Below are 144179 nucleotides of genomic sequence, written 5' to 3' on the forward strand. Positions count from 1 at the left end.
TTGGCGCCACGAGAAGAGGTCCTCCTAAGATTGAGAAGGACCCCTTTCCGTGCTTGGAACAACTGGAAGAGCAGGAGGCTGCTCTTCCAATCTAGGAGGAGATCGGACAGCAGTGTCGGCATCCAGATCCAAGGTCGGCGGGTCCCCTTGTACTTCCCTAGATTCATGACCAGTTGTTTGAAGCATTTCCGAACGTTTCATCTCCTTTATTTTCCGGAGGATCTCTTTGTCCTTCTTCCGCTTCCTAGAACCCTCACCACCCGCCATACCTGCACAAAGAAAAGGTCAGTGAGATCGCTAAGGTCCTGAGAGCTGAGATATAGAAAATACCAATGCCGAGGTCAGAGAGCGGAAGTTCGCGGTCTTGGCCGGTGAGCAGTTGAATAGTCCAATGGTGCAACTCGGCAGTCACCGCATCCAAACAAGAATACTTTTGAGTGGCGGCCTGACTCTTCAGATCCATCACTATTAAGCTTTCTTCCTGGTTCAGGGTAATATGCTTCGGAAGCAAAGGCCCCTGGTACCACCAGTTATGGGGGAAGTCCTCAAAGCAGCTCGGATCTTTGCTCCTCAGAATGAAGAAACGGTTCTTCCAATTCTTAAGGGATGAGGGCAGATCGGAAAAGAGCCCGCAATGAGGCTTCGCCTGAAAGAACCAGTGTTCGTCATCCTTTCGGCGAGTTAGTCTGTGCAGCTCGGCGAACACCTTAGCCGTAGGTCTGATTCCCTTAGCTCGGCATAGACCTCGGAAGGCTACCAAGATCCGCCACGAGTTAGGGTGAATTTGAGCAATGCACGCTCGGTGAAGTTTTAGGACCTCCTTATAGAAGTCATCTAGAGGGAACCAAAGACCGGCCTTTAACTGTTTCTCGTACACCATGACCATGTCATTCTCTTCAAAGGAGTGATCGACACGAAGATCGCCGTGGCACTTGATTAGCTCGTACGAATCAGGCCGAATGTTGTACTCTTGGCTAAACGATTGCAGATCAGATTCTCGAAGAACCGACGGTAGCTCGTCTATAGGGAGAGTCTCCCTCCCTGAAACAGGTGCACGCCTTGATGGTATGATCCGCCCCCGAGCTGGAACGGAGACCCTAGGGGGTTCAGGTTGCGTGCTTGGCCCGACTACCTCTTCTTCATCGGACGACCATGAGAACTGAATGGAAGGAGGGCTCGCCGCTCTCTGACCTTCGACACCGCTCATTTTCAAAGGAAATAAAGAACTTAAACTAAAAAGAAGATCAAAGCCCTTACCGGAGTCAGATCGGCGTCGGAAGAACTTGGGAAAAATGAGAGAACTTCGAAGTTGTGAGCAAGAGACTGAAAATGGAATGAGAGAGCAAATGGCTAACCCCCCCATCCCTATTTATACTAGTCCGAGCATTTAATGCTCACGAGGTTCCATGCAGTGCATCGGTTAACGGGATTCGCCAGCTGTTCTGACACGTCTCTCGAACATTCCGAGATCGGTTAATTGGAGATCAGCATAATAAGTTGAATATTTTGAACAAAGGATTAGTTAAGAGTCGTTTTGTTAGGAACTAGATCGGACAAATATATCAGAGATCGGAAAATAATCAATAAGATAATAATTGGAGAAACAAGACTTTTATTTCCAAAAAGATCGGATTACATCATTAGGGCGATCTCTAGGGATCGGATTACAATAAAGGTCTAACTACATCATTTGGGCGATCTCTAGAGATCTGATTACATTAACGGATTACATCATCTGGGCGATCTCTAAGGATCGGAATACATTGGAGATCTGATTATATCAAAAGGCTGATCTAAGGATCAGTTTGTAACTGATCCCAAGGATATTGCCGACCGGATGCTTCATCCGCTGTCGGAACACCCAATGTGGGAGGAAACCGCTGTCGGAACACTCAATGTGATGAGAAGCTGAATGAACTCAGTTGAGCGACTCGAGATCGGTACAACCGAGGTCCGCAATACAGATCGGTCAAATCCAGTTCTCTCACCATCGTCAGTTAGGGTTATACGATCACCGGGATCGTAAATTTTCAGCCGGTGGTTAAAGAAGCTCATCGGAAAGGGATCAAAAACCACAATCATGGCCGGAACTTCCACCGGAGCAGCTAGAACAGGGAAAATAAGAAAGGAAGAGAGGAAAATCAGATGAAGGAAATGTCTCTGTCAACAGGGGTATATATAGGGGAAAATGAGCATTTATTGCTGAGCAGAAAATGAAGCGAACGCTTCGGGAATCGAGGGGCAATTAATGCTTTGACCAGACCGGACCTAAGGAAGGGAAAGATTGGAATAATAGATCGGAAGATGGGAGACCAGCATGAAAGATCGGAAAGAACATGTGAAAGAGATCAGAAAGAGGAGGGATCGGAAGGCAAAAAGAATAAGATAAATCCCAAATAACCGTCGTCAGAATTAGAGCCGAGGTAGTTAAAGCGTTGCGCATTTAGATCTCCACCGACGCCTAAGAATCGCCAAAGAATGCCGACAGTGCCGTGGTATGTCATGACACCCAGACATCCTAATCTCCACCGTTGATCCCACTTGTAAGGACAAACCCGGAACCCTTGGATCAAGAGAGAAGACGACAATACCAAAGATCTTTCGCTCTTAGCCCTTAGATCGTTCCGACAAGAAGATCCGGGACCGCCGATTGAAAGAAGAAAAGGACAAACGTTCTGAGGAGGGATCTCAGCCATTCATTTTGATTCTCTTTAATTCCTGGACATCCGATCATGTCCTTCGAAATCTTGACCCTCCATCTCCCTCAAAATAAATCCTGACCCTCCACGGGGAGCGCCCGATTCCTATAAATACCTGCATGAAAAACTGTTCAAGGGACGGACGGACAAAAAAGAGAGGCTGTTATTATAGCGGAAGAACTCTGAAAACTTCATTCAGTTTGTTATTCCGCTACTTTGAAGTGTTGATTGGAAAAACTTTTGAAACTAGATTTCTGAAGTGTTTCTTGAAAAGGATTCTGAATACTGGAACTCTACATTTCCAGTTTGTTCATTATCTGGTCACACCCTCACTTTCAGCCCTTTATCATCTCTATTTTCATTCCCACTGTCTAAGCTAAACTTCATTCCACTCGGCTTTTATCTTAATCTGATTATATTTTAGCTAAGCTCCCGTCACTTCCCGACGAACATCGCCTCTCAAAGCTAATCACCATCGTCTTATCTCTATTTGCCACCCCGTAGCTATTTCAGTAGATTTGGCTCCTCACAGGTAAGAGCTCATATTGCTGTTTTACTAAGTGTTTACATTTATTTTTCACACTTTCTTTGTTCTTCTTACGTATGTGATTTTCTCCAAGTTCATTTTGTGCAAAAGAACCCAAAAGAATGTTACTCTCGAGTTATCTCTTTAGTGATTAGTCCGTCATTTTATTAATCTTCATCATTTCTGAATGCAAGTTTTTCTGGTTCCTAGTAGCGTGTAAATGGTCAGGCAAGACGTAGGTAACTGCAACTTAGGGGTCTCTTTTAAAAAGAGAGAACCTGAATAACGCACAGAAGATAGCCAAACTATTAGGCTGACGTAAACAGCAATTCGACAAAGAGGTCATAAAGTGGAATAAAACCAAAATAAACAAAACAGAATATATCGGTCATTAATAGATATTGGTAAAATGAATACATGGAAGGTCGGTAAATCAAGTCTAGTTTTCCCCATCTAGCCAAAAGGTATCGAGAAGCCTTATCCCCAGCATCTTTGAATGCCAGAATCCTTAGCCTTAGGCTCTTATGTCATGTAGCTGAAATTAAAATCCGGGAGATCGAAAAAGTCCCTTTCAGGCTCCTGTTAATCTAAAAGAGATCGGAGGAGAGTTCTTATCTGGTCTCAACTCAAAATTTTAATAACTATTAAATAGAGATCGGAGGAGGGTTCTTATCCGGTCTCCACTCAAAGTTTTAATAAATAACCATTAAATAGAGATCGGAGGAGAGTTCTTATCCGGTCTCAACTCAAAATTTTAATAACTATTAAATAGAGATCGGAGGAGGGTTCTTATCCGGTCTCCACTCAAAGTTTTAATAAATAACCATTAAATAGAGATCGGAGGAGAGTTCTTATCCGGTCTCAACTCAAAATTTTAATAACTATTAAATAGAGATCGGAGGAGGGTTCTTATCCGGTCTCTACTCAAGGTTTTAATAAATAACCATTAAATAGAGATCGGAGGAGGGTTTTTATCCGATTCTCACACCAAATCTTAACCCGTACGCAAAATAATCTCAAAACTAAAAAAATTCGTAACGTCAATTCACTAAGGTTGTCTCATTTACTTGTGTATCTGGGTGATCCAAATTCAGTGAGAAGTCAAATGTTCCTTTAGCCAAAAGGATTAACATTCCCATTCAAGCCCTCCTAACTAATTTATAAAGAACGCAAAATTAAATCTACTTACCCTTATTAAGGGACGAGGTGGGGTGCCTAACACCTTCCCCACCCGTTTACGGACCCTAACCTAGAATCTCTGTTTTGAAGTGGTTTCATTTTTAATTTATCTTCCCAAATGGTTTTCTTTAGTTTCCCTCAAAACTAAGGTGGCGACTCCTCACTTTTCCCACTTCGGTGAGTGATCGTCCAGGCAACCGCAAAATCCCTTTGCGACAGCTTGGCGACTCCGCTGGGGATGTTAATTTTAACCCTGTTCTAGTGGTCCAAAAGTAGATTTAATTCTGTTAGATCAAATTATAGTTAGATGGGCTCATTCGGCGATGTTTTATACATTAATTATTATTGCTGCTAACTATTTTGTTTTGCCTGTTCTATTTCCTACAGTGCTCTTCATTTCAAAAAGGGGAAAAAGGGAAAAATGGAAAATAAAATCCCCCTGAATTGGGACAAGGTAAAGGTGTCCCTTCACACACTGAACACTCACACGATGTCCTCACACACTATGGTCCTAACCCGGGCTTTCTTACCCTTTTAGGAAAGTAGGAGGGGGTCATGTAGCGGTACCCATGGGTTTTACCCCGTTAGTATCCGTGAAGGCTTCTGCTCAAATTGAAACTCGTTCTATTTACCGTGATACCCGTGGAATTTTCCCAACAATATCATGGGGGTAGAATGGGGCTCTACTGTTTACAGTAGGGGCAATTTGGGAACCTGTGGCTTTTAGAAAATTAGATCCTGAGCTAAACTATCACAATAGTTGAAAGCCGTAGTAAACTACCTTATAAGATAGAACTATCCAGATAGGTAGCGCCACCCTGTATTAGGAGTCTCCTACTATAGATCATAAGGGGCATACTTACTCTTACCCTATTCTGCTTTAATTTCCTTTTGTTCATTTTTTTGAGGGTAATCTTGAATCCTACTAGAACACCTACACATTTTCCTACTTTGATAAATGTGTACGTGTCACCCTATCAACAGTATGATTCAAAATTACCCTAATTTGTCTTACTAACGAATTTTCCCGCAGGCGTTACCAAACCAAGAGTCTGTAAAAGGATAGGCATCATTTTTATCATGGCATCCTCGAGTCATCGCGTAAGAGGCTCAAAGATGCTAAACTTTGGTCCAAATCAGCTCATAGGTCGGTACCCTCGCAAAATGATGTTTCCGAGGCACACGCTAGCTCAATACCTTCACTAGATCTGGATAAAATAGAGGTCAGAATGAACAACCTCGAGGGTCTGTCTAATAGATGGAGGTCGCTTCCCAATCAGGTTAAGGTACGATTTGAAGAGAAGTACGGAAGGATTGCAACCTTAATGCGAGTCAAGGTCCAAATCCCGGCATTAAAAGCCATGTTGTCGGTTTGGAATCCTAAGTACGGGGTATTCTCTTTCAATGACATTGATACGGTTCCCACTATGGAAGAATATCAGGCATTACTAGGGATTCCGTACTCATTGCAGAACCGGATCTACCTACACCTTGAGCATAGGCGCACTGAAACGATTAACACATTTGTTGGGCATCCCTTCGGAGGAGGCGAAGTCAAAAGAAACAGTCAAAGGGAACACACATGGATGGTATTGGACGTACCTCGAGAAGCGGTTAGATCATTACCTCCAAGAGAAACAGTGGGATTAAGCTTCAGTGGCACTCGCCTTGGAAATCTATGGTCTGCTTCTGTTCCCGGGGCCATTGGGAATCATCACTTGCAGCGCGGTGGAGGTATTTTGGATAGTAGAAAGGCAGGGGATCAATCCGATGCCAGCAATTCTTGCAGAGACCCTGTTGACCCTTACACACTGCAGAAGACAGGGCAAAGGGTCCATTAAATGTTGTTCTCAATTGTTATACCTCTGGATTATCAGTCACGTGTGTCCCGTGGAGACAAAGGGATTGACTTGGTACCTTGACCAGCCTCCCATCGAAAGAATGACCCGGTTAGTAATCAGTCTAAAGAATGAACAGCAGTGGTGGGAACGGATTTTGAGTTTCAATGGCCATAATTACTGTTGGAGGAAGCTGTGGACGCCGTGCCAACCTGCTCGACGGCAGGGGTAATCAGGCGGTGTCCCTAATTGGAATAACCGGGTATACAAGTTACACTCTGGCATTGGTAATGAGGCAGTTTGGCTCAACACAGTTCGTGACCAACATCAAAGAATACCACCAAGGTCACTTCTACCATGAGCTCAAGGAAGAAGAAGGGTTGAAAATGGCTCGCAAGTCTTGGGAAAACATCACTCTGATGGAGAAATCACCCAAAGGCCCAAGTGCCTCGGGCGATTATCTTAAATGGAGAACTGACAGGGACCGAGAACACTCTACTGTAGAATTCAAGGACAGCAACCCTCGCCAAAACGCCCTATTAGAGGAAGCTGATAATCGCCTGGTTGACTCGCTACAAAAGGCAAATACCGAGAACTCACAGCTGCAAGAACGAATGAAACAATTGGAGGACCAACAGCAGAAACTTAAGAGAAGGGTGAGAAGACTCAAGGAAGAGGCAAGAGCCGAAAGGATGGAGTTCGAAAAGCAAGAGGTGCAGTGGGAAAAGGAAAAAGACTCTCTTCAAGCTGAGGCCAAAGAAATAAAAGTGCAGAATAGTAAGCTTCAGGAAAAGATGAAATACCAAGAAATACTCATTGAAGAGTATAAGCAAGAAAACAAAAAGAAGAAGCTTGAATTGAAAGAACAAGCACTACTCATCAACGATATCTTGAAAGACTGTGCTAAATAAAGGAAAGAGAAAGAAAAACAAGCTGCTTTCTATCAAGGACTGAAAGAGAACGTTGACCAGCTGGAAAAAATGATAGCACAGGGAAAACAAGAACTATTACCTGAATCCGAGTACGCTCTGAAAGCATTCGATCCTGCCAAGCAAGAAGAAAGGTTATATGAGTATCTCAGAAAATGTCATCTCATTATAAAGAACCTCCCAGAGCCTAGGCCGATGTAAAGAATATGGTGTACAAATTATTCAGTTAATAAAATGATTTTTGGACCATTGTTTAGTAAAATTGTGAATGAATAATATGACTCCCGTAGGAACTCCCTCGCTAGGGTTATGTGAAAAATTGAATGCGCTATATGGACAGGTATCATAAATGCACATTCAATCCCGTCATTCACAGTCAGACTATCGGACGATGCCATGATAAAGTTGATGCGATTGTCCTTTTACAGATTTTAACCTGGCTCTCAAATGCCACTGTATCCTTCATCCAGACCAGGACTTTTAGTTTCTTTGCAAAATTCAAAGTTCATTTAAAATTTTCTTTTTTTACCCCTCACAGGAAATCAATATTGCTTCAAACAAGGCAAGTCTGACCAAGCACACGGTTCAACCTAAGCGAGTGTACTTAACAAGATCTCGAACAAGGAAGATAATGGAAAATCAGGAACAAGTACAGAACCTACAGGGGCAAGTCTCCAAGTTGAAAGATCAGCTTTCTGAAATTATGAGACTAATGAAGGAAATGTCTCAGAATAAACCTACTTCAGAGCCTAGCCCATCATTACCTCCTCCGCCTCCTACGACAAATGATCCTCATCAAGCTTCAACTTCTTTTACCTTTCAGTCTCCCATCCCGGACCCGACAATCACCACAATCCGGTTACCATAAATAATGACCTACCTTACTCTCATTACCCAACCATTCCAAACACCGACCCTTACCCTTCAAATTCAATCCCTCCAATTCACTTCACCCCTCATCTCCCAACTGGGGGAATATCCCAGGCAGTGGGAGGGGAAAATAAGTCAAAAGAAAGCGAGAAACTGTCTGCTCTAGAGGAAAGATTGAGAGCAATTGAAGGGCTAAATATGTATGGCTCTGTGGATGTGGCATCACTTAGATTGGTTCCCGATGTGGTGGTACCTCCTAAATTCAAGGTCCCCGATTTTGACAAGTATACTGGGAATTCGGACCCTCGAATTCATTTGGCCACCTATATTGCCAAGATGTCCTCTATGACAGATGATGACAGATTGTTAATCCACTTCTTCCACGAGCCTCTCGAGCACTCCGAGGTGGTGCTGCTTAGATAGGAGCAGATCACGCCCTGGAAGGATTTAGCCGAGGCCTTTTGAAGCAAATACAAATTTAATCGCGATGTGGCCCCACAAGGAGGGATCTTCAGACCGTGCGTAAAGACCGAGAAAGCTTCAAGGAGTATGCCCAAAGATGGAGAGAAAAGGCGGCAGAAGTCCACCCTCCGGTGACTGACAATGAGCTGTGCTCTCTATTTATTGAGACTTTGAAGGCTCCTTACTTCAACTTGATGATTGGGAACACTTCCAACAGTTTCTCTGACATCATCCAGACGGGTGAGAGAATTGAAGCCAACTTAAGAATGGGACGACTGCAGGAGTCAGCTGAGAACCCTGTAAAGAAAACTGCCAATTTTGGCAAGAAAAAGGAGAGTGACGTGCATTCCATCACTCGGCAGAATAATTACTCCCAGTTTCCCCAAAATAACTACCGGCCATATCCTCCCTCTCATGGCCAAACCATCGCAAACATTCCACCTCCTCTCCCAAATTATCCACAACCGCGCCCACAATATGCCCCACCTACAAATTTCCAACCAAGACCACCTCCTCCTCCCGTTCAACCAAGACCACCACAAAACAATCCAAGGCCCCCAAGAAACCCTGATCCACCTCTTCCCCTCCCACTCAGTGAAATATACCGATACCTTGTCGGTATAAACCAAATTGTACCAGTCCCCTTGGACCCAATCCAGCCGCCATATCCCAGGTGGTATGATGCCACTGCCCGTTGTGAGTATCATGGAGGAGCACAAGGGCACTCAACCGACAACTGCGGGGCACTCAGAGGGAGAGTGCACGCTTTAATCCGAAACGGGTGGTTGAAGATCGAGGGAAATGGTTCCCTCCCCAATGTTACCTCAAACCCACTGCCTAACCATAATACGGGCAGTGGTGTAAATATGATAGAGTCTAAGGGAGAAGGATCAACACCAGAAGTGGATAAGCTGGTTCCTTACTTTAAGGAGATTTTTGCTGTAGCAATGAGGGAAGGCTACCTTTGCCCTCAGGTAGCGGGATTCGAAGAGAGTACGGGGTGTCCTTACCATGGAGGGGCAGCTGACCATGAGCTGCGAGATTGTGAGGGGTTCAGGCAAGAAGTCCGGAACTTATTGTCTCTCAAGGTTCTGAGGTGCCAGACAAAGTCAAAGATGGAAGAGGGAGTGAACACCACTAGGTTCAGCCAAACTGCTTCTACCTCCAAACCCAGAATCACCTTCTCACCCCCGGTAGCCTCACCGCCAGTAACGGTTATCCGAACTCCGCCTCAGCTCCCCGTCACCAATACTCACGCTGTCCCATGGAATTATAATTTCCAAGTTTTCACTCAGGGAGCGTCAAGCAGTACGTCGGCTCCTAGTCTTGTCTCACCTCCGGCACCACCAAAACCATGTTTCGCTCCTCATGAGCACTTCAGGATGACTTATGCTGGACCTGCCAGCGACATTACTCCCCAGACCAGTTCTCAGCCCATTATCACAACAAAGCCCTCTCCACCTGAGCAAGAAGTCGAGTTTATAACTCGAAGTGGGAGGTGTTACGGGAACGAAGAAAGAGAGAGGAGGAAAGGGAAAGTAAAAATGGGAGAGTCATCAAGAAATACAGAAGAGGAGGTGGAGAAAGCAGGGGAAGTAGAGCCTGTTGAGCACAAGGAAGAGGAAGAACTGCTGCTCCAAATAATGAAACAGAGCGAGTATGATGTGGTGGAGCAGTTGAGAAAAACACCAACCCTGATTTCATTGTTATCCACTGATCCTGAGCTCGGAAGTACACCTACAAGCCTTACAAAGAATCCTGGATCAAGCCTTTTGTAAACCCCGACATTACTCCGGGCGCTTTGAGAAGATAGTAGAACAAATCTGCATCCAGCTTTGTAGCCTTTTCTGAAGAGGAGGTAGACCCCGCAGGCTTAGGGCACAATAAAGCTCTACATGTAACTGTGAAGTGTAAGGGTTGTATAGTGGCCAAGGTCCTCATCGATAACGGATTAGCCCTCAATGTACTGCCTAGCGCTACCTTAGCCAGGCTGCCGGTCGACCAATCATATATACGTCAGAGTGCTATGGTGGTAAGAGCCTTTGACGGTACAGAGAGAGGTGTCGGGAGACATTGACTTGCCAATCCAAGTCGGTGCATGTACTTTCAACGCCACGCCTGTGATGAACATTGAGCCGGCTTACACTATGCGTTGGGAAGGCCATGGATCCATTCTGCGAATCGTTCCTTCGACTTTGCACCAGAAGATCAAATACATTAAGGACGGCAAAATCATCACTGTAAGGGGCGAAGAAGCCATACTGGTCACCAAGCCGCAATCACTTATGTGGAAGCGGCCGAGGAATCGTTGGAGAGTTCTTTCCAGGCCCTTGAACTGCAAGATACCGGGAAGGAGGGGGCTATGGCTATGGTGGCCAAAGTGATGTCGAGGAACGGGTATCAAGAGGGGAAAGGCTTGGGTACCGCCTTGCAAGGAATCGTGGAACCCATACCGCTATTCGTAAGGTAGGCCGTTGTGGTTTGGGATATGAGGAGGATGCCCTCGTGGATGGGCGGTTCTGGATGAGGAAAATACTTCGGGATCAGAGGTTTGACCAGGAGATGGGAAAGATGAAAATAGTCCCGAGAATTACGGAGATCTTCACTAAACCGGTCATTCAACATCCGACAAATACAGAAGAATCACCCGATGATCTATCCATAGATGTCATCCAACTGGACTCCTTGTATGAGGCCCTAGTATCGCCAATGGCTGAGGGGCAGGAGTTAGACAACTGGACAACAGAGGATATCCCTGTACTCAATCTCGAGTAAAGTACCTTTGGTTATCAACACTTGATCATTTTGTCCATGGTGACAAGTGTAATACTGTAAATGGACCTTTTCTTATGGCATTAATATTAATGAATTGATAGCGCATTTTAAATCCAATACTCTCTTTCTTTCCTTTTTAATTCCATCCTTATAACACGTTCTATTCTTTATTTATTCAGGACCATTCATCAATTAACACCTAATAATCCAATAGACTCGTAAATCCTCCGGTTAATTTTGAAATCCCCATAATCGCCATTACTTCAAGTGATTCTGAGGAAGAACTTACACAAGATGACAGTGAAAAGGATGAGCCCTCCTCGTGCCTTGTGGAGACGCACACAATAAACTTGGGCACGGAAGAAGTAAAAAGGGAACTTAAGGTAGTGGAGAGTGAAGAATTGGGAGATATGATCAGTCTGCTTAAAGAATTCCTCGATGTATTTTCCTGGAGCTATGATGATATGGTGGGTTTGGACCCTCAGATAGTAACGCACAAAATTCCCTTAATTCCGGGAACGATTCCTGAAGCGTAAACTAAGGAGAATGAATCCCGCACACCGCTCAAGGTTCGGATGAAGTCAAGAAACAAGATGACGCCGGTTCTTGGAAGTGGTCAAATATCCCCAATGGGTGGCTAACGTCGTCCGTGAATGAAGAAGGACGGAGAGTCGTGGTGTGCGTTGACTACAGGGATCTTAATAAAGCTAGCTTGAAAGACGATTTCCCTCTCCCCCACATTGATGTGTTAGTTGACAATGCTGCGGGATTGGGCAGGTGTTCGTGTATTGATGGGGCATCAGGGTACAATCAGATCCCAATGGACGAAGAAGACAAGGATAAAACTGCTTTCATCACTCAATGGGGAGTATTCTGCTATCGGGTCATGCCCTTCGGGTTGAAGAATGCCGGGGCTACTTACCAGCGATCAATGGTCACATTATTCCACGATATGATGCATAAAGAAGTAGAGGTATACGTGGATGATATGATCATCAAATCCAGGGGAGAAGAGAGCCACGTTCAGGTGATGAGGAGGGTATTCGAAAGGCTCAGGAAATACCACTTGAAGCTGAACCCTGCTAAATGCATATTCTAAGCTAGATCGGGAAGTTGTTGGGATTCATAGTGTGAGAAAGGGATAGAAGTAGATCCAGACAAAGTCCGAGCTATTCAAGAAATGCCGTCCCCAAAAATAGAAAGGGAGGTGCGCAGTTTTCTGGGAAAGCTGAACTACATTTCGAGGTTTATTTCTAATCTCACTGCCAAAGCTGAGCCTATTTTCAGATTACTCCGGAAGAACAACTCTACTCAATGGGATTCAATTTGTCAAGAGGCTTTTGAGAAAATCAAGCAAGATTCACAAATCCACCAAGATTGGTTCCACTGTATGGCGTGCCTTTGATCCTCAGATATGGCGCTCAATGAGCTCGATGGGATGTGTTTTGGGACAACATGATGATACCGGCCAAAAGAGAGGGCCATTTATTACCCGAGCAAGAAGTTCAATGATTGTGAGTCAAGGTACTCTTTCTTAGAAAAGACTTATCGCTGCGTTAGCTTGACAAAGAAATCGCCTCAAGCACTACATGTTGAATCACAAGACATGGCTCATCTCCAGGATGGATCCTATCAGATATGTATTCGAGAGCCCATTCGTGCCAGGAAGGATAGCCAAGTGGCAGGTTATACTCTCCCAATACGACATAGTCTACGTGACCCGGAAAGCGGTGAAAGGTAGCGTGATCACTGACCTCCTAGCGGAAAATCCTATCCAGGATTATGAAGCTCTGGATTTTGAATTCCCTGATGAGCATATAAAAGAAGTAGATCAGAAGAAGAGGGCCCACCGATGTATGGGAAATGTATTTCGACGAGAGTCAATTTGTCCAGAATGGAATCGAGTCGCATCGTATCCTGACGGAAAACACTTCCCGATAGCTGTCAAGTTGAGATTTGACTGTACCAACAATGTCGCAGAGTATGAAGCTTGTATAATGGGTCTACAAGCTGCTATCAAAATGAAAATCAGAAAGTTGGAGGTGTACGGAGACTCGGCTCTGATAATTTATCAAGTCAAGGGAGAATGGAAAACTAAGGATCCCAAGTTGATCCCATATCAGAACTACTTACTGGAGCTGATTAAGGAATTCGAAGAAATCTCTTTCACTCATCTTAGCAGAGACAAGAATCAATTTGCTGATGCTTTAGCTACTCTAGCCGTTATGGCCCAAATGGAAGAAGGGCAGACAACTCAAGCATTGAGGGTTAAAGCAAGAGATGAACCACCATCGCTTCATGATTGAAGAAGAGCCCGATGGAAAGCCTTGGTATCATGACATCCCGGTCTACTATAGAACTGCAGAATTCCTCAGGGCAAGCAAAATGAAAAGAAGATGATTCTGAGATTAGCATTGGGATACTTCCCGGTCAAAGGAGAAACCCTATACAAGAGGAGCTCCAACGCGAATTATTGTGTTGTGTAGATGCAAAAGAGGCAAAGAGAATCCTTTTTGAGACTCATGAGGGAAATTGTGCAACCCATGCCAATGGGCACATGATGGCCAAGCAAATCATGCGACGTGGGTATTTTTGGACCACAATAGAGAAGGATAGCATCGAGTATTTCCGGAAGTGCCATAAGTGTCAGATCTATGCCGATCCGATAAACGTCCCACCTCATAAGCTGTTCAACCTCGTCTCACCATGGCCTTTCGCAATGTGGGGCATCGATGTAATTGGTCCCATCAATCCCAAGGCATCCAATGGACATAGATTTATCCTAGTGGCCATCGACTATTTCTCCAAATGGGTCGAAGCAACGTCGTATGCTCACATCACGCAAAACACGTTTATTAAATTCTTCAAAAGCAACATCATCTGCCGGCATGGCCTCCCGAATGAAATTGTCACTGATAACGCCAAGAACTTGAATGGTCCAAAGGTTCAGAAACTGTGTGATCAATACAGAATCCGACATCTCAACTCCTCCCCATACCGTCCCCAGATGAATGGAGCGGTGGAAGCCACAAACAAAAACCTCAAGAGGATAATTCGGAAAATGACGGTCACATATAGGGATTGGCATGATATGCTCCCCTACGCTCTTCACGCATACCAGACTTCCGTGAAGACCTCAACCGGGGCAACTCCATACTCACTAGTCTACGGGATGGAAGCAGTATTACCTATTGAGGTCGAAATTCCTTCCTTAAGGATTCTGAAGGAATCAGGAATTGATGAATCAGAATGGATCCAGTCAAGGTTGGATCAGTTAAACTCTGTTGACGAGAAAAGATTAACAGCAGCATGTCATGGGCAATTATACCAGAGGAGAATGGCTAGGGCATTTGATAAAGGTGTCCGCACACGCGAATTCCAACCCGGGGACCTAGTACTGAAGAAAGTGCTGCCGAACCAAAACGATCCCCGGGGCAAATGGTCACCAACCTATGAGGGACCCTATGTGGTTAAAAAGGCATTTTCTGGAGGAGCCTTGATCTTGACCCACATGGACGGTGAAGAATTCCCGAGACCTGTGAATGCCGACACTGTCAAGAGGTACTATGCATAAAATGAGTGAAGGATGAAAACCCGAAAGGGCGTCCCAAAAAAAAAAAAAAAAAAAAAAAAAAAAAACTTGGGATGAAAACCCGAAAGGGCGCCCCAAGAACCAAAATGGAGAAATAAGGAAGGGGATATGAAACCGAGGATGGAGAGGAAACTGTCGTGGCATGAGGCTTCAGAGAACTTGAAATAATGGCAGTTAAAAGACTTCGAAACCAACTATAAGGAATATGTGAGATCTATCCTTGTACCCTTCCTTTTCCTTTGAAAGTCTATCCCTATTTTTCCTAAAGCCATAATAAAATTATACTTTATTCCTTCCGCTTTTGTCTTCCTGTTTACTCACTTTTTAAATACTATCCTTTCTCTTTGTTTAATGCGCTATTGATTAGTTAAAATTTTTTCCATAAGATTTGAATTCGAAAATTGATAACCTCACGTACTTTACTATGAGATTTGCAGGGAATGGCCTTCAAAAAAAAAAAAAAACTAGGAGTGAAAACCCGAAAGGGCGCTTCTGGTCGAATGGACGAAAAGAAAGTAAAAACCCGCAAGGGCGCTTTCCGTAAAATAAGGAGAAAGTCGGGAACAGAAAAGGGGCATCCGAAGGAATGGGATCATGGGTCAAGTCTTGCAACTCCTCCTCCATTAATCATCGGCCTTCGGTATCTTGTTAAGTACACTTCGTCAGGGAAAGAACTTCATGTGTCAGGGTTAGACTTGCTTTGTAAGTCATTTTAATTTCATGCAATTTAAATTTCCTGTCATCAACCTCTGGTTCCTTGATCTAAGTTGATTTTAATTTCTTGCAATTTACATTTCTGTTATCAACCTCTGGTTCCTTGATCTAAGTTGATTTTAATTTCATGCAATTTAAATTTCCTGTCATCAACCTCTGGTTCCTTGATCTAAGTTGATTTTAATTTCATGCAATTTAAATTTCCTGTCATCAACCTCTGGTTCCTTGATCTAAGTTGATTTTAATTTCTTGCAATTTACATTTCTGTTATCAACCTCTGGTTCCTTGATCTAAGTTGATTTTACTGCAATTTAATTTTCCTGCTATCAACCTCTGGTTCCTTGATCTAAGTTGATTTTAATTTCTTGCAATTTACATTTCTGTTATCAACCTCTGGTTCCTTGATCTAAGTTGATTTTAATTTCTTGCAATTTACATTTCTGTTATCAACCTCTGGTTCCTTGATCTAAGTTGATTTTAATTTCCTGCAATTTAATTTTCCTGCTATCAACCTCTGGTTCCTTGATCTAAGTTGATTTTAATTTCTTGCAATTTACATTTCTGTTATCAACCTCTGGTTCCTTGATCTAAGTTGATTTTAATTTCTTGCAATTTACATTTCTGTTATCAACCTCTGGTTCCTTGATCTAAGTTGATTTTAATTCTTGCAATTTAATTTTCCTGCTATCAACCTCTGGTTCCTTGATCTAAGTTGATTTTAATATCCTGCAATTTAATTTTCCTGCTATCATCCTCTGGTTCCTTGATCTTAGTTGATTTTAATTTCTAGCAATTTACATTCCTGTCATCAACCTCTGGTTCCTTGATCTAAGTTGGTTTTAATTTCCTGCAATTTAATTTTCCTGCTATCAACCTCTGGTTCCTTGATCTAAGTTGATTTTAATTTCCTGCGATTTAAATTTCCTGTCATCAACCTCTGGTTCCTTGATCTAAGTTGATTTTAATTCCATGCAATTTAAATTTCCTGTCATCAACCTCTGGTTCCTTGATCTAAGTTGATTTTAATTTCTTGCAATTTACATTTCTGTTATCAACCTCTGGTTCCTTGATATAAGTTGATTTTAATTTCATGCAATTTAAATTTCCTGTCATCAACCTCTGGTTCCTTGATCTAAGTTGATTTTAATTCCATGCAATTTAAATTTCCTGTCATCAACCTCTGGTTCCTTGATCTAAGTTGATTTTAATTTCCTGCAATTTAATTTTCCTGCTATCAACCTCTGGTTCCTTGATCTAAGTTGATTTTAATTTCTTACAATTTACATTTCTGTTATCAACCTCTGGTTCCTTGATCTAAGTTGATTTTAATTTCTTGCAATCTACATTTCTGTTATCAACCTCTGGTTCCTTGATCTAAGTTGATTTTAATTTCTTGCAATTTACATTTCTGTTATCAACCTCTGGTTCCTTGATCTAAGTTGATTTTAATTTCCTGCAATTTAATTTTCCTGTTATCAACCTCTGGTTCCTTGATCTAAGTTTATTTTAATTTCTTGCAATTTACATTTCTGTTATCAACCTCTGGTTCCTTGATCTAAGTTGATTTTAATTTCCTGCAATTTAATTTTTCTGTTATCAACCTCTGGTTCCTTGATCTAAGTTGATTTTAATTTTCTGCGATTTAATTTTCCTGCTATCAACCTCTGGTTTCTTGATCCAAGTTGGTTTTTAATTTTCTAAGTATTCCAACTTCCGTTGCCAATTTCTAGGTCGTTAACTTAGGTACACCTAATCGTCCAAAATATGAGTCTGAATCTTTACATAATTCCTACACGGAAATTTTTTTCCTTTAATAGAAATTATGTAAAGAGGGGAATCTGTCGAAACCATATTTTGGCCGATCCCCAAAATCAATAAAACTTTGAAACCGATCCCCTGTACTAAGTCTCCTTCGGACATCTAATCACATTTCCGATCCCTCTTTGATAGGTCACACAATTTCGATCTCTCCCCGCAAAGAATCAAATCAAATTGTTAAGTTCTCGTGATCACCAAAGCTTTACTCTATCGCTCACCGATCTCTTAAACCCATTGTCGAAACTCAGGACCCGTCAAGTATATTCCTAACAAACGAAATGAACTGGCACTAGATCTTTTCTTACCAGTTTTATTGCCGATCTCCTTTTCGAAAGATTAAGAGCTAAGGTTTTGATTCGGTTTAATGAGGATTCCGATCTTAAGTGTTCAAGTTAAATTTTCAATTTTAATCAAGTCCCATTCAACATTTCTTCCCCACCGATCTCATGCTTATTGTGCTTTCCGATCTCTTATACTTAGATTAATAATTGCGTTTATTTCTTGTTTCGCTATGCTCATACAATCAAATACTTAGGCAATTTAGAGATTTTTCAATCACATCCATTCATTGAACAAAAGAGACATTCCATTTCATTTCATTTTTTGTACAAGCTATTCAGCTGAAGGGTCACCCCCAGCCTGATTTACATTTTGCTCACTCTCTCTCACCTCGGCTTCCTCCTCACTGCCCTCATCGCCGCCTCAGGAGCCAGGTCGGCCATCCAAGAGAAGTCTTCTTCTGGGTAACGCTTCTGGAGTTCGGCCAAGAGATCCTCGTGAGCATTCACATAGGCTCCGGCTATTCCCGTCACCATCTCTTCATCTTTCTCCTTAAGCTCCTCGTCTTTTTCCTTGAGTTCCTCGATGAGTTGAGCGACCTGAGCAGCTTCGTTGGCCTGAAGCGCCTGGACTTCTCCGAGAGCCCGATCCTTTCAAAGTAACATGAGAATGTTCGCCACCTTTGTCTTCATAGTACTTCGCCTGCCCTCCACTTGAGATATATAATCCCGAGCGGATGAGAGTTGGGATCGGAGGGAAGCCACTTCCTGATTTTTCTTCCCGATCTCCTTACCCAGACGCTGAACCTTTTCCCAAACCATGGTCTGATTCACCAGGCACTCCACGTTCAGGCTCATGGATTGAGTCAAGATATCATCAAGGCTGTTCGAGGATAGCCTGTCCCGATCCTCCCGAAGGAAGATGGAAGACCCCAAGACTTGGGCAAAACCGGGGTTCTCCCGAACAGTCCGGTTATTCTTCAGGGACTCGATTAGCTTTTGAGCGCCACGAGAAGAGGTCCTCCTAAGATTGAGAAGGACCCTTTCCGTGCTTGGAACAACCGGAAGAGCCGAGGTCGCTCTTCCAATCTAGGAGGAGATCGGACAGCCTTCGGCAGATCCAAGGTCGAGGCGGGTCCCCTTGTACTTCCCTGCATTCATGACCAGTGTTCAAGCATTTCCGAACGCTTTCATCTCCTTTATTTTTCTGAGGATCTCTTTGTCCTTCTTCGCTTCCTAGAACCTCACCACCCGCCATACCGCACAAAGAAAAGGTCAGTGAGATCGCTAAGGTCCTGAGAGCTGAGATATAGAAAATACCAATGCCGAGGTCAGAGAGCGGAAGTTCGCGGTCTTGGCCGGTGAGCAGTTGAATAGTCCAATGGTGCAACTCGGCAGTCACCGCATCCAAACAAGAATACTTTTGAGTGGCGGCCAGACTCTTCAGATCCATCACTATTAAGCTTTCTTCCTGGTTCAGGGTAATATGCTTCGGAAGCAAAGGCCCCTGGTACCACCAGCTACGGGGGAAGTCCTCAAAGCAGCTCGGATCTTTGCTCCTCAGAATGAAGAAACGGTTCTTCCAATTCTTAAGGGATGAGGGCAGATCGGAAAAGAGCCCGCAATGAGGCTTCGCCTGAAAGAACCAGTGTTCGTCATCCTTTCGGTGAGTTAGTCTATGCAGCTCGGCGAACACCTTAGCCGTAGGTCTGATTCCCTTAGCTCGGCATAGACCTCGGAAGGCTACCAAGATCCGCCACGAGTTAGGGTGAATTTGAGCAATGCACGCTCGGTGAAGTTTTAGGACCTCCTTATAGAAGTCATTTAGAGGGAACCGAAGACCGGCCTTTAACTGTTCCTCGTACACCATGACCATGTCATTCTCTTCAAAGGAGTGATCGACACGAAGATCGTCGTGGCACTTGATTAGCTCGTACGAATCAGGCCGAATGTTGTACTCTTGGCTAAACGATTGCAGATCGGATTCTCAAAGAACCGACGGTAGCTCGTCTATAGGGAGAGTCTCCCTTCCTAAAACAGGTGCACGCCTTGATGGTATGATCCGCCCCCGAGCTGGAACGGAGACCCTAGGGGGTTCAGGTTGCGTGCTTGGCCCGACTACCTCTTCTTCATCGGACGACCATGAGAACTGAATGGAAGGAGGGCTCGCCGCTCTCTGACCTTCGACACCGCTCATTTTCAAAGGAAATAAAGAACTTAAACTAAAAAGAAGATCAAAGCCCTTACCGGAGTCTGATCGGCGTCGGAAGAACTTGGGAAAAATGAGAGAACTTCGAAGTTGTGAGCAAGAGACTGAAAATGGAATGAGAGAGCAAATGGCTAACCCCCCCATCCCTATTTATACTAGTCCGAGAATTTAATGCTCACGAGGTTCCATGCAGTGCATCGGTTAACGGGATTCGCCAGCTATTCTGACACGTCTCTCGAACATTCCGAGATCGATTAATTGGAGATCGGCATAATAAGTTGAATATTTTGAACAAAGGATTAGTTAAGAGTCGTTTTGTTAGGAACCAGATCGGACAAATATATCAGAGATCGGAAAATAATCAATAAGATAATAATTGGAGAAACAAGACTTTTATTTCCAAAAGATCGGATTACATCATTAGGGCGATCTCTAGGGATCGGATTACAATAAAGGTCTAACTACATCATTTGGGCGATCTCTAGAGATCTGATTACATTAACGGATTACATCATCCGGCGATCTCTAAGGATCTAATACATTGGAGATCTAATTATATCAAAAGGTCGATCTAAGGATCGCTTGTAATCGATCCCAGGATATTGCCGACCGGATGCTTCATCCGCCGTTTAACACCCAATGTGGGAGAAAACCGCTGTCGGAACACTCAATGTGATGAGAAGCCGAATGAACTCAGTTGAGCGACTCGAGATCGATACAACCGAGGTCCGCAATACAGATCGGTCAAATCCAATTCTCTCACCATCGTCAGTTAGGGTTATGCGATCACCGGGATCATAAATTTTCAGCCGGTGGTTAAAGAAGCTCATCGGAAAGGGATCAAAAACCACAATCATGGCCTAACTTCCACCGAGCAAATGAGAACAGTGGAAAATAAGAAAGGAAGAGAGGAAAATCGATGAAGGAAATGTCTCTATCAACAGGGTATATATAGGGAAAATGAGCATTTATTGTCGAGCGTAAAACGGCTTAACGCCGGGAATCGAGGGGCAATTAATGCTTTGACCGCACTGCACCTAAGGAAGGGAAAGATCGGAATAATAGATCTAAGATGGGAGACCAGCATGAAAGATCGGAAAGAACATGTGAAAGAGATCGAAAGAGGAGGGATCGGAAGGCAAAAAGAATAAGACAAATCCCAAATAACCGCCGCCGTAATCGAGCCGAGGTAGTTAAAGCGCTGCACGAGATCTCCACCGCACGCCTAAGAATCGCCCGCAATGCCGACAGTGCCGTGGTATGTCATGACATCCAGACATCCCAATCTCCACCGTTGATCCCACTTGTAAGGACAAACCCGAACCCTTGGATCAAGAGAGAAGACGACAATACCAAAGATCTTTCGCTCTTAGCCCTTAGATCGTTCCGACAAGAAGATCCGGGACCGCTGATTGAAAGAAGAAAAGGACAAACGCTCGAGGAGGGATCTCACCATTCATTTTGATTCTCTTTAATTCGGACATCCGATCATGTCCTTCAAATCTTGACCCTCCATCTCCTCAAAATAAATCCCGACCCTCCACGGAGCGCCCATTCCTATAAATACCGCATGAAAACTGCTCAAGGGACGGACGGACAAAAAGAGAGGTCATATTATAGCGAAGAACTCAAAACTTCATTCATTTTGTTATTCCGCTACTTTGAAGTGTTGATTGGAAAACTTTTGAAACTAGTTTTCTCAAGTGTTTCTTGAAAAGGATTCAATATCGAACTCTACATTTCCAGCTTGTTCATTATCCGTCACACCTCACTTTCACCCTTTATCATCTCTCGTTTCATTCCCATTGTCTAAGCTAAACTTCATTCCACTCGCTTTTATCTTAATCTGATTATATTTTAGCTAAGCTCCCTTCACTTCCCGACTAACATCACTCTCGTGCTAATCACCCACTGTCTTATCTCTATTTGCCACCCCGTAGCTATTTCAGTAGATTTGGCTCCTCACAGGTAAGAGCTCATATTACTGTTTTACTAAGTGTTTACATTTATTTTTCACACTTTCTTTGTTCTTCTTACGTATGTGATTTTCTCTAAGTTCATTTTATGCAAAAGGACCCAAAAGAATGTTACTCTCGAGTTATCTCTTTAGTGATTAGTCCGTCATTTTATTAATCTTCGTCATTTCTGAATGCAAGTTTTTCTGGTTCCTAGTAGCGTGTAAATGGTCAGGCAAGACGTAGGTAACTGCAACTTAGGGGTCTCTTTTAAAAAGAGAGAACCTGAATAACGCGTCAGGAAGATAGCCAAACTATTAGGCTGACGTAAACAGCAATTCGACAAAGAGGTCATAAAGTGGAATAAAACCAAAATAAACAAAACAGAATATATCGGTCATTAATAGATATTGGTAAAATGAATACATGGAAGGTCGGTAAATCAAGTCTAGTTTTCCCCATCTAGCCAAAAGGTATCGAGAAGCCTTATCCCCAGCATCTTTGAATGCCAGAATCCTTAGCCTTAAGCTCTTATGTCATGTAGCTGAAATTAAAATCCGGGAGATTGGAAAAGTCCCTTTCAGGCTCCTGTTAATCTAAAAGAGATCGGAGGAGAGTTCTTATCTGGTCTCAACTCAAAATTTTAATAACTATTAAATAGAGATCGGAGGAGGGTTCTTATCCGGTCTCCACTCAAAGTTTTAATAAATAACCATTAAATAGAGATCGGAGGAGAGTTCTTATCCGGTCTCAACTCAAAATTTTAATAACTATTAAATAGAGATCGGAGGAGGGTTCTTATCCGGTCTCCACTCAAAGTTTTAATAAATAACCATTAAACAGAGATCGGAGGAGAGTTCTTATCTGGTCTCAACTCAAAATTTTAATAACTATTAAATAGAGATCGGAGGAGGGTTCTTATCCAGTCTCTACTCAAGGTTTTAATAAATAACCATTAAATAGAGATCGGAGGAGGGTTTTTATCCGATTCTCACACCAAATCTTAACCCGTACGCAAAATAATCTCAAAACTAAAAAAATTCGTAACGTCAATTCACTAAGGTTGTCTCATTTACTTGTGTATCTGGGTGATCCAAATTCAGTGAGAAATCAAATGTTCCTTTAGCCAAAAGGATTAACATTCCCATTCAAGCCCTCCTAACTAATTTATAAAGAACGCAAAATTAAATCTACTTACCCTTATTAAGGGACGAGGTGGGGTGCCTAACACCTTCCCCACCCGTTTACGGACCCCGAACCTAGAATCTCTGTTTTGAAGTGGTTTCATTTTTAATTTATCTTCCCAAATGGTTTTCTTTAGTTTCCCTCAAAACTAAGGTGGCGACTCCTCACTTTTCCCACTTCGGTGAGTGATCGTCCAGGCGACCGCAAAATCCCTTTGCGACACCACCAGAAGACCTTTTTCTATCATGGACACCTCCTACATCATCATATGTCCTCCATGAGCTAAAATAGTACTCATCCCAATCATATCATTCCAAGCCATGTGTTGCTCGTGCTATGTGCAATCTTATTTCAAATATTGCCAATCTTGAGGGTACCACAAATCAAGACCCATATGTAGTGTTACATAACAACTACTATGGACAAAAACCACTTTTTAATTAGCAATTCTGAGAAGGGCCAAGCTAATGACCTTAAATTAGTGCTTCTTGGGAGGTAACCCAAGTTTTAAATTTTTTTTTTTTTTGCATTTGCCTATTTCTTTTATTTTATCACCCTCCTAAACTTGTTTCGATGTTTGTTCACTTTGTAGGTTCAAGAAGCACTTGAAAGGTGTAATGGAGATCAAACTCACAAATCTTCAAGGGAAGGCACGCTTTAAGGGGGAGTATTCTATATCCATTAGCTTTTCCTTGTTATTACACTTATGATGTTGCTCTTGACCTGATTGTGATATCTTGATTACATTGAGGACAATGTTAAATTTAAGTTTGAGGGTGCACTTCATGTATTGCATTCATATATTGTATTTCATTCTGCATCACATTATTATGTCTATATTATATTTGTGTATCAAAAATCCAGGAAATTTTTGCAAATTTTGAAAATTTTGGACTTTTTCAAAAGGTTTTTAACTTAGAAGTATAACTACAACCTTGATGAGCTAATGATTAAACTCTCTGAGAAAGAAGAATGAATGTAACTGAATGGGCAAAAAGGCTTCAATATGTTGTTTGTGAAAAACTTAATCACCTAAGTGGAGTTAAACTTGTTAAACCCTTTCATAGCTATTAATCTGTCACATTGAACTTGCAAAATTAGGAGAAAATTTTTGAAATACAATTAAACCTAAAAATGCCTTACCAGCTCTAGAACATGTCTCTTGGACATAGCAAGGTGAAATCCTAGCATATGCTTGATGAAGAGATGATTAAGGCATTCTTTGATATAGCCCCATTAAGCCTTAGCCATCCATAATTAAATATATCCCTTGCAGCCAATTTGAAACCTAAATCTATCCCTTAGAATTTATTGCTTACCCATATTATTTACCTAGTCCCTAGCCTAAACACCTACCCTACCCTTTTGAGGAAGCTAAATACATAAGTAAAAAGTATATTAAGTGCAAAAAAAAAAATGGAGAGAGGATATAAAATTCAAGAAATAGTGCAAGTGTGCAATTGAAATCAAAGAAAAATTTGTCTTTTCAACCCAGTAAAAGCAATGAGTTTTGGGAAGAAGAAAAAAGGGACTTAAATATATAAAAAAAAAGGAAGAAAAGAAAAAGAAGAAGAAGACGAAGTCCCAAGATAAGTATCATAGAAGTATGCTTGGCACTATAAAAAACCAAAAGCCCCTCCTCTCCATACAAAATCAGTAGAATAAACTTAGTATACTTGGTATTTTATGCATAAATGCTATCCTTATATGTGCATTCCCTAAAAACCTTTCATTGGCAATCAAATCATTATCCCTTTAGCCCCATTACAACCCTTTTAAAGACCTTTTGATCTTTTGAAAAGTGTATGCTACATTAGTGGAGATAGAAAATTGAGATATGCCTATGGAGTTGGAATTGAGTCACTTCATCACAATTATCCACAATAAAGGAAAATTTAAGGGAGTAAGTGCTTCTCAAGTCTATCTTGATAAAATGGGTTATTTGTGACTTATTAATGGCCTTGTATAGAGGAATAATTAGTTGAAACACCATGAAAGGGGTGAGATTTTAGAAGGCAACTATTAAGGTCTTTATGCCTTGAAAGTGAGAATTTAGTATGAAGGTTAAAGAGTGTTCAATTATGCACCAGTTGAGCTTTTGGTTATGTTTCTAAGTACCCCAATGAGTTTTTAAAAAAGTTTTATTTTGCTTGGGGACAAGCAAAGGTTTGAGTTTGGGAGTATTTGATGAAGTCAAATTATATAGATATTTAAAGTTAACATTCATTACATTTTGTTGGCATTTAGTCTCATTTCATGTTTATTTTTATGTGCTTTTAGTAATATTTTAGAAAACATGTTAATCCAACTCAATTCAATGATTTTTATATTTTATCATGTGTTTTTATCTGGTTCTAGAGCCAAAGATGAGTCTGAAAGAGATCTAGAGGTCAAAACATGAAGAATATAGAGCCAGAAGCATTACACGGGCCTGTAACCTACCCCATGAAACTTCTTGAACCCTGTGTAACATTCTAGACAAAAGAAAACTTAAAAAACAAAGCAACAGAAAGTTACACAGGGCGTGTAACATTACACGGCCCGTGTAAAGTCCCCTGATAGCAATTCTGATGCTGCTTTTCTTGCTTCCAACCCGACCCGGATGGACCCCTAATGCCTCTAGGACTCTGAAATTAGGGTTTTTACACTAGATATAAATATAACAAGTCAAGAATTGAAAGGGGGAGAAAAAAATTTACATTCAAAGATGCACATCAACCTCAAGAGAGGCAAGGGAGAAACAAGATCTGCAAGATTGCTAGAAGAGATTTTCAGCTGAAGTTCCAAAAGTCCAAGGCTGCAACTCTCTTTATGGGTTCTTTCACTCTATTTTCTTTTCATGTCTTCTCTTTATCTTTTTATAAACTTGATTGTAAAACTCACCATGTGTGAGTAGTCTTTTTATTCTAGGGTTAGGGTATAGCACTCTCAATTTAATTATAGATCTGATTTGATTTTATTTAATATATTAGGGGTTTGGTTCTTTGATTCAATCTCTTGTGTTCTTAATGCATGCTATGTGTTGGTACCCACATAGCTATGATCTAAAATACTAATTAAAGAACTAAAAGGTGAAGATTAGAATTAGAAAATCATGATTTTGAACTTAGGAAATATAACCTAGAGATAGGCTAATGACCTTTACGAAGTTTCAAAATTAATCAAAGAACTTAAAGGGTTTTAATTAATTTAATCACCATGAAAATAGGGTTTAGGTTAATTAAAATACGCCTTGAGTGCCTTGAGAGAGGACTTAAGATAACTTAGGATTAACTCCATCAAAGTAATAATCTTTCATTTATTGAATGAATTAGAATGATTCTATAATTGATTAAAGTGTGAACCCCCAGCTCTAGAATGCCTTTATCCATTAATATTCAAGTTTAGTTAATTGTTTTAGATTTTATTTCTTTTAATCTAGATTTAATTATTATTTCTCTATAACTCGATCGTCTAGATAATTAAAATCACTATAGTTTGGTACTCAACACAGTCCTAATGGGAACGATACTCTACTCATTACTTTATTATTTGTTAGTGATCTGTGCACTTGCAGTAGTTGCAAAACCAGAAAACAAAGGTATAGAGGAGAGAAATTGGAGGATAGGGTATGAAACTAAATCAAGAGGAATTAGAGAAGAGGAAATAGGCAAATGATGAGAATAAGGAGGAGCAAGGAGGGGCAATAGCGAGATTCTTGAGAAGAACAAGAAGAAGAAAGAAGTAGAAGGAAGAAGAAGTAAATGAGGACAAATGGTGTGGCGCATGTGTAATGGGCTAAGGGTTTTATACAGCAGACCAAAAGAGTGCTTTATAATAGACGTTAACTTCTTCCTATAAAATGGTGTAGCATTTCTAAATGAGAAATTTTGGTTTGATTTGATTAATTTGGTTTTTCTACTAAATTAACCAAATTGAATCAAATAACTAAAATTTTTTAAAAATAAAAACTAAAACTGAACTGATTAACCAAAAAATCGAATTAAAAACTGAATTAAATCGGTTTAATTCAGTTTTTTGCTTAAAACCGATGAGTGTTCACCGTTAGTAGTACAATGGTAGAATTACAAGTCATTACAAAATGGAGTTCCACAAAATATACATATATCTTTAAGTGAAATTGTGGGAATAACCTCTAGAACTCAACTAACAAAACTCATTGATTGTATCTTTTACACTTATCCCTCAAGGGGGAGATAAAAAAAAAAAAAAAAAAAAAAAAAGAGTGAGCTGAGGGTTCAGTGAGTAAAAGCCTACTTAGGGGAAATAAAACAATAACACAATAGTTAAGTCAAGCATATGGATATAATAAGAGAACATGGCCTGTGTTATGGAGTAACAAGCGAACATGACTCGTGTTCCTGGAAGAGTAAAATAACAAGGCCTATGTTATCTCCAGCACTCTAGAAAAGCTAAAAATTCAAGCTCTAAAGGGTTACACAGGGCAAGGTCATGTAAACTAAAGCAATTACACTGCCCATGTTATTTTTGGCGATAGAAACTCTAACCTGACTTGACATGACTCCTGGCAGTTCTTAAAGGTTTTCTAAGCCTATTTAGACCCTAAAATAAAGGTCTTACACTATATGTAAATACAAAAAGTCACAGTTTTGAAGGGGATAAACCTTTTTACTTTCAAGAGACCATTACCTTTGAGAAAGGGAAGAGAAGAATGGGATCTGCAAGATTTTCAAAGAAAGTTTCAGATAAAGTTTCAAAAGTCCTAGGCTACAATTCTCCATTTGGATTCTTTCATTCTATTTTCTTCTCATGTCTTTTCTTTATTATTTTATAAACTTGATTATAAAACTTATAATGTGTGAGTAGTTTCTTTATTCTAAGCTAGGGATGTAGCACTTTCAATTCAATTATGGATTTGGTTTGATTTTATTTAATAAATTGGACATTTTATTCTTTAATTCAGTCTCTTATGTTCTTAATGCATGCTTTGTATTGAGATCCACTTATTATTTATTGTATATATCAACTAAAAGACTGAAATGTGAAGATTAATATTGGAATAAATAGGATTTTGAACTTAGAGTTCTTAGCCTAGAGATAGGCTAGAATTCTATGTGAATTTAATAATTAATCATAAGAACATAATGGGGTTTCAATTAATTTAATCACCATAAAATTAAGGTTTGAGTTGATTAAGATGTGACTTGAGTGTCCTGAGAGAGGAATTAAGATAATTTATGATTAATTTCTTTCAAAATAATAAATTCCCATTTATTGAATGAATTGGATTAGGTTTATAATCGATTGAAATGTGAACTCCTAGCTCTAGAATGCTTTTATTAGTTGATATTAAAGTTTAGTTAATTGCTTTAGATTCTATTTCATTTAATTTTGTTTTGATTACTATTTCTTTATAATTCAATCATTTAGAAAATTGTAATTGCTGTGTAGTTTAGTACTCAACATCGTTCTCATGGAAATGATACTCACTCATCACTTTATTACTTATTAATGATTCATGGGCTTGTAGGACTTTGTACAATAAGTTTTTTGCATTACTACCAGGAATTGATGCTTTGATATTGAACGACAGGCAATTTAATTAGTTTAGGCATTTTATTTTATTGTGTTTTAATTCTTATACCTCATTTGGCTTGTTTAATCACTTTCCAAAAGTTATTGTTTAGTTTATGAACAGAGGTAAACTAGAGAAGGAATTGCTTGAATTAAATCCAGAAATAGATAAAAGAACTTTAGAAGCTATTAAAAAAGGAAAGAAGTAGTAAGAGGCTAAATCTTTAAAAATCACAGAGCAAGACACCAAGCCTTCTTAGAAACTATGGCATACCTAACATTCAAGGATTTCAACCAAGTGTGACACAACCTACAGTGGTTGTTAACAATTTCGAGCTGAAACCAGCAAGGCATTAGATGATTCAACAAAGCCAGTTTGGGGGTTCTCCATTAGAAGGTCCGTATTTCCACCTCTAGTGCCTCCTTGCTTTATGTGATATATTCAAGATGCTTGGGGTTTTTGAAGATGCCATTTACCTAAAAGCATTTCCATTCTCTCTTAGAGATAAGGTAAGGAAGTTGTTACTATCTCAGCTCGCCAATTTTATCATTACCCATTTTTTGGGCCGGATTGGCACTAGGACTTGGGTCAGTATAAGGCCCCCGAAGCCTGTAGTAAGCCTAACTATTTCTAGCCCAACCATAAAACCCATAAACATAGTCCAATTTCAAGAAATCAAATGGACAGAGTCCAACCATAAATTGGACTATCCAATGGGGAGCCTTAACTCACTCGACCTATAAACTAATAAAACAACAATATGGGGACCTCAACTCACCCTGACAATCCTCAAAGCAAATAAATAATCAAATGGCATCTCAGTCCCCTCATCCAAAGGAATGAATATCTCATGCATCCAAATATTTCTACATAAATAAGGTTACAACTCCAAAAGTTTAGTTAATACAATCCCAGATAAAGGATAATACACTACTGGTAGATGCAAAGTTCTAGAATTTAACAAAAGATAATAAAAGTAAACTAAACTTTTCTAGTTTAACCTGCAAGAAAAGAAAGCAGGTTATTTTCAATATGTCTACCCGTTACTTAAGGAAAAATAGTTGAACAGGGGTGTGATTCGACTCATAGAGTAAGATATTAATTTTAAATACAATTTCTATAACTATCTAAACCTAATACATTCCTATGCATGAAATGCAACATACACACATAATTTTAAACATTTCAAATAATATTCACACAAAAGATAATTTGGAGCACTCACATACCAATGTGTCTCATCAATATATATACATATGGGAGTTGATCCCATATATAGCTCTCTTAATTTCAATACCTGCCAATGAGGTCAACTCAAGCTGGACTTTCTCTTAATAATCCAAGTGTGAGGGTCAATAAGATCAATTAAAAGCCGTACTCACCCACATATAAGGATTGGGTCCGAGCAAGTCAAGCTCCAGCTACGACTATCAGTCCTACCTATATCTATATCCACACCACACGCACACCAGCACACACACACAACTCCAAATTACTTTAAGGCAACATTCATAATAATTTCATCAATAAAATAAGCAACATAAGGGTGTGCCTATCATTTAACTACATATGTAACGCCCTCACCATAGGTACTACGTACATTTTACTGTTCTGACGACTCATATCTGTTCGGACAGTCAAAAATATCTGGAACTACACCTAAACTATAGTGAGGAGGCGTAAATTGAAGAAATAAATGTTAAGAAAATATAGGAAAAATTTAGAGAATTTATTAATTGGTATAAAATAATAAAAATAACTCGATAAGTACCATGAAGGGCATTTTGGTCATTTCACCCCTAGAGGTGAATTTTAACCTAAATGTCAAATTAAAAAATAGGAAATAAAATAATTAATATAAATTAAATTTATGAATTTGAATTTGAAAAGTGAGAAGAGAAAGAAGAAGAAAAGAAAAGAAAAGAAAAGAAAAGGAAAGAAAAGAAAAGAAAGGAAATAGATTTATGAAATTTAAAACAATAAAGTACACATAAATGTATATATATATATACCCACAAGAGACAAAACCCCACCAACCATCTTCTTCTTCCTCTTTTCTCTCTCGCTCCTTGCCGTCTCCCTTGGTCTCTCCCTCCCCACCATTGTTATTAAGCTTAAAGCTTGATTTCCTCTTCAATTACCCATCAAAACCCATAGCTCTCTTCACAAATAATTCTCCCCACTCCATAAGGAAGCTTTACATACCCATTTGAAGAAGAGAAATTGAAGTTTGCAAGTTGGGTCACAAGGTAAGTGCAAAAATACCACTCCCTCTGTTCTTTAAATCTTGTAAGAATGATGAGATGAGTGAGTATTCTATGAAAATGAAAACAAATAAAAATTAATTGAAGAACCCTAATTTTGGTAGCCATGAATCTTGTGAGGTTTGCTGTTTTTAAATGATGAAAAATGGTTCCAGAAGGATGTTTGAATAGTTGATATGATAAGAAGTGTAAAAGAGTTGAGTTTGTGTAAATTGAGTGATTGGAATTAGGGTTTATGTATATAATGTGGGGACTTTATGTAAATGCTTGAAATTGACTTGGTTGAGTTGAGATTGTTGCTTATAGAAGTGCTATGCATGCCAATTGAAGTAAGGAAGATGGAGGAAATTGAAATTGGGAGTGCTTATTTTCTGCAGGCTTTGGGACTCATGAGTCCAGCATGAGTTTTGAATCATAACTAAAAATATGTGACTCTAATTGGTATGAGGCCAATTGGAGGTGAAACTAGACCAAAAATAGCCCATTTTCCATAAAGAAATCATGCCTAAATTCTGTCCAAAACATGACCTAAATACTGCCCAAATCCGGATTACCCTGCACCAAACCCAGAAAATGACCAAATGAACAGTACGTATTTATTTGGTCATAACTCTCTCTACACTGGTCCAAATGACCTAAATTTTACATCAATGGAAAGCTTAGACATAGGGATAAACTTTTCATGAAGACCACTTGACCTAGTTTTGCCTTTAACCAAATCAAATTATTAGCACAATTTCAGTCACTAAAACTGCTAACCCAGAAAATGACCAAATGAATAGTATGTGTTCATTTGGTCATAACTATCTCTATACTAGTCCAAATGACCTAAAATTTACATCAATAGAAAGCTTAGACATAGGGCTACACTTTTCATGAAGACCACTTGACCCAGTTTTGCCTTTAACCAAATCAAATTGTTAGCACAAGTTGATTCACTAGAACTGCCAACCCAGAAATTGTCCAAAATACTGATCCTTTGGTATGCTTGACTAGTTTTGGCAAAAATGCCATAACTTGGTCTCCAAAGCTGACAATTGAGTGAAACTAGTGCCAAACGTTTTATAAGACATAGCACAACAATTTTTATGTTTTGACCAAGCTCTAGAAACCATTGCGTCCTAGGGAAAATATTAGCCAAAGTTAGGAATTGAAATCTGGAAAACATTAAGTGGAACCCAAAATGCCATTTGATACCCGTGTGTTCCTTTAGCCATAACTCCCACTAGGAAATTCCATTTGAGATGTGCCAATATGATCTGGAAACATGATACTTAGGGCTATAATATTTATTTAGACACCTTTGCCAAATTCTAAGTGTAAAGACCCTAAAAAGAGGGTCAAACATACTGCCCTAAAGTTTGGTTATTGCCTTTATAGGATTGAGAGTCCAAGTTAATACATTGACTATAACTTACTATACCAAGCTTAAAAAATTATGAAATTGTACATGGGAGTCCCTAAGACATAGAAGAACATATCTTGTGAAGGAACCTAAGTCTAAAAATGACCATAAAATGATCAAATGATTGGTCAAAGTTTATTGACCAGGAATTGTAAATTCTGGACAGCTTTGAGGCAAAGGGACCAGTTATGGTATTTGGACCATAACTTGAGTTCTATAACTCTAAATTTAGTGATTCAAAAACTGAAATTCAAGTTTAAACATAGAGGAGAAATTGTTATGAAGGAAGTGTGCTAAATAGATATCCTAACCTAGTCAAATTCCTAGATAAAGAAAACACATCAACATGAACCTAAAAAAAGGTTCATAGGAAAAATGCTATATATGATAATTAAAATACTCATAAGGATAATTAAATATTAAAAATGATATGAATATATAAATTGGCACTAATTTCTTATTAATATGAAATTAATGGTACCAATGAACAGTACCAGAAAATAGTAACAGTGAATAGTGCTAAAATAATTAAAAATATTTAATTGCCCATAGTATACATAGACTTATTTTTTTAGTTTGGATAAATTGGTATACCAATTAGGGACTACAGATAGCAGTACTACCTACCGAGAAAATCATGAACTGACAAAATATGTCTGGTATGATTGTTCTACAGACTATATGCCTACTTACTGGCCATTGTGCCTACTTTATTTCTAGCTTTACAAGCCTGACAATGGTCTCGACTGATACCGCTCGTGTTCGATGACGATATCTTTGGATAGACATATGGCTGTCTAACTAGTATACACCCGTGCATCTAGCTTTTATAATTTATTATAGGTTTCTTGGGCACTGATAAAAATTAATTAAGACTTAAAATATAATAAGTAATCATAAAAGATCCCGATACTGTTAATTGCTTCCAAAGAGCAATAAAAATGTAAAAGACCCAGAAATTATGATTTGCAGATATTATTTTAATTGTTAAATTATTGTTAAATTATGCACCACTAAGCGTTTTGCTTAGCGCATTGGTTTTCCATTGCGTAGGTACTGGAGATCAGTCCCATCAGCCCAACAGCAGCACTAGTAGTGCACTGACAGAGCTCTGACTAGATCTGCCATTGTCCAGAGTCACCTCACCTATCTTTTGTATTTTGGTAGGGCCCATGTATAGACTAGTATTTTGATTCATTATGTCTAGTCATGATGTATTTCATTTTGGACTTGTAATTAAACTTTGAGTTTGAAATGAAAACTTGTAATTTATTATCTATGAATTTCTATATGAATGCAATAGATGATACTTCATTTTTAGATCTCATAAATAATTGTAAATGATATGATACGTGAGAATATGATATGGAAATGTGTAAAATGAATATGGACGTGTTAACAGGTGATTAGTGGAACGTGCCAGATGCTAATAAAATAGGGGAGGCTCTATCCGGGTCTCCACAGAAATAAGATATAAAAAAAAAATTTCTACACATAGAATACATGTTTTAAATGACATCAAAAGTTTACAATAGATATTATAAAACAAGATAGGGTGCTCCGGCACCGAATGTGGCACTTCTTGCTCGGCTATACAGTAGACGGGTAAGGGGCGTCACATTTAGTGGTATTAGAGCAAAGGTTTAGGCGGTCCTAGACCTAAATAGTTAGAAATAGATAGAGTGCATCACATGCATGGGCCTTTAAATAGAGTCGAGGTGACACTAATGCAGATTTGTTTCTTTGTCTATTTTATAGGATCGATGGCATCTGATCCTTCAAAGCACGGACCTCCAGGACCGATAGAGGAGGAAGTAGAGAGTCACGCACCTGCTCCTAGTCGGGGGAGAAGTGGTAGTAGAGCAGAGTCATCTCGAGGTACTGTGAGTAGGGCACAGCAGGCCTTCTATGAACAGATGACACAGCTGTTCTGTCAAATCACCGGAGCCATTCCCCAGCCACAGCCACCTCCACCTCCATAGCCACAGCCACAGCCACCACCACCTGTAAAGCCACCTCCACCCCCACAACCACAATCTGTACACAGATCTCCACTAGAGATACTGCAGAAGTATGGGGCAGTTGACTTCAGAGGTAAGAGGGATGATGATCTAGCCGCAGCAAAGTATTTGCTGGAGAGGATAGAGAGGGTATTGTAGCAGTTGCACTGCACCCTAGAGCAGCAGTTGGAGTGTGCTCTGTCACTACTACAGGAGGATGCATATAGATGGTGGGTGACAGTATCTAGAGTGGTACAGCCTACACAGATCACCTGGGATTTCTTTCTGGTTGAATTCAGAAAGAAATACATCAGTCATGTGCACTTGGAGGCCAGAAGGAGAGAATTCCTGGCACTGAGACAGAGGCAGCTGACAGTATCTGAATATGAGCGAGAATTCGTGAGACTTAGTGGATATGTATTGGAGTTGATGCTGACAGAGGTTGATAAATGCAGAAGATTTGAGGAAAAACTGAATGACAACATCAGGTTGATAGTGACATTTCATCACTTCACAGATTTCTCTCTATTGGTAGCATCAGCCCTTGATGTGGAGAGAGTCAGAAATGAAGAGCAGTCCAGAAAGGATAGGCAATGCAAGAGGGGTTTTGGATCTGGTCAGTCCAGGTCTACAGACACGAGTAGTAAGAGGCCCAAGGAGTCTCAGGGTCAAACTCAGGGTCGAGGCAAGAAACAGAAGTCTCAGTTTGCTCTAAGGAGAGGAGGAGGACAGTCTGGTGCATCAGTGGGTAGTTCACCTGGTGCAGCTACATGGGGATCAGCCCCACCACCTGCTTGTGTACATTATGGTAGACCCCACAGAGGAGAGTGCAGATTGTTGACAAGTGGATGTTTCAGATGTGGGTCTATAGATCACTTCCTGAAGGATTGTCCACAGAGGAACACTAGTGCTCCCACTGCTCCACCTCAGATAGAGAGGTCTGCCCCAGCAGCACAGAGGGCTAGGAGACCTACGAGGCCTGATACAACTAGCACATCACAGAGGCCTACTGCAGAGACAGTCCAGAGGCAGGAGATTAGGGTAGCACCTCGTGCTTATGCCATGAGAGCTCGAGATGAGCCAGAGCCAGCTGATGTCATTAGAGGTACATTTTCCCTTTATGATCTGCTAGTATGTGCATTGATTGATCCGGGTTCCACACATTCATATGTGTGTATCACACCACCAGTTGATAGAGGGGTACAAGTAGAGGAGCTAGAGGAGGACATATAAGTCACAAACCCTTTAAGCCATAGTGTCATGGTGAAAAAGGTCTACAAGGGTTGTCCTCTGAAAATACATGGGTATGAGTTTTTAGCTGACTTGATTGAGCTACCATTCCATGAGTTCGATGTGATATTGGGTATGGACTAGTTATCACATCATCAGGCGATGGTAGATTGTCGACTAAAGAGGATGTCACTACAGGTAGTAGATGGGGATGAGGTTACAGTTGTGGGTGAAGGAACGGGTTATCTTTCCACCATCATATCCGCCAGAACAGCTAGGAGATTGATAAGAAAGGGCTGTAAGGCTTTCTTAGCACATGTGGTTGACACTAGGAAAAAGATAGACTAGCAGATAGAGAAGTAGAGTTTGCCATAGAGGCTATGCCGGGTACTGCATTGATGTCTATTGCTCCATTTAGGATGGCACCTACTGAACTGAGAGAGTTGAAAGTTCAGTTACAGGAGCTACTAGACAAGGGCTTTATACACCCTAGTGTGTCACCCTGGGCAGCAACAATGCTATTTATGAAGAAGAAGGATGGTACCCTTCGGCTATGTATAGACTACCAGTAGCTGAATAAGGTGACTGTGAAAAACAAATACCCTTTACCTAGGGTAGATGACCTATTTGATCAGTTGAGGGGAGCTGGATTATTCTCCAAGATAGATCTCAGATCAGGCTGTCACCAGTTGAGAGTGAAGGAGACAGATGTTCCTAAAACTGCTTTCAGGACCCGGTATGGACACTATGAGTTCCTAATGATGCCATTTGGGCTGATAAATGCACCAGCAACTTTCATGGACCTAATGAATTTCATCTTTCATCCCTACTTGGATCAGTTTATTGTGGTCTTTATAGATGATATCTTGGTGTATTCTAAAAACTGGGAAGAGCATGATGAACACCTGAGAGTAGTACTATAGACACTGCTGGAAAAGCAGTTGTATGCTAAGTTGTCCAAGTGTGACTTTTGGTTGGATGAGATATCCTTCCTTGGACACATTGTGTCATCAGATGGGATCAGGGTAGATCCAAGGAAGATTGAAGCAATAGTTGAATGGAAGCCTCCCAGTAATGTAACGAAAGTCAGAAGCTTTTTGGGGTTAGCTGGATACAACAGGAGATTTATGAAGGGATTTTCCCTTATAGCAGCCCCACTGACTAAGTTACTGCATAAGAATGCAAAGTTTGACTGGAATGATAAATGTCAAACCAGCTTTGAAAAGCTGAAGGCTATGCTTACAGAAGCTCCAGTGTTGACACAGCCAGAGTTAGAGAAAGACTATGTGATCTACAGTGATGCCTCTCACAATAGGCTTGGGTGTGTTTTGATACAGGAAGGAAAGTAGTTGCCTATGCTTCTAGACAGCTAAGGCCATATGAAAAGAACTACCCAACTCATGGTCTGGAATTGGCGGCAATAATAGTTGCATTGAAGATATGGAGGCATTACCTATATGGTGAGAAGTGTTACATCTGCACTGATCACAAGAGTCTAAAGTACTTGCCAACTCAGAAGGAACTCAATCTAAGACAGAGGAGATGGATTGAATTCCTTAAAGACTATGACTGTGTGATCGACTACCATCCTGGGAAAGCAAATGTAGTGGCTGACGCCCTAAGCAAGAAGTCCATAATGGCTTTGAGAGCATTGAATGCTCGGTTGTCTTTAGCACAGGATGGGGTACTTTTGGCTGAGTTGTGTGTAAAGCCAAGTTTGTTACAGCAAATACAAGAAGCACAGTTAAGGGATGAAAAGTTGCTAACTGTTATGGGCAGAACTCAAGAGGGGAAGGAGACTGATTATGAGTTGAGAGGAGATGGATTCCTGTACTATAAAGGCAGAATATGTGTACCAAGAGATGAGGAACTAAAGAAGAATATCTTGAAAGAGGCACACAGTAGCTTCCATGCTATGCACCCAAGAAGTACCAAGATGTACTAAGACTTGGAAACACATTATTGGTGGCCTGGAATGAAGAAAAAGATTGGTGATTTTGTGACTAGATGTTTGACATGCCAGCAGGTTAAGGCTGAGCATCAGGTTCTATCAGGGTTGTTGCAACCTATATCCATACCAGAATGGAAATGGGACCGCATCACCATGGATTTTATGACTAGGCTACCATTGACACAGAGGAAGCATGATACTATATGGGTGATTGTGGATAGATTGACCAAGTCAGCTCATTTCTTACCAGTTAAAACTGACTACTCATTAGAGAAAATAACAGAAATTTACATATATGAGATAGTCCGGCTACATGAAGTGCCAACATCGATCATATTTGACCGAGAATCGAGATTTACTTCGAGGTTTTGGAAGAGGCTACAGGAGTCATTAGGCACTCGACTACACTTCAGTATGGCTTTTCATCCACTGACGGATGGATAGTCAGAACGGGTGATTCAGGTAACCCTTAGAACCTAGTAAATTATTATAGATGTTAAAAGACTACTAAAAATGACATGAATCACATGATAGGTATTGGGAGATATGTTGAGAAGCTGCATCATTGATTTTGAAGGAAGTTGGGAGAAGTATCTCCCTTTGTTAGAGTTTGCTTACAACAACAGCTACCAAGCCAGCATAAAAATAGCTCCATATGAAGCATTGTATGGGAGGAGATGTAGGACTCCCTTATGCTGGACAGAAATGGGTGAGGAGAAAGTAGTGGGCCTAGATTTAGTGAGACAGACAGAGGAAAAAGTGAAACTCATCAGAGACAATTTGAAAGTCACCTCGGACAGACAGAAGTCATATGCTGACCTGAGGAGAAAGGATATAGAGTATGAGGTTGGCGATAAGGTGTTTCTTAATGTATCACCTTGGAAGAAAGTGCTGAGATTTGGTAAGAAGGGTAAGTTGAGCCCTAGGTTTATTAGTCCATACGATGTCATTGAGCGTGTGGGTCTAGTAGCCTACAGGCTAGCTTTACCACCTGAGCTGGACAAGATCCACAGTGTATTCCATGTGTCGATGCTCAGGAGATACAGATCAAATCCTTCACATTTCATTTCAGTAGAGGAGATAATTGTGCAACCTGATTTGACATATCAAGAAGAACCAGTCAGAATCTTGGCACAGGAAGTGAAAGAACTCAGAAGCAAGAGGATCCCACTAGTGAAAGTCTTGTGGAGACACCACAACATGGAAGAAGCGACATGGCAGAGCGAGGAGACGATGAGGTAGTAGTTCCCTCAGCTCTTCACATTAGGTAAATTTCAAGGATGAAATTTCTATTAGAGGGAAAGAATTGTAACGCCCTCACCATAGGTAATCCGTACATTTTACCATTCCGACGACTCATGTCTGTTCAGACAGTCAAAAATGTCTAAAACTATACCTAAACTATAGTGAGGAGGCATAAATTGAAGAAATAAATGTTAAGAAAATATAGGAAAAATTTAGAGAATTTATCAATTGGTATAAAATAATAAAAATAACCCAATGAGTACCATTAAGGGCATTTTGGTCATTTCACCCCTAGAAGTGAATTTTGACCTAAATGTCAAATTAAAAATTAGAAAATAAAATAATTAACATAAATTAAATTTATGAATTTGAATTTGAAAAGTGAGAAGAGAAAGAAGAAGAAAAGAAAAGAAAGGAAAAGAAAAGAAAAGAAAAGAAAGGAAATAGATTTATGAAATTTAAAAACAATAAAGTACATATAAATGTATATATATAAATACCCACAAGAGACAAAACCCTACCAACCATCTTCTTCTTCCTCTTCTCTCTCTCTCTCCTTGTCGTCTCCCTTGGTCTCTCCCTCCCCACCATTATTATCAAGCTTAAAGCTTGATTTCCTTTTCATTTACCCATCAAAACCCATAGCTCTCTTCACAAATAATTCTCCCCACTCCATAAGGAAGCTTTACATACCCATTTGAAGAAGAGAAATTGAAGTTTGCAAGTTGGGTCACAAGGTAAGTGCAAAAATACCACTCCCTCTCTTCTTTAAATCTTGTAAGAATGATGAGATGAGTGAGTATTCCATGAAAATGAAAAAAAATAAAAAGGAATTGAAGAACCCTAATTTTGGTAGCCATGAATCTTGTGAGGTTTGCTATTTTTAAATGATGAAAAATGGTTTCATAAGGATGTTTGAATATTTGATATGATAAGAAGTGTAAAAGAGTTGAGTTTGTGTAAATTGAGTGATTGGAATTAGGGTTTATGTATATGATGTGAGGACTTTATATAAATGCTTGAAATTGACTTGGTTGAGTTGAGATTGTTGCTTATATAAGTGCTATGCATGCCAATTGAAGTAAGGAAGATAGAGGAAATTGAAATTGGGAGTGCTTGTTTTCTGTAGGTTTTGGGACTCATGAGTCCAGCATGAGTTTTGAACCATAACTGAAAATATGTAACTCCAATTGGTATGAGGACAATTGGAGGTGAAACTAGACCCAAAGTATCCCATTTTCCATGAAGAAACCACGCCCAAATTTTGTCCAAAACTTGACCTAAATACTGCCCAAATCTGGATTACACTGCACCAAATCCAGAAAATGACCAAATGAATAGTACGTGTTCATTTAGTCATAATTCTCTCTACACTGGTCCAAATGATCTAAAATTTATATCAATGGAAAGTTTAGACATAAGGATACACTTTTCATGAAGACCACTTGACCCAGTTTTGCCTTTAACCAAATCAAATTATTAGCATAAGTTTAGTCACTAAAACTACCAACCCAGAAAATGACCAAATGAACAGTATGTGTTCATTTGATCATAACTCTCTCTATACTAGTCGAAATGACCTAAAATTTACATTAATAGAAAGCTTAGACATAGGGCTACACTTTTTATGAAGACTACTTGACCCAGTTTTGCCTTTAACCAAATCAAATTATTAGCACAAATTGAGTCACTAAAACTGCCAACCTAGAAATTATCCAAAATACTATTCCTTTGGTATGCTTGACTAGTTTTGGTAAAAATGCCATAACTTGGTCTCCAAAGCTGAAAATTGAGTGAAACAAGTGCCAAAAGTTTTATAAGACATAGCACAACAATTTTTATGTTTTGACCAAGCTCTAAAAACCATTGCATCCTAGGGAAAATATTAGCCAAAGTTAGGAATTGAAATATGGAAAATGTTAAGTGGAACCCAGAATGCCATTTGATACCCGTATGTTCATTTGGCCATAACTCCCACTAGGAAATTCCATTTGAGATGTGCCAATACGATCTAGAAACACAATGCTTAGGGTTACAACATTGATTTAGACAACTTTGCCAAATTCTAAGTGTAAAGACCCTAAAAAGAGGGTCAAACATACTGCCATGAAGTTTGGTTATTGCCTTTATAGAATTAAGAGTCCAGGTTAATACATTGACTATAACTTACTATACTAAGCTTGAAAAATTATGAAATTGTACGTGGGAGTCCCTAAGGCATAGAGGAACATATCTTATGAAGGAACCTAAGTCTAAAAATGACCATAAAATGATCAAATGATTAGTCAAAGTTTATTAACCAAGAATTGTAAATTCTGGACAGCTTTGAGGCAAAGGGACCAGTTATGGTATTTTGACCATAACTTGAGTTCTATAACCCCAAATTCAGTGATTCAAAAACTGAAATTCAAGTTTAAACATAGAGGAGCAATTGTTATGAAGGAAGTGTGACTAAATAGACATCCTAACCTAGTCAAATTCCTAGATAAAGAAAACACATCAATATGAACCTAAAGAAAGGTTCATGGGAAAAATGCTATATATGATAATTAAAATACTCATAAGGATAATTAAATATTGAAAATGATATGAATATGTAAATTGGGACTAATGTCCTATTAATATGAAATTAATGGTACCAATGAACAGTACTAGAAAATAGTAACAGTGAATAGTGCTAAAATAATTAAAAATGTTTAATTGCCCATAGTATACCTAGACTTATTTTTTTAGTTTGGATAAATTGGTATACCAATTAGGGACTATAGATAGCAGTACTGCCTACCAAGAAAATCATAAACTGATAAAATATGTCTGGTATGATTGTTCTACAGGCTATATGCCTACTTACTGGCCATTGTACCTACTTTATTTCTGGCTTTATAAGCCTGACAGCAGGTCTCGTGCTCGACAGCTGGCTTCATGCCTGACAGACGTATACTGGATAAATATATGGCTGTATAACCAATATACACCCGTGCATCCAGCTTTTATAATTTGTTATAGCTTTCTTGGGCATTGATAAAAATTAATTAAGACCTAAAATACAATAAGTAATCATAAAAGATCTCGATAATGTTAATTGCTTCCAAAGAGCAATAAAAATGTAAAAGACCCAGAAATTATGATTTGTAGATATTATTTCAATTGTTAAATTATTGTTATTATAAATTATGCACCACTAAGCATTATGCTTAGCGCGTTAGTTTTCTATCGCGTAGGTACTGGAGATCAGTCCCATCAGCCACAGCAGCAGCACCAGTAGTGCACTGACAGAGCTTTGACTAGATCTACCACTGTCCAGAGTCACCTCACCGATCTTTTGTATTTTGGTAGGGCCTATATATAGACTAGTATTTTGGTTCATTATATCTAGTTATGACATATTTCATTTTGGACTTGTAATTAAACTTTGAGATTGAAATGAAAACTTGTAATTTATTATCTATGAATTTCTATATGAATGCAATAGATGATACTTCATTTTTAGATCTCATAAATAATTGTAAATGATATGATACACGAGAATATGATATGGAAATGTGTAAAATGAATATAGACATGTTAACAGGTGATTAGTGGAACCCGCCAGATGCTAATAAAACATGGGAGGCTCTGTCCGGGTCTCCACAGAAATAAGATATATAAAAAAAAAATTATGCACATAGAATACATGTCTTAAATGACATCAAAAGTTTACAATATATATTATAAAACAAGATAGGGTGCTTCGGTACCGAATGTGGCACTTCTTGCTCGGCTATACAGTAGACCGGTGAGGGGCATCATAACATATATATATATATATATATATATATATATATATATATATATATATTTATAAGTAAATGCATGAGTATGCCTAAAATGTATAATAATAATATTGAAATTATAAATAAAATCATTATTTGCTCACAGATTATCCAAATGTCACTGGGGTGGCTGAGAAGATAAGGAAGGTTAACTCGAATGACCTAAATAATCATATTTAAGAAATTTATCAATATTAACTCAAAATAAAGAACTAAAGAGCCGAAGACACCCTAGGTTTATGCTAGAAATCTGGTAGAGTTTTTCTTGTACCTAAGACCTACCCAATTGCAAAATAACTCAACTAACACTTCTCAATCTAAAAGGCCTCAGGCCCACAATACAATAACTACATAATCCCCCTCCTAGGCCTGCCAAACCAATCAAGTCCCATATAAAATAATTATTTAAAAATTCAGGACGTTATAGATTCATTCACCAAATGTGATGATCTATCATAAGCTTTCTTAGCTAAATATTTTCCACCAAGGAAAACAACTAAACTCTGCATTGAACTTAATACATTCTAGTTTCTTAGCAACTGCCGGAGTTCCAGTTTCTTAGCAACTGCCGGAGCTAATATTGATGTGAAAAATGAGAGATTGACATTAAAGGTAAGAAAGGAGGAAATAGAATTCAATCTATTTGATACCACTAGTCACACAATTGCAATAAACTCTTTCTTTAGAGTATATGTGATAGAAGATGGTAAAGAATCAGTGTAAAACTTAGCTTTGTCACCTCTTTCTAATAAGAGTAAAGCCCCGAAGGTGAATCTTAAGTCTTCTCAACTTAAGTGCAAAGGGTCCAACTCATCTAAGGCTTCCAAAGTTGCTCCTTAAGGTGTGATTGGAGTTTTAGACAAGATAAAAGGTGTTTTCACAGTTGATAGGAAGAAGATGAAATTGAAATACATTAAAACACCTATCAAGCATAGGCTCTATTTCTTTATGTTCAAGCCATCATAATAAGGAAAAGGAGGTAAAGCTAATGACTCTAAATTAGTGCTTCTTGGTAGGCAACCCAAGTTTTACTTATAATTTTTGCATTTGGTATTTATTTTGTTGTATCACCTTCCAAACTTGTTTTTTTATGATTGTTCACTTTGTAGGTTCAAAGAAGCACTTGAAAGGAGCAATGGAGATCAAGCTTACAAATATTTGAGGGAAGGCATGCTTCAAAGGAAAGTATTCTATATCTATTAGATTTTCCTTATTGATTGCATTTATGATGTTGCTCTTGACCTGATTGTGCTATCTTGATGACATTGAGGACAATGTCAAATCTGAGTTTAGGGGTGCAATAAAATTTGCAGTTTAAGCAAAATTTTTCCATTATAGTCATAAAATCAATAATTTTCTTTTTCATTTTTTACTCTTTTGATATGATGAGAAATGTTTTAATGGATGATTCAAGTGACTTTCAGAGGTTTGATAGAAAAATATAAGGGAAAGAAGTTCATAATGGAATTGATATTTAGCTTTCTGTAGATTATTTTTCCTGACATATATACATCATTCCATTACAATGAAATTGTGAGCTCTTAGAGCAAGTATATGTGTTGGAGGTGATATGATGGAGAGATGATTTAGACATCCTTTGATTTTAGCCCTATTATAGCCTTAGCCATCCTTGATTAAAATATATCTCTCGTAGCTAATTTGAGGATATATTTTTTCCTTTTAATCCATTCTTTGTTTATCCATATCATTTACCTAGCCCTTAGCCTAAATACTTAATTTACCCTTATGAGAAATATTGTCTGTTAAAGTGAAAGGTACACTAGATAAAAAAAAATATGGAGAAAGAAATAAATAGAAGTGCTAGTACATGAAAATAAATTACAAAGAAATAATTCACTCAAATGTTCAAAGAACGAGTTTGGGGGTGGAACCAAAGAGGGACAATTTAATAAATCCAAGAGTGTAAATAAAGTCCCTATTCAATTATCAAGAGTATGCTAGCACTATAGTCAATTTGCAAATTTCTTCTCCATAAAAAAATAAAAACAAAACAAAATAAAATAAAGGGGAGAAAAATTCTAGTTTGTCTTGATCTTTTATAGATTAATAGCTCTCATACTTTGATTATCTTTTATCTTTTTTTTTTTTATTGCCACATTATTACCCTTTAACTCCTTTACAACCATATGAAAAGATCTTTTGATAGTGTGTGCTACATTAGTAGAGATAGGGTTAGGAGGTCTACCTATGTGACTTGGGAAATTAAATTCAATACATTCATAAAGAGGCGTTAGAAATTGCTAAGTGTACGTGTGCTTATTTAAGTAAAGCGATTTCCTATAATTGGTGTGTGTACATATGTTTTGGGTTGGTAATTTACGCTTTGCTGAATATTGGTACATACAATGGATGTTTAACTTCTTAGCACTTTGATGAGTTGTTGACATGCTGATATTTTTATGATTTTCTTTGAAAGTCCTAAATTTCAATTCTTAGCACTTTGATGATTTGTTGACATGTTGATCTTTTTATGGTTTTCTTTAAAAGTCCTAAATTTCAATTCTTGTTATATCAAAAAGAAAATACCTCTCATATGCATTTAGTTTCTCTTTGCTTAAGAACAAGCAAAAGTTTAAGTTTATGGGTATTTGATATAGTCAAATCATATAGGCATTTAGGGTTAATATTCATTGCATTTTGTTAATATTCAATCACTTTCATCTTATTTTATAGTGTTTTTAGTTTTCTTTTAATTTATGTGTTAAATTGGTCTTATTCCTTAGCTTTTTGTCCTTTATTAGGTGTGTGTTGATAGCCCAAGAAGGTATGGAGTTGATTGGAGAAGTGTTAGAACATGAAAATGTAGCATAAAAGGAGCCAGAGAAGAACACAGCCCCTGTTATACACAACACGACCTGTGTTATGGAGTAACAAGAGAACACAACCCGTGTCTTACACAACATGTCCTATGCTCTTGGAAAAGTAAATAACATGACCCGTGTTATCTCTAGCACTCTAAAAAAGCTGAAAATTCATGGGCCAGGGCCGTGTAAACTAAAGAATTACATGACCCGTGCTGTTTTCAGTGGCAAAAACTCGAACCCAACTCATGGCTGTTCCTAGAGATTTTTAAAGCCTATTTGGATTTTGAAACAATGGTTTTACACCATATATAAATTATGTTAGAGTTTGGAAGGGGATGCACCTTTTTACTTTCAAGAGACCACATTACTTTTAAGAGAGGCAAAAGAAGACTAGCATCTGCAAGATTTTTAAAGAAAGTTACAGCTGAAGTTTCAAAAGTTTAAGGTTGCGATTCTCCATCTGGGTTCTTTCATTCTATTTTTTTCTCGTGTCTCTTCTTTATTATTTTATAAACTTGATTGTAAAAACTCACAATGTATGAGTATTTCTTTATTCTAGGGTTAGAGATGTGTAGCGCTTCAATTTAGTTATGGATTTGGTTTGATTTTATATAATAAATTGGGTAGTTTATTCTTTGATTCAATCTTGTTTGTTCTTAATACATACTTTGTGTTGAGCTCCACTTAGAATTGATTTAAGATATTAGTTGAAAGATTGAAAAGCAAAGATTAATATTAGAAGAAATAAGATTTTGAGCTTAGTATTCTTGATCTAAAGATATGCTGAAATTTTAAGTGGATTTAATAATTAATTACAACAATATAATGAGTTTTAATTAATTTAATCACTATGAAAGTAGGGTTTGAATTTATTAAGGTACAATTGGAGTGCCTTAAGAGAGGACTTAAGATATTTAGGATTAATTTCCTTCAAAATAATAAATTCCCATTTATTTAGTTATTGAATAACATTTTAAGTTTAGTGAATTGCTTTAAATTTTATTTCATTTATTTTAGATTTAATTAATTTTTCTCTACAATTCGATCATTTAGATAATTAAAATTGCTTTGTAGTTTAGTATTCAATATGGTACTTATGAGAAGGATACTTGCTCATCACTTTATTACTTGTTAACAATTCATTCACTTGCGGAATTTTGCACAACACCATCCAACCAAGGCACATTTTTTGAACTCAAATTAGGAAAGGTCTATTGCAAATCATACTAGAATTTTAAGTTATTAGTATAACATTTAATTATTGAATTAATAATTTAATAAAACTATTCTTATACCCATTTTAAGTGAGCAAAAAATTATCAAAATTTGAATTTCTCATCTTCAATGTTATGAGACAAACAAATATTCAGTTACCTATATCTAACGGTATAAAATAGATACTTAATTACCAATTATTAATTCAGTAACGTACTTAATTTCCTATACAAGATAAATTACTAATTCAACAATATGCAATTGTTGTCTTGATAAATTTTTCTTTTATATGTATATAAATTAGGAAAAATTACAAAAACTTATCATGTTGTTAGACATACTTTCAAATCAAGGTCCCAGGTTAAATTTAATAAAGTGGTACCTTATGGTCATGTGCCTTTAGCAAAGAGAAGTTTTTCCCATCAACACCATTAAGTATTACTAAAGTGGCATTAAAAATATTTAGAAAATTATAAAAAGTGCCTTGTGGTTTCACACATTTTCAATTAAGGCCTAAACTTAATTTTGTGATAAATAGATACACGTGAATTCACACTGTTAACAAAATGAGATTTTCCATTAAGACTGTTAAATTTTGATGATGGGTATTAAATAAGCAATTAAAAGTGTGTGTGTATATATATATATATTTTTTCACCAACGGGTGTTTGGTATAAGTGATTTTGCACTTTTATTCCATAAGCGAGATTGAGTGTTCAATTCTCGTTGATGGAAAAAATACTCATTGGAAGCGCTTTACCCCTTAATGGGTCAACCCGACGTGAACAGAATTAGTCATGGTTCGTTGAGCCGGAGATGCATGTGAAATATCTAAAAATATATATATATATTTTTAAAAATTTTTATACTTGGTCCCACTTAAAATATTATTAAAAAATATAATTAAGAAAAAAGTGAAGGCACCGGCGAAACACCGCCTAGCTAACCCATTTCTCTTTGCCCCTTTATTCTTCATTCTCTTTGGTAACCCTTCCCTCACTAGCAACAGTGACTTCCCAACCCTCCAAGCAATGACCGTCAATGATTAATAAGACAAGATCGACGGCAATGATGGTGGATTAACGAGAGAGAGAGAGAGAGAGAACTAAACCCACGAAGAACTGCCACCACCATTCGTTGGAAGCCCCAGGATTCGCTACACATAGCCTCCTCGCCTTCGACCGAACTTACTGGCTTCAATAATTCCTGGAATGGTGTTAGTTTGAGGGTGATTTGAATCGGACTTGCAAACCTTACCTGCCTTTCTTTTAATCACCACTAGAAGTTGAAAGCCCTAGGGCCCACAACACATGGCCTCCCCACCTCCAGATGAGCTTAATGGCATCAATAGCTCACGCATTGCATCAATTTGAAAGTGACCTGAATCAGACCCACATGTCTTTTATTTTGTAAATTTTAAGAATATTTTGAATTAAATATTTAAGGAGAGTTGCGGTAGGTGACAATCAGCGTAAAAATTTCATCACACTTTATGATATGACCATCAAAATTATACGATGTTAGCATATAAGTCTCATTTCGGCAATAACAAAAAAAAAAAAAATTCTTCTTGTCACAAAATCAATTTTAGGTCTGACTTTAAAAAGTTGTAAAATCAAAAGATTTTTTTCTTTATATTTAATTAAATATTTAATATCACATTATCAAAATTAAATGGTGTAGACGAGAAAGTCTTAATTTATTAATAGTAAAAAATTGCATAGTTTTTTCTACCAAAATAATATACTTTCTTTTTTCGCAAAATTAATTTCAGACCTAACTTGGAAAAGGCACAAAACCATAAAGATTGCCCCTTTTTTTTTAATGTAATTTTCCCAATAAATTATATAGATGGATGAAAATAATTGTGTATGTCTGCTGGGCTGCTATCTCAATCACGGAGGTTAGAAATGGAGTTAATTTTTTAGCTGTAATGCATGTGGGAGTGATAGGACCTTAACCTCCGAGTTAGGGTAGAGAATTTTTTGACCGAGAAAAGGAATACCACTTGGCTTGTTGTTGACCGAGAAAAGCTTGAGCAAGTCTTTAATGTTGACCGAGAAAAGCTTGAACAAGTCTTTAATTATGCATAGACGCGTTATTAATTTCATCTCATATATATATATATATATATATATATATATATATATATATATATATATATATATTGGTCTGTTTAGCATTGTTGATATTGTTATTGTAACTACGATTAAGAAAATTATTTTTTAAATATATTAATAGAAGAGTATTAAAATTAATTTTAATAATAAGAACGTTAAAATAATAAAATAATTTTTTTTTAAATTATTTTTTTCAACCACGTCTAAAATGATTCTTTTATTTAAAAAAAATAATTTTGACGTCCCAAATTCAATATCAAACCGACTAATAATATAAATTTATATTATTAAATAAATAATTTAACAATAATTATATGTTTTACAAAATAAATATAAATTTGAGACTTGCAAGAAGTAAGCACTACAACTCACCAATGTAATTTTCTCTAAAAACTAAAAAAAAAAAAAATCTGAAAATTCTATATCTCCTTTGAAAATAATTCCTTATGTTTAGTTTGGCTGAGTGTGATAATATTGGTGTGGTGCACATGATTTGGGGTGTCTCTGCTCCTTTTGGAAGCTGTTTGTCTTTGATTCAATCTATGAGATGGCTTATACACAGTTCTCTGCAGCTCACATTAGGCATGTTTATAGAGAGGCCAACTTTTCTGCACATTGGATTGCGTCTTGCGCTGCTTCTCTCCCTCTGGGCATTCATGTTCTTGATGTTCCTCTTAATGGGCTCCCTACCTTCAGCATTATAGAGAGTAGGTGTGTTGCATAAACGTTGATGGGCCTCGAACCATTCAGCCCATAAAAGGAAGAGTTTGGGTAGACATTTTTTTTTTTAAACACAATCTAGTTTAGTCTAAATAAGGCAGTCTTTGGTAATGAAAATTAAATACAGAAAATTTAATAGCTAAATTTTAAGGGTTATATAAGACAGATATTGAAAATTTTAAATTATAAAAGTTGTTTAACATTTGTTGTAAATAAAGTCATAAATCAAATGTTTGTAATTTCTTAAGTTAAAAATTTTAACTTACGATTTTAAAAGAATTTTAATTTTAATTGGAACTTTTAAATAATATATACATAAACATTATAAAATAAAAAAATAGAAATTTTAACTCTAAGTGTTTAATTATATTATCAAACACACTACGTAATTTATCTTTTATTTAAAATCAATTCGTGCAAAAAGTTATATACAATTTTAATAATTATATATATATATATATATATATATATATATATATATATATATATATATATATATCCAATTCTTGTTAATAAATTAGTTTCATCTTTTAAAACAGATAAACATGAAGTTAAGATCAATTCTAGACACAATATAGACAACTGAACAAATAGCTGCATGATAAATCTTAATAATAGGAAAAATTAAAAATAAAATATGCAATTAATTGATAAAAATTTAGAATTATGCTGATCAAAAGGTAAGTTAATTGGTTTTCTTTTATGTATAAATGTAGAGATTGGAGAGATTAGAGTTTGAATTTCTCTCTACTTATTTTGATATTAATCACTTTTATGGTGAGAAAGAGAGAATTCTTTCACTTGAAGTATTTTATCTCAACAGTGATGGCATTTAAAGAAAATGTTATCATGACTTGAAGTAAGGCTTACCTAAAAAAAATTATAAAAAAAAAAATAAAACCTTTTTGCGGGAGGTGAGGTTCTCTCTATGCTGGTTTAGCTCCAATATTGCATAATATTATCATAGAATTTAAATATTAATATCTCAAAAGATGGAGAATTGACTAGAGTTATCACCTAGATACAATCGAGATCAAAAAAAAAAAAAAGACTTCAGAAGAGATGTAGATGGTGACTCTATCCCATTTAGAAGTTCACTACCCTTCTCTTATCATGAGCCCATTAGCTTAAATTCATGATAATGGGTATGGAAGAGGGAGGGTCTTAAACAATCTCTCAACTTGGGTTTACCTTAAAATAAATGTCAGCCTTTACTTGTATTTCTTATGAGGTGTCTAAGTGTTTTTTTATTAAAATTCTTGTTCTTTTATAATGCATTTCTAAATTATACATGCACAACTTGTTCAATTAAGCATAATGTATCCATTACATGTGCATACAATTAGCCCTAGATCATGCTTGGTTTTTATTTTTAAACTTGTTATTATATTTATCTTATATTTATTAGCATCCCCAAGGTCATGAATTATAATTTATAAAAAGATTTAAATTATTAATTAAACTTCTAATATACAAAATATAAAAATTGTATATAAATATGGAAGAAATAAAAGAAAATAATGAATAATGAAGAGATAGATGTCTTGAACTTGGCATGTATAAACAATGGTGAAGGTTTCTCGGTGCTAAGATACTGTGCAGAAATTATTTTTTTCATCGTTGGATTACTCAGTGGATACACCAGTGCAGACCATTCTTACTAAGGATATTCATGGGGATTATTCATGGGGATTTATAGGAGTTTAGGCATATTTGTAAAAGAACACCAAAGAAGCGTTTGTGCAGAATTTTAAGATTACAGATGGTTACATTTAGATTATCCTATTATTTAGATTAATTGATTTTTTTAAATAAATTATTATTTGTTATGATATTAACGTATGTTTTATTTATATTTGCATATACTAAGAAAATAGCACAACTCAAAAATTTTTGAAATATGTAATAAATATAATGTTTATTCAAATTAATTATACCCTATATTTATTATCAATGGAATATATATATATATATATATATATATATATATATATATATATATATATATATATATATAAACTGAAATTATATAATTATATTTATATTGAATATATTATATATTTTAAAATAAAATTATAGGAGTTCAGAATTATGTAATATCAATAATTAAATTTATCAAGAATAATTAAATTAAAATGAAATTTTAAATACTTTCAAAATTTTAATTCTAAATATTTTATTTTTTTTAAATAAAATTATTATTTTTAATTATACCATGTATCAATTAATTATGCTCCAAGTATTAAATTTTCGTTAACTATTTGTCAGTCTTTAGCTTTCATTCATATATCTATATCATATATATAAAGGTGGAAAGGGGATGGGAAAATATTAGCTTTGCCAAAAATGAACTTTATTCTTTAAATTAATTATAATATATTTTTATTATTTAAATTAATTTTAATATTTTTATAAATTTAGAATTCTTAATGTTAAAGTTCATATAAATTTAAAATTTTTAATCATATTTATACTTAACTTTAATTAAATATAAAATTTTATAATAAAATAAAAAAATAATAAATAAAAAATATAATTAATATATAATCTATAATATATATAAATATACGAAGGAGGAGCGAACATTGCGTTTGATAAAAAATGTCCTTATTGATTTATTATAATGATAATAAAGGGTTATTTTATTATTTTAAAAATATTAATTTATTTTAAATTTTTATTATTTAAATTAATTTAGATTTTATATAAACTTAAAATTATTAATCAATAAATCCTAATCTAAATACAATTAAGCTAATAATTAAGGAAAAAAAGGCAACAATAAAACAAAAAAATATATATATATATATATTATCCTCCCTTTGTTAAAATATAAAACCTTAACTAAATAGAATTCTATTTAATAACTAATATTTTGTAAATAAATAATGAAAATTTGTAAATGGAATTAATTATTTATTAATATTAATTATAACATATTTAAAGAATTTGTCATTAATAATATATATTAGTGACAAAAATCTATCGCTAATTCATATAATAACATTGTTAATAATTTTTAGTGACAATATATTATAAGAATTTAATTTGATAAACTTGAAGCTAGGTAGGGAAATTTCTCTGTATATCTGTTCTTCTTTAATTATTTTTTTTAGAACGTTTTGCACTACTAACAATCACAAATATGTTAACAGTAATGTGAAAGCTGAAATATTTATTGACATTAATTATTTAATAAATACGTGTAGAAATAAAATGATATATATATATATATATATATATATATATATAGTAGAGTTGTAGAGGGTGATTTCAAAAAAAATATAGAAATTAAATATATAAAAAATTTAAAATACAAATAAATTTTAATTAATAATAAAATATAGTCAAGGCTTAGTTGAGTTAAAATATAGTCAAGGTCATTTATTATTATGACAATAAATGATTAAATTTAATTAATTATTTAAAATAAATATATTATATTAATATTATATTTAAATTGACATAAAATTATATGAAAATAAATTAAATCAATAGTAAGGAACATATATATACTAATTTTAATCAAATGAGAGAAAACTTGACACAAATATCTATACAAGTTAGGCAATAATAATCTCATCCAAACAAAACCATAGCTATTAGACTTTGATAATACAAATTGAAATTTAGAAATTTTGTTAGAATTGAGGCTCCGTTTGTTTTTTTTTTTTAAATATTTGCCACATTATTTAGCATTTAAAGTATTCAGAAAAAATGAATCGATTAAAGATACTTTTCTAATCAAAGAAAAAACTAAGTCAAGAATTCATTTTTTATTATATAGACTTTAATAATTTTATTAAAACATTAAATATATTTATAAATATATGATATAAAAACGTATCATTAGTTTTATATTATAATTAAATAATAAAAAATATTTTTATAAAAATAATAAAATATATATTTTTCATGTATAAATTATTTTTCATAAAATATACAGAATAAGAGTATGCCTGTCCTCTCATGAAATAAATTTTCAACTTGGTGACATGATACTTTGCAACTTAGAGCCATGCGTTCTTGTGAAAACTTCTGCTAATATGGGTTTTTCTTCCTGTTTGTACTAGTTTTGAATGATTAAAGTAGAATGGCATACCTGCTATTGGCTTAGTAATCCTTTGGTTAAAATTCAAACCCTTAACGTCCTTTTCTCCCGCCCTTTCACTAAAAAGAAAGGATAAATTATTTTTTTATTTTAATTTATGTCAAAATTAATATATATATTATTGAATTTTTAAAATAATCTAAAGACAAAAATGTAATTTACTTTTTAGAGTATTTTGGTTATTTATTAGACAATTAACAGAAAAATGGATGGAGGGAGATTCAATTGGATGGAGTCAAAGATATAAGCATTAAACTATTAATTTTTAATAACAGATAGATATATACGTCAATTTTTATATAATTTAAGGATGAAAAAGTAATTTTTCCAAAAGAAAATGATGAAGGGCATATATGTTCGTTGAAATTGTAGGCATTAAATTTTATCATAACCTACAATTATCTCCCAAAATTGTGGCTGTTATCGTTACCTGGCTTATTCAATTTCATTCATTCTTTCAAAGGAAGCCCATGATTGGTAGCAAACTTAGTATTAGATTTTCTATGAGTGATCGATTAGATCCCATCTTGTAATGCATGTAAATGGGAAGCAGGACAACCTGGAGGTCTTGTTTATTAAAAGAAAGGGGGAGAATTTAGATATGATAGGTTAGCTCAATTATTTCTTGACAATACAACACAAATTAAAGCACCACCAATGTCACAGGGCCTGACAATTTGCAAATTGCAGCAATGCTGCCAAGTGATTAATCGAGCTGGGGCTAGTTTTCACTCCAGTTGAACGATATCACTACAGGATTCCTCAAGCACAAAAGTCACAATCTTTAGTTTCTCTTAGAGCTGAAATTTTTTCAGAATGCCGTTTGTTGTTGCTATTAACTATAGAAATGAGAATGCTTTTCTTAGCCGATTGGATAGAAAAAGTAAAACATTTTGGCTAATAGGCAATTATATTTAAACGTTCTGATTTTGGATCACATAATTGCTGAATAGCGAAGACATATAGTCTTTTTCTATTCGAGAGGCCTTTCTTTAATAATTCACCTAACAACCCTCTCCCCTTTTCATTTGATAATCTCCTTTCTCTTTATTGTCTGAAAGTAAGTTAATCGTTGATCTTATCATCATTTGTATATAACAGGAATTAACCTATGTTTCTATTTAATCATGCTGCTGTGTCAACTTTCATATATGAATGCAGTGTACAGAAGATTTTATGTATTACCATCTTAAGACTGTAAGACTAACATTTTGAAAGTGCTTGGAATGTAAATGGATTGGTGAGATGTTTCAAAAAATATACTATGCAAAGGACTTCATACTCTGGGATCTGATTTGTCCCTCTGTTGTTTGGTACTGCAGTTTAAATTTGGCCATGGCATGTTCAGGAGGAAGTCATGAGATTGGTTTTGGTAGGGTCAATGTCACCCATAACCAGGCAAAGAGTTTTGTATAATATAGAGTTTTAACAACTCTTGTGGTCTTATTCTGGCTTTGATTTTCAGTCATTTTCCCTCTTTTCTTTGCTGTGTTTTAAAATGCCCACCAACACTCCATGTGCATCATCTTCCCTACCCTCAGTTCTCGCTGCTTTGTTGCAAGGAAAGTATCCATCCTTTATCTCTCTTTCTATAGAGAAGAAGACGTTAACTTCTAATCATGGAGGTTCCTCTGGCATTGCATGTGCATCAATGACCTTGGCCCATTTAGCATTATTTTACACTTCTCGGCCACTCTTTCTAACTAATCCTTAACCTCCAATTGATACTCCCTTCCTCTTTACTATATATATATTTTTTTACAATATCATTGATTTTGTTGAAGTGAAAAGAAGGCTTCAGGACTCAGGAGGAGGAGCCACTTCTTGAACCTTGCAATGAACAGTCCAACAGGTAGCAGCACGTCCTGGTAAGCACTAAAAATGTTTCTTATCTAATCTTGAAACTGTTACAATGGTTGTAGCTCTGTGACAATTCTAATTTTCATTCCCATATTTTGCAGGTCTATTAGCGAGGACTCACTGAGAAGATACGTGCAGTTTGCGAGCGAAAGCTGCATACAGGATTTGCTATCAGCTTCTGACTCCAACAGGCTTGGAAATGGAAATGATGGATGGAAAGTTCTGACTCTAGACAATAGGGTTGAGATATCGAAACGCAGGTCTGGATCACTCCACGCCTTTCGTAGCAGGTGGCTGCTAAGAACAGTCTCCCCACAACAGTTCATCACTGTTGCTAATGCCATTGATGCTGCAAGGGTAATCAATTTTCAAGGCCTTTTTCTACAATCATGGCTAGGCATACATGTCTCTTAAAGATTATTGCTAAAAATGTATTTTTACTTAAATTTTGTTTGGATCAGCAATGGGATCATGACCTTGCGGAAGCAAGATACATAAAAGATCTTGAAGATAATTTGAGCATAATTAGACTCAGGTTTGGAGAGAACTCTAAACCCCTATTCAGAAACAGAGAATTCACAGTATATGAGCGACGAGAAACGATGGAGGATGGAACCTTGGTGATTTTGGCAAAGAAAATAGAGACAAGCATTCAATGAATGAATAGAATGATTTTAATTTGGCTGTTTTGTTTCTTTGAACAACATTTAGGTGGTAGCAGTAGCTTCGCTGCCGAAAGAGATAGCTGCAGGATTGCATCCTAAACAAAATAATGCAATCAGAGGACTTTTGCTTCAGTCAGGATGGGTTGTGGAGAAGCTTGAAGATGACTCCTGTTTGGTCACTTATGCTGTTCAGGTAATTGCACAACTTACTCCTATTATGGCTTCTGTTGTGTATCATGTGTTCGAATTCTAGAATCGCCATCATTGGGAGGGTTTTACCTAAGTACTACCCCAGTCCGAGCGTGGGAAAACCACGTGTTTAAAATAAAAAATAAAAATTAAAAGTGAAAATTTAACCAAATAATACATTTATTTTTGTTGGCATACAGTTAGATCCTGCTGGATGGCTGCCCAAGTTCCTTGTCAGTAGGCTCAACACAAAGCTGGTAATGATCATTGAGAACCTGAGGAAATTAGCACAAAATTGTCCAACTGATGGTGATACATGATATCTACTCTGTAAAAAGTAAGGGAGTTGATACTTTGTATATATAGTCATAGTGAAATATCAGTATTTTATTTAATTTTCTCTCTCTCTGTCTATGCAATGATTAGGTTCTGATAGTTGGTAAAATTGTAAAATCATGAACTTTAATGGGTTAAATATTTAATTTATTTATACTCAGAAAAAGAAGAAATTTAAAAATTTCATGAGCTGTAACACCATGTAAAGATTTGTTTTGGTGGGATGTGGTCCTGTTACTTCAACACATCATTATCACTGTACAAGCTGGCAATTGACACAAAAACAAAACACAAGTGGTGGTCATCTAGGACCATTTCATTGCATCCTTTTTTCAAATTGGGGTTGACAAGTGAAAACATGCATGATCAAATCAAATTTTAGAAAATTATTTGAATTTTAAATGTTTTTTAACTATTTATCATATTTTTTGGTAATTACGAGTAATTACTCAATGAGTATTTTAATTTCTTTCATAAAATTCACTGAATTTTAATTTGATTTCATAAAATTCATTGTAATTAGAGATTAAAAGTTTTTATTTTAATTTTTTGACAAGTTTTATTTTATATTTAGAGAAATTTATATAATTAAATTATTTTTTATGTTTTAAAATAGAGAAACATGTTGTTTTTATAAAAAAAAATTCAAAATTGAGTAATAAAAATGAGAAATAAAAAAAAATAGAATTGATACAACTTTTCAAACTGATTAAATGGTCAGAATGCATTGGATTTCAATAGTTTAAAGTGGTATGTAATTTCAAAGATTAGTTGACTTGAAGTTGAACTTAACTTGTGAAGTTATAAGTCATGTTCCAGCCAACTAAATTTCACATTTTTTTAATTAATTCCCAAAAGAAACAACTTGCCTGCTTTTAGAAGACATTGTAGTGGTGTAAGAGTCCACTTAAATCATTTATTTATTTATCTATTGAACAACTTCTCCATTTACAAGTTTAAATTAATTTGTAGGATGCGCCTCATAATTTATAAATAAAAAAAAAAGCTTAAAATATAAATAATGACAAATTTGTTTTACTTTACATTGAAAATTAATAATAGGTTGATAAATAAGGAGCCAAAATTTATAAAATGTTTGGTATAATTCAAACTTATTTTGTTTGTAAATTAATTTAATTGATAAAATTTAATAAAAACATATCTATCTATAAATAAATATAATAAAGTCGGTATCTAAAATAAATTCACTAAAAATGACAAGTATCATTCTATTAGATATTTTTTTGTCAATTTTACACTTATATTTTATTACTATCACTATTTAATATGTGATCTTTCACTTTCTTAATGCTTAATTTAGAAATTTAATTATTATTAATATTTAATATGACTTATTATTTTCTTAACGTTTAACATAATTTTTTTAAAATTAATATATATTTATATTTATAAATTATAATTAAAAAATGTATCTTTCATCATTAATAATGATTATTTTCTTTTATCATTAATAATAATTAACATATACATACTAAATAAAATTTACTAGCCTTATTATTACTACTAATTAATATATATATATATATATATATATATATAAAATTGATTAATCTTAATATTGCCACTAATTAATATGAAACTTTTAATTTCTTAATACCTAACATAAAAATTAAAAAAAAATAAAAATCATATATATATATATATATATATATATATATATATATATATCTGTGAATATAATCACAAAAAATATATTTTTATAATTAATACATACATATAAAATTGATTAGTCTTATTATGTAACTTTTTAGTTTCTTAATATTTAACATAAAAATTTTAATAAAACTAATATACATTTATATTTGTCAATTATTATTGCAAAAAATGTACATTTTTTGCAATAATAATAATTAATATATTTGAGAAGATAATTAATATGTATATATTAAATAAATTTTATTAGTCTTATTAAATTTATAATCATATTATTATCACTAATCATTTATTAGTGTGGCTTTTTGATTTCCTAATTCTTACATGGCATTTTTACAAATCTATATCTACATAAATATTATAAAATTGAGTTATGAAATAAGGCCACAATAGATAAATTAGTTAATGACAAGTAAAATAAAAAATAATTAATAAACATAATAGTAACACATAAAAAGCCACAATTATAAATATAAAATCATGTATGAATATAAAAAAAAAATTAATTTTGAAAAAATAATTTTGGTGGCAGAATAAAGCCCATATAAAATTAAAATTATTAAAAACCTCTATCGTTAAAAATTATTTAAAAAAAATATATAAAAGCAATGAATAAGAATTTTTACAAATATTTAAAAGATATAATCTTAAAATTTAATATTTTCTTTTTATATTTTATTTTTTATATTATAATTTTATTATTTATTCTATTAATAATTTTAAAAAATTAAAAAAATTTGCGCAACAGAATGGTAACTGTCGGGCTCTCTTCTTTCTTTTTAATGAAAATATCGATTTTCATTCAAAAAAGGAAAAGAAGTTTGCCTCCGCACAAGCATGTAGAGCAGATGGTACATCAGTTTGAATCATCACAACCTCAACATAAATAACAGCATAAGAAGCCCACATACATATGAGCAACTGTAACGCTGAACACACGTCAATTCCCTTATCATAAAGAATTTTTGTTGAAAATTAAATTCAAATTTTGAGCAAGTGGACAAATTACATATATAATAAAGAAATCTCCCACTCCTTTTTTTATTAATTGAATGAAATTCATTCAGTAAAATAGGACTCAACCGCATTCAATAGCATTGATAATAAGTACCAAGAAATTTGCAAAACCTTAAATTAATAATGTTCACCAATCTAATCCTAGGGAAAATAATGTTATTTTTTTTAATAACCTGGTTATTGAAAAAACTTAGCACGTGTCATCCAGCTAAAACCTGGTCAGCAGACCTACCCAATATACCCAACCTAGGACGTAAAATGCTAGCCGGATGGATATGGAAAATGTTTTCTGTTCCTTTCTTAACAATTTCTTTCCTCTGGGGAAAAAATAAATATGATTATAAAAAAATATACCCCAAAATGAAACAAAATTGAAAGAAATAAAAGAACAACACACCTTCCATTCACTCTCTCATGTTGTCTTCATGTTCCTCACTCAGATCAAGATCCGCAAGCAACTCTTCTAAAGACTCCTCTAGTGATAGGTTGAATCTCAAATCGGGGTTCTCTTCCAGATCTCTACAGAATTCTTCATACTCTGAGACCCCAGACTCATCAACTTCCATGTTTGTCAAGGAACTTTTGCATCCATAGGCATCCCTATGCTTCCTCTGATTGCTTTCCCCATAGCTTTTCTTTATCAAAATTGCATCCGGAAGGACAAGACCTCTATATTTGTCCAGTTCTATGCCATTACTATTAGCCCCATAGATGTCATAACCAAGAGCCGAATCCCCAGCACTCAAAATGTGACCAAGATGTGTTCTTATGTAGAAAATGTTATTGTTCTTTCCAAAATCACATTTGCGGGCAACTTGAGCATCTGCTAAGTTATACTTGCGGTTACCATCGCTAACTTCATAAGAAAGAGGCTCCACATCTAATATGATGTATTCCACAAGCTGCCTGCTCGTAAGTAAAGACTGAAAAGATGCCCTCCAGTACTGGTCAGCATTCAAGAAACAGTGCCTCAGAGTAAATGGATCCAGTAGAGTAATACCATTCATCACTTTCATGCATATCACGAGAGGGCCTATATTTCCTAAATTAGATGCAACCTTTGGAGGCAAACAGATCAAATCCTCACGGCAAATGGGACAGATTTCAACCGAGAATGTATATTTATAATTGTACTTGTTGCTCTTAGAATCATGGGAAACAAGCTGCCTATCATAGCGAGTCCTGAGTGGAACTACTTTACCTATAAATTCCACAAATTTCATAGCATAACTCCTCTTAGCAAAGAAAAAATCAATACCTTCATCTACCTGTTTGATCTTTATGGCAAGGACAGCAGCACCATGCTTTAGAATCAACTGTTCCAGAAAAAAGAAAGTTCTTCTGTGAGAAACATGTTGACGGAGCTGAACAACAGCAACCCACTGATCAGGATTGACCTGAACTCTTGAACAATTCTCACACAAGTGAGGTTGTACAACATACTCAACTACATAAGATTGTTCAAGAATTGTCCCATTAAACACATCCTTCTGGATTTTCAGCTTCACCTTGATTCTCTTAGAGTGAGGTTCAGTCCAAATAAAGAATGCATCAACTAACCTAACCTTAGCCTTATCGTGCTGCTTCCTCTGTATGTCAACACAAAACTTCAACAACTCTTTCGATTCTAATTGGGCTTCAATCCAAGTACTAGGAGGCTTTAAGTAGCTAGTACAATCTGGACAGTGCAGAATGATCACACGCTTTCTTAAACCTTCAGTGATGTCAATTTCAGAACGCAAACAAGTCACACACATATTGGCACCATTTGGTACCATAAGAATACCACACTTGCAGCACAAAATATTGCCAATGGTTTGAGGTACCACAAACATTGCTGATTCAGCCATAGCTGGTGTTCCTAATATGACAAGTAAAAACAACCATAGTATCTGATATCCAAAAGCATAAAAAACGAGAGGCAAAAAAAGAGGTATAGTCTGAGGTGAATAAAATAAATAACAAGTTGATCTTCTCATTCCTGCAATCTATTGGTTGATTGAAAGATATTTTGAAGTCCAAATTTATAAACAGTATATAAATAGATTAAAGCTGACTTCCCCATGCCACAATAATAAGCAAATCAGGTAACACATAGTGAATCCGCTCAAGAAAGCTTGCTTGGGTGCAGGAGGAAGTGAGTGATGGAGCTCTCTATATATGAGTGTACAAGAAATTGTCCAAATCACAGGCAAGCTAAACATTACGAATATCAATCAATGTTAATTTAGCTTCACATTCATTATCTAATACAGCAAAAATTCTCCATGCAAATGCACCCAATAGTTTAGCTTACTTCATTGAAGCTCAATGAAAATTCCACAATCCGAATCAATAATTACAACTTAAAAGAGAAAACTGCCTCATAATTCCGGCTAAGAACCCAAAATTTGATAAATCTACTAAAAATATAACCTATGAAAATTAATAAATATAGTAAAATGTTCAGATCAGTTTTCAGATTGTTAATAACAATAAATCAACCGCAAATTAATAGATCCATAACCCAAAAGGAAAATCCAAGAGATTTCAGAGATTCAAAGCAGATGAACAGAAAAATTGAAAAAGAAAGATTAGCCGGGAGATTCGGAGACGTACCCATGGGCGGAAGATTTGATAGGGTTTTTGATAGAGAGAGAGCGAGAAGCGTGTGTGAGCAGAGTGGCTTCTGTGGAAGCTGCAGACTACACAAATACGATAAGCGTGAATGGGTTTTATAGGCTTTGGCCTTTCGGTGCGTGAAAAAAGGCTTTATTAAAATAATAAACAGAGTCACAGTTCACAAGAACTATGCTTTTTTTTTTTTTTCTATTTTAATATATTTTGTAATAAATAAAAAAATCTTAAAATAATTAAAAAAAAAATAGGAAAAAGTGTTGTGAACTCTGAATATGTTTATTACTTTAATATATTTTGAAAAAAAATAAATAAACTAAAAAATAATAATTTTCAAGGTAGAAAAAGCTATTCGGATGAATAATAAATTGGGATTAAGTTTTTTGTGTATACAAGTGAAATTAATTGTTATTATTATTTTATTTTATAAAATTTAATTAATTAATAATTAAAATAAAATAATTTTTTTATTAATTAGTGTTTTAATTTTTTTTGTTAGCTCATTCAAATATTTATAAAAATTTTTAAATAGATGTAGTAAATAATTTATTTATTGTAATTTAAATTGAAGTATCCAAATTCTTAGTTATCAATAAATGAGTAGAAAATTTTAATTAAAAATTAATTAGTCAAATCTTTTACATTTTGTAAATTAAAATTCCATTGGTGGCTATTATTTGAAAATTAAATATAAATTAATAATTTTCAATCATATATTCTCAAATCACATGAAAACTTTTTAATTTATATTTTTGTTTTCCCTCTCCTTATATAAATCAAGAGGATTATTCTTCGCGGCCGGTAAATCATTAGGGTTGATGTTCATTTCAATAACATTTATTATTTGTTGCTGACGGTAAGGGCACTTTGTTTTCTCGTCATCCTTAGTTTCATAGCATTTTTTTGAACAGTTGCTATGGAGGAAATGCTTGCATGGCCACTGATAGGTCAATTGTTGACCAAGCACAAAATCCTCTAAACATATGCAGCACACATTCCTTTCACGTAGAAGCTTCCTTAGTTCTGCAGATGCAATTTGGAAATACTCATTGATTTCTTGTAATTCATCCTCGTTCAAAGAAACTGAAATCAATGATCAACAACTATACTCAAAATTAAAGAACTCAAACACATAATTAACAAGCAATAATTAATTACTATATGCCTCCTAGAAAAAATAATAACAATTATAAGAAAAGGAGAACGTCTGATACCTCCAGCCATCTCAACAAAATGCGATAAGTTATCACTTTTATCTTCTCGAATTTTCTTACTCTCTCCTCGGATCTGCTTCAAAATAACTAAGAAAGAGATTGTTTATACAGAGTGAAAGAGTCCAAGATTGAGTTGTTACCAAAAAAAATATAAAAATTATGAGTCTTAGTAGTTGCAACCATACATGTATTGCGTGTGTGCACGCGCATTTATATGTATGCGCCTGTTTGCATCCTGGTTAGAAAGTTGAAACTAATTTTATAAATAAAAGAATTATTTTAGATGTCCTTAGAAAAAATAATTTAAAAAATAATTTTATTATTTTAATATTTTTATAATTAAAATTTATTAAATATAATTTTTAAATTATTTTTTAATATTTTTCGATTAATATATTTATAAAAATAATTTTTTAAATAATAATTTTAATAATAATATTAAATAGTCCTACGTCTATATGTGTTTTTAACAATATATTTTAATATATCTTTTATCTATAAGATTATATATATATATATATATATATAATTATTTTTAAGTCATAATTAATTTAATAAATTTTATTATATTAATTTAATTATGACGTCTAATTATATATTTATTAATTATTTTGAGTGGTTAAAAGATAATTATGAGCAGAAGTTAATGAATGGTGGGGAATTTATCTGCTGAGTGGGAAGTTGAGCATTTGACGGACAGTAACTTTCAATCTTGTGCAATGTGATTCAGATACTTCCAAGTTCCAGGTTACTTTAATAGCAGTAACTTCCATCACATCCAGAGGTGGAGAACGTGAGCACTTTAAATCCAGACCGCTGATCGTAGGGCTGTTATTATCTATAAATACTCAATTTTTTTTGTTTTTATTGTGTAGAAGACAGATAAAGAGAGAGCAGAAAATTCATAAAATTTTATTATTTTCCTTCCACTTGAGAAAAAGGAAAACAAAAATTGGCCCCCCTTTTCGCCAATATTTGTTGTGCATCACTGAAATCTCTTCATACACACCGGCAACTTTCTCCGAGCCGAGTTCACCCTCAACGCCACACTTGGAAAGAGCTCCTTCTTTAGCGTTTCAGTCATATTCCCATCATGCGCAGTGGGGGAGTAAAAAATTTTTAATCAGTGGGGCAAACATTTATATATGCTTATATTTATAAAATATTTTTTAGAAATTTTTTTCTTTTATTTATAAAATATTGACTCATTAGTAATGAATAAATATATCTTTTAATAAAATATAATTATATTAACATTTTAATTAATAAAACTTTGTCTTGAGAAGAAACGTATAATTTTCAATTGTATCTTTTGCGATAGCCTTGTGAAAAAATGATAAGAATAGCTATTATTATTTTATATATTATCTTTAATTATATATTAGATATAAATATTAATAATTTTCAATTAATTAAAATATAAAAGTAATGCATTCATATTAAATATCAACTTTTTCACTTCAACTCATATATTATAATTAAGTGATTGTTAAATATAATAATTTTATTAAAAGATTTTGAAGTTTTTTTTTTAATAAATAATTAAATAATTATAAAATTTTTAATATATTCTATATCAAAATTTTGATACTCTCATATATTAAATTTTTTATAGATTAAAAAAATTCAATGGGACATTAAATAAAATTTAGTGTGGCATTAAGATTAATATATATATATATGTATATATATATACAAAATCTTGAAATAAGCTATTAGAACATTAGAAATTTCAGTGCGGTCAATAGACCCCACTGATGGAGCGTTAGCTCCGCCGCTGAACTCGCGTCACTAGCTAACACCCAAACTGCTCCCTCAAGACCTACAGAGCACACAATGCATCCATTCGGTTCTCTCCATCAAGGCGAAACTCAGATCCATCTCCCTCATGAAATCCATTTCCCACAGCAGACTAATAACTCGATGCCTCTTAAGCCCTGTTTAGCATTGAGTTTCAAAGCCTGAAATTATTTTTTTGAATGAAAATATCATTTTAGATGCTGTTAAGAAAATAATTTGGAAAAAGTTGTTTTATTATTTTAGTGTTCTTATGACTAAAACTGATCAAATTTAATTTTTAATTATTTTTTAACACTTTCTAATTAATATATTTTAAAAAGTGATTTTCTCAACAGCAGTTTTAACAATAATGCCAAATAGGCCCTACAGTACCCTGCCAATCTCTCATGCCACTAGAGATTAGGCTTTCCCCCTCACAAAGCCCACATGAACAAATCTACAAAGTTCTCTTTGACAAGACCCTCTTCAGGCACTAGAATAGCTCCATCTTCTACCTCCCAACAGCACACTCCTTAGTTTCTCTATTAAAACCCAACTCTAGCAATTTCAGAGCATAATTAGACTCCCATAGCCCCCGATAAAACTTGAGCTTTCCTTCATAGCAGACCCAAGTGCCAATCTCCCTCGAAGACTCACTAGGACCTGCTCATCTTGCCATGCTAGAATGCCACAACACTTTTTTAATGCCCATTGATACTATTGTTAGGATTAAAGCTTTGATACCATTTTTTGGGTCAAAACTTTGATACCCCTTACGGTGGAAATTAAATACTGTAGCAATAATTAATAAAAAAGACAAATAAAAATTTAATGTGGTTCACCTGAATTTTGGGCTACGTCACAAGTCAAACTCTAGATAAATCTTCCATTATTACAAATAGTAGGTACAAAGAAAGAATTTTTTTTTTATCAATGATATTAACCCAAAATCTCAAAGTGTTTCCCAAAATACCCCAATAATTTCCTCCCTATTTTTGTCACTTTCCTTTTAGGAAATTTTCCTAAAACTCACATAAACTCCCTTTCAATTTCCTCAAGGCTACAAGCTTTGGATTACCCTTATGGAATTTCAGCTATTGAAGATGGTCGAGCTACTGCCTATTTATAGGCAAAGGAATACAAATTCAAATTCAAATTGAATTTCCTATCCCAAACTACGTACCACCGATTTTCTAAGCATCTGAAAAATACGTGCAATCTCGAATTACGTGTTATCGGTTTGCATGCTATTAAACTTTGTTAGCCTATTTTGTTGACTTTTACTTTTGAATTTTTTTTTTTTAGAAATTCGTTTGCTTGGTGGGCGCCCTCCATATACAACAATTCTCTCCCTCTTGATTACATGGAGGGCTCCACCATTTGTGTTGTCAGTTGACTGTACTCGAACTTATCTCTTGGTAGATTCTTGGCCTACATGTCTGATCGATTCTCATCTATATGGATCTTTTCAAGCAACATTTGCTTTTTCTCTAACACATCTTTAATCCAATGATATCTCACATCGATATGCTTTGATCTTGAATGGAAGGAGGAATTCTTTCCAAGGTGAACAGCTCTCTGACTATCAGAACAATTGATTCTTTTCCTGATGGACAACAAGTTCCTTCAAAAACTTCTTCATCCATAGCAACTCTTTGCATGCTTACATTGTTGCAACAAACTCTGCTTCAGAAGTGGATAGAGCAACACATTTTTCTAACTTTGACTTTCATAACATAGCTCTCCCTACAAATGAAATTAGATATCCTGATGTAGACCTTTTAATGTCAACATCCTTAGCCATATTTGCATTTGTGTAACCAACTAACATAGGATTGGAATCTCCAGAACACAAACATATTTTTGAAGTTCCACAAAGATATCTGAAAATCCATTTCACTACAGCTTTATGTTCCTTTCCTAGATTTGAAAGAAATCGACTCACTACTCCAACTGAGTAAATAATATCTAGCCATACACATACCGTGGCATACATCAAACTTTCAACTGCTGAAGCGAATAGGACCTTGTCCATCTCTTCCTTCTCCTCATCTGTAGAAGGGCTTTGTTTGGAACTAAGACTAAAGTGATTAGCAAGAGGACAACTAATTGCTTTAGCTTTATCCATATTGAACTTTTGAAGTACTTTCTCAATATACTTTTCTTCTGATAGCCATATCTTCCTGGCATTTCTGTCGCTGATTATTTTCATGCCAAGGATTTCCTTTGCTGGCCTTAAGTCTTTCATGGAAAAAGGCTTACTCAGCTTCTTCTTCAAGCTATTGATTATGGAAACATTCCAACCAATGATCAACATATCATCCACATAGAGCAAAAGAATAATAAAATCATCATTAGAGATTTTCTAAACAAAAGCATAGTGATTTGAAGTAGTCTTTTTATAGCCTTGCTCCTTCATAATAGACTCAAACTTCCTTTGCCACTCTCTTTGTGCCTATTTCAAGCCTATAAACTTTTTAGGAACTTGCGAACATAGTCCTCTTTCCCTATTCTCTTTGAAACCCTCTAGCTGCTCCATGTATATCTCATCTTCTAACTCTCTATGAAGGAAGACAGTCTTCACATCAATTTGCTCAATCTCCAAGTTGAGACTAGCTACTAACCCCAGCACTGCATGAATGGATGTCATTTCACCACCGGTGAAAGAGTCTCAATAAAATTAATCCAATTTCTTTGGTTGAATCCTTTAACAACCACCCTGGGTTTGAATCAAGGGTGTAAATCGTGTTTATCATGTTGGATCCTGAGCACCCATTTATTTTTCAAAGCTCTATTGCCTTTTGGCAACTTCACCAACTTAAATATTCTATTCTCGTGCAAGGATTTCATCTCATCTTGCATGGCTTCAAGCCATTTCAGCTTATGTTCATCATTCATAGCTTCTTCAAAGCTTTTAGGTTCTCCCTCATCAATTAGCAACACATACTCATCACTTAGGTATCTGGCAGAATATTGTTTAGCCCTATCAAATCTCTTTAATGAAACTGGAAAAACCACAGTTGCTAGTGGTTGAATGTGAACACCAGCATCATCTAGTTCATCATCAATGGGAGCATCATCAACATCAGTTGGATTATCCTGAATGTCATCTCTAACCTTTCTTGGCACCATTCTTGAAAGGATCAGGTCTAAGTCCATGGAGTCATCATTTGATTCTAAAATAGCTTTCTAAACCTTGCCGACATCTTTAATGGTCTATTCTTCAATAAACACACATAATTAATCCTTATAAGCTTTTTCTAGACTAGATCATAAAACCTATAGCCAAATTGATCTTGGCCATAGCTAGTGAATACACTCTGTCGTGTCATGACATCAAGTTTGGATCTCTCATCCCTGGGAATATGCACAAATGCCTTGCATCTAAAGACCCATAAATGATCATAGGGAACATTCTTTCCTAACCATACCCTTTATGGAGCTTCATATTGTTGAGGAATAGATGGTGAAAGGTTCAACACATGTATAGTTGTAAACAATTCTTCACCCAAAAAGTCTTAGGCAACTTTGCATGTGAGAGTAAGCACCTCACTCTCTCCATCAAAGTCTTATTCATCCTCTTAGTCAAGCCATTTAACTGAGGCATCTTTAGAGGCTTTGTCTGAAGTCAAATACCATGACTTTTACAATAGTCATCAAATGGTCATATGTACTCACCACCATTGTCTGTCCGGATGCACTTAAGCTTCTTCCTAGTCTGTCTCTCAATTGAGGCTATAAATTGTTTGAAGACATTTAGCCCTTGATCTTTTAACTTCAGAGTGTAAGGCCCATCTTCCAAGAATGGTCATTAATAAAAGTCACAAAGTATTGAGCACCACCAAGTGACTTTAGCATTGGCCCATGTAAGTTTGAGTGTACCAGATCCAACATGCTCTTCATTCTAGAAGGAGGGGAACTAGTAAAGGCAACTCTGTTCTACTTTCCTACTAGGCAATTAGCACACTTTTTTAAGTGCACTTGGTTTACTCTAGATAACACATTCTTTTTCACTAACTATGCCATTCCTTTCTCATTATGTGTCCAAGTCATTTATGCCATAATTTAGCTGTGCTATCATTCCCCATTACACTCACAACATCATTGGAGAGCTTGGCCTACATCACATAAAGCTTTGAATGCTTTATGCCCCTAGCCACTACTAAGGATCCTTTGGTCAACTTTAATTTGCCATTTATGAAGGTGTTGTAAAAACCTTCATCATCAAGCCTACCTATAGAGATTAAATTTAGTTGCACATCTGGAATATGCCCAATATCTATTTGAACTAATATCATGCCATTTTCTGTCATCAAGCATACATCTCCTTTGCTAACAACTGTTGACAGATTGTCATTTTCCATTTTAATGACACCATAATCTCCTAGTGTGTAAGATGAGAAGAACTCTTTTCGAGATGTAACATGGATGATTGCACCACTGTCAATCACCCAACTAGTTTGATGGGTTGTCAGATTAATTGTATCATCGTCGTAGACTACATTGAACTCATCATCAATGACATTTGATTGTTCATCATCACATCTGCCATCTTTTCTCACTTTCTTGCCTTTGTTCATTTCTTAATCTTTTATGAACTTTTAGCAAAATATTTTGATGTGTGCCTTCTTTTTGATGTGATGGCACTCAACATTTGAATATATATTTGACTTTCCTCTACTCTCGCTATAAAGATTCAAACCCCTCAACTAGCTCCTTCCTTTGAAATTTGTAATCAATATGTCTGACTGTGATGAAGAGGCTGAATTATGTGATCTCCATCTCATCTCATAATTCAAAACACAACTCTTGACAAATTTCATACTTACTATACCATTTAGTGTAGAATTTGTAAGTGACATGTTTAGAGTCTCCCAAGACTCTAGTAAAGAAGCGAGCACCATAAGAGCAAACATTTCATTATCAAACTTTATGCCCATTCCTGATAACTTATCCATGATTCCTTGCATTTCATTCAAGTGATCTGCCACACAGGAACCTTCTTATATTTTACTTCCATTAACTTTGTCAAGTAAAATAATTTGTTCTAGTCTTTGAAACACATAACTCCTCGAGTTTGTTCCACAACGTCTAGGCATGAGTCTCATTGCAAATGTGGTTCAATACATTATCTTTGACAACTGTCGAATGAAATCGCACACTTGCTCAGGCTCAAATGCCCATTCCAAGTCCGTTTTGTCATTAGGTTTCATTGTACTAAACACTTGCAAATGCAATTTTATCACAAATAGGAGATCCTTCTTCTTATTTCTCTAGATGTGGTAATTTGTGCCATTTAAATTAATCATCATGGTTGTCTTTGCCTCCATATTTACAACACTCTAAGCACATACCACTAGCTCCGAAACTAGTTGTTGGGGCCAAAGCTTTGATACCATTTGTTGGGTCAAAACTTTAGTACCCTTTGCAACAGAAATTAAGTACTGCAGTAATAATGAATAAAAATGACACACAAATTTAACCTGGTTCACCCTAAATTTTAGGCTACGTCCATGAGCCAAACTCTGAATAAATCTTTCACTATTACAAATAGTAGGTACAAAGAAATTTTTTTTTTTTTACAAATGAGATTAACCTAAAAATAGTGGCATTTAAAGTGTTTCCTAAAATACCCCAATAATTTCCTCACTATTTTTATCACTCCCCTTTTCGGATACTTTTCTAAAGCTCACATAAACTCTCTCTTAATTTTCTTAAAACTACCCTTTAAGAATTTGAGCTGTTGAATATGGTTGAGCTACTGCCTATTTATAGGCAAAGGAATACAAATTTAAATTGAATTCCCTATCCTGAACTGCGTACCACTTATTTTCTAAACATCTAAAACTATGTACAATCTCGAATAGTGTGTTATCAGTTTGCATGCTACCGAACTTAGTTAGCCACTTTTGTTGACTTTTACTTTTGATTTTCTTTTAAATTTTGATTGCATAGTGGACACCCTTCATGAGGAGGGACCTACTGCCCAATAACTATTACAGCTCCTCTTTGCAGTACTTAGGCACCTAGCTCTAGTTGAAATTGTTCACCTCTTCTAATGCTTCCATCGCCGACTATGATTTGATATTGTTTAATCAAATCCAATAGTAAATTTTAAAAAAAAATGAAAATTTCAATCTTTAGCCTAAGAATGACAATAGTTCCCCAATCTACCCTGACCTGTCCGTACTCAATTAATTTTATTGTGTAGGGCAACATGGATAGACCTTCTCCCTGCTTCGAATCCTTGTAACTAGCCCTGATAATTATATATTAATTTTTTTATTAAAAATAAATATATTTTTGCATATTTAAGTATTTACATATTATAATTTTAATAAAATATATATGTATATTATTAAGATTATGTTTAAAATTTATATTTCCAACTTAAATTTATTTTTAATGAATAAATTTAAATTTTATAATGATATATTGAAAAAAAGAAAAGAATTCTCTCAAGGAAACCCACCCTGCCCTGCAACTTGATGGGGAGATTCTCGCTTCGACCTCGATCTTATGTGGGGTGAGGATGGAAGAGCGATCCCTGCCATGACTTGCTCCATTATCGTTCCTACTTTAGCTTGAAACTAGACCAAATTGGTCAAAATTGATTCAAAGTGGTTCTAGTTAATCCTGGTTCAATAATTAGTTACAGGCCAATTTCGATTTGATTTTGATTAGATCAATTTTGGTTCAAACTTGGATTAGACCCATGTCTATAATGGGGCAACCTTAAGCTAAGGATGAAACACCCTTTGCAACCCCGCATCTACATCATACACTACATGATCACTCATAACCCGCATAATTTTATGCATCTTATTGCATGTCATCCTAATGGGTTCCACAGGCAAAACACTGTTACTAAATTTTGAGGTACACTAAAGCTATTAAGGCGATGGTAGGTCTTGATTAAGCGGTGGAGAAGGAGGTGGAAGGAAGGGCTATTATTTCAATCCCATTACCCTTATTATTGTTGCAAGGAGAATGGTTTTGTTGTTGCTGCTAACGCTGCAGGACGGTTAGCTAGTGGACAGGGGTTTAAAGGGAGTTAAGTGGGATCACAAAGCATTGATTTTTCAGGGCTAAATGAAGGGGGAGGAAGAGGAGAGTATGTGGATGTAAATGATGGTAAAAGGGTATTTTCACTTTTGGTTAACAGTAAAAATGTAAAATTATGGACTCAATCAAATACTCCGGTACGGGAATGTGATAAATTAGTGGTGGAAGAAGTAAATATAAAAAAATGAGAGACCTATATATAAAAAAAAATGAGAGACTTATAATGTCGTAGAGGGAGTAATATAAAAAAATTTACTGTTTTTTAATATTAATGCAAAATTAGTCTCAAATAGAGTTAAATGGTGAAAAAGTATCCATAACTATCCTCAATTAATTTAAAATTAAAATTTAGTTGTTTTATTGTTGTATGGATGGAGAAACTAATGCAAGGATTAAATAAATTTTAGAAATATTATAATCTAATTTTAAAAATAAATGGAAAAAAATATTAATAACAATAATATCTAAAGTGCAAACCTCTTGAGAAAGATGCTTGAAAATCATAACAATATGCATCTTTCATTCAAATCCTAGAGTCATCTCATCTCATTTTCATTTTACTTTTAGTGTCTGCTTTGTAGTGAGAAAAAGGGAGAGGAAAATGGTAGCATAAGGGAAAAATGACAATTTCCCTTTTTGTTGGAAAGAAAAAAGAAGGGAAAAAAAAATTAAAAGTCCAATTTTCTTATTTTGCAAGAAAGAAAAGGCAAAAGGAAAAAAATTGTGAGGGCTTGTGTGGAAAGTGCTCTTTGAGCCACTTTGTTTGGGCAGAAAAGAATGAAAAATAATGTTAATTTTTATGTTTTCCCATTATTCCCCTCTAATAATATAATTTTATTTATTTAATATAGACACAATAACAAAAATGTAATAATTTTTTCTTCTCACTTTTCTTTTCATTAAAGTACAAAAAATAAACAAATCACTTCATTTCCTTTGGTTTCCTTATAAAAAAATATTCATTAAAAAAATAATAATTTTTCTTTTTATAAAAATTTTACTTTCTTTATAATTCCACTCACTTTTTTTTCCCCAACTATCCTTTCTACAAACAGGCCTTAGATTACTTTAAATCTTGTGTTGTAAATATAGTTGTTCTTTATTTTTATAATGATTGCTCTCTTAATCATTGTGTGTATGTATGGATATAAAACTCTTCGGCAAAGAAAACAAATGTTTTTTTATTACCTGCAAAGGGCATTTAAAAAGATGAGCAGGGACCGCATAAAATTTACTTAGATAATACATTTTTACTAATGGTTGGGATTTTCCTCCCATAGTGGATGCTAAATGCTAAACGATATGGAATTTGTACTACTATAGATTTTAGAAGCATGCTTCAAATTATTTTGAACTAAATGGCTAAAAGGGCAAAGATGGACATTGTAGTGGAGGGGAGAGAGAGAGAGAGAGGGAGAAATAAAAAGATATGCACTGAATTCAATCATTTAGGCTCGGTTCAACACTAATACTAATTTTGTCCACTTTTATTTATCAATTTTTAAAAGTTATTTTATCTATGATTATCTATCATTTTTTAAAAATTAAAGAGAATAATTTTTTTTTTTTAATTTTACCCTTATCTTCACTAAACATAATAACCATTTATACAATTTCATAAAACTTATTTTAACACCTCTCCTTTCTCTCTTAATTAGGTGAGATAAGAAGCATTTAATTGCTTCTTTAATAACCATGTAAAAACCTTAAACAATAGGTAAAATTTAGATAAAGAGTGTTTTGTGCCAAGTTCAAATTATCATGCCTAGGGATTTACATGGTTCTTGGGGTCTCAAATCGAACTGAAAAATCACACCAAACCGCAATAGAAAAAGAAACATTATCATAAGAACCAAACTAAACTGATTTTATATATATACTTTCTTTCTATTTTTTATATAATATTAACTTTTATTCATTTTAATTGTCAATGCATTAAATCGCCTTATAATCATTAATTATATTATTAAATTACCTTTTAATCATACAATATTCTTTCTAATCCTTAATTAATCCTTAATTATATATATATATATATATATATATATATATATATATATATCTTCTATTTAAATACTATATATATTAAGAAATATGCAAACAAATATAATATACTTATTAAGTATTATATATATGATACATTTTTTTATATTAGTATTGTTATTTAGATGTTAGCATTATTATTTTTATCGGTGTTTTAATAATAATTTTTCTTTTAATTTTTTTTAATGTAATGAAATTAACTGTGTAAAAATGAGGGCGCAATTACATTGAAGGAAAGCTTAAAACTTAAAAGTTGATTGGTGTTTTTTTAGAGTGAAAAACCTAACAATAAAGCTTGACTTTATATTATGCTTATTGATTTAGTGTTATTTTATATTTGGGATACAAATATCATATGACTTACTATGGATATTCGGTTCTTAGTTATATTTTTATGTGATGATTGTTAATTTGATTTTAATATTCTTCTTGAATAAGTCTTTATTTTTATGTTACTTTTTTTATATTTTATTTTAATATTAGTATTGTTATTTTTAATTTTAATACTATTATTTTTATTGATCTTTTGATATTAAAAACTTATAATTATTTTTATTCTTTTAAAACGAACATAATAATATTATAATTTAGGTCGTAGAAACTGAAAACCGAACCAAAACTATAATAAAAATAATTACAATTGAACCTAAATTCGATTCTAACTCTAATTCCAAGAAAGTAAAAAAAAAAAAAATTAAAGTTTAATTTTAATTTTAATTTTTACAAACAATCAAATTGAAATGGAACCGGACACCATTAATTCAAACTAACTTTATAAGGGTATTGTGGATAAATAGAAATTTACATTAGCTATTTATTTATTTTTTTTTTCAAAGGATCTTTCATTTGGAAATCTTAGCGTTTTTTTTTTTTTTTTTCTAACACTTGGAATTGATCTTAGTTGCTTCTCCATATAATATTAGATAATTATTTTGTTTAGTTTAGACAAATGAATCCATATTTACCTTTAAATAATAATAATAATAATAAAGATGCATATTGTTATGGGGTCCACTGCAACTCACAAGACAACCTTTGTGAGACTTAACTTAGTCAACTGAATTTAGACTTAGCAAATTGGTGGAAACAAATTTCAAGGCTTATTAGCACGACTTCAAAGTCATTAATGAGAGGCGGTGAACCAATATCCATATAGAGTGCTAAGAGTTGACATTGTGATCCTCAACTCCATTTCATCTTTAATCTTTAACATCCAAACCTGCACACTCTCCAAAAAGTCCTCATGGTCCCTTCCTTCCACTTTTGTCTTCTCTCAAATACCACAACTCCAGAGAGAAAAAAAGAGGGCAAAAAGATGGGAAGTGGGTCTGAGGGTTACTCAAAAAAGCACTCACAACAACAGGCTCAAACCAAGTATAAGCTCAAGATGCTTGTGCTTGTAACTCTCACTCATCTTCTCACTGTCTACGTCTTCACGAACCCTTCTTTCAACTTGAAGCTATCTGGTTACACCAATCACATTCCTTTCCGTATTTGGGACTCTACTGATCTTCTTCATGAGCTCAATTCCACTCGAGACCAGCTTGCTGCTAGTCATTTACTCATTGCTGAGTTGCACCAAAAACTCAACTCCACCAACTTGCTTGTGCAAGCACTTCTTATAGTACTAAATAGCCATCATGAGGCACTAACTGAAAAGAAAGTGAGCCAGCCCTTGATGAAGTTCAGTGATAGATTTGGAAATGCTGTGTTTGATGAGCTTATGCTAGCAGTAGGTCCTCACAAGCTCCCATTGGGGTACTCCCCAAGGATGGGGTCTGGTGAGGTCTATACGTCGATGGGTGCAGGCTGCTTGAAGTATCAAGAGGAATTGTCTCAGTATATGAAATACGAGATTGGTGGGGAGTGCCCAGTGGATGATGTGTTTGCTCAAAGGTTGATTATGAGACTGGTGTCTGTGAGCCTCTCCCTCGCTGGAGATGCCTCCCTAAATCTCCAGCAAACTACAAGGAGCCAACCCCATTACCAGAGTCTCTCTGGGCAACCCCATCAGACACCAGCATTATCTGGGATCCTTATACCTGAAAAAGCTACAAGCGTCTCATTGAACGAAAAAATGTGCGAGGCTACTTGGGCTGCACGGATTGCTTTGACTTGCAAGGCAGGGAGAAGACAAGGTGGATGTTTGACAATGGAGGACTCCATTATGGAATTGATCAAGTTCTCAAAGCAAAACGTTATGGAACTATCTGTATTGGACTTGACATAAGTGGTAGGACTGGAACATTTGCAGCTAGAATGAAGGAACGAAATGTTACCCTTATCACAAGCTCAATGAATCTGGATGGTCCCTTGAACAGTTTTTATTGCATCGAGAGGATTGATCCCAATCCACGTTTGTGTTTCTCAGAGGCTTCCGTTCTTCGAGAACACACTGGATATAGTTCACTTCATGCATGTTCTAAGCAACTGGATTCCAGATGCCATGCTTGAGTTCACATTGTATGATATATACAGGGTGTTGAGGCGAGGGGTACTCTTCAGGCTTGATCATTTCTTCCGCCTGGGATCACAGCTGAATCAGACTTACATTTCAATGTTGGACCGTGTTGGATTTAAGAAGCTCAGGTGGAATGCCGGCATGAAGCTGGATTGAGGAGTTTACAAAAATGAGTGGTATTTCTCTGCCCTGCTAGAGAAACCAATAACCTGATCAGGTACAAATAGATTATATTTTGTGTGCTAAACATGTACTGGTTTGTATAAAAATTATGTTCAAAAAGCTGACCTTTAAATATCTTGACAGAGTTACGAAGTGAAATAAATTGGGGAAATTTCAGAAGACTTGTGAAAACAGGGGAAAAAGAAGAAAGAAAATGTACTCATCAGTAATAGCAAATTCAAAGAGGATATACAAACAACTAAATGAATGTGAAATTTCTGTAACATTGCTAATCCTTTCTATTTATTCTTCATTGTCGTCTATCAACCTTGGATACAACATTTCAGCTCAATATGCACAAGCAAAGAATTCAATTCAACTACAGATCTGGCTCATTACAAGCTGCATACAAGACTAAGACAAATAGGAACACATATTGCAGTGATTTTAAAACATTATCAAACTGTAACTGTAAAATTCGGATGCAATGATGCTCATTGAGGCTCTAGCTTTGAAGGTGGAAATGCCCCACTATAATCAAAGGCATCTTTGCTGTAAGGATGACGAGGACTTCCCTTGCCTGCTTCCTCGTAACTAGCCGAAGTAGATGCAGATTCAGCATTGGGATTTAAACCAGCAAGCTGCAAGATATTCTCTATCTCTTTCACCACATCCCCCATTATAGGCCTGTCAGCTCCTGACTCTTTTACACATTCCATTGCCAGATCCACAAACTTATCTAGACCTTTTAATGTTGTTTGTAGACCAATGCTTGGGTCAAGAAGTTCATGGAGGTTATATAAATCTTTTGTTCTATCCATCGCCATCCTCACCTCTCTCACTATGTATTTTCCGCGTTCTATTGGCTTTCTTGCAGTTAGTAGCTCCAGCATCACAACTCCAAAGCTATAAACATCACTCTTCTCAGTTAACTGCTGAGTCATGTAATATTCTGGATCCAAATAGCCCTTAAACAAATAAAATAATTTTGTCAGTCCTTACATCCATGTTACCCATGTCAAATGTTATATTTCATTTTTAAAATCAATAAAACTCATGCATATCTAGGCCATTTAGTCCAATGCTACAAAAACCTTAAAAAAATTACCAATGAATAGGAACAGTTTTCTATGCATTAGTGTGGAACAGATTCTTTCTCATCAGGGAAAACAAATTCTTCATTCATTTTTTTTTTTTTATAATTTTAGGGGAACAAATTCTTCATTCTTGATTTGTAAACAATTCACCAATAATAAAAATAGAAAGCATTTTGAACTACATTTTAATACTGAATTAGCTTTTAAGTTCCCATTGTTAAAAGAAACAATTACAGTATTTTTCAAGCAATATGGTATTGATGTACTAACCATTGTCCCTTTGACTTGAGTGGTAATGTGACCCTTTTCAGTGTCACTCATAGGCTTGGAAAGGCCAAAATCAGCAACTTTCGCATTTAAGCGTTCATCCAGTAGTATGTTGGTTGTCTTTATGTCCCTATGGATAATTGGAGGGTTTGCAAGCTCATGCAGATATGCCAGACCTCTTGCTGCACCAAGGGCTATTTTAAGTCTCCTAACCCAATCCAACCTGATTCCTGACTTCCCTGCTTGTATGAGAAAGAAGAAACAAGTGAGGGATTAGCATTCTCTCCAGGAAGAATGTTTACTTGAATGTAATGTTTACTTGAATGTAATCATTGCTCATTATGCACAAAAAATTGAAGTCTTAAGTAGTTTCTAAGTTCATGGATTATTTCCTTGCTATATTCTGATAAAGGACTTCTAACAAAATTATCTCCAAATAAAGTCTTTCCTCTCTTTTTTGGCTTTAAGAAAGTATTTAGTCTCACAACTTCCCATGAACCAGAAATGACTATAAAATAAAATAATCCATGTGACTATTCATTAACCACCAAACGAGAAGCATCGGTAGAGCTAACAAAAGTACCTGACAGACTCTCATTGAGACTCCCATTTGGCACAAACTCATAAATGAGCATTTGTTCACCTCGCTCAAAACAAAATCCCAAAAGGCTAACAACATTTTTATGATGCACTCTTGACAGAAGTTCAATCTCAGTTTTGAATTCTAGCGCACCCTGCAATGATTCTTGTTGTGCTCGTTTTATGGCAATCAATTGCCCATTGGGAAGGACTCCTCTGTATACCTGTAAAAAAATGTTGACCATATTATCAAAAAACCCCATAGCACTGATTTTGATTCAGTAGTTCAATTTTTGTTTCAGAAATTAAAAATTCCAATAATTAAATATTGAGAATCACACGCCCAAAAGTGTAGATCAATAAACAGGTGGACAGGCTTGAAATTTGGCCCTCCATCACTAAATGTTTGGTCTACCAACACTTATATATCCCTTTTATAATTCTGATGCACTGCCAATGTGAGATTTGTTTTCACCTTCGACATTCCAACATTAAATTATAATCGGAGTGCTAACAATAAGATACTCTGAAAACCATATATTTCAATCGCACAACTGAAAGTCAAGGATAACATGCTAAGTCTCTCATGAAAATGCACACACATATGCAACCTGGCCAATTTCTTTAATGTTTTGACAAAATAAATATATATAATCCAGTATTGTAACAAAAATTGTTGCAAGTATCACGCACCAAAACATTTTTTTATGCAACAATAGCAATGTATCTAGCTTGTGCACCCTATTTGGATCTACATATATCCTGATTAATTTGGGATTACCATCTTCTTAGTTTAAATATAAGTTTGTGCATCCTAAGCATCTTGTGGCATTTAACCCAAGTTGACTCACAATTTAGAACACTAGGCACAATGGAGTCCAAAATAAAAAAAGTGCCAATGCAGTAATCTGTGCAGGGGAAAGATAGGCTTTATTTGAGAGTGAAAGAGTGAAAGAGGGAATCAAACCTAACCTTTCCATAACCCCCAGATCCAATATCATTTGCTTCTGAAAAATTATTGGTGTATTTTTTAAGCTCCTCAAAAGAAAAGAATCTGGCTCCTTTTAATTGAGGAAAACCAGCTCCACTGCTCTTAGTTGAATCCCAGTGTGCTACATTTTGCACAATGTAAAGCAACAATTAAACCTGATATATTCCATATGAATTGCAAAAACAATAAGTAATAGTTAAATTAGTATTCTACCAAAAGGATTATTCCATTCAGTTGCTCTTTCTGCTCTCTTCTTTTGTCGGTAAGCATAAAGCCCTGCAAGGACCAATAATAGTAGGAGGGCGGAACCTCCAGCAACAGCTCCAATGATAATACCAGTGTTTGATGAGTTGTTTGATCTTGTAGCTTCTCCTAAATGACAGATCAGATGTTATAAGAAGAAAGAAAAAACAATGGAACAGTCTTATGCATAGATTGTGGAAATACCAGCAAAATAGTGATAAACATCTCCAATAAAATAGTACGGTCCAAAGAATTTTGGAGGCTTGAAAGTCTGGTTGCTCAACACAAACCCAATCTGAGAAATAATTGTTTGATTGAAATAATCTCGGTCAAATGGAAAGACTTGAAGATTTAAATCCAAGTACTCAGACAAATCCTTTCTTGGATTACTTAGAGATACCGAATCCACAGGAAGTTGATTGGACCTAAAAGAATCCATTAGACTCCGCTGGAGAGAAATGTAAATGGTTATGTTTCCCAAGTCTGAGAATGAAGGAGCTCTGAAAACTAAAAGTCCTGTGTATGCATATGCACAATTACAGTTGGGACTAGAAATCTGATTTGAACGACAGGGAATAGGCACACAATTATTTGGGAGTGTCACATAAGAAGAATTAGGCCTGGAAACAGTGCAGTAACTTGCTATTACTCCAGTTTCCTGACAAACTGGGTTGTTCACAAGTCTGCAAATTTGAACAGATAAAACAATCATAAGTTGGTAAGTAGAAGCAGAGAATATCTCTAGGCAATTTAATATTTTCAAATACTAAGTTTTAAGTTCTTCAGTAGCACAACGTTTTGAATTTCTCAAGCATGAATAAAGAATGCAACTCACATTATATCAACTTGCTTTTGTCCAGGTTTTGGAGTATAATCAGAAATGGAATTGGTTTGCAAATCAATGAGCTGTAGTTGGTCACTATTGATTGTTCCAATATCTAAAGTACCATTGAGTCTGTTGTTACTTAGCACCCTGTGATCATAAGTCGAAAAAAACAATTAGCCAATACCATCATTAGATGTACTTGTCTGGTTCTTTGTGAAGAATTCTAAAAAGTAACTAATTAATTATTCTTTGGGAATTCTTGGCATCCTGAAATTAAAAGCTAGCTAGAAGAGATCAAGCTAATACATACACAGTCTGTAAATTGGCAAGGCTAAAGAAGCTAGGCGGAATTTGTCCTTGAAGTTGTGTCCCTTCCATCATTCTGTCATACAAAAGTATAAGTTATGCTAACACTAAAGACTAAAACCCTTTTCAACTTGTTAAAAAAAAGTCATGTCTAGGCACAAAAACACACATATGCACACAAGACAGGGAACGTATTCGCTAGTGTCACACATGAGGACTTATCTTTTCTTTTTTTTTTTTTTTTTTTATTTAGGTCTTTAATGACCAGTTGTAAGACAGAAGATAGAAAATTGTGTTATAGCAAAAGCAATATGAAATAAATATAGATATCAACGGAAGAAGGCTTGTGTTCTATTGACCGTGCAGGAACATGTATCTTTATGGTCATGAATGCTTACACAATATGTGGTTGCCTAGTGTGCAAGTGAAAACAGCAATGTTTCCATCAAACAAAACCACACAGAAAGCATATATATGTTACAAAATATTATGAGATGAAAATGTAGACGCAAAAACTAAAAACTAGAAGTGAGAAATAACTAAATGTAAATGGAATAATTTTTTAATTATGAAAAGCAAATACAAATATCATCTATCCGTGAAGACAACTTAAGAGGCATTTCTTATAAACTTGGACTTAGAGCACAAAGATGTAGTTGTCATAGATTATGTTGCAAAGATTTTAATTGATTGACATCAAATGTCATCGGAGGGGCTTTGATTTGTTATTTTTTTTCCTATAAATTTTTTTTTCTAAAAAACAACAATACCTTCTTCTCCACATTGATATCTTTACCTTGATTCTTATTCTATTAAATTCTTTATCCTCAATGCATAAGAAGGAGAAGATTGCACAAAAAGCCATGTTTTATAAGATAGAAAATGATAGAAATTAATTGATAAAAAAGTCAAAAATTTATGTTGTTGAGGTGAGAATGTTTAGATAGACAAGTGGAAGTTACAAACTACTAACAATCAATCAATGTATTTGCATAAATGTGAGGTAGCCATTAGAAAGGACAAGGATAACATGTTTAATTTTAGTCATTTCAAGCAATAACTGGATCAAAGTGAGTAACATGTAGAAAGAACAATTGGAAAAGTAGATGGATATAATCCATAGGACCCAACATAATTTTTACAAGCCCTTGTTAATAGTATCATAAACTCAAATAGTGATGTAGAAGCATCTGAAGTCCAATTTAGTTTTGGATTTTACTTAGTTTTCTATTTAGTTATGGATTTTATTTAGTTTTCTTTTCCTTTATGTAGGAATCTTGTCCATAAAGTTTTTATTAATTAAGATAAGTTTTCAGTTTTTGAATATATAAATAAGATTGTTGGTAGACATATCATTAGTGGTTTTTTTTTTTTTTTCCTTTTTAGTATTCAAAATTTTATCAAGAGATTTTCTATAAACCCTAATTATATTTTCTTGTCCAAGAAAAACCAACCCTATTTTAGCCTAAAATCTTCTGTTGTATCAAGTAGTATCATAGCTGAAAAATCTTGAGTTCCTTCAAGAATTTTTGGCCAGAAAACTATGGTTGGCAGATGCAGTGGTTGAGGTAGAGAGGCAATTGGCCCCAGCAAGCGAAGTTGGCTGAGTTACAGAGAATGATTGGGGACTTGACCTGAGCTATGCGAGCCTTGCAATGTCAGGACCTAGTGGAAAGAGGAAACCCAAATGGAGAATCCAAAAGGTGACTATGACACCCTCGAGATTCAAGAAGAGCTTGAGGTTAAGGCTGAAGTCAAGGACATGGGAACTTTTCATGAATCTTGACCAGTAGATCAAGTGACAAAAGGTGGATTTGAAGAGTGGTTGCAATTGATTTGAATGATGGATGAGTCAAAGTTGAAGTAGTTGATTTTCATGGAAAGTTACACGTGGAGAATTATTTGGATTAGGAAGCTAGTTTGGAGAATTATTTTGAATGGAAGCCCATGGCGGAAGATTGAAAGGTGCTATTTTTAAAGCTTAAATTGAATGGTACTGCAACTTCAATGACGGAAGAGAGTTGAAGAGCAACATGCAAACTTTAAGACAAGGCAACCTTAAAGTCAACACTAGGGAGCACCTGAAAACTAAGCAATAGAAGCAATTTTTACCTGCTGATTATACAATGGAATTGTATAAGAAGTTCTATTTTTAAAGCAAAATAGCAAGTCTGCTGAAGACTACACTGCAAAGTCCAATACTTTGTCAATTCTGGATGGATTGTTTGAGAGTAACAAACAAACAAACTATTTGTCGTTATCTTTCCAGTTTAAATCAGTCTATCAAAGTTGACATGGGAGTAATTCATTTTTATAAGATAAAGGATGCTTTCCAATATGCTTTAGTGGTTGAAAAGTGAGTTTCGTGTTATGGTGCTAGAAAGCCCTTATATGGCACCAATTGGCAAAATAATTCTAGAGCAAGACATAATTATCAAACAACTCAACGAAATTATTGAGGGGTTGTTGCAGGCAACAAGAATAATGGTGTGCAACCAATACTGAAAAGAGTGATAAAGGAGAAAATACAATTTCTTACTATGGACAAAACAATTTTAGTTCTTCCTCAACTAAAGGAGATAGCAATACCTAGGTTCGATATTTTACTTGTGGGGATAAGAGACTTTTTTTGCTCACCTACAACAAAGGGTGAACCTAGCAGAATATAAGGAAGAGTTAGAACCAATTTATGATGACTTTAATGAGGAGATGGAGAGAGTTCATTTTCAGTTTGCACAAGGTGAGTCCTTAGTTGTGGGAAGAATGATGAAAACAACAAACGATGACAAAGAGGAAGACTGGAGGAGGCATTGTATGTATTGCACAAGCATTATTTGTGAAAGGAAGGTGTGTGAACATTGATGGAGGAAGCATTGAGAATATCAACTCAAAAGAGGCTACATACAAATTGAAGCTTCCTACGAACAAACATCCTCATCCCTACAAAATTGGGTGGCTCAATAAAGGGTACAAGATACTAATAACTTCTCCATGTTTGGTAAAATTCACTATATAACTTAAATAATGAGGCATTATGTGATACTGTACCAATGGATTTTGGTCATATTCTCATTGGCAGAACTTTGTTGTTTGATCATGACATAGAACGTAAGACAAAGCCTAATACTTATTCTTTCTACAAAGACAATAAGATGTAAGCTCTATATCCTCTTAGGAAAGGGGCAAAGAAATTGGCAACATAGAGTCCAAAAGCCAGGAAAACTGAATAAAATCCAAAACTGAATAGGACTTCAGATGCTCCTACATTATGTGTTTTATTTTTATATGTATTCCTACTAATTTGTCTTTCATATTTTTCCTATTAATTTGTCTTTCATATTCCTTTTTGTATTTAGATTCTTCATCTATTGCATGCAGGCGCAGGATATTGTAGCAAGACTTGCATTCAAGACAACAGAAAAAAAAAAAAAAAAAAAAAGCTTTTTCTTTGTTGATTTTGTCCTATTTTCTGCAAATAATGAATTAAGGTGTCTTTATTTGATGATTAATAGAGTGAAGAAAGAGGAGATTGAGAGTGAGGTAGAAATAGAGACATACAATGTTGTCAAAGACTGTAATGTAGAAATCCAACGAGGAAAATCTGATGCATCAAAACTATTATTGCTTATGTCCCTGCAGACAACTTTCAAGTTAAAGCATGTAAATAGAGAACAATACAGTTATTTTCCTACTATGATTACTGATTATGTTAATACTGCATAAAATCTTACAGATAATTGAGAAAACTCATCCCAGTGAGGTTGGGAAGAGGTCCAGTCAATCCATTGTTGGACAAAAACCTGAAATTGATCACCAAGAGACTCTCAACAAAGTGAAAATCCACATATAGCATATCAATGAATTTAGTAAAACCATTGTAACAGCTTAATTCTCAATGCCTTTCTTTTGTATACTTACAACTCACTGACATTGGTAAGAACGTTGAGGTTCGAAGGGACAGGTCCAATCAATGAATTCCTATCAAAGCGTCTGCAGCCAAGATAAGACATTGAAGACAAACTTCATCAGTAAGAATACCAACATGAAATCATTCAAGTTTGTGATATAGATACTTACATAACCTCCAAAGTCTGCACAAGGGCAAGGGTAGAAGGAATACTTCCGGTGAGTTTGTTGCTGTCAAAAAGCCTGTAAAAACAAACAAGAAATAGAAGACATACATTAGAGAGAGAGAGAGAGAGAGAGAGAGAGAGCGAGCATCTGCCATAAATCAATTCTTGAATTGGCATGTGTGCACTATTATGATGATAACTTAAAAAAATCCATCAAGAAAAATGCATAAATTAATCATGTCCATTTGTGGCTATTATTTGTTTGCACAATCAATTTTAAAATAGTCTATTGAATTATTTTTCCTTGTAGAAAAAAAAAAAAAAAAAAAAATCAAAACTCCAGGCCAATCATCTTATTTTCCCCTTTCCTTTTTTAATTTCTTGTAAATTTACAACACAACAGAAAGTTAATGAATTGAAGGAAGGTAAATTTAGCAAAGACAGATCAAGATTCCAGATATAGTGAACAAAGCCAAGGCAACCCTCATAAAAATATGCAATTTAAAAAAGAGATTATGCAACTTGAACTATATACATATTTCTTTTGGAACTTATCCTCATAAAAAACTTGTTTCTACTCTGCCTACTGTTACCATAAGAATTTCAATGAAACTTACACATGTATGAGAGTCATATCTGAGCTGAAAAGTTTAGACGGGATTTCTCCAGAGAGCTGATTCTTTCCAAGATGACTGTTGGTAGTTTTTAAACGTTAACTAATGAAGAATGATTCAATGAAAAAAAAAAAAAATTAACAGCTCCAATCTGCTGGAACTGGATAGTACAAAATGATTTTGCTTACAAGTGTTTTGTTTTAACTAGCATATCAAGACCAGGTGTAGTGTCTGTGGAGACAGGGATGTTCCCATCAAGCTTATTGTCAGCTAGATCCAGCCAATAAAGTTCAGATAGATTGCCAATGGAAGGTGGAATTGGTCCAGTAAAGGCATTCGAATTTAGAGACCTGCAAACAAAGAATTTTCACTAATGTTGGCCTAGACATCAACTGCTACTTCAAAATAAGTGAAAAGGTAACAAAGAATATAGCCAAGTATTGGCTGAACTATTAGAATTAGCCCAAATGCTGATATAGGGACTAAAATTGACCACCAATTAAGCATCTTGTTTGAGATTCATAAGAAATAGCATACTGATTGCAATGCTTCAATAAAGCAAGGAAAGCATTCCAAGTGAAAAATCCTTACAAATAAACCAGCTGCTGCAGTGATCCAACTGAATTGGGGATAGGACCAGAGAAACTACAGCCAACTAGAATTCTAGAATAAAAGTAAAAATCATTTAGTTAATTAGAGAATAGTGATCAAAAGGAAAATTGAATGTCAACTAATAATTTGGTGTCAATAATGTGTGTCCTTACAAGTATTTTAGCTTCTTCAAATTCCCAATTGATGCTGGAAGAGGTCCTCGCAAATCCTTGTTGTATGAAAGATCACTGCATGAATATTCAAATAATCAGAAATGAAAAACAAGAACCTTGCTATGGAAAACAGTCTCTAAATTCGATCATTTTCTTGGTGAAAGCAATCCCTTCAGGATAGTGTAAGAGAAGCAATACCCAATGCTACAAGGAGCTCTATGGACAAGGCATGTGTTTAATAAGCGCCTCATACATTGAGCATGATTCTCAAGAAATGTAGGCTTGCTTGCTACAATCTAAATAGAATAAGAATACTAGCTGAAAATAGCACAAACATATTTAGTTACTAGACAGATCCTATGCATCAAAGGAGATAAATTGCAGGCTAAAGACCTACAGAATCTGTAGTTCTGGTAAGTTTGTGATATCTCCAGACATCTGTCCTTTCAATCCCATGCTTGACAATGTTCTGCAATTAAGAATAGACAGGCTAATCTCAAAATCGGGAGAAGGAAGAATTTGTCAGCCTCAATTAGCATTAGAAGGTTGCCAATTAATTACATGGAAGTCACACGTGAATTGATGCACTTTATGCCATCCCATTGGTCTCCACAAGGGTCTGTACCTTCCCAGCTAGGTGGTAAGTTTTCCCAAATATCCATAAGAGCCTTCAACTTAGTTACTGCATCAGGGGTCAAAGAAAACATGTTTCAAGTCATCAGTATTTGAATTGGCCATGTGTATGAAATTTATTTTAGGATCTATAAAAACCTAGATATCTAATTGCTCCTTATTTTTACTTAATCTTTGGAAGAATTTTCAGAGAATCATTACACACGACTGGTCCTCCAATGACCACATAAGAAAAGAAAAAAAAGCTGCTGTGAGATGGTTCACAAAGTACTCCCAATCCCATATTAGGGCATAACATACGAGTTAAGAGTATTTCAGACCAAAAATCTTTATATCCTAAACTCCTCCTCCCAAAGACATAACTATATCTGAAACTGATCCTGGCTCTGGAAATAGCACAGTTGCCGATACCCACAAAAGCAAAGATTCAGCTTTATGCTATGAATAGTGCAAGAGATAAACTCCATCTAATTAAAACCAGTTATCTAAAATCTCCATTTTAAAGTCAATCTATAGACAGTCTATAGGCAGTGAAGAAGGCCTTATGTTACCAGTGAACATGATATATTAATTTTCATCAAGAGAGAGTTACAGAACATGCACCAAATGAAAAGTAAATTTTGACGCATCAAAAAATCCCTAATGAACAAACCAAGAAAAGAGAGAATACTACTTGTACTGAACTTACAATCATCACTGTTAGTCAGTGCTGCTATGCTACAAATTTGGAGTGAAGCAGCCAGCAGAAATACCAGATATTTTGGATTCATCCCTGGATAAAACCTCAAAAACTATTTGTTTTCAGTTTGCAATTTTGCATAACTGAAAATTTATTTATCATAAACAATCAAAAGCCGTGTGAAAGGACTTGAGTGGAACTATTTTGGTTGGCTTGCTATTAGAAATCAAATACATTGACTAATTGCCCTATATCCGCGTATTAAAAAAAGAGAAAAAAGGAACAACTTAGAGAGAGGGTGGCTACATCAAAAACAAAGAAAGTCAAATATCAAAATTCGTTTTCTATATATATATATATATATATATATAATGAAAAAAAAAATGAAAATGGACACACTAAAGAAAACTGAATAAGCGGAAAATTGAGTCTGTTGTATTAAATAAACGTTGAATTCTTCCAACAAAGGAAAAAAGGGAAAACGCATTAGATAGTATCTCCAAAGTATCTATTGGTGGGTTTCATTTTTCTTTTCCCTTTATTCAAATTTGCAGAGGAAAACTCTTCGGAAAAAGTAAAAAAAAAAAAAAAAATTGCAGAGGAAAAAGACTTAGAAGATAATCGTAACAGACAAAGGTGTGCAAATAAAAAGGCATTCCACTTCCAAGCTTGCTTCTTGCTGGTCCAAACTTACAAATTTACTTTGACTAAAAAGGTAAAGAAAGAAATTTCCATACCTACTTTTAAACAGAAGTCACCAAAGACTTTAGCTTTTGAATCTTTCAACGGTTTCCAAGTGGATGCCGTCCCTTCCACTTTTGTTTTTCCTTTTTTCTTTTTTTCATTTGTAAAATATTTTATTCAAATATTTTTAAATTTAAATTATTTAACAAAATAGTATAATGCCATATAAATTATTAATTAAAAAAGCGATTTCATATTTAAATAACTAAATAAAAAATTATTAATTAAAAAATAAATTTTTTATTACTCACAAAATTATCAATTAAATGAATAATTTTATGTGTTATCACATCAAGTGAAGCGTTTAATTTTTTATACTAAAACAGCTAATCTGTTTGATAGTTTCAGGAGCAAACTTGTAGGGTAATTTAAAGAGTAAATTGTGAAAAAATAAATAAGTAAATAATAAGATGGGCAGATTTTTTTTGGCCGATGAGAATTCCATTAATTTAAAGTGGAGCTATATTAAGATAAAATTATCATATTTTATGAAATTAAAGTTATAATATTATAAATCAATTTAAAGCATAATTAAAATAAAAAAATAATTACACTTATAAAAAAATATAAATAAAAAATAGTTACAATACTCTTAATTTATTTGAAACTATTCATTAATTTTCATTTTAAGGAATAATTTTAAAATAAATATTTATTTGTTTATTTATTACAATAAATAAATATAAAATTAATAAATATAATATAGCAAGTTCTATAAAAAGAAAAAAAGAAATCTATATACATTAATCAAACTAAATATATGAAAAATTAAAAAAATTATTGTATAAGGGTGAAGAGAGAAGGAAATAAAAGCCTCTTATGAAAGTAATAGAAGAGCTCTAAAAACTTCATAATTTTTTATCTATACTTCTAAAATTTGCATTCCAAGGAGAAAAAGAACTTAAATTTGCATTGAAGATTCATTGTGTCGCTAGGGGAATAAATTATCTACATTTCATGCATTTCAAAGTTCTGATACCTTCAATACGTCATTTCAGCTAGCATTTTTATAAGTAATCTGACACACTTTGAAAATGCTAGTTTGACTGGTAGTTTTGTGTGTACTTGACACACACTAACGCTGACTGTGACACGCTAACTCTGACACACACTATTACCAGTGAAATTGCTTCTTAAATTGACGATTTTGTGGTTATTAGTTAAACAATGCAATTATTTTTTTTAGTTGGCATTTTCATAAGCAAACACTATATTTGTAAATAGTTTTATATTCCAATTATTTTGATAAAATGTTTTCAGAAACACAGTATTTAAATAATTAAACCTTATTTTTTGTTTTCATTATCAATTGACATTTAGTAATTTTAAAAAATAATAATTTTATTTCAAATTTTATTTTACTTTATTTTTTTAATTGTAAATAAAATTATTAGTATTAGATAATTTTTAATTTAATAATTTTATTTTAAATATATAATTATTTAAATTTAAAATATAATGAAAGGAAATATATCTAGTATAAATATAATTTCAATTTATATATATAATTACAAAATAATAATTTTTTTTTCATTTTAATATATCTTTTACTAATTATAAATTTAATTATTAGTATTAAATAATTCTTACCTTAATAATTTTATCTTAAAATACATAATTATTTAATATTGATATATAGGATAAAATGAAAGGATATATATACATATATATTCAAATTGTGACATTTTATAATATATACAAATACATATAAAATATGTGTTAATATATTTTCAAATAAATGTTATATGAAAAAATATCCGACAAAAATACTTAACTAAAATAAAATATGAGTGATTCATAATTTTTACCATATGAATTTACACATACCACAAGTGAACTTCTATATTTTAGTTGTTTTAGAAAAAAAAATATTTACATCAAAAATGTAATTTTTTGTGTCCAGGGTCATAATTAATTAAATTAATTTTTTATAAAATTAATTTTATTGCATTAATTTACTTAAGAGGCCTGATTAATTATTTACGCGATATTTTTTGTAGTTATTTATTGAAAATTAGTATCTAATTGGAGGTTACAAGAGGCTATTAAGTAATGGGAGGCTATAAGGAGTTACTGAAACGTGAACACGATGGAAGTTACTTACCACAAAAGAGGTTATTAAGCAGTTGATAAAGTAATGGATAGCAATTGCGAAACGTGCAGTGTGAGATTATAAATATTTTCTGCTATGCAACGGGACGACCCCAAATCAATTTAACAATAACAACAAATTTCAGTAGCCTATTTATTTTTGTTTTATCTTTCTTTTAATTTTTTCAAGTCTTACATTTAATTTCCAAGCTTTGCACTCAATTTTCCAAGCTATCAATAAAATTTCTGTTTACTTTACTATTCGAATCTATGTAAGATTTTGATAAAATTGCGTTCAGTTTAGTCAAGTTTCCACAACCATTTAATAGAAGTCAGAAAGCGCATAACTAATACACTCAGTATTTAGTACACCTACATTGTCTAAACTGTTCGCTGTTGTTCTCCAAGCAAACAAAAATAAATTTGTGTTTATTTTAAATATTAATAATAATTTAAATTTGAAATATAATATAAAATGAAATGGAATATATTTGATATAAATATAATTTCTTTTTATACATAAAAAAATAGTTTTTTTATAATATTTTTAAAGCAATTATATTTACAAATGTTGCATTAAAAATAAAAAAGTGGCATTTCAATGACGTTTTAAGAAAGTGTTATAAAAACATGATTGTTGAATGTTATTATATACTTTTCTTATTTGCAGTATAATTAATAATATTAAAAAAATGGGCCACCTAATTTGACACTTGTATCTATCTTGGATTGACACTTACATAATTAAAAAATAATAATTTTATTTAAAATTTTAATTTAAATTATCTTTTTCTAATTATAAATTTAATTATTGATATTAAAGGTTTATTGGCTAAATAAATCTAAAATTTTACATTAATTGCTCATTTTATTCAAAACTTTAATTTTGAACAATTTAATTATAACTTTCAAATTTTAAGAAATTTTATCTAATTAGCAAAATTCTCATTAGAGATTTTAGTTTTTGCCACATGATGTGCCAAAAAGCTTAATATGTCACAATTTTTATTTTTTATTTTTATTTTTTGGCTCATCTCTCTCTCTCTCTCTTAACAAAAGAAGATAAAAATATTCCCCATTTTCTCTCTCCCTCTTTTTGCGTTAACAAAAACCAGCCCTTGCAAAGCTAACCAATAATCTATTTCCCTCTCTCTCTCTCTCTCTCTCTCTCTCTAACTATTTTCTTGGCCTTGTTCATATACTCTTCCCAATCTTTTTCTTGTTTATTTTTCAAGTTCTTCATCGTGAACAAAATTTTTCATAGGATAAGAGAGAGAGAGAGAGAGATGAATTAAATAAAAAAATAAAAATTGTGACTTGTCAAGCCACTTAGTATCCTATGTGGCAAAAGTTAAAATCCCCAAAATAAAATTTAGATTTTGGATAAAATTTCTTTAATTTTGAAAGTTATTATTAAATTATCCAAAATTAAAAGATTTGGATAAAATGAGTAATCAATGTAAAGATTAGGATTTATTTGGCCAATTGGCCTTTTATATATATATATATATATAATCGAAATTTGATACTTAACCAAAACACAATGAAGATTTCTAATATGTAAAATGTCCAAGGTTTCACCAATACCTACCATTATGTTCTCAATTCTAGTATAAAGGAATGCATGAGTTCAACTTACCACAAGTGAATGCTTGAGTTATGTTGCGCTAGTATCTAAACAGTAGGAGAGAACGGAGAGAGTTTCAAAATTTTAACATTCCTTAAAATTTTCGAGCAAAAATGACCTTTTATACCCATGACATAGGAGGGACTTTCATCAGCCGAAAGTGTTATTGTTTCTAAAAGGAAAGAAAAGAGAAAAGGAACTTCGCTTCCAACGCTCTAACCATCTAGTATACACCTTCACCACTCTTACCACCGCATCCACGGGTCCTTGAAACCTTAAGTTTCACCGAAATTCCTGCACATATTGAGAATTCCAACATTTGAACTTGGTGGATGTTACATTCTTTACCCCTTAAGAATATTCATCCTTGAATTTTAAATAACATCAAAGTTATACCTAGAAAAGGTGGGGGATTGCTAAAACATGGAATCGCGGGTCTCCCATGTGCATTCTTCCATGTTGTGGTGACTCTGGAGAACTTCAACCATAGGTATCTCCCTGTTTCTTAACCTCCTGATTTGCATGTCAACAATCTGAATAGGTTGCTTAATATAAGAAAGATCTTTAGAAATTTCCATGTCTGACTTACTTATAACCTTGTTCGAATCTGACACAAACTTTCATTAACATAGAAACATGAAAAATAGAATGGATCCTTTACATTCCTTGTGGCAAGGCTAGCTTACGAGATACATTTCTAACCTTTTGTAGCACTTCATATGGCCCTATGTACCTTGAAACTAATTTACCTTTTTTTCTAAATCGAATCACACCTTTCATAGGAGATACCTTTAGAAGTAGCATGTCACCTTCCTGAAGCACCACTTCCTTTTTGTGAAAATCTACATAACTCTTTTGTTTGCTTATTATTATCTTTAACATTGCCTTGATTAAAGCCATCACCTAATTGGTGATATCCACCAATTTGGTACCTGTTAGAGCTTGCTCACCCACTTCTTCTCAACATATTGGATATCAATATTTTCTTCCACACGGAGCTTCATATGCTGCCATTCCAATGCTAGAGTGATAGTTGTTGTTGTATACAAACTTTACAAGAGGAAATACTTTTTTCACGATCCTTCAAAGTCAAGTGCACACATCCTTAGCATATGCTCTAAAGTATGTATGGTCCTCTCTGACTATCCATTAGTTTCAGATGAAAAGTTATACTGAAATCCAACCTGGTATCCATCTTATTTTGAAGACTATAACAAAACCTTAACGTGAACTATGGTCTCCTATCTGATACTATTGTCACTAGAACTCCATGCAACCTTACTATCTCTGTAACATACACCTGAACTAACTTATCCATGGAATAGTTACCCCTTACAGGGATGAAATGAGTAGTTTTGGTCAAACTATCCACTACCACCCATATGGAGTCATGTTTATTCGAGGCTATTGGTAATCCCACCATAAAGTCTATGGCCATATTTTTCTATTTCCACCATGAGATAGTTAGCGGGTTAAACATCATTGTCAGTTTTTGATGCCCCGTCTTTACTCTCCAGCACACCTCACATGCTGACACAAATTGAGTTATCTCCTTTTTTATAGAAGGCCACCAATACACCTTCTTAAAATCCAAATACATTTTGATGGTCTCGAGATGTACACTGTACATAGCATTATGATCTTCTCTCATAATATCTACTTTGAGTCCAACATCATCTGACACACATAACCTATTGCCATACCTTAGAATCCTTTTACCATCAAACACAAACTCATTGTTTATACTTATTTGAACTACTTCTGCTATCCTTACTATGCATCTTTATATTGTTTCTTTACAACTTGTCTTAGATACACTGGTATCACTTTCATCTAGGCTATCCACGTGCCTCTAGCTGATAACTCTAACTGTTAAACTTTGCCTAACAATTGGAGGAATTCCTTTAAGATGGGCGGCTTTGTCATTAAGATGTGAGCTAAATTGCCAAATGATTTTTGGGTAAAGGTATCTGTAACTACAATTGCCTTACCTGGATGATACTATATAGTACTATCACAATCACTAAGTAGTACCCACCTTCTCTACCTCATGTTCAACTCTTTCTAATTAAAGATTTACTAGAGACTCTTATGGTCTGTAAAAATCTCACACTTTGCCTTAAAAAGATAATTTCTCCACATATTAAGGGAAAAAACTACAGTTGCCATTAATCATGAGTGGGATAGTTAACTTCTTGCTTCTTTAACACCCTCAAAGCATAAGATATCACTTTGCCATTTTGCATAAGAACCCGGCCTAAACCCACCCTGGAGGAATCATAGTATACTGTGAAATCTTCATTCCTCGAAGGTAAAGCCAATACTAGTGCAGTAACCAAACTCTTATTTAACTTCTAAAAACTTTCTTCACACTGTTAACTCCATTTAAACTTTCCGTTCTTCTAAGTTAACCTAGTTATAGGAGCAGCTATCCTAGAGAAATCTTATAAATCTCTTGTAATAGCTGGCCAAACCTACAAAACTCTTAATTTCTGTAACTATAGTTGGCCTTAGCCAATCTGCTAGTGCTTTAATTTTCTTAGGGTCCACTTAAATATCATTTTCTAACACCACATGCCTTAAGAAAGATATAAATCTCAACCAAATTCACACTTGTAAAACTTTGCAACCAACTAATACTCCCTTAGAGTTTAGAGAACTACTCTCAGATGTTGTGCATGCTCCTTTAGGCTTTTGGAATACACTTAGATGTCATTAATGAAGACTATCACAAAGCGATCTAGAAAAGGTCTGAATAGCCTATTTATGAAATCCATGAATGTAGCTAGTACATCAGTTAACCCAAACGGCATCACAAGAAACTCTTAATGCTTGTACTTAGTCCAGAAAGCGGTCTTTAAGATGTTTATATTTTTTATTCTCAATTAGTGATATCTGAACCTTAAATCTATCTTAGAGAAAGAACTAGCACCTGCTAGCTGATCAAACAAATTATCAATATGAGGCAACGAATATATGTTCTTCATAGTTACTTTGTTAAATTGTTTATAATTTCTGCACAACCTCAGAGAACTATCCTTCTTCTTTACAAAAAACACCAAACCATCCCAGAGAGAGGTACTTAGTCTAATAAACCCTTTGTCTACCAAATCCTATAACAGTTCTGTCAATTCTTTTAGTTCTATGGGAGCCATTCTGTAAGAAGAGATTTAATAGGCTTAGTACAATTTACTAATGTAGACATATATTTTTTGACCCCTAGAATGCATGATTTATAAAGTAGCAAGGAGCCTTGTGATAAAATACTACTAGATAATGAGGAATCTTAAAGTACTCAAGAGACTTTAGAATGACAGGAATATATATATATTATGAGCGTAAAAAGGTTTTTTTTTCCCTGTAAAAGCCTAAAGGCCCAGCCCATATTATTTAATTAAGCTTAATTTAATATTTTTAGGACTTCACATGGGCCTAAAAATATAATTGAATGAGTTTAATAAATATTCAAGAACATTAAATTTATTAAATTTTAATTATAATGTAAAAGTAAACTTTTAAGTGACTATTGAAACTTTTTTTTTGAAATTATTTTTTAAGAAAACAAAAAATTAAAAAAGAATAAAAAATATATTTGAGGGATAATTATCCCTCATAACCGGTTAGTTAGAGGAATAATTATCCCCATTTATCTATTTATTTATTTTAGATGGAATTTTAAAATTATTTAAGAGATAATTATCACTCATAACTAGTTGGGTAGAGGGATAATTACTCCCCATTTATTTTAATTATTTTTTAAATCGATTTTTTCGGTTGAATTTAGATAGCTTTAAGATTATCTTTTTTGGCTATAAAAACCCTATCCATATTAGCCCATATTCTACTGGAGCATTCTAGGGAGATTCTAAATCAATTAGAAAACTCTCTTTTAGTGCCATTAGAGCCACAACAGGTTGCCCCTTTTTTTTTTCACCAAAATTAGTTTAACTGATTTTAGATTTAGGTTCATTTTAGGTGCCCAATTAACCAAATCACATCTCCATTGCTCTTGGTCATAGAGTACTCTAAGAGACCTCTAATTCTAGAATTAAAAACCAATTACAAGGTATATCAGCCTGGCAATCTATACTTTCTTTATGCATTGAAATATGATGCTGTGAGTGAATTATATAACCTTGGGTATATATTTTCCCTTTTTTTTTGGTCTTTTTTTAGCGTTTATTTTTCTAAACTATTTGTTATGATGCCAATATTAATATCATGTCTTTAGATTTGCAATAGGCTTAATTATTTTTTTCTATGTACATAAATTTAATTTGGTTGATGGACTGTGTTTTCGCATATAGCATGTTAATTTCATTTGGCTTATTGATCTGAATATATATTATTGAATTTCTTTAAATGACATGTTAGATATAACATAGTTGAATTTCATAAAATTTTATTGAGGTTTACAATTTTTAGAAATTAATATATAATTGTTGGCCCAATTAGTTTTTTAGTCGTATCATCTTTTATTTTTATTATCTCATTGTACATTAACTCATGCATGTTTGTGATTGATTTATTATCCTAATTTGTAATATGAAGTGTTAACTAGATTCTTATAAAATTTGGAGGTTTTCTTGTAAAATTGATTTATTTTCCTATTTTGGGTGATTTTATGTGTAAATACAAAGTGCTAACCCATACATTGTGATTCCCATTTTTTTTCTTCTTAATGTTTTATTGTATTTAAGTTTTGCTTTTTTGGATTTCATACTAACTTTATTTATTTTGTATGCATGATTTTGATATTTGTCTTTTGATAACATTAGAAGATCAAATGAGAAAAATTGGAATTAAAGTCTGAAAATTGAGATCTAAGATTTTAAATAAGTTTCATTAATTTTAGACTTTGAATTTTGGTATTGTTCTTTTTGCTTTATCTTTTATTCTTTTGAGTATGAAAATGTTAAACAAAGCATGAATAGATGCAAAGAAATTTCAAAAGGAACCAAAGCAATTGAGAAAACGGAGATCAAATATGGTCAAAAGAAAAATGGAGTGAAGCATGAAGGCATAAACTAAAAGTTAAAATAAAATGAGTTGCATCTAAGTTCAAGGCCCCTTGCATAGGGTAAAAGGCTAAAGTCATGTAATAATGTAGATTTACTTATTTTATCAATAGGGCCTTTTAATTTAATTTAAAGATTAATTTTAATTCTCCTCCCCTTTTTTTGTTTTTAGGTTTATTTTTATTCTTTTTTTTTCTTTGGCTTATTTTTTATCTTTATATGTGACCATGGCATATAAATTATTTAGAAATTAAAATTAAGTGAATTTAGGTTAACGACACAAAAACTTTACAATAAATTAATGCTTAGGACCACAAAATTGTAAGTTATGGGTGCTATAGGGTCTCAGATTTTGCCAATTTTTATCCAATGCTTAATATACTTGTTCAGGGAAAAAAAATATCCTAATAACTCAGGCAATATTGTCAAATTGAACTTTTCATTTATGATTTTGAAAATATGACTTCGAACAGACTTTTTGATGGCAATCAACTTACTGATAGCAATCCGTCTACAATAGAATTAGTAGATCCTTGAAAGTAATGTGACTATCTTTATAAGAATTGAAAATTTTTGGATTTCTTGTAGGCCATGGATGTTTGTAATATTGCATAATATGATTATTTTCCTTTTCCTTTTTTGACAATAGAAAGCTGGATAGGAATTCATTAAGTGGAATTGTGAACTTCAGTGGCCTAAACAATATAAGTATGTCTGAGTTGTAAGGAAAAAAATACAACTTATGGGTATTTTGTTTTGTCATCTATTGGATCAGTGCCTTCATAAAGAAAAATATGAGTTATTTATTTTCAGATACTTTTCCAATAATAAATTAATCGTCCGCATGCTTGATCTTAGAGGCATGAATAGCCTCACTTTTGTGTGTGTATCCATGATTCTATAAAATTTATCTTTAAATAGTAGAAGTAGATTCCAATTAGTAGATCTCTATGCATTTTTATACATTGATCTATATTTGATTTGTAGGGACATAAGCAATAACAGTTTCGCTGCATCATTAATTCCACAATGGTTTTTAAGCCTACAATCCTTGATAACATTGTACCTCTCTCTCTCTTTCAAACCATGAGAAACTATTTATTTTTCTACTAATATTAATGATAAATCTTTTACTAGCATAATAATGGAGAACACACTTCTTCAAAGGTCAATACCAGTTAGCCCCTTTAGTGCTGCTCAATTACAAACAATATATGCAAGCAATGGCATCTTCTCAAAATTAGTGCATCACTAGTAAACCAACTGAAACAAAACCGTAAAGTCTTAGCTCAAATTGTAAGCTGATTATTCTAACTTAGACCAACTATAGCAGACAATTGGAACTTATTAATTTGTAAAATAATCACATTACTCAGTTCATAGAAGGTTATGAATACCATGGAACGTTAATGTATGTGTCCTCTATCTCCAAGACTATTTAATTACCCTTTGCCATTGGTATGCTAATTTGCTAAATCATGTAATTGGTTAGATCAATTCCGCGATGTAATCTTTTATTGTTAGGCTTCAAGGTAAATCATATTTGTGGAAAGACAAGTTTATTAGAAAACTATTGCACAGTTTCCCAAAGGCCAAATGTCCCAAATTCTTCACAACGAAACAATAGCAGCATTATTTGCAGCTCAAATCAAATTTGCAGCCCCAATTGCAAATGCATATATCCAATCACTGGACTTTACAATTCATGTATGTTTCCTTTCAAGACTTAGGAGATGGGAGCTACAACCCATCTCTCGAGGCCTCATTGACAGATACCTTTCAGTCCAATAAAATTCCCGTTGATTCAATTAATGTGAGTGATTAAAGCAGGGATATGCATGGTTACCTTCAATTGAGGCTGCAAGTCTTTCCATCTGGTAGTGACTATTTTATTAGAATAGGGTTTTCCATGATTACATCTCAGCTCAACAATATAACCTTTTACCCAGACTTAACTCCTTTTGGACTGTTCCATTTCATTCTTGACAATAATGAACACTTTGCAGGTAAACTAAACTCTATATTGAACTAAACTATAGTTTATTTTCATTGATTGGAGTTTCATATGAGAATTGAAGATAACCAACAGGAAATTTGTTCCACAACAAGAAATTTGTTCCACCATTTATCTTAAAGTAATGCATGAATTATAATACAGAATAAATCATCAAATATTGGAATCATCATTAGAGCATCAGCTGGTGGTTCTGTTATGTTGCTAATATTACTGATGGTTTTAGCTTATGCTTTCAACCAAAGAAGAAGAGCTGAAAGAGCTACTCAACTGAGAGATCCTTTTGGTAATGAAGAAAAAAAAAAAGAAATTTCCAGTTTGTGTTGTGTTAGATCCAATCTTTTGCTGTTTAGGATCTTATTACCCATTTTCTGTATGCATGCAGAATCCTGGGACAACATTAAGAGTAATAAAAGCCGTCACCAAATAACAAGACTGAGGTGTTTCTCTTTTGAAGAGATTAAGAAAAGCACTAACAACTTTTCAGATGCCAACATTGTTGGAACTGGAGGATATGGGATGGTCAGTTGATTTGACAGAACTTTGATTTTCTTTTCTTTTTTTTTTTTTTTTTCACCAATTTGTCCCATTTTCTCAAGTTTACAGAGAGATTCTTACCGGTGGCATACAAGTTGCTTTTAAAAGAGCTCAACAAGGATAACTACAAGGTAGTGTTGAGTATAAAACTGAGATTGAACTCCTATCAAGGGTTCTTCACAAAAATCTCGTTAGCCTACTAGGTTTTTGTTATGAGGTAGACGAGCAGATGCTGGTCTACTAATATGTTTCAAACGGTAGTCTAAAGGATTGCATTTCAGGCATTTCTACATCTTCTCTTAAAATGAACATCAGTGGTGGTAGCAATTTTTTTTGTTACTTGTGAAGAATTAAGGCATTACTCAAGCTAACAATTAATTAACCAATGATGTATACAGGGAAGTCACGTATCCGATTAAGTTGGGAAAGAAGACTTAAAATAGCCCTTGATTCAGCCAGAGGTCTTGCTTATTTGCATGACCATGCCAACCCACCCATCATCCACAGGGATGCTAAGTCATCTAACATCCTACTGGATGATTAACTAATTGGAAAAGTTGCTGACTTTGGTCTATCAAAGCCTCTGAGTCACAGTCATAGTCATGTTTCTGATAATGTCAAAGGGACAACGGTCAATGCACCATTTTTTTGTCTGGAAAAGTATAAAAAAGTATCATTCAGTTTCGCACTTTTACACTTCAAGGCTTCGTGGTTTTTTCATGACTGGTATTCTTTGAAATGTGTTGTTAGACTGTAAAAAGGTCATAGGACTTTAAAGTGTTAAAGTGTAAAACCGTAGGTATTTTTTTCACACTTTTCCCCTTTATTTTGTAAGGAGAAAACATATATGCTAACTAAAGGACGTAGTTCATCAAACAAGAATTCTATTTGTTGGTGCATGGTTACCTGGATCCCGAATATTACATAACTCAGCATTCAATTGAGAAAAGTAACGTTTATAGCTTTGAAGTGATCATATTGGAGTTAATAACTGGTAGAAAGCCTATAGAACATGGGAGATATATTGTGACAGTGGTCAAGATGGCAATGGATAAGACAAAATATTTATACAACCTTTAGCATCAAATCCTTGATCCTGCCATTGCATTCAATAGCACACTAAAAGGTTTGGAAAAGTTTATCGCTCTAGCAATTATACATGTTGAAGAATTGAGAGCTTATAGGCCTACAATGACTGAGGTGGTCAAGGAGATAAAGAGCATACTGCAATAATTTTGTCTGCACAGTGATGTTGAAATGGTATCTAATTCAAATAGTCAAGATGGATCAAGCAAAAGTAGTTTCTACAACCCATTTATAAATAAGAACCTGGAATAAAGCAGTGGAAGTTTTCCATATTCTGAGATAGAGCTTCAATGACAAGATTATTTTACATTTGTTAATAGTATTAATTTGCTATTGCCTACAGCTTGTAGCTAATTTGAAATAATTTTTGTGATTTTAAGCCTATATTATGAAGTTTAGGATAGTGATGATTTCCATGCAATCGGGGAAAGTTTCTTTACCATCAATAAAAAGATTCCCTTGTCTTTTGAATCATTATTAATGGCCAGCTCTTGAACAATAAATAAAAATTATTTTCTTCTCTTATCCTCTTACTCTTTATCTTAATTCTAGTAAATTGAAAACAATGCTTGATTCCTTTCAAATGCACCTGTTTATGGTAGGATGGAAAGCAACACTATTGTCGATACTTGATTGAATTGCCTTGTTAATTTTACGTCACATGTAGGCATGGTAGTTCACTCCTTAAAAAAATGATTTATCGGGACTTCTTATATTGGATAAAAAGTATATTGCATTTGAACAATGTACTGAAATCTAGCAACACATAATTGAACGCAACAATTTGCTTCTTGAAAATAGAGAACCATCAAAGAATTAGAGTATCAGAAAAATTGCAAACTTATAATCCTATTACTATGGCTGTGGATCACAGTTTGTTCTCTAGCTAATACAAGATGTTAAAAGAATTAAGTCATTATATGTGTATATGCATAATTAAAATTACTATAATTAGATAACTTACAAATTCTCTTGTTCTTCTGCAGGGCTATAGTGTGCCTGACTCCATGATTGCTTAATCTCTGAATCTAGAATAAAAAATAAATCTATCACGAACAAATGCCAGTGGGATGGTTATAAATCTTCCTAAGTCTACTTGTTCTTGATTGACAGAGAAACACAATTAACATAGATTCAGGAGTGGGAGAGGACATAACCTAAAGGATGTTTGTCTTGACTTATAAGATCTAAAATAGGTTGATCTGGTTATTTATAATAATTTTTTGGTTTATAAGTTAAGACTTTTTATTTTGGTATTTATAAGTCAAGTGCTTATAAACTAATTTAACCAAATTTTTTATTATATTATGCTCATTTAATGTTTAAAATTTCATTATAAATCTCATTTAATATCATTTTATTCATTTTAATAATAAATATGCTTATAAACAATTTTTTCACCAGTTACATTAACTATTTATTAGTCACTTATAAGCACTTTAACCAAACATAATTACTTAAAATTTTAAATGATTATAAGTTCAAATTAGCTTATAAGCACCTAATGCTTATAAGCTAATTTTTATAAGTTAAGCATGATACCCTCCTATATATTTATAGACATCAACCTGGGTTCTTCAATAATAACACCAATAAGCTTTCTAAACACATAAACACATTAAAATAAGGCCAATTAGCTAAAAAAATCCAAACTTTTACATTTGTTGCTCATTTTATCTAAATATTTTAATTTTAGACAATTAAACCAACCTTTCATATGGAAAAAATTTTATCCAACACTCAAAATTTATCCCCAAATTCCAATAGATAAATTAAAATTTAGTCTCTAAATTTTGGCAAAACTTACAAGTTAGTGCCTATATTTGCAAAACCAAGCAATTTAGTCCATGAGATCTGAAAAAACCTACAACCTAGTCTTTACGTCCAATTGACCTTTAATCATATCAAAAATCACTAAAATGCCCTTAACTCTACATATTTTCTAGCAGGGAGAAATGGGAAGTCATGAGCTTCCTTGCCTCCAATCTAGTTGTCATAGATTGCAATTAAGTCAAGACTTACCTCTATCTATCAACCTGCCCCCAGGTGAGTACATAGCCTTTGGAGACGCGAAGATCAAAACTCTAGGCAGAAATCTCATAGGTCGAGTCGTGACTCATAAACCCAACCCAACCTGATATTTGTTTCTCTAGCATAATAATTTTTTCTTTTCAATTTTTATCTCAAGAAATCAAAAATTCACTGATTAAAATCTAAAAAATACATTGGAAAAACTTAAGAAAATTTCCAAAACAATTCTAGAAAATTCTTGACTAGAAGAAGAATTAATTTTGTGAAGAATAATATATTTATAACACTATTTAGATGTAATGTTTAAATTAAGGGACTAAGTTATAAGTTTTTCCAAATCTCAATGACTAAATTGCTTGGTTTTGAAAATATAATGACTATGTTATAAGATTTTGTCAAACCGCAAAGACTAAACTATAATTTAGCAAATTCTAATTTGGGTGTTTGGATAAACTTTCTTTGATTTTGAAAGGTTTAGTTTAATTTTCCAAAATTAAAAGGTTTGGATGACAAGAGCAATAAACACAAAAGTTTAGATTTACTCAGCAAATAGGCCTTAAAATAATGCTTGTACTTAGTCCATTAAATTTTAATGATCCATTATTTATGGGTTACATATATTAATACATTTGGACTATAAAGCTAACCCAAAAGTCCTCCAAGTGGTCTCTCCAAATCATGGAGCTTTGTTTCTTGTCAGCTTCTAGAGCTGTTCTTTTTACTATAATCTTTCATTAGATCTCTCCATTGGTGGAAGGTTAGGATCTCTTGTCAACTTAGTTTTCTTTATTAATACCATTCTTTTTATCTTCTGTTCCCTTCATCTTCCCATCACCCGTTAATCGGCTTCATTAACTCACCATCTACCACCATTATGAACCAAAATCCTGACCAATCTCTGTCTGAAATCATAAATATGATTGAGTTCTTATGCTATGAGGAACCAATCTTGGATTTGGTAACATCTAACCATTCAGGCATACAAATAACTGAAGACAAACTTGTAACAAAAGTCATAGCCACCAGAAACTACAATCCCTAGGTCCTTAAAAACATCTTAACAAAAGCCTAGCAAACATCAAATAACTTTAAATTCAGAAGGTGTCTAGATGGAAAATATGTTTTCCTTTTTATAAATATATTTTCCTTTTTATAAATATGGAAGATATAGGGGAGATTGCGGCAAATGGTCTGTGGACAATGGACAATAATCTCATCATCCTTAAAAGTGGCCTCCAGACAAATCGATTCAGGAAGTTGATCTTTTTACAGAGGGTTTGTGGATCCAAATTCATGGCCTTCCACTAGCTAACTGGAACTAGGAAAGTGTAGGTAGAAATCGGACTATATTCGGAGGTGTCATTTGCATGGAAAATCTAGATCAGAAATAGGAAGGTTGGGCCACTTACTTTTGCGTTAAAGTATGGCTACAGGTGGAGAAGCCATTACCCATTTGGTTCTTTGTTTCAAGGAAAGGCTAGAGAAAGGAATGGATAAGCTTTAAGTATGAGAAGCTCCCCTTGTACTATTTTTTCTAGTGAAATTATAGGTCATGTGGTTCCTCATTTTTCGTTAAGGATGAAAGCCATGGAAAGAGGGGAGGATGTTGTAGGTCCTCTAAAATATTGTCTTTAATTACTAGCAAAACCATCAACCTCAGCCTCAATCTTGGAGGATTCATCACAATAACAAAATCCTCACATCCAATTATCTATTGAACCACTAACAACATTATGCATTCTTCCAACTTCATCCACTCAGGATGCTCACACCTCCATAAATCATCCCCTAGTTTTGGCATATAGCTTAGATGCACCACCACTACCCATCCCAATTCTCCAAAGACCTCCTATAGCATTAAAGGCATGCCTCAAACAACTCAAAACCCATCACAATCTTTTGGCATTACCTCCTCTACTTCTGACCAATGTGCACTGCTTGAGAGCCATCAGTAAAAAAAAAAAAAAAAAAAAAAAAAACCTAACTCCCCTAAAATCCTCCCAACCAAAGCCCCATAATACCCTACAATCAGGTGCTTTGACGGCTGTATATTCTAATGAGTTTGAACAGGTTATTAATGAGGCTCAACCATTGCTCTCTTGAAACACCATGATGTGCAGGCCAAGTCTTCTGTAGAAAAATATGAGAAAGATAGTAATTGTTTAGTGGGATTAAAATGTAATTGGGCTTCTACTCTTATGGGCCATTCCTCTTCAGCAGATTCTAAGGGCCAGTTTTCAATGTAAGAAACTAGTAAAAAAGCCATCTATAACTCTTTAAAACAGGTGGAGACTAGTAAGCCCAAACTCTTGGATCCAAAGGTGATTAATCCAAAGCCATTTGATTTTCTAGTCGACTTAGCTAGCAATTTCCTCAGGCTAGAGACAATAGTGGTTGGGCCCAACCAATCAAAGATAGTTGCTATTTAAACATCAAGGCCTCGAACCCTTTGTTGAACAGAATTAAACAAAGGCAAATTTCTTTAATAGAAGAGCAGGATCAACCAGAGCAAGAAATTCGCTATCTTTCGAAGCCTAATGGTCGGCAGGCAAAAAATTCATCTTTCTCTCCGAAGGGGACAAAAGCAAAACAAAAGTGGAAGCCTAGGGCTAGAAAGGTAACTACTAAGAATGACAACTCTCCCCTCACTTTTATGGAGCTTGGTGCTTCAAAGAATTTGGATAAGGTAGAAAACATAGCAAATGAGGAAGGGAAGCAGATGGAATACCCTTCCCCTTTGTTTGAGGCCTAGATGACTGGCCAGAAGCCACCCAGAATGCCATGACTACATTATCTTGGAACTGCTAGGGGATCAAGCAATCCTAAGCAGTTCGAGCTCTATGGCAGCTCCTTCTTCAGTAAAGCCCCTCTATAGTGTTTCTCGTGGAGGCAAAAAAAAAAAAAAGTATATGGAGTCTCTTCATAGATGTTTTGGTTTTGCTAATAGTTTTATATCGATCTCATGGGTCTTGCAGGAGGGCTTTCTCTTTAGTGGTCTGATGATGTTTCTAATTCTATTACTCAAGCTTGTGCAAACTGAAGGAACGGAAGCGTGAAAAACACAAGTTTATACCATTGAATTCAAAAATTTTCATATAGGGTCACATGCATCATGCAAGATTTATTTTTATCTATTTGATTTCAATGATAAACAACATATTAAAACTCTTTTAATATGTTTTTGGATCTGTATTTGCCATTTAAAATTTTAAAATTAATCAGATTAATTTTAGAACCCTGGATTAAATCAAGAACGATTACACTAACCTTTTGATGCACTGTAGCGTGTCTGCGCCTTTGAGATCCGTCTTCAGGACACCAGATGTTGTCCCTCTAGCTTGTCCACACCAAGAACACCTATGGCAGCCCTTGAACAGCTTCTAAAGCTTTTTCTATTAATTAGAAATTCAAGTTCTGCCTTTTAAGAGATTAGAGATGTAAACAGGACACTAGAAACAATTTCTAGTGTTCTTAATTCAAGAGATTGATAGCTAATCTCTTTGAATTGATGAGAGATGAAGAAGAATAGATGAAAAGCCTCAAAGTGGCATGACAAAGGAGAGGAGTGGCTGCTGGTTGCTTTTCTTTTCAGAACAACACTTAAATAGCTAGGTTAACACATTAAACCCTTGCCACATGTCACCCTTTGATTAGCTCTAGGTTTAAGTGACCCAATCACATTGTGCCAAGTGTCAAACCTATATTTAATCTTGATTTTAATCATCTTACATGATTAAAAAACATTTGGCAAGCTTATGTGTAACCCCATATGTCACCATCTCATGATGCCACGTGTCACACTGTGAAATGACCAAAATGCTCCTGTGTCTTAATTTTGAGTTCTTAACCCAAAATAATTATTTTTCTTCTTCTAATCAATTTATATCAAATATAAATTAATTAATTAATCTCTATTAATTAATTTCTCATTAATTAAATTCATATTTAAACACTTTAAATATAAATTTAACTTATACTATACATCCAATAATCTAGATTTAGTTTCAAGTAATGCTAGGGACTTTGCAATTTAATTACAAACCAAACCTATTTAATTAATCAATTAAACTCTTTAATTAATTAATTAAATCATATTTAAATAGGTGATAACTTGTGTATGTGTGTGACTTACTAGGCTCATCACTAATTGGCAATGAGACATGATATCAACTCTTAATATCATCAGAACTCTTTCTTACCATACATGATTTCTCTAAATCATTTTATGAACCTCATAGACCATGGTTAACACCTAGCATAGCATGCCATGGCCACCCAATTAGTAATAAGGTTTACCTTAAATGAACCTATAATCATATGTTACCATGCACTAGAATCTCTCTGTTACAAAATCCCAACTCAAGCTGGAGTTATGGTTTATGTCAAACTCCATTTGCTATGAATATTATGTTCTCTTTTAATTCCAGTTCTTGATTAAAAAGATTTTCTCATCAGAAACTCTTTTCTGTATAAATCTATCTGTCCTGGCTAGAAACTTGAAACATCAAGAATAATTAAATGAACATAGGATTTTATCTCTATTTACTTAGAGGAACATATTCCATCTTGATCAACACCTACCTCCATATATAACTAGTAGGAGCCAACAGATGCCCATATACCCATACATAGTACAAGTATGAAAGCAGTATCAAACTCAAACTACCTATATACAAGATAACTGTGCTATCTCAGGTCTAAAGATTATATGCACTGATATGATTTATGACAAAACATTAACAAGAGTAAACTCCATGTGCTTGTCATAAGTGTCACTGGTTCGGCCTACTTATCATTTATAAGTGCCTATCATGTTTGTTATATGGCATGAGACTCACCATTCCATCTTATTTATATCTCATATAAATAACTTGGGAACAAATATGAATACAATCTTTCTGGATAAGTCATGTCCTTATTATGAAGTATCCTCGATTGTGAACCTATTTATGATACTTTGTGCTAGAAATATTGTCACTCATATTCTTAACAACTTAAGAATAATATTTCTAACAAAATATCAATGGACCTTTTCTATTACACATAAATATATTATGTAAACAGAAAAGTGGAAATGCCTTTTATTAATAAAAATATGTACAAGATACATACTAAATGATATGCTCTAGGGCATACTACTAACACAAACTTCATGGATGCTACTATGTATTTTGTAGGACAATTTGATTTGGCTTGCCTCTTTTGTGTATGGAAGTCCATCCATAAGTGACATAATGGGATTTTGGAAAATTCTAAATTCTCTAAAGTTTTCTAGCCGAGAGCTTTGGATATGCATTAAAGATTTTATTACTATAGTTGTGAAAGAGGAAAAGTTTAGAGGTAACAGAGTTAATAGTTCTCAATTAGATGATTTTCTTCAATTTATAAATTATTGTGATCATGTTGACTTAGAATGTAAAAGCCCTTTTTCACATGATTTAATAAACAACTTAGTAATAAAATTATTCTAGAACAACTGAATAGGGCCATGGTTTCGACTAAATAGAGGGAGACCTATCCTAATGCTTTTGTGACCCATAAAGCTAAGTTAGGGTCAAATGATAGACCTCTGGTTCTACAACTTGATAAGCCAATAGCAAAAAAAAAAAGCTTTTTTTTTTGTTTTTGAAGCTAAGTGGTTGCAACATAATGATTGTTCTACTATGATATCTTCTACTTAGAATTCTAAGTTTCAAAGGGAGGTCTTCTATGTTCACTCTTGCCAGGAAGCTCACAAACTGCAGAAAGGAATTGTGTAGATGGGACAAAAAGGTTTTCAAAAGGAATGCAAAGGAATGTCAGCAACTGAAAAAAGACATTTTTGTAAATCCTTCGCATGCTAATAATAGCATAGTGGAACATTAATCCATGAACAGATTGTATGAGTTATGGAGAATGGAAGAAACCCATTCGAAACAAAGATCAAGAATAAACTGGCTTTTGGAAGGGGATCGCAACACCAAATTTTTCCTCCTATCCACCATTCAACGAAGGCAGCGAAATTCAATTGTTAAGCTTTAGAGGGAGGATGGAGTTTGGACTGATAATGATCAGGATATCAAAGATGAAATATATGTTTATTTCCAAAATCTATATAAAAGAACATAGTAGGAGAGGAGGATGTTACTAGTGTGCTGCCAAACATTGTTAATCCACACATCAACTCTCATCTGCTGGCTCTTATCATGAATAAGGATATTAAAGTTGATGTCTTTGATTTGGAGGCTTTGAAGGCACTAGGCTCTAATGGCTTCTCTAGCATTTTTTACCAATAGAATTGGGATACAGTGGGGATAGACATATGTAGAGTTGTTAAAATTTTTTATGAATCTGGTTTTTTCTTAAAAGAATTGAATATGACCAACATTGTACTCATTCCCCAATGAAAGAGTCCTTTTGTAGTAAATCAATGTCACCCCATTAGTCTTTGCAACTTTGTTTATAAAGTGATCTCTAAGAAAACAGTTAAAAAATTAAAACCATGGATGGATAGCTTGATTTCTTATGAGCAAATGACTTTCATCCCTTCGCGAGCCATCTAGGACAATATTATAGTAGCTTGGGAAGCTTTTTATTATCTTCAGTTTTCCAAAAGCCGTCATCATTCAATGGAAATTAAATTAGATATGCATAAAGTCTATGACCGTGTAGAATGGTTTTTCCTTTAAAAGGCTTTATTGCAATTCAGTTTTGATCCGAGATGGTTTAATCTGGTGATGTAGTGTGTGACAATAGTCAACTATTCTATTATAGTAAATGGTATTCCCACTCAGGCTTTTCTGCCTTCTCATAGGCTAAGGCAAGGAGACCTGCTATCCCCCTATCTGTTCCTCTTTATATGTCAAGCCTTGTCCTCCTTAATATCAAATTCTATGCTTTCAAGGCAATAAATGGCTTAAGACTTTCAAGGAATACAACTTCCATCACTAATATTCTATTTGCTGATGATAATTTACTTTTTGGTAGAGCATCGAGAAGAGAGGCAAGGGAAATTCTAGATATAATCCATCAGTACTCAAGGGCTATGAGGCAATAAATAAACTGTCAAAAGTCGAGTATTTTCTTTAACAGGCATACTCCTTCTCCCTTGAGGCAGTATATTTTGCACTTGTTTGACATGAAAGAGATGAATATGACCGATAATTATCTTAGTCTTCCATCTTTTTAGAAAAGATAAAAAATTCAGGTGATGGCAAAAACTCAATCTTGGAAGCAAAAATTGTTATCATAAGCAGGGAGAGAAACCTTGATAAAGTCTGTGCTGTGCACCATTCCTACATATGCGATGGCTATTTTAAAGTTCCCAAAAGGCTTTTATAAGGAGTTGAATAGCCTGGTTTTTAATTTTTGGTAAGGGGAAAAGAGAAAAGGAGAAAAGGAGAAAAGGTTACACTGGCTTAGTTAGAGGAAAACTTCATTTTCCAAGAATTAAAGAGGGATGGGCTTCCAAGAATTTAGCAACTTTAATCTTGCTTGCTTAGTAAAACAATGTTGGAGGTTGATAAACTCTCCAAATAGTCTGTGTGCAAAGATTATTAATTGGCTTTATTTTTCCCATAACTCCTTTTAGCAGGCAAATCCTAGCCATAATAGTTCCTAGATCTAGCAAAGATTAATGCCAGGACATGATGTTCTCTAGGATGGGATTCATATGAATATAGGTGATGGAGCTAATACTTTATTTGGTATGAACCTTAGGTTTTACAAGTCAAAAGTTTGAGAGATAACAGACTGTAAAATTGTCCATTACATATCAATATGGTGGCTAACCTCATAGATCATGATTGCCTTTAGTGGAAAACAGATTTGATTAGAAGTCTGTTTAATGATGGGATGCGTGGGCAGTCCTATCTATTCCCATAGGCACTCTGGGTACACAAGACAAGATGGTTTGGCACTATGACAAAAGTGGCAATTTTACAATGAGATTAGCATACAAATTGCTTGCAAGTAGATATCATATTGACATTTTTAGCCTCTCACATAACTCTTATCAAATTCAGAGCTCAACATGGCAACATCTTTGGAAACTTGCAGTTCAACCAAAAATCAAAGTTTTTTTGTGGAAAACTCTCTCGAATACTTTGCAAGTAAAGCAAAATCATGTTAATAAAGGTTTGCAGGTTGATCCATTTTGTTCCATTTGCAACAATGAACTGGAATCAATTGAACATGATATTTTTTGGTGTCCTCATGCCCAAGCTACATGGTTTTCTAGTCCATGCTCCTACAAGCCAAACCCCATTAGTTTCTACTCCTTTGCTCACTGGTGGTCTCAACTTTATCAAAATTTCAAAAATAAAAGTGACCTATTAGATATAATAGCAATTACATGCTAGATTATTTGGAAGAAATGTAATAGAGCTATTTTGACATGGATCCTTTAGCAGCCACAAGACGAATATCAAGGAGCTTAACAGAATTTACTCAAGCTCAGGCTAGTTTTTCTCACCAAAAACACAGCCCCCCCATGTTCTTCAAGTAATGAATTTTGGTCCCTTCCAAACAATGGATTTGTTAAAATAAATTGTGATATTACTTGGATAAATGGAAATTTTGTACCAGTAATTTTTGTTTTAGCAAGAAATTCCAAGGGCACTCTTATTGATGGTAGTGCAAGGAAGGTTCATTGTGCTTCTCCTTTAGAAGAAGAGGTAATGGCAATTTTGTAGGCTCTTCATGTGGGAAAAAACATGGCAGTAAGGAATTTAATTATTGAATCAGATTCTGCAATCCTTGTTGAGGCTATTTTGCATTTGCACCAATGTCCTTGGGAGATTCAAGCTTCAGTATCTACCATCCTAAATCTTTTGGCTTTCTTCTCATATGCTTCGGTCAGATGGATTAGAAGAAGTGCTAATGCTACAACAGATTGGTAGTAGGGACGTGTCTTAGGGATACTCTTCCATGTAATTGGGTTTTTGCCCTTCCTAATGAATTGGTTTATCTTTTCTATTCTGATGTCCTTTGGGCCTTGTAATGCACTTTGTTGCAAGCCAAAAAAAAAAAAAAAAAAGCTAACCCAAATAAATTTTTTTTAAAAAATAAAACTAAAATCAATAAGCTTAAATAAAATATTCTAACATTCTCCTACTTGGGCGCTATTGATTTTTTAAATTTTATACAAAACATTTTATTTGATGAAAAATATTTTCACTAGCAAAAGAAAATATTTATGTGGCCACCATTTTAAAGAACAACATAATGCAAAAATTGTCCAAATATAATAATTTAGTCCAATAAATAATCAATATTGAACTACTACAACCATTATATCAATGATAGATAAAAGATTATCCATAATTATAAATATCAATTTATTTATCAACATGAGTTAGTGTGATGTAAACATTAGCACCATCATGTGATCAAACATGTTGATTTCAATTTGTCCTACTTTTAGTCTCTTGCGAGATTTCTTTTTGCTTCACCAAGAAGAGTTAAACGATAAACGGTCATACTTGAGTACAACTCATGACTTCAATTTATCGAGGACATATCAAATTTATTTAGTACACTCATAATTTGATATCCATAAATAAATGAGATCCAAACCATTGGCAACAAATGTATATCACAGAAAGGAGGCAAAACAATTCAAAATAAAACTACCACTAATCTAGAACAACCAAAAAAACCCAATTACACCCATATTTGTCACATGGACTCTAAAGGCCTCAGGTGCAAGCACTTTGGTCATGAAGGCCATAAATTGACCTTTTCAATTCACACACCATGTGTTCTTTCTCAAAAACCACCAAAAAAATAAATAAATAAAGTTTTGCCATATACACATTCTCATCTAAAATTCTATTCAATAAGGAGTTTTCACATCCACATGATCAAGTTCTAAAATAAAATGAGAAACCAAAATCATTATCAGCCTAAAGGCATTCTTGGAAGATACTAGAGACAAAGTTTCATTAAAATCCATCCTTTTTAAGTATAACAATTTGCCACTCATTTTGCGTTAAACCTTTATATGTTCCCCATTAATTCCTCTTTCAGTTTTGTAAACCAAAAAAAAAAAAAAAATTTAACAAGGTTAAAGCATATTAAATAAGTCAAAAAGTAAATGATATTTCATTATGAATAATTAAATTATATGCGAAAGTATTAAGTGTGTATATGTAACGTCCTAAGAATTTCGAGCTCTGAATAATACAATTTTTGGTCTGTAAATAGTATTATTTAAAGCCAGCTCGAGGATTAAAAATGAGATGGAAATTAATTAAGAAAAGCAAAATAAAAATCGAAGTGACCATCGGGTTATGGACTTAATCGGCATTGTTGAAAAAGATAGATTATAACTCGATGAAGGGCATTTTGATCAATTCACATGAAGAGTTGACTTTTGACCAAAATGTCAATTAAATTAAGTGAGATTGATGTATCGGAATGAGATTTAATTAACCGAAAGGAGTACGGAAATTTAATGAGGATATAGATGGAATTGTTGTATTGTAATAATTAGAATTAGAATTATTTTTATATTTATTTAGATATTTATATAACAAATAAGCTAAGAATATTAATTAAGGGGACACCTCATTAATATACCTCACCACCACCATCATCTCATCTGCATCATCTTCTTCTTCCCATCTCTTTGTCGTCCATCTCTCTCTCTTTTCCTCCATTAAAGCTTAATTTTCCAAGCTTTAAACACATGAATTCCTTTATAATTTTTACACAAAATTAAGAGAAAACCTTGTATCAAGCCTTGTTTTGAAGAAATCAAGCAAGGATTCTAAGAAATTTAAAAGATTAGTGAAGAAGAATTATTAACCAATTGAGCAAGGGATTTCAATTTGGAAGACCAAGAAGGAGAGTTAAGGTTTTGGTGAATTGAAGGTTGATTGAGATTGATTAGGACTTATAATCAAGGTTAGTGCTAAGAAATTCCCTGAATTTTGAAAGCTATTGCTAATTAAGTTAGGGTTTTATACAATTAGGGTTTTCATTGTATGAAACCTATTTAATGCTATTATGCTTGTATTATGATTATTTGATGAGCATTTATTGAGAAATATTAATGATATGGTAAAGAAATTAAATGAATTGGTATTGTGCATTAAGTGTGAATCTAGACAGGTTAAGTTCAGTGGGATTAAATGCTTATAACTTTAGCTACATAATTCCAATTGATGTGAAATCAAAGGCAAATTAAAGATAAGACAATATACTAAAATTTTTATGAAGAATACTTGACTTGAAACTGACTAGAAGATACCTAAATTATGGCCAGAATTCGACAATGCAAAACTAAAATCCTGAAAAATGACCAAATGAACAGTACGCACTAAATTGAGCATAACTCACTTTACAAAACTCCAAATTGAGTAATTCTTAAACCTGTGTAATCCTGAGACACAGAGGAACAATTCATATGAAACCATGATGCTAAATTATGATTGTAACCTATCCAAATTTTCTTAATAAAGTAAGTCCAAAAATCTACCTAGATTCTAGAAGTGACCTGAAAAACTGAGATTTGATCACCGGAATAGTTTTGAAAAAATGGCCATAACTCAAGCTACAAAAATGCAAATTGAATGATTTCAAAGCAAAAATAAATATAAGACATAGATCTACAATTCTCATGAAGAAGGTATAGCCTAATTTCTGTTGTATCTTTGCCAAATCTATTAAGGAAGTTGAGGTACCAAATATGAAATTTATGAAATGTAAGCATAATTGCTTAAAATGTGAATTGTGATTAGGACCTATGTTTCCATGATGATTGAGATGATGATGGAATGATTAAAGAATGATAACGAAATACTGAAATAATGAGAACATTAAATTGCTAATAATAATAAATTAGCCTGAGTATGCCTAGACAATAGTGAAAGGGTTGGATAGATTGGCATACCAAGAAGAGACGAGATTAACAGTACTGCCCATGGCCTCTATGCCTGGATACCATTGACAGGCACCGAGTATCTGATATGATTATTCTCATGGCTTTTATGCCAAATCATATTGCATACTCAGTAGGCATCGATGTGTTCGACGGTATGACGGTCCGAGGCATCGAGTGTCCAACGCCAGTCTAAACAGTCCTGTTAAAGGTTACTTTGGGCATCAAAATAAAGTAAAAAAGTTGAATATCGAAAGAAGAAAAAAGAAAAGAAGGATCCTATGAAAATAAACATTTCCAAAGATCGTGAAAATATTGAAATATGAGAAAATGAAAGAAAAATATTATAAAAGTTATCCAAAAATGTTACGTAGTTGAACAAATGAAATGACTACAAAATTTTAATGTTATAAATTCTATATTCTTTTAAATGATTTATGAATATTTAAATGTGCATTTTCCTTATTTCATACAAGCATGAAAAATATTTTTTGTTTATATATTATACTTTTGTTATGTTAGTGCACTACTAAGCAGAAATGCTTAGCGCAAAGCTTTCTCCTCACATAAGTCCAGGCGATAGGAGCCAATAGACCTTGGACAAGGATTTTGGACTGATCTTAATTAGTGGTCATTGTCACCTCTGCACATTATTCTGGTAGAGATCATTGGCCCATAATATTGTATGATCATGTGTATTGTAATTAAACAAAAAGTCTATAATTTAATTTTGAGATGTATGATAAATGTGCACACTTTGTAAATGAAGGTAATGAAGAAAATTTATGTATAAAAATAGATGTGAATAGACAAGGAAATATGAGTTGTGATTTTGAAATTGTTATAAATTTGAGATTTTCCAATATGGATAATTTTAATAGGAGAATTCTTTAATAGGTAAAATATTGATAATATGGGGAAACTCTTGCAGTTTTCATTTAAAATTTCCTTGATTAAATTATGATGGAATTAAATTGATTATCAATTGAATAAGATAAGATTAGGTGCTTTGGCACAGAATGTGTCATTCCTTTGCTCAGCTACACTGTAGATTGGGTAAGGGGGTGTTCCATTTAATTGTATTAGAGCAAAGTTTAGACATTCCTAGTTCTAGATAGGTAGAAGGAAATAAAATGCGTGTCATGTATTGCATTCATTAACAGTCAAGGTGACACTAATGCAAATATGTTCTCCTGTCTATTATAGATTAATATGGAGTCCGACGCCACTGAGCCTAAATTCCCTCAGCCGGTGGTTGAGGAGGTAAAGAGCCATGCTCCTGCCAGTTCTAATGGATGCAGGAAAGAGGCACTGGCCTAGGCAGTAGCAAGTCGGGCTCAGCAGATCTTTTTTTAGTAGATGACCAAGATGTTTCGATAGGTCACCGGAGATATTCCACGAGCTCGATCCCCACAGAGGTCCCACTTAGAGAAGTTAAGGAAGTATAGGACTATCGACTTTGAGGGTAAGAAAGATGATGATCCAACTACTACTGAGCACTAGCTGGAGAGGACAGAGTGGGTTCTCCAGCAGCTACACTACACTCCAGAGCAGAGTTTAGGAGGATGCCTACCAGTGATGGGACACAGTGTCCAGGGTAGTGCAGCCCACGACAGTGATATGGGAGTACTTTTTGGCTGAGTTCAAAAAAAAGTACATTAGCCACATATATTTGGAGGCCAGGAGGAGGGAGTTCATTGGTTTGAGGCAGAGACAGCTGACGGTATTAGAGTATGCATAGGAGTTTATGCTATTGAGCCATTATGCTTGCGAGGTTGTACCCACTGAGGCAGACAGATGTTGTAGGTTTGAGGAGGGGCTGAATGATAATGTGAAGCTCCATATTACGACACTTCAAATTATAAATTTTTCTCAGACGGTGGAGGCGGCTCTAAATGTGGAGAGGGTCAGAGACAGTGAGCATAACCACAAAAATAGACAGTATAAGAGAGGCTCAGGGTAGTCTAACTGCACAGCCACAGCTAGTAAGAGGCCCAAAGGACCCAGAGCCAGAGCCAGCCACAGAGGCCAAGATCACAGGCTATACCTAAGAGAGGCCAATCAGTAGCATCAGTGGTTAGTTCTTCAGGGATAGTAACCTGGGGAACAGCCCCAGCCACATGTAGTTACAGCGACAAGAGACATAGAGGAGAGTGCTGGTACTTGACTAGGGGTTGCTTAAGATGTAGAGCCATAGACTATTTTCAGAGAGATTGCCCCCAAGGGAGAGCTCCTATTGCTCTAGCACAGACTGAGAGATCCATCCCTATGGGTCAGAGGGGTAGGAGACCCAGTAGGAAAGAAGGCAGCAAATAGTTCACAGAGAGCTGCTTCTAAGACAATGGAGAGACCAGAGGCTAAGGCACCAATGCATGCTTATGCTATGAGAGCCTGGGAGGAGCAGGATGTGCTCGATGTGATCCGGGGTACTTTCTTTCTCTATGATATGCCAGTGCTTGCATTAGTAGACCCAGGATCCACACATTCATATATTTGTATTGATTTGCCTGTGGAGAAAGGAGTTCAAATAGATTAGACTGAGCAGGATATTCTGATCACTAACCCTTTAGGCCATAGTGTAGTGGTGAATAAGGTCTATGAGGGTTGTCCCTTAAGAATTTAGGGACATGAGTTCTTGGCCGATTTGATTGAGCTGTCATTCCATGAATTTAATGTGATATTGAGGATGGATTAGTTATTGCATCATCAGGTAATAGTAAATTATAGGTTGAAGCAGATTACCTTGAAAACTGCCAGTAATGAAGAAGTAGCAACTGTGGGTGAAAAGACAGGCTACCTTTCCAATGTCATATCGGCCACGGTAGCTAGAAAACTGATAAGAAAGGGCTGTGAAGCATACCTAGCACATGTGGTTAATATCGAGATGGCTAGGTCTAGTCTCCAAGATATACCTACCGTATATGACCTTCTAGATGTATTTTTAGAGGAATTGCCTAGTTTACTACTGAAAAGAGATGTAGAGTTTACAATTGAAGTGATGCTGGGTACAACACCGATATTGATTGCTCCTTATAGGATGGCACCGACGGAGTTAAAGGAGTTGAAAGTACAGTTGCAAGAACTATTAGATAAGGGGTTTATACACCCTAACGTGTCGCCATAGGGACCACCGGTGTTGTTTGTAAAGAAGAAGGATGGAATATTGAGATTGTGTATAGACTACCAGCAATTAAATAAAGTGACGGTAAAGAATAAGTATCCTTTGCCCAGGATAGAGGATCTGTTTGATCAGTTGAAGGGAGCAGGTGTTTTCTCTAAGATTGATATCAGATTGGGGTATCATCAGCTAAGGATAAAGGAGGCGGATGTACCTAAGACTGCTTTTAAGAATTGGTATGGGCATTATAAATTTTTGGTGATGCCATTCGGGTTGACAAATGCACCAGTGGCATTCATAGACCTTATGAACTGTATCTTTTATCATTATTTGGATCGATTTGTAGTGGTCTTTATTGATGATATAATGGTGCATTCCAAGGACCGGGATGAGCATGATAAATAGTTGAGGATTGTATTGCAGACCTTAAGGGAGAAGAAGCTATATGCTAAGTTATCCAAGTGTGAATTCTGGTTGAATGAGATTTCTTTCCTTGGACGCATAATATCAGCTGATGGGATTAGAGTGGATCCTAAGAAGATAGAAGCTATAATGGAATGGAAGCTACCTAAGAATGCAACAAAAGTCAGAAGTTTCTTAGGATTAGCAGGCTACTATAGGAGATTTATGAAAGGATTCTCTCTTATAGCAACTCCATTGACTAAGCTACTGCATAAGAATGTGAAGTTTGACTGGAATGATAAGTGCCAAGCCAGTTTTGAGAAATTGAAGGTTATGCTTACTGAAGCACCAGTGTTGACATAACCAGTATCAGGGAGAGACTTTGTGGTCTATAGTGATGCCTCGCACAATGGGCTTAGGTGTGTTCTAATGCAGGAAGGAAAAGTGGTTGCTTATGCTTTTAGGTAGCTAAAACAATATGAAAAGAACTACCCTGCCCACGATCTTGAATTAGTAGTAATTGTATTTGCATTAAAGATATGGAGGCATTACTTAGATGGTGAAAAGTGTTATATCTACATAGATCACAAAAGTCTTAAATATTTGCCAACCTAGAAGGAACTCAACCTGAGGCAGAGAAGATGGATTGAGTTCTTAAAGGATTAAAATTGTGTTATTAACTATCACATTGGAAAGAAAAATTTAGTGGCAGATGCACTTAGTAAAAAATCATTGGTGACATTAAGGACTTTGAATGCTCATTTGGTTTTAGCACAAGATGGGGCTATATTAGCTGAATTGCAAGTAAAGCCGAGTTTATTACAGCAAGTGCAAGAAGTGCATAAACTAGATGAGAAATTGATAACCATTATGGGTCAGATCAAAAAGGGGAAGGAGAATGGGTATGAGATAAAGGAAGATGGGTGCTTATACTACAAAGAAAGAATGTGCGTGCTGGATGATGAAGATTTGAAGAAGAGCATTCTGAAAGAGGCACACAATAGCTTTTATGCTATGCACCCCGGGAGTACAAAGATGTATTGTGATTTGAAGTCTTATTATTGGTGGCCTAATATGAAGAAGGACATTATTGATTATGTGACTTGATGCCTGATATGTCAGCAAGTTAAGGTAGAGCACAAGTTCCATCAGGTTTGCTGTAACCTATACCTATACTTGAGTGGAAATGGGACCGTATCACGATGGATTTTGTCATTGGTCTACCTCTCACATAGAAAAAGCATGATGCAGTGTGGGTAATAGTAGACAAATTGATGAAGTCAGCTTACTTCCTACCAGTTAGAACCAACTATTCAGTAGTAGAATTGTTTATAAGCGAGATAGTTCGGTTACATGGGGTGCGAGTATCGATCATGTCAGACCGAGACCCAAGGTTTACATCTAGGTTTTGGAAGAAGTTATAGGAATCTTTGGCTACACATTTGCATTATAGCACAACTTTTCATCCTCAGACAGATGGGCAGTCAGAAAGAGTAATCCAGATACTTGAGGATATGTTAAAAAGCTGTGTTATTGAATTTGAAGGAAGTTGGGATAAGTATCTACCATTAGCAGAGTTTGCATATAATAATAGTTATCAGGCAAGTATAAAGATGGCCACTTATGAAGCATTGAATGGGAGAAAGTGCAGGACACCCTTATGCTAGACAGAATTAGGTGAAGATAAGATTGTGGGGTCAGATTTGGTAAAACAAACTGAGGAGAAGGTAAAGGTGATTAGAGCTAGTTTGAAAGTTGCCTCAAATAGACAGAAGTCATATGTAGATTTAAAAAGAAAAGACATAGAATATAAAGTCAGTGATAAAGTTTTCCTCAAGGTGTTGCCATGGAAAAAGGTGTTAAGATTTAAGAAGAAGGGTAAGTTAAGCTCGATGTTTATCGGTCTATATAAAATCATTTAACGTGTGGGTCTTGTAACACCCCTAAGTTCGGTAGTGCGTTTTACTGTTCCAGTGACCAGTGTTGTCCGGACAGCTAGGATGCCTAGAACTACACTTAGATATGAGTGAGGAGACATAAAATAATGAAATACAAGAAAAGAAAATACAAGAAAAATAAAGGAAAAATAATAGCATATAAATGTAACCAAGTTAAACGAGCCGAGAACCCTAGCGATGGGTGACTGCACCGGGAAGTCGCGGCGTGGACCGTTAACTAGCCCTGGACCACGGGGAACCCTAGAAAATATTTTTAAAACTTAAATAAACATCTATTGAAGTATAAATTTCATTAGGAATATCAAAGAAAAATTAATTAATTAGTACAAAAAAAAATGAGAAATCGAGAAAACGATAAAATTCGGTGTTACCAAAAAATCGGGAATGCAACCCGAATAGGGGCATTGTGGTCAATTGACACCTTGAGCTGCCTTTTGACCTAAATGTCCATTAAAAATAAGTGGTATTAAATTTTTTAAAATGCCATGGAAATAAGAAATTTTACAAGTAATGTAATTAGAGGACTTAAGGGGGATTAATTGAAATGTTAATAAGATTTGATTATTATAATATTAATTATACTTAATGGACAATTAGTGGACCACTAAGTGGGACTATAAAATGCCAAAATTCTGTCCACTTTCACCTTCATCTTCCTCATTTCTTGATTTTTGCCGAATTCATTTTCTCTCCATTGTCCTCCATGGCCGGCCACCCATGCAAAGCTCCAATCTTCACTTTCAAGCCATAATTTCTTGTAAGTCTCTCCATTAAAAGTGATCCTTACACAATGGGCAGTAGATAGGCAGCAAGAAGACCAAGTTTTGGAGAGGTTTTAAAGAATTTCCAAAGTGGTAAGTTTGTGTTTTTGTTTATTGCTTCATTAAAGTTTGTGAGGAGGTTATGGGTACTGAAATTGTGGAAAGAATTTTGAGGTTTGATGTTTAAAGGGAGACGTGTATTTTTTGCAGCCATGGAAACTCCTTGAGGGCAGTTTATTCTTGCTTGTAAATGGTAGATTAAAGGGTTGATTAAATGTTTATGTGTGTAGGAATTAATTTGGGTGATGTATACTTAGTATATGTGAATGTGTACTTGAATTTGGAAGCTTGGAAATTAATGGACTGTAATGTATGAATTGGCAGCTTGGTTTGGTGAACCATAAAGATGTTATTTCATGTTTTGTTTATGGAATATTAATGTTAAATTGTGATAGTTGTTATGGCAGCTTGGGTATATGTATGATGGTGTGAGGTTGGACATGTAAATGAGCTAGGTTAGGTGATTGAATTGTTGTAATTTGAGCTTGAAAAATTCTGTACTAAATGGTGCATATTGAGGGTGATTGTAAGCTGCCAAAATGACCAACAATATATTGTGAATTATGTTTAGGTTATGGTACAAACCAGAATTGGCATGAATGTGTAGTTTGGTAATTGTTAAAAGTGTCCTTTGATGAGTAATGAACAAAATGCAATAGGGCGGTTTATGTTTTGGACGTAGAACCTTAAGTGTGTGGCTCCAATTGGTATGAGACCAATTGGAGGTAAAACTAGGCACAAAAAGTGCCAACTTTCATAAAGGAAGCTTACCAAAATTCTGCTTGTAAGGTAGCTTGAAAAGTGACCAAATCCGGATTAGTGCAATTAAGGCTTGAAAATTGATCATTTGGGCAGTAGTTAGTTTTTAGGCCATAACTCACTCAAAACAGGTCTAATTGACCTGAAATTTTGACCATGAATAGTTAAGACCTATATCTACAAGTCTTATGAAGACACCAAAGCCCAGAAATGACTGTAAGCAAGTCAAAAAGCTTGCACAAGTTCGGGTCCAAAAACTGGCCGAACCAAAATTGACCTAAAATAACCTAAAGTGACCAATTTTGGTACATTCTGACTAGAAATAGTAAAATGACCATAACTTGGTCTAGTAAACTCAGAATGACCTGAAATTTTACCTCGTGTGCAATAAGACATAGATCTACAAGTTTATCGTTTTGACCAAAACCCGAAAACCGAGCGAACTAGGTCGTCCGGCTAGGTCAAATTGGTATACCGAAATTCGATAAATTGCAATAAAACGCAATATACATAGAAATGAATTTGGCAACATGTACCAATACAAAAAGGCTATAAAATGTGACATATTGGTAACATTAAAACCTAATTCACTTAGACTACATCGAGGGTCAACATCTTAAGTTGACTAAGGAAATAATAGAATTCAATAAGTTAATTATTAAGCTTTATTCTTAGAGACAGTTTAAATGAGTACTGAAACACTTCAAATTGTGTTTCTCAGTTAGCAAAGACTCAGGGAAGGGGAAGGAAACACTGAGTTAGAGCCAAGAGACAGTTATCAGAGGTTTGTGCACAACTAGTTTTTAACTGATTTTTTTTTGAATATTTCATATGATTAAATGACATATTTTTCTTATGTATTTTGTTTAACAAGCATTGGATTTAATTCAATGATTTTGAAATTGTTATAGTATGTATGACTTTAGCTTTGTGAAATGGTATTTCCACAAGTATTAAGCATTGTTATGGATTGAATAAATTATGTTTTGGAAAATTGTAATAGAACATGTTTTGAATTGTGATGGTAATTTTCATGGAAAAATGCAAATTTATGATTTGAATTGTGATGAGCATAAAATTTATTGGATATTGGAATTGACTTTGAATCGAATTATATTGTGATTTATGCTCACTAAAAGGATTGTGATATTGTTTTATATCTCACTATAGATGCTTGACTAGGTCATTACCCGTCTCTCTCATTTGTTGAGAAGACAATGGAGTTAGTTGTGTTTTAATTTCCATGGTATATGCACAGGCTTAGATTTTCCTCTGATTTGAGGTTAGATCTAAGTTTTTTATCATTATGGCCCTTACGGAAGATTCATTATTGTGATGTGTACTGTGCACGATGATTCGACCTCCTTAACCATAGGGAGTTAGAATCTGATTCGACCTCCCCGACCATAGGCAGTTAGAATCACTTCGAATATGGCCCTTTCGGATTAGTCTTGCATAGTTAGTGAGATAAAGAATGATTTTTGAGATACAACATGGTTTTTGAGATCTGACATGGTTTTGAGATCTGACATAGTTTTTGAGATCTGATATGGTTTTGAGATACAAAATGTTTTTGAATAGTAAAGAATTGTGATTTCAGTTATGATTTATGTATAATTGATTTTGTTGGAACTACCTTAAATGGTTAGTCATGATTTGATAAATTGAATTTCGTGATCAAAGTCATTTCATACAAATGATTTACATTATTGGCAATGAATATTTTGAGTTTTGGAATTTGATGAGTATTCAGATTTCCAAATTATTTGCTGTAAATTTTGTCAATGTATATTGTACTATGTTTTAAATTATAGTTGTGCACCACTGAGTTCACCACTCAGCGATAGCTTTGTATGCTGTCGCAGGTAAGAAGAGCATAGAGCAATGAGTAAGTTTCTTTGAAGACACATTCAGATCAACTCCAGGTATATCATAGGTATACCCATGTACATAGGTTTTGATGTATGCATGTAATAATATGTATGTAAATTATTTGAGCAGTTGTATAAAAACTCTTGTAAAATATTTTAGTATGTAATTAAATGTAAATTATTGTAAATGTAAATTTGGGATTTCATTTATCTGAATAGTTTTGTAATATTAATTTTGAGTCTTGTAATCAATGAAATGTTTCTTTTATGAGGAGATTGACTTGATTATTGAGATTTGAATTATGGGTTCAAATGAAGTTATTGAAGTTATATTTGAGAAAACATATTGGGAGTGTGTTCTTTGCAGGTTTTGAAGAACTATTTTCTCAAAATACAACCGGCACTTTGCCGAAATTTTGAAAAAAAATTTATAACACTAGATTTTAATCGATGATTTAAATTTCATGAAAATTGTTTTAAAATCCCTTATAGTATATTTAATGGATTATCGGTAGGCAAAGTACGGTAATTCATTAGGTGTACTATGGGATCATGTTACATCTTACAGGGGAGTAGGGTGTGACATGTTTAGTGGTATCAGAGCAATGGTTTTAAAGTAAATTTCAAACTGTGAATTTGAAATCTTTTTGTCGGTAACTACAACTGCTCAAATGTTTGATACATATAGTATATTTACATTATAAATATGAACTAATGGAGAGGAATCTCCTTATGTTGGTTGTACAGGAATAGAAAATCTTGTGAAAAGATATGGAAGAGAAGAATGAGACAATAGAACAGTCCGTGATGGCAGAAGTACAAGTTGAGGCCCCAACTCCACAAAGTGTCGAAGGCCCGACTGTACCAGTTTTACCAGTACAAATTACTGCACAAATGGCCCATCAAATAGCCACTTTCTTCCAACAAATGGCTGATAATTTGTCAGCCCAAGCCCAAGTACAGACCCAACCCCCACAAGGGCAGTGTGAAATAGAGAAGAGGGAGAAATCTACGGGTCAGAACTCGAGTAGTAATTTGGGGAAGAGAAAAGAATTTGAGGAACCCAAAGCTCAAAGATATGACAGAGGCGGATCATTAGGGCAGAGAACACCAAGATCTAGTCGTCGAACAACCTGAAGTTCCTATTCTGCCCATTTCTGCCATGTTTGTGGTAAGCTACATAGAGGTATTTGTCGAAGGGCCTTTGGAGCCTGCTACAATTGTGGAAAGCTTGGACACTTTGTTAGAGATTGTACTAGACCACCTCAATCTGCTCTCCAGAGTCCACAGACCGTCAGTCAGAGTCGAGATAGAAATAGAGTTGGTACTCTCACCACTATAACACAGTGAATCAACCTGAATATAGTAGCGCACCAGTCAGAACATCCACTATGCGCCAAGGAGAAAGAGCAGAAACTTCGGATGTAGCTGCTGGTAAGTTCTTAATTTTTGAAAGAAACAATGAGTTATTATTTGATCCCAGCACTACTTATTTATATGTTAATGTTAGAATTCTATGTTTTGTTGTTATTCCTTTACAGGGGAATAAATTTTAATGCGTGAGTGACTAGTCTTTTAGGATCAAAACTACAATAACAAGTATGATTGACATTAATTTTGGAAGAATTATTAGCTAAAAGTATTTTCTAACATACCATAAATTATAAAGCTAATTGGCGAGCCTATTTAATGTAAGGCAAGAGGACCTAAAAGTAAGTTACATTAATAGAATTGCTCTAGATGAGGGCAAAGATGTTACTGTTAGTAATTGTCAAAGGAAATTGTAATTAGAATCGATTTAGGATATTAGTGAATTTGAGAAAGATAAGATGTTAGAAAACCTAGCCCATGAGGTTATAACATAGTGACTATATAATATTCTCGATGTTTGTATTGTAAGCTGTAGATTACAGTACTGACACGAGATTATTGTGTAGAGCTACGTGCTTCCTCGTAGTATATTTAATGGATTATCGGTAGGCGAAGTACGGTAATTCATTAGGTGTACTACGGGATCATGTTACATCTTACAGGGGAGTAGGGTATGACAGGTCTGATAGCCTATAGGCTAGCTTTACCACCATAATTGAATAAGATCCACAATGTATTTCATGTCTTGATGCTAAAGAGGTATAGATCGGATCCTTCACATGTCATATCAGCGGAGGCAATTGATGTACAGCTAGATTTAACATATGAAGAGGAACCAGAAAAAATCTTAGCTCGAGAAATCAAGAAATTGAAGAATAAGAAGATTCCATTAGTGAAGGTTCTCTGGAGACACCATAACATAGAGGAAACAACTTGGGAGAGCAAGGAGACAATGAGGCATTAGTATCCTCAACTGTTTACATCAGATAAATTTTGAGGATGAAATTCTTTTTAGAGGGGAAAAGTTGTAACGTCCAAAGAATTTCCAGCTCTGAATAGTACTATTTTCGGTATGTGAATAGTATTATTCAAAGCCAGCTCGAGGACTAAAAATGAGATAAATATTAATTAAGATAAGCAAAATAAAAACCGAAGTGACCATCGGGTTATGGACTTAATTAGTATTATTGAAAAAGATGGACTATAACCCGATGAAGGGCATTTTGGTCAATTCATTTGAAGAGTTAACTTTTGATCGAAATATCAATTAAATTAAGTGAGATTGATGTATCAGAATGAGATTTAATTAACCAAAAGGAGTACATAAATTTAATGAGGACATAGATGGAATTGTTGTATTGTAATAATTATAATTAGAATTAGAATTATATTTATTTAGATATTTATATAACAAATAAGCCAAGAATATTAATTAAAGGGACATCTCATTAATACACCTCACCACCACCATCATCTTATCTCCATCATCTTCTTCCTCCCATCTCTTTGCCGTCCATCTCTCTTTCTTTTCTTCCATTAAAGCTTTATTTTCCAAGCTTTAAACACATGAATTCCTATATAATTTTTATAGAAAATTAAGAGAAACCTTGTATCAAGCCTTGATTTGAAGAAATCAAGCAAGGATTTTAAGAAATTTGGAAGATTAGTGAAAAAGAATTGTTGACCAATTAAGGAAGGGATTTTGGTTTGCAAGACCAAGAAGAAGAGTCAAGGTCTTGGTGAATTGAAGGTTGATTGAGGTTGATTAGGACTTATAATCAAGGTTAGTACTAAGAAATTCCCTGAATTTTGAAAGCTATTGCTAATTAAGTTAGGGTTTTATACAATTAGGGTTTTCATTGTATGAAGCCCATTTAATGCTATTATGCTTGTATTATGATTATTTGATGAGTATTTATTGAGAAACATTAATGATATGGTGAAGAAATTAAATGAATTGGTATTGTGCATTAAGTGTGAATCTGGACAGCTTGAGTCCAGTGGGATAAAATGCTTATAACTTGAGCTACGTAATTCTAATTAATGTGAAACTAAAGGCAAATTAAAGATAAGACAATATACTAAAATTTTCATGCGGAACGCTTGACCTGAAACTGACTGAAAGATACCTAAATTATGGCTAGAATTTGGCAATGCAAAACTGAAATCCTGAAAAATGACCAAATGAATAATATGTACTAAATTGAGCATAACTCACTCTACAAAACTCCAAATTGAGTAATTCTTAAATCTATGTAATCCTGAGACATAGGGGAATAATTCTTGTGAAGATCATGATGCTAAATTATGACTATAACCTATCTAATTTTACTTGATAATGTGAGTCCAGAATTATGCCTAGATTCTGGAAGTGACCCGAAAAACTGAGATTTGGTCACTGGAACAATTTTGGCAAAATGGCCAAAACTTAAGCTACACAAATTTAAATTGAATGATTCTAAAGCTAAAATAAACATAAGACATAGATCTACAATTATCATGAAGAAGGATTGGCCTAACTCTTGCTGTATCTTAGCCAAATCTATTAAGGAAGTTGAGTTACCAAATCTGAATTTATGAAATGTAAGCATAATTACTTAAAATGTGAATTGTGATTAGGACCTATATTTTCGTGATGATTGAGATGATGACAGAATGACGAAAGAATGATAATGAAATAATGAAATAATGAGAACATTGAATTGCTAATGATAATAAATTAGCTTGAGTATGCCTAGACAGTAGTGCAAGGGTTGGATAGATTGGCATGCCAAGAAGAGACGAGATTAACAGTACTGCCTATGGCTTCTATGCCCGGATACCATTGGCAGGCACCGAATGTCGGATATGGTTATCCCTTACTTATGATTGCTTTGAATAATCATTGGCAGGCACCGAGTATCCGATATGATTATTCCCATGACTTTTATACCTAATTATATTGCATACCCGACAGGCACTGATGTGTCTGATGGTATGATGGCCCGAGGCATCGAGTGTCCAGCGCCAGTAAAACTCGCGTATTTAGTCCAAATAGTCCTGTTAAAGGTTACTTTGGGCACTAAAATAAATTAAGAAAATTGAATATCGAAAAAAGAAAAAAAAAAGAAGGATCCTATGAAAATAAACATTTCCAAAGATCGTGAAAATATGGAAATATGAGAAAACGAGAGAAAAATATTGTGAAAGGTATCCAAAATCATTATGTAGTTGAACAAATGAAATGACTACAAAATTTTGATGTTATAAATTTTATATTCTTTTAAATGATTTATGAATATTTAAATGTGCATTTTCCTTATTTCATACAAGTATGAAAAATATTTTTTATTTTTATATTGTACTTTAGTTATGTTAGTGCACCACTAAGCAGAAATGCTTAGCGCGATGGTTTCTCCTTGCACAGGTCTAGGCGATAGGACCCAATAGACCTTGGACAGGGATTTTGGACTGATCTGCAGTAATGGTCATTGTCACCTTTGCACATTATTCTGGCAGAGATCATTGGCCCATAATAGTGCAGGATCATGTGTACTGTAATTAAACACAAAGTTTGTAATTTAATTTTGAGATGTATGATAAATGTATACATTTTGTAAATGAAAGTAACAAAGAAAATTTATGTATAGAAATGGATGTGAATAGACAAGAAAATATGAGTTATGATTTTGAAATTGTTATAAAATTGAGATTTTTCAATATGGATAATTTTAATAGGACAATTCTTTAACAGGCAAAATATTAATAATACAGGAAAATTCTTGTAGTTTCCATTTAAATTTTTCTTAATTAAATTATGATGAAATTAAATTGATCATCAATTGAATAAGATAAGATTAGGTGCTTTAACATAGAATGTGACATTCCTTTGCTTGGCTATATTGTATATCAGGTAAGAGGGTGTTACAGTATAAATACTATAAGTGACTTATTTAAAAAAAAAAAAACTACATATGTCATAACATTTAATAAAACAAATTAAAATTGTTATATAAATTGCATATGATTATGACTAATCATAAAATAATGAAATTAAAAATATGATATATATGCATAAATAATTTATGATCATTGTAATTTAATTAATAATACCATTATAATTATTAATTTAATTATTATGATTTATGTATCTATCTAGTTTTATGTGATAATTAATAAAAATTAAAATTTTAATAATTTGACTAATTAAGTTTCATAAGTTGAATGCTACCTGAAATTTGTGAGTTTAATAAATGAGTTAAATAAAAATTGAGCTCATAACTGCAATATTCTTATTTGGAATAAGAACTAATTTTGCAGGAATTCAGTTCAATTGATTTCTTTTGGTTAGTTCTTATATTTGAAATGAAAGAATTTCATTCTTTTTAATTTCAAAATTAAAATTATTTTTAAAGAAATAGAAATTATAACGTCAATGGGCACGCCAAAATGATTATAGAGTATTCTCTTGAAATTAAAGCATGTTTAATATATATAAGCAATTCTTAAGTTTACAGTAATTTGAATCTAGCATTCTAAATGAAAATATGAAATAAAGCTAGAGATAGGAAGTTACTACAAATAAATTAACAAATATATATATATATATATATATATATATATATATATATATATATATATATATATATATATATATATATATATATATATATATAACGAAGTAGAAATTTCATCTATATTTGAAGGCAAATTCAATATATAATCAACCAATCCTTCTTTATTAAAGATCCTAGTGATGAATTACCATGAGTAGTACATTGGGGAGTCAAGGTCACCGAAAAAGTTCATTACGATCCCTCAAAACAAAATCAAAGATAAAATATCACGTCTTATCCTTGTAAAATAGATATTTATACATTTCATTATTTAATTATAATTAATTTCTAATTTATCTTAGTCTAATAATTAAAAACACATCATTCACTTAATAGAATTCAGTTTGAATGTCCGCTCTCTAATTATCTGCTCAATATATATATATATATATATATATATATATATATATATATATATATATATATATATAATTGTAACTTCTCCTCTATCCTTTCTATTGTTTGCGTTTTATCAAAAATCCTTTTTTATATGTCGGGCTACAATAATTATACAACCTCTAAGTATCTTGTGTGGGCAAATATAATTTACAGCTTACATTGTTTACTTCAAATATCATTAGTAAATTATTTACTGTGTTATGCCCTAAATAATATAAAATACATAAGTATTCTATTATGGTGCTGCCTTGATTCTTATAACTCTCTTTTCATAACCTCTCGCGCATAATTTCACATAGTAATTTATTATTATTATTATCATTATTATGAATTCACATAGCAACTTTTGTTACAAATCACAATCGTAATTTTTCTATTAAGATAATTCCTTATTTAAACTAACATTTTGTTTATACATAAAGCAAGTTAGATCAACAAAATAAAATATATTAATAAATAAGTGTCAAGCACAATAATAAGACTCATTGTGTTTTTAAGGAGAGAATTTAGATTTAATTTTTTAAAAAAATACATTGTTAAAAGAGATAATTACGAACTCCAAAAGTATTACTTATTTATGGATCATAAACTGGACATAGAGAATATCTGATGAAAATATATATATATGTACGCAATTATGATCCAAAATTCTGCAGTTCTTCATACTAAATATTTCTTTTTAGTCAAAATGCTATTACCATATTTGATTGAATGGGTAGAAAATAAAGAAAAAGAAAAGTAAGGGGGAAGGAAAAAAATTATATGAAATTATTTATTTATTCCTTAGACAATTTAAAAAAAAAATGAAGCATAAATATATAACTTATTATATAATAATCTTCTTGTTTATATTTCAAGAACAAGAACTAAGACCTGAGTCCACTCACGATGGGTTAAATCCTAATATGCAATACTACACTTCACGCGTCAAGTTTAACCACCCCTTCTTTCCAAATGCGTAACAGCATGAAAAGAAGGGATTTTCTTGCTCAATTTATGGCATGCAATTAAGGAAAATTAATGCCATTGACTGTGGCGTAATTAGATAAAATGGGAATAAGGCATGCAATGGTTCTAGAACTACTCTACAGGAAAGACTTGGAAGAGAGGACTCTTTGAAATTTACTATTGATTAGATTGTGAAAAAGTTACTTGGTTTATCTATATTTATTATTATATAATATTTATGTGTAAAGAAAATGAATTAAATTTAACTTTATTTTAAAAATTAATTCAAAGGAAAGATTTATTTAAGTTTTATATTTAGTTTAAATATAAATTAATGATAGACAGCACACTCCTCTTATGTTTAGATATAAATTTATAGAAAAAATGAATTAAATCTAATTTTACTTTAAAAATTAGCTTAAATAAAAAAGATTTATTCAAATTTTATATTTAAATTAAATATCTCATTTCAATTCTACGTGAAAAAACTTAATGACTTTCTGATACAAGATATAGGTTAAAGTTTAAGGTTTATGCCTTTGTACAATTCTTGGTTTCACATTTTAACAATATGTATTGATGTATTTTTTTTCTAAATCTACAAAAATTACGTATGGCTTTACATTCACATAAAGAAAAATTCAAATCTTGTAAAATCGATGTTATGCAGAGGTTGATATTTTAAAATTTACGGTGATATGATATCAGTACCGCTTGAAAATAGAAATTACAATTTGATTGGATGCTCTGTTCTTTTCGGTCTCTATTGGAGAATAAATGATAGTTAGTTGTCTGTAGCTCTGAACAAATTAAGGAGACCTTATCCAATTAAATGCGTACAAACAAGAGCTCTGAGATTTCTATTAGTGTTTCCATCACATAGACATAAAATTTATTTATAAATAAATTGTGACACCGATATTTTAAAAAATGTTACTGAGTCAAAGTTTATTAATAAATTATATATATATGTTTTTTCAAATTAAATAGATTAATAAATAAATTTCATATTTATTGACTTTTATTTTAGTGGTATAGAATTATCTCTAATAATTAATATGAGTTCTTCAATTCAATTAGATCTATTGGTGGCTTCTATCGTATTGTTTTCTCCTTATTTCTAATAACATATTTTGACATGTATTTTCTTTATTTTTTGACTAATTTTTTACTATTTCCTTAATGATATAGTTTAATGAATTTGTATGAATTTTAAATATTCACTTGTCGTTGGAAAATAAATTCATCACACTCCCTACTGATCATAAGATTCTTACCAGAAGGAAATTAAGGGAATGGAATTTTATAAGCACTAACTCTTGCAACCATAACCTAAATAATTGTTGAGCTCTGAGAAGTATGATACAAGGAGGATCACATCGGAAAGGAAACCCTCAAGTTACCTGAGAAGAAAGAATCCACGCTGATACACCAAGATTCCTTTCCTCTAACGGCATCCACCAATGCAGCTAATATGAATAATGACATAAATTTATTCTCTTAGATCCACTCGAGAAATTGACATAAATTTTAAGTCAATATGAATAATGACATAATTTTTCCAAATTTTATTATTATTATTTTTTTTAAGTTAAGCGAGTTCTACGAATAATGACATCAAATTTTCCAAAATTTTGGAAATTAAAAAAAAAAAAAAGCAAAGTCTATTGCATCTATATAAAAGCAGTACCACTGGTGAACAAATTAGACAGTTTAAATCTATCATTAATAATTTTTTTTTTAACTCGATATCACTAGGTTTGCAACTTAATTAAATCCATCGTTAATTCATCTGTAATGTCAATTTACTAAAGAAAAAATCAACGCCTTTAGCGACAGATTTAATTTCATCATTAATAGCAATGAATCAGCGACAATTAATAGAGACGAAGAAATGATGGAAATAAATAAACGTAAGTTATCTTATATTTTTGGTTAATCAATGACTGATTAGAGACAAAAATTTCACCAACTAAACGTTTTGATTTCTAATCCATCACTAAATATAATAATACAACTCAACTCAACTCAATTAAGCTTTTATCCCAAAAATTTGGAGTCAGCCATATGTATTCGCTTTCTCCACTCTAAATGATTTTGAGTTAAATCCTTAGAAATGTGTAATGTTTCTAAATCATGTTGTACTACTCTCCTCCAAGTCAATTTAGGTCTACCCCTTTTTTTCTTTCTATCCTCTAACCTAATGTACTATACTTGTCTAACTGGAGCCTCCGTATGTCTACGCTTCACATGACCAAACCACCTCAATCTCCATTCTCTCAATTTATCCTCAATTGGCGCCACTCCTACCTTTTGTCTAATACTGTCATTACAGACTTTATCTAGTCTAGTATGGCCACTCATCTACCTTAACATTCTCATATCTGCAACTCTTATCTTAGACGCATACGACTCCTTCAGTGCCCAACACTCACTATCATATAACATAGCCGATCGTATGGTGTCGACACCATATTTTGGCCGATCCCCAGAATCAATAAACTTCGAAACCGAGCACTAAGTCTCTTCTTGCCATCTAATCACAGTTCTGATCTCTCTTCACAGAGAGTTGAGTCAATGCTAAGCTCTCGTATCCGTTAAAGCCTTACCAGTCTCTCAAATCATTCACCGATCTCTCAAGCCAATTGTCGAATATCCTGACCAGTTAACTACATTCCTGATCTCTCTTGTCAGACAAGATTGAATTAACACCAGAACCTTGCTGCCAATATTTATAATCGACCTCTCTTTTAAAAGTTTAGAAATAACCAAGCCAAGGTTCTAATCCGGTTTAATGAAGATCCCGATCTTAGATGTTCAAGCCAAAATTTTCAATTAAGTTCCGTTTAGCAATCTCATGCATGTTGTATTTTCCGATCTCTCACACTTAGGATAATAATAGTTTTCAGTTGTTTCAATATACTCAGACAATCAAGTGTTTAGAAATTTTTCGATCACAACCATTCATCAAACAAAAAGGCATTCTATTTCATTTCATCACAAAATTTGTACAAGTTATTCGGCTGGGGGTGATCTACATTTTGCTCATCCTCTCCTTCCTCTTCACTATCCTCACCCTCGCCCCCGGGAGCCAGGTCGGCCATCCAAGAGAAGTCCTCTTCTGGGTAACGCTTCTGGAGTTCGGCCAAGAGGTCCTTGTGAGCATTCACATAGGCACCAGCTATCCCTGTCACCATTTCTTCGTCTTTCGCCTTAAGCTCCTCGATAAGTTGGGCGACCTGAGAAGCTTCGTTGGCCCGGAGCGCCTCGACTTCCCTGAGAGCACGATCCCTTTCAGCCAGAACATGATTCTGTTCGGCCACTCTGTCTTCATAGAACTTCGCCCGCCCCTCAACTTGAGATATGTAATCCTGAGCGGATGCGAGTTGGGATCGGAGGGAAGCCATTTCCTGATTCTTCTTCTCGATCTCCTTGCCCAGGCGATGAGCCTTTTCCCGAACTATGGTCTGGTTCACCAGGCACTCCACGTTCAGGCTCATGGAGCGAGTCAAGATATCGTCAAGGCTGTCCGGGGATAGCCTGTCCCGATCCTCCCGAAGGCAGATGGAAGACCCCAAGACTTTGGCAAAACCGGGGTTCTCCCGAACAGTCCGGTTATTCTTCAGGGACTCCATCAACGTTTGAGCGCCACGAGAAGAGGATTTCACAGAAGATTGAGAAGGACCCCTTTCTGTGCTTGGAGCAACCCTCGGTGGAGCCGGCTCTTCCTGTTGAGGAGGAGATCAGACAGCTTCAGTGATCGGCGGCCCCGAAGGTCGGGACGGGCCTCCTTGCGTCTCCCCTGGTTCATGGCCGGGAGTTCGAAGCTTTTCCGAACGCTTTCATCTCCTTTACTTTCCGGGAGATCTCTCTTTCTTTCTTCCGCTTCCTAGAACCCTCATCACCCCCCATACCTGCACAAAGAAGAGGTCAGTGAGATCGCTAAGGTCCTGAGATCTGAGATGTAGAAAATACCAGTGCCGAGGTCAGAGAGCGGAAGATCGCGATCTTGGCCGGTGAGCAGCTGTATGGTCCAATGGTGCAGCTCGGCGGTCACCGCATCTAAACAGGAATACTTTTGAGTGGCAGCCTGATTCTTCAGATCCATCACTATTAAGCTTTCCTCCTGGCTCAGGGTAATGCGCTTCGGAAGCAAAGGCCCCTGGTGCCACCAGCTACGGGGGAAGTCCTCAAAGCAGGTCGGATTTTTGCTCCTCAGAATGAAGAAGCGGTTCTTCCAATTTTTAAGGGAGGAGGGCAGATCGGTGAAGAGCCCGCAATGAGGCTTCGCCTGAAAGAACCAGTGCTCGTCGTCCTTTCGGCGAGTTAGCTCTTGATTCGGCGAACACCTTAGCCGTAGGTCTGATTCCCTTAGCTCGGCATAGACCTCGGAAGGCTACTAAGATCCGCCACGAGTTAGGATGAACTTGAGCAATGCACACCCGGTGAAGTTTTAGGACCTCCTTGAAGAAGTCATCCAGAGGGAACCGAAGACCGGCCTTTAACTGTTCATCGTATACCATAACCAGGTCATTCTCTTCAAAGAAGTGATCGGCTCGGTGATCGCCGTGACACCGGATAAGTTCGTACGAATCAGGACGAATATTGTACTCCTGGTTGAACGATTGCAGATCGGACTCTTGCAAGATCGATGGCAGCTCGTCCATAGGGAGATTCTCCCACCCTGAAGAAGGTACGTGCCTTGATGGTCCGATCCGCCCCCGAGCTGGAACAGAGGCCCTAGGAGGTTCTATTTGCGCGCTTGGCCCGACCACCTCTTCTTCGTCAGACGACCACGAGAACTGAATGGAAGGAGGACTTGCTGCTCTTTGACCTTCGGCACCACTCATTTTCAAAGAAAACAAAGAACTTAAACTAAAAAGAAGATCAAAGCTCTTACCGGAGTCTGATCGGCGTCGGAAGAACTTGAGCGAACGAGAGAACTTTGAGGTTGTGAGCGAGAGATTGAAAATGACATACAGGAGCAAATGGCTAACCCCTCACCCCTATTTATACTAGTCCGAGCATTTAATGCTCACGAGGTTCTAGGCAACGCATCGATTGGTGTGACTCACCAGCTGTTCTGACACTTCTCTCAAATATTCCAAAATTCCATAAAGAGATCGGTTAACTGGAGATCGGCATAATAAGTTGAATATTTTGAATAAAGGATTAGTTAAGAGTCGTTTTGTTAGGAACCAGATCGGACAAATATACCAGAGATCGGAAAATAATCAATAAGATAATAATTGGAGAAACAAGATTTTTATTTTCAAAAGATCGGATTACATCATTTGGGCGATCTCTAGGGATCGGATTACAATGAAGGTCTAACTACATCATTTGGGCGATCTCTAGAGATCTGATTACATTGAAGGATTACATCATTTGGGCGATCTCTAGAGACCAGTGGAACATCCTATCTAAAGAGTCCCAGGTTTATAACTGATCCCAAGGGTGTCGCCGATCGGAGCTTAATCCGCTGTCGGAACACCCAATGTGGAAGGAAACCGCTGTCGGAACACTCAATGTGGTGAGAAGCCGAATGAACTTGAGGAAGCAACCGCCAAGGGTCAGCGGAGCATCAGCAATTTGCTCGGCCAAAATCAGTTTGTCGATCATGCCAGTTGAACAACTCGGGATCGGCACGGTCGAGGTCTGCAATCCAGATCGGTCAATTAACCCAGTCCTCTCACCATCATCAGACAAGGTTATGCGATCACCGGGGTCATAAATTTTCAGTCGAGGAATAAGGAAGTCCATCGGAGAGCGATCAAAAACCACAATCATGGCCGGAACGACCACCGGAGCAGCTAGAACTGGAAAAGAAAGAAGGAAGAGAGGAAAATCAGATGAAGGAAATGTCTCTGTCGTCAGGGGTATATATAGGGGAAAACGGGCATTTATTGTCGGCGTAAAACGGCTTAACGCCGGGAATCGAGGGGAAATTAATGCTTTGACCAGACCGGACCTGAGAAAGGGAAAGATCGGAATAATAGATCGGAAGATGGGAGACCAGCATGAAAGATCGGAAAAGAGCATGTAAAAGAGATCAGAAAGAGGGAAGATCGGAAGGCAAAAAGAATAAGACAAATCCCAATAACCGTCGTCAGAATCAGAGCCGAGGTAGTTAAAGCGTTGCAGACGAGATCTCCACCGCACGCCTAAGAATCGCCCGCAATGCTGACAGGTGCCAGGGTATGTCATGACAGTCCTGTACATCCCAATCCCCACCGTTGATCTCACTGGTAAGGACAAACCCGGAACCCTTGGATCAAGAGAGAAGACGACAATACCAGCGTCTTTCGCTCTTAGCCCTCAGATCGTTCCGGACGAGAAGATTTGGGACCGTCAGATTGAAAGAAGAAAAGGACAAATATTCTGAAGAGTGATCTCAGCCATTCATTTTGATTCTCTTTAATTCCTGAACATCCGATCATGTCCTTCGAAATCTTGACCCTCCATCTCCCTCAAAATAAATCCTGACCCTTCATGGGGAACACCCGATTCCTATAAATACCTGCATGAAAAACTGTTCAGGGGACGGGCAAAAAAAGAGAGGTAGTTATTATAGCGGAAGAACTCTGAAACTTGATTCAGTTTGTTACTCTGCTACTTTGAAGTTTTGATTAGAAAGACTTTTGAAACTAGTTTTCTGAAGTGTTTTCTTGAAAAGGATTATGAATACTAAAACTCTACATTTTCAGTTTGTTCATTATCTTGTCACACTCTCACTTTCAGCCTTTTATTATCTCTGTCTTCATTCCCATTATCCAAGCTCAATTTCATTTCACTCGGTTTTTATCTTACTCTGATTGCATTTTAGCTAAGCACCCTTCAGTTCACAACGAACATCAACCCTCAAGCTAATCAGTCTGCTGTCTTATTACTATTTGTCACCCCGTAGTTATTTCAATAGATTTGGCTCCTTACAGGTAAGAGCTCATATTGCCGTTTTGTTAATGTTTACGTTTACTTTTCGCATTTTCTTTGCTCTTTTTATGCATGTGATTTTCTCCCAGTTCATTTAGTGCCAAAGAACCTTAAAGAATGTTACTCTCGAGTTTATTTCTTTAGTGATCAGTCTATCGTTTTATTAACCTTCGTCGTTTCTGAATGCAAATTTTCTAGTTCCTAGTAGCGTGTAAGTGGTTGGGTAAAATGTAGATAACTGCAACTTAAGGGTCTCTTTTAAGAGAGAGAGCCTGAATAACACGCCAGGAAAATAGCCAAACTATTAGGCTGACGTAAACGGCAATTCGGCAAGATGTCATAAAGTGGAATAAAACCAAAGTAAACAAAACAGAATAGATCGGACATTAATAGGTACTGGTAAAGTGACCTTAGGGGAAGTCAGCAAAATTCAGTCCAGCTTCTCTTATTTAGTCACAAAATATCAATTAGAAGCCTTACCCCCTGTACCTTAGAACGTCAGAATCCTTAGCTTTAGGACCTTATGACATGTAGCTGAAATTAAAATTCGGGAGATCGGAAAGATCCCATTCAGGTTCCTGTTAATTTAAAAGAGATCGGAAGAGAGTTCTTATCCGATTCTCAACTCAAAACTTTAATTAAATAGAGATCGGAGGAGAGTTCTTATCCGGTCTCAAATCAAAATTTAAATAAATAATTAAATAGAGATTGAAGGAGAGTTCTTATCCGGTCTCAAATCAAAATTTAAATAAATAATTAAATAGAGATCGGAGGAGAGTTATTATCCGGTCTCAAATCAAAATTTAAATAAATACTTAATAGAGAGCGGAAGAGAGTTCTTATCCGATCTCAACTCAAAATTTTAATAAATATTAAATAGAGATCGGAGGAGAGTTCTTATCTGGTCTCAACTCAAAATTTTAATAAACATTAAATAGAAATTGGAGGAAAATTCTTATCCGATCCCTAAGCTAAAATTTTTATGAATACTTAAAAGAGATCGGAGGAGAGTTCTTATCCGATTCTCAATCCTAAATTTTAAATACCCCAAGAGAGATCGGAGGAGAGTTCTTATCCGATTCTCACACCAAATCTTAACCTGTACGCAAGATAATCCTAAAACCAAAAATGATTCGCTACGTCAATTCACTAAGGTCGTCTCATTTACTTATGTATCTGGGTGATCCAAATTTAGTGAAAAATCAAATGCTCCTTTAGTCAAAAGGATCAACATATCCATTCAAGCCCTCCTAACTAATGTAAAATTAAATCTACTTACCCTTATTAAGGGACGAGGTGGGGTGCCTAACACCTTCCCCACCCGTTTACGGACCCCGAACCTAGAATCTCTGCCTTGAAGTGGTTTCATTTCAATTTATTTTCACAAATGGTTTTCTTTAGTTTCCCTTAAAACTAAGGTGGCGACTCCTCACTCTTTCCCACTTCGGTGAGTGATCGTCCAGGCGACCGCAAAATCCCTTGCGACATATGGCTGTACGGTAAAATTTTCCTTTCAACTTATTAGGAATCTTGCGATCACATAAAACTCCCGTGGCACGTCTCCACTTCAACCATTCAGCTTTAATCCTATGACTAACATCCTCCTCACATCCCTCATCTACTTGAAGGACTGAGCCGAGATATTTAAAGTGATTACTTTGGGACAGTACCACTCCATCCAAACTAACTCCTTCTCTATTACCAGTTTGGCCTTCACTGAACTTGCAATGCATGTATTCTGTCTTCGTTCTACTTAACTTAAAGCCCTTTGACTCTAGAGTACTTCTCCAAAGCTCTAGTTTTTTATTGACTCATTCTCGCATCTCATCTATCAGAACAATATCATTCACAAACATCATGCACCAAGGAATACTCTTTTATAAATGTTTCATCAATTTATCTAAAACTAATGTAAAAAGTAATGGCTTATAGCTGATCCTTGGTGTAATCCAATTTAGATTGGAAATCTCTTGTGTCCTCTCCCACTGTGCGCACAATAGTAGTTGCTTCTTCATACATATCTTTCACAACTTGTATGTACCTAATAGATACTCTCTTTTGTTCTAATATATTCCACAAGACATCTCTTGTAATACTATCATAAGCCTTCTCCAAACCAATAAAAACCATGTGTAGATCTTTCTTCACATCTCTGTGTTTCTCCATCAAGCTTCTAATGAGAAAGATCACTTCCATAGTTGAACGACTGGGCATGAAGCCAAATTAATTGAGAGAGATAGAAGTATCATGATGTAGTCGATGCTCCACAACTCTCTCACACAACTTCATAGTATGGCTCATGAGTTTAATTTCCCTATAGTTTCAGCAACTCTGTATGTCTCCTTTATTTTTAAAAATAGGTACTAAAATACTCCTCCTCCATTCATCAGACATTTTCTTTGAGTTTAGAATCTTATTAAATAATTTAGTTAACCATGTCACTCCCATATCTCCCAAACACTTCCACACTTCAATCGGTATTCCATCGGGTCCATAGGCTTTACCTACTTTCATTCTCTTAAGTGCTTTCTTTACTTCTAAAGATCTAATCCTTCTAGTATATTTCACATTCTTTTCTATTGTTCTATAGTCTATATTCATGCTATTACCATTTTGACTATTATTAAAGAGATCATTAAAATAATTTCTCCATCTTTCTTTAATGTCCTTATCTTTCACTAATACTTTTCCTTCTTTATCCTTAATGCACCTAACTTGATTGAGATCTTAACATTTCCTTTCTCTCCTCCTTGCTAATCTATAAATATCTTTCTCCCCTTCTTTAGTTCCAAGTTTCTCATATAACTTTTCAAAAGCCTATGCTCTTGCTTGACTAACTACCTTTTTTGCCTCTTTCTTTGTTATCTTATACTGTTTATATGCCTCATTATTATCACATTTAGGTAATTTCTTATACCATTCCCTTTTTCTCTTCACTACCTTTTGTACTTTCTCATTCCATCACCATCTCTCTTTTGAGGGTAGTCCATGTCCTTTAGACTCTCCAAGTACTTTTCTAGCTACTTCTCTAATCTTTGATGCCATTTGTATCCACATATCATTGGCCTCTGATAAGTGCATAATTTATTAATTTTACTTCCATCACATTTAATGTTTCTAGGGTATCTTTATGCCTAATTCAGTTGATTAAAGTATAATTATCTATTAGGCATATGTTTAGAGAGTTATTGAAATAATTGTGTTAAATAGAGAAATTTTTAGCATTTGCATTTGACTCTTGCTGAATTTTTCAGGGTTTTGGTGAAGTCCCAGAACATAGAAGTGTGGAAGGAAACTTGGAAAGGTCAAAGGATTGAGAAGCATTGTTGATGCGAAGTACACAGGTCGTGTAAGCATAACCACAGACCCGTGTAACATTCTGCCAGAAGAAATCCAGAGAACCGAGAAAGAAACAAAATACACGGGCCGTGTAACTTGACCCGTGTAAATCTTGGAGACCCGTGTAACCTTCTGTGCCAGTGCAAGACATACCCATTCAGCTCCAGTAAGTTACACGGCCCTGGGCCATGTAGTGACACACAGGCCGTGTATCCGTCAACAATCAGTTTATTTTGCTCCAGTTGTAGTTTTTGACAGAGACTCTAAAAAACCTAACCCTATACCATTTATTATAAATAGAAGAGGTAGCAGCCGACACAAGAGACCATTAAGTAGCCTCTCGATCTCAAAAACACCTTCATTCTCCATTCTTTCTTTTAGATTTCTTCTTTAATTTTTTTGTAAGCCATGAACATGAGTGGCTAAGTTTTTAATTCAGTTCAAGGGATTCAAGTTCTTAATTTAATTTATGTCCTTTTGAATATCTATTGTTTTCTGATTTAATTGTTTTTGATCTATTGAATGATTTACTAAAAAGGGCGATTAGTTAATTGTTTGATTTGATCAATTGCTAGTTCATCTTCATAATCCGTAATTGTTGTGTAAGATTGAACATGAGTAGCAATTAGGTTTTATTGATTATGATCCCAGTTTTCGATAATAACCTAAGAAAACAATATGGTGAATTAAATGATTTATGCTTTATAAATTATTGTTCAGCTTAACTACTTCCTATTCTTAAAGCAGTTATTAATTTGATGAGGATTGCTTAATACCAATTCAGTTAATAATTAGAGTCAATAAGAGTGCTGGGCTCGAGTTGATGAGTATAGGGAAGTTAGGGATTTACCTCGCTGTTTGGTAATATCTTTATTTCTTTTGTCTATGATCGAATCAATGCATTGAAATGCGAATTACCTTGGACTGAAGTTTGTTTAATTTGAGAGTTCATATTTAATTTTAGTTCTTAATTTCTGATTTCTGTTTTTTTCTTTGGACTGTGAATTACCCCCCCCCCCCCCCCGCCAACCTTTGTCTCTTTTTTTTTTCATTACACAAATGCACGAAATTTAATAATTCAGTCTCTAGGGTTCGACCTGGACTTACAACTTATTGTAGAAAATATTTTATTACTGGTAATTTCAGTTAATTTAATTTCTAGTGGAATCGACAACCATCATCCTCCATATCCAGCTTCCATACATCAGACTTGAGAAGCTCATTTTTGAACTTCACTTGCTTTACTCCTTTGAACTCCTACCACTTTGTTCGAGCTACACTATTTCTTCTGACCTTACTTGAATTATTCCTAAATTTGACATCCAAGACCACTAACCGATGTTGACTTGTTAAAGCCTCTCCTGGAATGACCTTGCAATCCTTGCATAGAGTTCTATTTGTCTTCCTGCTTAAGAGGAAGTCGATTTGGCTTCTATGTTGCCCACTTTTGAAAGTCACTAAATATGACTCTCTTTTTATAAAGTAGGTATTTGCTAGTATTAGGTCGTATGCCATAGCAAAATCCATGATGTTTTTTCCCTCCTTATTTCGACTGCCAAAACTAAAACCTCCATGAACATTCTCATAACCTTGCTTATCATTTCCTACATGTCCATTTAAATCTCCACCAATGAAAACCTTCTCTTCATTCTGTATGCTTTGCATTAAATAATCCATATCTTCCCAAAACTTTTGTTTACTCTCACTATCTAGTCCTATTTGTGGAGCATAAGCACTAACTACATTTATTGTTTCTCCTTCTAGTACTAGTTTTACTAGTATAATTCTATCTCCTACTCTTTTCACAGTTATTACAACGTCTTTCAATGTCCTAAATATAATAATAGTAAAAAAAAATCATTCCTAAAGTTTTAAGAGTTTCCTTTTATTGTTCAACACATATGATTGGAATTTTATTAGTTTCTTTTTAATTTTCTTTTTGGAATTTTAATTTATTGCATAATCATAATTTTAAATGGTTGATTTTTATAAAAATATATACTTTTTATGAAGTATTTAAATTTAATATATATATATATATATATGAATTTTGTTTTAGATAAATGTATATATGAATTTTAATTATATAGTATAATTACTATTGTAATTGATTAAAATGGATTATATATCACTAATAATTTAAAATAGAAATGAATTAGCAATGATTTTTTTAAACTCAATAAAAATGGGTCTGCAATGTAATTAGATATGTCACTAATTCGCCAATAATTTCAATTTACTAAAAGAGATAGGACCTTTAACGACGAATTTAATTTTGTCACTAATAGCAATGAATTAGTGATTATTAGGGATGGATAAACGACGACAATAGAATAGAGATAGAAATTTTACAATGAATATTTTTTGTTCATAACCCATCACTAAATATGATGATAAAAAAAAAAAAAAAATCAATCCTGAGGTCTTAAGAGTTCCCTTCTACTATTCAACATATAAAATCCCAAATTATTTCTTTTGCTCTGTCTCATAGTTGCCATGGGTGCCTCCTCTCTTCCCACGCCTATTCAATCGTCTTGACTCCCATGTTTTCTTCATCCCTCCCACTCTTTTCACAGGAGATTGAAATTCTTGTTCTCAGGTAACAATTAAACATGGTATTAAACAATAATGAGCTCTAGCTATACTGGAGTCAAACAATTCTTTATTTCTTTTATAATTTGAATGTGTTTGATGTTTGAAGGCATGGAACCTTCCTCTTCCACTTCTCATGCTATTTTATCTAGAAATTGAAGCTCAAGAAGACAATAGGCTATTACTCCATATTTTTTTATTGCACGTTTTTGCTTGTAATGGCAAACATTCTACCATTGGGGATTCTGTGACTAATTAAGTGGATGATATGTTTTCTTAATTTATTATATTTGGAATTTTATTAATTTCTTTTATCTTTTGGAATTTAAATTTATTTTTATAATTATAATTTTAAATGATTAATTTTTATAAAAAAAATACATGTATACTTGTTTGCACCACTATTTAATTTTATTATTTTAGCCCCAAATTAATTAATAGGTTCA

At 34.5% G+C, this 144179-nt stretch overlaps 4 protein-coding genes and 2 pseudogenes across 6 annotated transcripts; 3 read left to right on the forward strand and 3 right to left on the reverse strand.

The window, feature by feature from the left end:
* Window positions 1–54594: 54594 nt before the first annotated feature.
* LOC110634198 (uncharacterized) lies at window positions 54595–61915 on the reverse strand. Of its 3 annotated transcripts, XM_058139687.1 has the most exons (3): window positions 61803–61915; window positions 59602–61065; window positions 54595–55672 (listed from the first exon to the last, which is right to left on the reverse strand). In XM_058139687.1, exons 1-2 carry the CDS (start codon window positions 61804–61806, stop codon window positions 59609–59611), a joined length of 1461 nt encoding a protein of 486 aa, XP_057995670.1. In that variant the 5' UTR covers window positions 61807–61915; the 3' UTR covers window positions 54595–55672; window positions 59602–59608. The 3 variants fall into 3 exon arrangements, with proteins under 3 accessions (XP_057995670.1, XP_021638834.2, XP_021638833.2); XM_021783142.2 differs by lacking the exon at window positions 54595–55672 and having other exon boundaries at window positions 59292–61056; XM_021783141.2 differs by lacking the exon at window positions 54595–55672 and having other exon boundaries at window positions 59292–61065.
* On the forward strand, window positions 55191–56637 carry LOC110635397 (uncharacterized). Its single transcript, XM_021784708.2, has 5 exons — window positions 55191–55331; window positions 55425–55680; window positions 55785–55943; window positions 56035–56181; window positions 56378–56637. Exons 1-5 carry the CDS (start codon window positions 55300–55302, stop codon window positions 56495–56497), a joined length of 714 nt encoding a protein of 237 aa, XP_021640400.2. The 5' UTR covers window positions 55191–55299; the 3' UTR covers window positions 56498–56637.
* A 13249-nt stretch (window positions 61916–75164) lies between the features above and the next one.
* Window positions 75165–76655, forward strand: LOC110634181 (probable methyltransferase At1g29790; annotated as a pseudogene).
* A 153-nt stretch (window positions 76656–76808) lies between these two features.
* Window positions 76809–87943, reverse strand: LOC110634180 (leucine-rich repeat receptor protein kinase HPCA1). Its single transcript, XM_021783124.2, has 19 exons — window positions 87626–87943; window positions 86866–86986; window positions 86702–86773; window positions 86305–86379; window positions 86132–86203; window positions 85729–85890; window positions 85544–85618; window positions 84931–85002; window positions 84772–84843; window positions 84585–84653; window positions 84412–84486; window positions 80858–80929; window positions 80557–80694; window positions 79926–80404; window positions 79692–79850; window positions 79460–79599; window positions 78492–78711; window positions 77912–78147; window positions 76809–77512 (listed from the first exon to the last, which is right to left on the reverse strand). Exons 1-19 carry the CDS (start codon window positions 87705–87707, stop codon window positions 77039–77041), a joined length of 2865 nt encoding a protein of 954 aa, XP_021638816.2. The 5' UTR covers window positions 87708–87943; the 3' UTR covers window positions 76809–77038.
* A 4551-nt stretch (window positions 87944–92494) lies between these two features.
* LOC110634205 (uncharacterized) lies at window positions 92495–92978 on the reverse strand. The gene is made up of 2 exons (XM_021783153.2): window positions 92828–92978; window positions 92495–92685 (listed from the first exon to the last, which is right to left on the reverse strand). Exons 1-2 carry the CDS (start codon window positions 92976–92978, stop codon window positions 92495–92497), a joined length of 342 nt encoding a protein of 113 aa, XP_021638845.2.
* A 6109-nt stretch (window positions 92979–99087) lies between these two features.
* Window positions 99088–100880, forward strand: LOC110634210 (leucine-rich repeat receptor protein kinase HPCA1-like; annotated as a pseudogene).
* The last annotated feature ends 43299 nt before the right edge of the window (window positions 100881–144179 follow it).

The sequence above is a fragment of the Hevea brasiliensis genome, chromosome 17, assembly GCF_030052815.1.
Source record: "Hevea brasiliensis isolate MT/VB/25A 57/8 chromosome 17, ASM3005281v1, whole genome shotgun sequence".
In the NCBI taxonomy this organism is placed as follows: domain Eukaryota; kingdom Viridiplantae; phylum Streptophyta; class Magnoliopsida; order Malpighiales; family Euphorbiaceae; genus Hevea; species Hevea brasiliensis.

Excerpts from the sequence above, each read along its gene's own strand:
- LOC110635397 (XM_021784708.2), top strand. The coding sequence starts at position 55,300 with ATGAACAGTCCAACAGGTAGCAGCACGTCCTG. Across the intron at positions 55,944-56,034 it reads CGATGGAGGATGGAACCTTG|GTGGTAGCAGTAGCTTCGCT; the intron begins GTGATTTTGGCA and ends AACAACATTTAG. Across the intron at positions 56,182-56,377 it reads TGGTCACTTATGCTGTTCAG|TTAGATCCTGCTGGATGGCT; the intron begins GTAATTGCACAA and ends GTTGGCATACAG.
- LOC110634180 (XM_021783124.2), bottom strand. The coding sequence starts at position 87,707 with ATGAATCCAAAATATCTGGTATTTCTGCTGGCTGCTTCACTCCAAATT. Across the intron at positions 86,380-86,701 it reads TTACCAGAACTACAGATTCT|TGATCTTTCATACAACAAGG; the intron begins GTAGGTCTTTAG and ends ATATTCATGCAG. Across the intron at positions 79,851-79,925 it reads TGTTTATCACTATTTTGCTG|GAGAAGCTACAAGATCAAAC; the intron begins GTATTTCCACAA and ends TCTGTCATTTAG.
- LOC110634205 (XM_021783153.2), bottom strand. The coding sequence starts at position 92,978 with ATGGCTTTAATCAAGGCAATGTTAAAGATAATAATAAGCAAACAAAAG. Across the intron at positions 92,686-92,827 it reads GATTCGATTTAGAAAAAAAG|ATTCGAACAAGGTTATAAGT; the intron begins GTAAATTAGTTT and ends AGTTTGTGTCAG.